Below are 121,896 nucleotides of genomic sequence, written 5' to 3' on the forward strand. Positions count from 1 at the left end.
TTCAATAATATAAATAGATATGTCTATTCAAAATATACTCAACTGTTTTTTTCTCTCCCTAAATATGTTTGAAACATTTGCGGCTGGACGTTTAGCAGTCATCAATCCATAAAAGGTACATACGGAACGATAACATAACATGAATGTAGAAAGAAAATGTTACATTGGTACGAAACAATTGCTTAAGAATGTACACCTCTGAGGAGCCAAACATTTCTAGAATTAAACTTTTTTTCTTAACTTGAATTTTAGGTTCATATGACAGTAAGAAATTAACCCATTTCTCTGACGTTAGTCTATTGTTCTTACAGTAGATTATTTTTCAAGAATCAACTGACCACTGTGTAAACTTAAGATAACTTATATCATAACTTTTAACTTACGATATTTTATCCTTTCAAAAACGTGTGGCATATGAAGGGTTCGATCTCGCGCGTATTTTCTTCATAATCAGTACAGGGTTCAGTCTATGCATGATACCACTATACCACGAGTGCTGACATAAATCAATATTTAAATAACACTCTTAAAGCGCATAACTGTCAATACGTGTCAATAAACTGTATTTCTGTCTCATAGATAATTCGCTTTTGTTATCTTATAAAATATATATATTATGTCTGAATTTGTTCATTTTCTTTTCAAACTTATTTAAAATGTTTTATTTTGGACGTTATCTTTTTTTTAAGAAAGAATATGTTCTACATTTGAACATTCTTGAGTAAAGTCATAGCAGTATGGAAATATAATATGACTACTAGAGAAAAAATAACTAAACATTTTTCTTTCAAATCATTAAACAGAGTTTATTCCTGATGTCAGATTTGAACATTGGTCGATTTTCAACATCGTTATAATGAACTGATGCATCTTTCATCGATTGTGGCTATTAAACACTTAGTCTAGTTCTAAACACTATAGTACAATTCCTTGAAAAAATAAACATCCATATGCCCATTACACTTGTCACTTTTAACGTACAAGGACTTTTTCTTTTCATCATAGCAAATGGTTAATTATGGTTTTAGTCTTATAAAGATATCATACTACCAATAAGTTTTTCTTTGTTTGAATATAAATGGTCCAAATATACATCAACATTGAACGGACTCTAATTTGAATAAAGTGTAATATATAAGCTACGACCGTAAAACTACTTCTTTTACTGTAAAACCGGAAACAAAATCATCGCCTTGAAAATGAAATATATAATACCTCTAAGATTAAAACAATATTTTGGTCGAGAAAACAATTACAATGAAAAAATTTCATTCCGGGTACAAGGTTTGAACTTGGCACTGTTAATGTCACAGTTATGTTTTTCAGTAAACTATAACAGATTGCTAAATACTATATATTTATATTTCGAAGGTTTTTCAAAAAAAGATAAATAAATTCGGTAAAATGAATTCGGTGTTATCATGCTGTGTTCTTAATTAAATAGGAAAATGTCTTTGAGCTGATCAATCGGAGCTTGAACCTTCGATATCGGCTACTAAACACTGAATAGTTGTTATCTAAGTTTCCATTCCTAAATGATATGAATAAAAAGATACTTTTATGGAATTGATCGGAAATAAAGCCTCGCAACAGTCAATAAGTCTTTTTATCTTTTATAACTTTGATCACAATGGAACTTTAGAAAATATACACATAACTATGCACAAAGGTTTCTGATTTTTAGCACGTTTGAATTCCTGCAATTTACACCTATTTTCAACCATTATAATTCACCAAAACATCTGAAAAATATTATGTATCGTTATTTACAAATGGTAAATCAAAATGTGTTATTATAAAACAGGCAGAGTTTATGTAGAGCCTTTGCTGAAGACATGTGCACGAAGTAAAATAATGATGATAATTAATATAATGTATACATCTGTCACGTGTATAAACAGACCAATCAAATAACGTAGCAACCAGAAAATATTTTTGAAAGAATTTTGATTCAAATATATATTTTGGTGATACAAATAATTATATTTTTTCATATTTCCTCTGTCTTTTCTGTTTCACTCACAACAGTGATTTTCACACAATGAATAAATTTATTGGAAAAAAAAAACATTTTTGTCTGCAAGTTCAGATAATCATTGAGGATTAAGTAATATCTATTGTATAGTAATTTTATCTAGGGATTAGCCACATGGGGTCTTAGGCAGTATTTTACATCATAAGTGTAGAAACTTTATCTCCCGCCTGAGGTCAAGGTCTGTATGATCAGTGTATGCTATGGTCAAATAAGGAAGTGGATTAGCAGGTTATTGGGAGGGGCAATTAAGATCAGACTTTTGCATGAGCTTGGACTTGCAGTCATTCAGCCAATTTCTTTCAAAGAAGAAACATCGTTTATTTGAAACTTAAAAAAAATATTTTGTAACTTTTTGCAAAGAAGGAAGATCGCTGTGTATATATAATAGCTGAAGCTGAAATTGTAAGGTGTTATTTTTTTACAAAAAGGAGGTTTACTTATTGTATGCAGATTTGTGTGTGTGAGATTCAGGGATCCGACTGCATTTAAAGACTTTTCCAGAGCAGATTTCCAACTACTTGTGAAATTCCAAAGATATGAGGAAGGTCCATCTTTGTTGAAAGTACAGCTATATTTCAGGTAAAAGCGAACCGTGATCATTTTATTTATAATTTAAATTTTTGCCTTTGAACCGTGGTCTGACGTGCATTAATTTTTGGTCACTCTTTTATTCATAGATTGGAATCATTTGTGTTTGGAAATAGCTATCAGGGATGGTTTAATTTGGGGTTTGATGGTACAGACATTCAAGTAGAGTATTTCGGTTTGGGTGGAAGTACGCTTTGTCCGGGTCCAAAATGCGTTCAAATGAAGAAATTTATCAAAATTATTGATGATTATAAGCCTCATTGTGTTTTTCTTCAAATCAGCGGCAATGATTTATCCGATGAATCAAACCCCGCTAGATTAGCGAGAGATATAATATTTTTTGCCGATTACATAATCAAATGCTATCATGTTCATCACGTGATTATAGGTCAGTTGCTCCCGAGATACTCCGGGGGATTGGAAGACAATTATAATAACAAGGTTATAGAGATAAACAAAGAGCTACGAAAAAATGTATATCAACGTTGCGATATTAGCTACTGGCAGCACAGGAGGTTTTGGAAAAACACGTAAGCACTGTTATCAAATGAGAAGGTGCATTTAAATGCTACAGGCATGGACAAATATGCAAAAAGTGTTCGTGCAGCTGTAGGTAGTCCAGCTCGAGGTTGAATATTTATTTTATCACTTTTATGTTGATATTGAAGCAATTATCCACTATATAAAAATTTGATATGGATGCTCTTGTCATGTGGTAACTTGACAAATATTATGGTTATATACAGAAAATATGGTACTCCATTTCTGCTTAATTTAACATATGTTTTCTCTGACTTGTTTGGTTTATTGTGGTTTTGACACAAGAATGGTTGTCATTACTAATGTCTTATATTATTACATGGTTCAGTTACATGTTATTTTACATGTGGATTAACTATTTAATCATTTTTCACGTACATACATGTGAATTGACTTTAGTTCAAGCAAAATAACATACTTAATGGTTTATTACTATATATGGTTGTGTCACAATAGGCTAAATTGGTTGTAAAATTTAATTTTTTACATGTTTTCTATACATAAAATGGTTGTAGTTCTGGAGTTCTATATCAGTATATTTGATTTTTGTTTTAACATGTTTAAATCAATATTGGTTGAATCTATGTATTCATTTATACATGTATAGGATAACAAATATGCCTAATATTTATTGGATCATTATTTTCCTCAATTGGTCACATTATGAAAATATTGTACTAACAATTGAAATAGTATATTTTTTTTTATTATTCCAGTCAAAATGCCAAAGCAAAGAACAAAAAGGAAAGCTGCTCCCAGAAATTTGACTGAGGCGACAATACGGGATGTATTTGAGTTAGAGACTACTGCTTTGCCGACATCAAATAGACCAATGGCAAAGAAACGAAGGAGTATTAGAACACAACCACAACGAGCTGATTTGCCGGATAATATTCCTATGAGTTCTTCAAACAATAATCTTTAAACCAGTCCATCCGCAAATGACATTGCTAAAGCATTATTTGCAAAGTTGCACAGTTCCGGCATTCAACTAGTAAAGGACAATAACCTGATGCCGACCAGCGAGATTTCAACCATACTGAATCATTCTTCACAAGCTGGTCATGCAAGCACAGCACAGTCTATGCAGATTCCGGTTAGTACAAGTATACCACCGTTGGCAACTGTACAACATGATAACAGTGATGACCACGATTCGTCATTAGCAATACTTCAGCCACCCTTATCATCTGATCCGGATGTAATAGCTGGATAGCAGTTCCACTCAAGCTCTGCTAATGTAGACACTCCCTTTGCATGTCATATGTTAAAACATTCTATACCATTAGATTTTCATTTTAGTTTTAAGTTAAAAGATGATGTTTTGGCAGATAAGTATGTGAACTTTGCTTTTTTGCTGACGTCTAATATTGAGGAAGATTTCTCAACTTTGTTTGAAAATTTTAATATCACTATTTCAAATAGGAAAAACAAAAGGGAGCTTCAATCAATTCATAAGTGGATGAATGCTTTTGGCATATTTATGTCCATTTATTTAAGAATTGTTTTGAATTCTGCTTTGGCCTTGATAAAGTATGGTTATACTTTTCGTGGTTTATGTAAATCTTTGGGGTATCAAGCAGCTAAAACATATGATGAGAAATTTGGAGGATTAGAAAAATTCTAAATTTGAGATGGGATACCATAAATGACGAGTTATGGAGGTCTGTATCTCTGACTGAACGGTCAAACAGTTCGACGTCTCAGGATAGGAGCTCCTTTATGAAAACCTCTAAAAATACATTTCCAAGAAGGGTCGAACAACAATTTCAGTTCCCCATCGGCTATTCTTGGGCCTTCTGTAAGTCAGGGGAATGCACATCAAAAAACTGTAAACTCAAACACCAGTTTGTCTATTGTAGCAATAAACATTTTACCCTCACTTGTACAGAGGGTTAAGTTAAACAAGCAATCTCTGCCAAAAGAGGGGCGAAAGATACCAGAGACAACACCATGGCTAAAAAAGAAAAAGACAAACAGACAAACAATAGTACACAAAACACAACATGGAAAACTAAAGCCTTAGCAACACGAAACCCACCCAACACTTGGGGTGATCTCAGGTGCTCCGGAAGGGTAGGCAGATCCTGCTCCACATGTGGCACCCGTCGTGTTGCTCGTGTTAGTACCAACCCGGTAAATAGTCTAATTCGGTAGGTCACATTCGTGAAAAGGGAACGGCATTGTAGTTACGACATTAGGAACATATCCGATATCATCTGTGAAACCAACTCGTGATGGCGTCCGTAAAATTTACGAAGAGATGATTTCAACTTCACCACTTGGAACTCTTGGTTTAATAGCTTCCTTTTGAGCAGCAACCCTCTATCAAGGAAATCATGATAGGAAAAACAAGTCCGGGAATATCGGATTAATTGGGAGATATATACTCCGTATGCAGACGCTGCGGAAATGTTGCTACATAGAAATGGAAAGTTCACAATTCGGAAGCTGAAATCATCTCTTTTGTCGTAATGATTTCCTTCTCCGGTAAAGAATAAATATTTATCGGGTTTTAATCAACAGTTGAAAGAGAAATTGATACATGCATGACATGGTTTTACACATGGGTTTTCAATAAATTCTTCTTTTTCAAGATCTGATTTAAGTTTTCCTCGAAATCATAATAGCGCCAGAGAAAATCTAGTTGTTGTACAGGCAAAAATTGAAAAAAAATTTGAAGATGGGGCGTATTAAAGGTCCCTTCGAAAATGCACCTTTCCCGAATTTTGTTTGTTCCCCTTTAAGGTTAGTTCTAAAGAAAGAGCCGAATTCGTTTAGATTAATTCATGATTTGTCCTACCCGAAAGGAAATTCAGTTAACTCAGGTATTTCTCCAGAATTTTCAGCAGTGCAATACCAAAATATTGAGACAGTTATAGAATTAGTCCAGTTATATGGTTCACGGCGTCTAATGGCTAAAAGTGATATTAAGGGTGCATTTCGCTCAATTCAGATTTCAGAAAGAGATCATCATTTATTAGGGTTTCAGTGGAATAGTAAATTTTATTATGATGTATCCCTACCAATGGGGCATCCTCGTCCTGTCAGTTATTTGGAGCTTTTTCCACGGCACTTCAATGGATTTTAAATGAGAAATTTCACATTCATTGGGTATCTCACTTGCTTGATGATTTTTTCTGTGTAGGAAATCTGGTACTTATAATTGTTTGACAGCATTGTACACTTTTATGTGCCTTGCAGAGAAAGTTGGGGTTCCAATAAGAATAGAAAAAACAGAACTCCCAACAATCTGTCTTGTAATATATGGAATTGAAATTGAATCCGTACAGATGGTTGCTCGTTTACCTGAGGAAAAAAATCAAAAGATTTCACTATTACTCAGTAAATACAAATGTAAACAAAGTGTAACTCTAACTCTAAGAGAGTTACAGTCATTATTGGGTCTTTTGAATTTTGCCTGTGGGGTCATTGTTCCAGGTAGAGCTTTCTTGCGCAGATTATTTGATTTGACTATAGGCCAAACATCTCCACATTATAGAATAAATTTAAATTCTGAAGCAAGATTAGATCTAAAATTATGGGATTTATTTATAAAAGATTTGAATGGTAATGTTTTTTATATAACGAATGGGTTTCCTCAGATGTTTTGAAACCTTTTTCATATGCTGCTGGGACACATGATGGGTTTGCTGCTATTTTTGGCAGTGAATGGTTTGCAGGTGAATGGCCACAGGAAATAAGAAATTTGCATATTATAACAAAAGAGCTTTTCCCGATTGTTTTGGCAATTGATATTTGGGGTGCTTTTTTAGTCAACCATAAAATTTAGTTTTTAACAAATAATGCAGCGGCTGCTGCGATTATAAATAAAACAACTTCAAAAGAAAAAAAATACTGTGGTCCGTAGATTGGTACTAGCTGCTTTAAAATACAATATTTATTTTCGAGCTAAACATATTCCTGGAAAGACCAATATAATTTGTGATCTGTTGTCTCGTTTTTCTTTTCAGAAAGTTCATCGGATAGCTCCATGGCTAAATCCTTCTACTGTGTACATTCCACCTCATCTTTTGAATCTGTAACTGATCAACTCATTACTGCATCCTTATCTTTAAATACAGTTTCATCATATAACAGAATGTTAAATGTGCATCAAGAATTTTGTACAAAGTGTTTTCCTGGTAATCAATTACTTCCATCTACTCATTTCATGATCGCTCATTTTATTTCGTAACTTTTTATTAAAAATTATCACACCTCTACGATAGCTTCATACATTTCTGCTATAAGCTATGTACACAAAATAAGATTTTTACAAGACCCGACAGACCTTTTTTGTCAAAAAAAAAATGCTAAAAGGTTCCAAACACTTACGTAGTTCAGTTGAAACAAGGTTGCCTATAACCTACGATATTCTTAAGAAATTAATTCAATCTATTCCAAAAGTGATAGTAGGATATGAGTTTTGAACAAGTGAACAATAATACGAGTCATATGATAGTTGTTTTGAAACATTACAAACACACTATGGTTAAAGGACATATATACATTTACTGTCCTGTTACTACTCTATTGGAGTATTTACGGTTGTCAAATCTTAACTAGATCCTCTATTTAGATTTCAGTGTGGGAAGCCTGTCTTATCATTTTACTTTAAATCCTCTTTGAAAAGTTTATTATTGTTTGCTGGTTTGGATGCAAATGCTTATAAGGGTCACAGTTTTAGAATTGAGGATGCAACTTCAGCAGCTGCCAGAGGAGTGCCCTTAGCTTTGATTCAAAACATGGGTAGATGGAAGTCTAATGTCTTTCAGCAATTGATAATTTTTGTTTGTAAAGTAGATTACCTTCTGTCCTCTTGGTAGTAACTATTTGGTTTTAATTTGTCGAACATTCTGTACTAACTAGTAGAGGTCAACATGGCTTGCTCTACCTTTTTTTTTATTCAACATGTCCAATACATTGTGTTTTGAGAGATAATTTTATTTATTTGTTTTTCTTTTTATATTTTAGAATTTGTAAGAGAATACTTTCACATGACTATTATTAATACTATTTGTTTTTATTTCTCATGTATTTTCGTCTATATGGACGATAGAGGTCAACATGGCTTTCTAAGCATTTTGGTGGTCAGAAATGGCTTATTTTCTAGAGCTTTATATACCGTACAATTTAATGAACAAGTCATATTTGTCTTCCCTTGTTTTGGACAGGGAGTCCTCGGGTAGGGATCCCCTTTGGTGATTTGTGGCATTTTTAAAACCCTATCTTTGCTTTTTAATGTCATTGTCATTTATTTGCTACTATTAATATTGTTAATATGTCATTCTCAATTAACGATAATTGTTTAATAAATGACATTTTCCTCAACTCAACTTTGTTGTATATTAACAGCAAACTTAGCTTAGCCACCTTATAGGTTTGTTGAACAACATCTTGAGGAACCTTTGCTGTCAAAAATAAAGTTATTGAAAATAAACAAAATTTTGTCTGCAAGTTCAGATAATCATTGAGGATTAAGAAATATCTACTGTATAGTAATGCTATCTAGGCATAAGCCAAAATGGGTCTAGGGCAGTATTTTACATCATAAGTGTAGAAGCTTTATCTCCCGCCTGAGGTCAAGGTCTGCATGATCAGTGTATGCTATGGTCAAATAAGGAAGTCGGTTAGCCAGTTATTGGGAGGGGCAATTAAGATCAGATTATTGCATGAGCTTGGACATGCAGTCATTCAGCTAATTTCTCTCAAAGAAGAAACATCGTTTATTTGAAGCTTAGAAAATATTTTGTACCTTTTTGCAAAAACCCACCCATCTTCCACCCAATTTAAATAACCAGTTAAAATCATTATTTTTATTTTTATTTTTTAATTTTATTATTATTTCAACTAGCAATACTGGTTATGTGATGCTCCACAAGATTATTTTCATTGTATTTGTAGTAGTGTTTAACTATTTGTAACTGTATATATTGATTGGGGCATTTTCTAAACCCCACCTTTGATTTTTAATGTCGATATCATTTATTTGCTAATTTTAGTATTGCTAATATGTTATTCTCAGTTAATGATAATTTTTTAATAACTGACATTTTCCTCAACTTGAGTTGTATACTTAGCTCAGCCTCCCTTTAGGTTTGTTGAACACCATCTTGAGGAACCTTGGCTGTCAAAAATGTTATTTTGAAATGGTACATTTTCTGTTTGTTTCAATGTAGGATATACAAAAACTTGTCATTTCTGTATTTCTGTATTTCTCATTTCTGGTCATTTCTTTTCTTTATTTCTACAGAAATTAATGATCTTCTGTTGTAAGAATAGGTTAATGGGATTTTTTTTAAATTGTAGATGGATGTTAAATAAGGGAGATATTAAAACCATTTTTGTTATGCAGCTTATGTTTACACCCCAACATGCATATAAGAATGGATGAAACTTATAGGAACCCGTGTTATATTTTGGAAACTCGGTGGCTGCACATCAATTATACTTATCATTATTTCAATAAAACTTTGGTTGCAACCCAGCTGATAGGTCTTTGGTGCTTCTAAATCAAATTTGAGAATCTGAATCTATTCTGTGAATATAAATGTACGACGTACTGACCCTTTAATAATATTCTAATTGAAAAAATTAAAATAAAATGACTTTGACACTCAATCTTAGACAAAAATTTAATTTTAAAAACAAAATCGGTTGATTGATAATTGGTTGCTTAAAATCCAGTGGCGAATAGTTCATGCATGTTTAGGACGAAAATAATTTCACAATAAAAACAGTAGGTTGGTATATTGTGTGGTCCTTACGGTTATATCAGCTCGTAGAAGTTTTTGAATTTACGGATATTTTAGCCTAGAGCAACATCGAAGAGACAATAATAAAAAAAAAAAAGAAACATGGGCTTTCATATTTTGTTGTTAATGCTTATATATGTGTGTGAATATGTTGTAAAGCGCTTAGGGTAATTTTTGATATTATATAATGCGCTGTTATAAATACTGTATAATAATAATAATAATAATAAATAATTTTCGAAATGTGCATCTACATGTAGAAAATTTGGTACCGTTAATTTTAATGCAAGTACAAATTCCCGAAGCAGAAAGTCACCATACAAAGCTCTGCTAAAAGAATAATGCTATAAATCTATGTTGATTAAAAGCATTGTATTAACAGCAGTTACTACATAATGTGTTTGATTGATTGCATAGTGTTTGCTGTATACACAGAAGCTAATATTTCATGCATGTTCTAGACGAGAAGAAATTAGCAACAAGAACAACAGGTAGGTTCTGCAATGTAAGGGACGAACAAGATAGGGGTCGAACAAGGTAGGGGTCGAACGGGATGAAGAGCAGGATACTTGGTCTGCAACTGAAATTGGTTATCAAAGGTACCAGGCTTATAATTTAATAAGACTCATCAGTGACGCTCAGATCAAAATTGTTATAAAGCCAAACAAGTACAAAGTTGAAGAGCATTGGGGACCTAACATTCCCAAAATGTTGTGCCAAATACGACTAAGGTAATCTATGCCTGGGATAAGAAAATCCTTAGTATTTTGAAAAATTCATACTTTTGTAAACAGGAAATTTATAAAAATGACCATATAATTGATATTCATGTCAACACCGAAGTGCTGACTACTGGGTAGGTGATACTCTCGGGGACGAAACGTCCACCAGCAGTGGCATCGACCCAGTGGTGTAAATAGTTATCAAAGGTACGTACCAGGCTTATAATTTAATACGCCAGACGCGCGTTTCGTCTACATAAGACTCATCAGTGACGCTCAGATCAAAATTGTTATAAAGCCAAGCAAGTACAAAGTTGATGAGCATTGAGGACCTAAAATTCTCAAAACGTTGGGCCAAATACGACGAAGGTAATCTATGCCTAGGATAAGAAAATCCTTAGTATTTTGAAAAATTCATACTTTTGTAAACAGGAAATGTATAAAAATGACCATACAATTGATATTCATGTCAACACCGAAGTGCTGACTACTGGGTAGTTGATACCCTCGGGGACGAAACGTCCACCAGCAGTGGCATCGACCCAGTGGTGTAAATAGTTATCAAAGGTACCAGGCTTATAATTTAATACGCCAGACGCGTGTAAACTAGGGTAACAAATCTATAGGTAACGTAAGTTCACGCAAAACGTCATTGGCAAGCAATACACAAAATAGTCCTGCAGAGGGCCGATCTTTAAGCAATAAACTACTTCGCTAGTTATTGAAGTATAGGACACTAAATTGCAGAATTGATTTAACAAAATGCATATCGATAATATGTTTTCATATTTAAGAGTGAGTTGTATAACTTCTAATATAGATATTTAATGAGGGGTTAATCTGATATCAAACAATCGTATGTAATGCTCACGCATTATGTAAAATTTGAAACGCACTAATATTAACAACATTTCATCAACATAACAAATAAAAAAAGTAATAAATCAAACAATGAACAATACTTAATGATAAATCTTGAAAACATACAACGATATCCTAGAATATTTCTTTGAAATAATGTAAATCAAATTTACGAGGAACAAAAACATAAATTAAGGAGCAGAAATAAAACAAAATAAAATTAAATGATAAACAAACAAACAAATTCAACAAATAAAGCGACACATTAATGAGATTATTGAAGATTTCAAATATATATATATAAATATCAAAATAGATAAAGCTGTCCGACTGCTTTAGAGAACTCTTTGGGTTGTTCTAGAACAGTTGCCGTGAGAACTGCTGACAGGTTTTAAGAGAGGCTAAAACTGATCCTAACGTATCAACTATTCTTAACTGATATTACACAAAATTCTTTTTTTTTTATTTGCATTTTTTCATTTGTAATTTTTTGAACTGTTTAAAAAATTATTATATTATATTTATACTCTGAAAAGAAACTAAAAAGTTTCGTTTTCAAAATCGTATCTTCATTCATCTCATTGTAGAACTTCTAGGCCGATTCTATAAAAAACCGAGTTTGTGACACTGACTATTATAAGCCAATGGGATTCATCAGGTAGTCACGACAAAGTAGTAGATATCACTCTGAAACCAATGGGATTCATCAGGTAGTCACGATAAAGGAGTAGACAGCAATCCGAGTACAATGTGATTCATCAGGTAGTCACGAATATGTTGTAGACATTAATCCGAGACCAATGTGATTCATCAGGTAGTCAGGATAAAGTAGTAGACATCAATCCGAGTCCAATGTGATTCATCAAGGTAGTCAAAACAAAGTAGAAGACATAAATCCGAGACCAACGGGATTCATCAGGTAGTCACGACAAAGTAGTAGACATCAATCCGAGACCAATGGGATTCATCAGGTAGTCACGACAAAGTAGTAGACATCAATCCTAGACCAATGGTAAGTCACGACAAAGTAGTAGACATAAATCCTAGACCAATGGTAAGTCACGACAAAGTAGTACAAATGAATCCAAGACCAATGGTAAGTCACGACAAAGTAGTAAACATCCATCCGAAACCAATGGTAAGTCACGACAAAGTAATATACATGAATCAAAGACCAATGGTAAGTAACGACAAAGTAGTAGACTTGAATCCGAGACCAATGTTTAGTCTCGAAAAAGTAGTAGACATCCAACAGAGAACAATGGTAAGTTACGACAAAGTAGAAGACATCATTCCAAGACCAATGGTAAGTCACGTTAAAGTAGGGACATCAATCCAAGACCAATGGTAAGTAACGACAAAGTAGTAGACATCAATCCTAGACCAATGGTAAGTCACGACAAAGTAGTAGACATAAATCTAAGACCAATGGTAAATCACAACAAAGTAGTAGACATAAATCTAAGACCAATGGTAAGTCACGACATAGAAGTAGACATCCAGCCGAGACCAATGGTAAGTCTCGACAAAGTAGTAGACATCCATCCTAGACCAATCGTTAGTCACGACAAAGTAGTAGACATCCATCCTAGACCAATGGTAGTTCACGACAAAGTAGTAAATATCTATCCGAGAACAATGGTAAGTAACGACAAAGTAGTAGACATCCATCCTAGACCAATGGTAAGTCACAACAAAGTAGTAGACATAAATCTAAGACCAATGGTAAGTCACGACAAAGTAGTAGACATAAATCCTAGACCAATGGTAAGTCACGACAAAGTAGTAGACATCCATCCTATACCAATGGTAAGTCACGACAAAGTAGAAGACATCAATTCTAGACCAATGGTAAGTCACGACAAAGTAGTAGACATAAATCCAAAAGAGACCAATGGTAGTTCACGACAAAGTAGTAATTATCTATCCGAGAACATTTGTAAGTAACGACAAAGTAGTAGACATCCATCCTAGATCAATGGTAAGTCTCGACAAAGTAGTAGACATCCATCCTAGACCAATGGTTAGTCACGACAAAGTAGTAGACATCCATCCTAGACCAATGGTAAGTCACGACAAAGTAGTAGACATGAATCCAAGACCAATGGTAAATCACGACAAAGTAGTAATCGTGTCCAAGAAAGTATAAGGAATGATAATAAACTACAGATTGCTTAAAGTTTCTAACCATATTGATTGATTTGATTTGAAAGATGGAGAAGAGTCACTCCAAAACATGTCTCCTTATTTAGTTTTATAAACATAACAGCGTATATAACATTTATTTATCTATATGTGTGATCATTTCTAAACGAATTTGAATTTAAATATGTAACAAACTTTTTCCTGTATACTAGTAAAACACTATTGAAAGCAACTTAAATTTAACACTACACATATAAAAACACCCGATAATACAAAACGACATTATTGCGTCAGCGTGCAAACGCCACCAAAAAACGAATCTGTAAAACAATGCATTTTGTTCACAAGAATAAGTGCCCCAATATACAATAATCACAAATTATTTGGCTAAATCTGATATTGCAGCTTTTTAACTCAACGAACTTTTACATGAAGAGAAAACTATACCGTCAAAGCAACTATATAATATTAGTTCGAAATAGAGCAATTTTCGTAGGAGAATTAAAGTCTACGCGACGATATAGATGTTTTGAAACATTTTGGGCGACGCGATACTGATGAAAAGCAAATCGGATGAAGTTGGTAGCGAAACCTCAGAAAAAATTGACAGAGCTGGTCAAAGAGTTCTTAAAGTCTATCGATAATAACGACGTTGTTCGATCACACCGTATTGGATACTTCTTGTAATATATTCTTTTTTGAATGCCAATTAAAAAGGTCAACTAACGTCTTTGGGATTTTTGTAACAGGTAAAACATTTCGATTACAAAGTAACCATATTTTTTTTGCGGGTGTTTTTATATCCGAGTTTATCCGATATTATCATACAATCGTGTGTCTGAGATTCCAAGTATATCAGTGTGAATGAAAATATCATTAAAAATCAGGAACACTATTGCATTCAAATTTGACAGCTTTGCCTTTAACATTATATAAGAGATCCCCAAGGGTGACTGGGGAATAGAAATATGGTCACTTATAGATTCGTCCGACCGGCAGTAAAACTTTTGCCAAAGTGAAACATCCGTTTCGCTGTGCAGTATGTAAAAAACCCAGCCACGTCCGTCAGAATGAAAAGGGTAAATCCGATGTGTCGTGTAGAGATAATGTCAAGCTATCTGCACGATAAACACCAATAAAACAACTTTTTTACGGGTCCATTAAGAGGGACGAAAGATACCAGAGAGACAGTCAAACTCATAGATCGAAAACAAACTGACAACGCCATGGTCAAAAATAAAATGACAAATAGACAAATAATAGTACAGATGACACAACATAGAAAACTAAAGTCTAAGCAACACGAACCCCACCAAAAACTGGGGGTTATCTCAGGTGCTCCGGAAGGGTAAGCAGATCCTGCTCCACATGTGGCACCCGTCGTGTTGCTTATGTTATAACAAATCCGGTAAATAGTCTAATTCGGTAGGTCACATTCGTGAAAAGGGATGGGTATTGTATTTATGACATAAGGAACATATCCGATATCATCTGTGAAACGGTTATTCCATAACGGTCAACCAACTCGTGATGGCGTCCGTAAAATTTACGAAGGGATGATTTCAACTTCACCATTTGGAACTCTTGATTTAATAGCTTCCTCTATCAAGGAAATCATGATAGGAAATACAAGCCCGGGAATATCGTATCAATTGGGAGCTATGAATGTACTGTTGCAAGGCAATATTTTCGTCCTTATCCAATATTCCTTCATTTTCCAGTAATAGTCCAAATTTCCCAAGCCCAAGGGTGACTCAGGAATAGCAATATGGTCATTTTGCCACCCAACAGCGAAACTCTTGCCAATGTGGGGCGTCCGTTTGGATGTCAGGGATGAACAAGTACGCAGTCACGTCCAATAGGAATGGGGAAATTCAATCCGATGCCTCATTTATAGTGGGTGCAAACCTTTTTGCACATTAAGAACCCTTGCAACAACTCTTTGAGGTCCCGTAGGTGGCAAAATTTCTACCCCTATCTAATATACCCTTATTTTTCAATGGCAATCAAAATATCAACGACCTTCATCCCGGACAACCCTTTTACAAGACCTACCTATTCAATCAATCATATAAAAGAGAGGCGAAAGATACCAAAGGGACATTTCGGAGCCTTTTATAGCTGACTATGCGGTATGGGTTTTGCTCATTGTTGAATGGTGTACGGTGACCCGTAGTTGTTAATATTTGTGTTATTTGGTCTCTTGTGGAGAGTTGTCTCATTGGTAATCATACCACATCTTCTTATTTTTATATTCAACCTCAGAATAATAGACCTCGATAATAGACTGACAACGCCGAGGCAAAAATAAAAAAGACCAAAAGACAAACAACAGTTTATTAAACACAACATAGAAAACTCATGACTGACCAACACGAGCCCCAACAAAAACGAAGTATGTCCAGTGCAAGATATCTTGTCGATTGTGTCAACATCGCAATGTCTACTTTATCGTGTCATTATTGTGTTTACATTGTATCCTATCTATATATATGTTCTGTACCTTTGTGTTTACATCGTTCACATGGTATACATCGTGATGTTGACAATATCGTGTCAACATCGTGTTTATGTTGTATATATAGAGTCTATATCTTTCTGTTTACATCGTATACATCGCAATGTTAACAACATCGTGTCAACATCGTGTTTATATTGTATATCGAGTCTATACATTTGTGTTTACATCATTCTCATCGTATACATCGTGATGCTGACAATATCGTGTTTACATCGTTAACATCGTCAACATCGTATTAATGGTGTGTACCAAGTCTATACTTTTGTGTTTATATCGTTCACATCGTATACATCGTGATGTTGACAATATCGTGGCAACATCGTGTTTATGTTGTATATAGAGTCTATACCTTTCTGTTTACATCGTTCACATCGTATACATCGTGATGTTGACAATATCGTGTATACATCATTCACATCGTCAACATCGTATTAATGGTGTGTACCAAGTCTATACCTTTGTGTTTACATCGTTCACATCGTATACATCGCAATGTAAACAATATCGTGTCAACATCGTGTTTATGTTGTATATAGAGTCTATACCTTTCTGTTTACATCGTTTACATCGTATACATCGTAATGTTTACAATATCGTGTCAATATCGTGTTTATATTGGATACAAAGTCTATACCTATTTGTTTACATCGTTCACATCGCATACATCGTGATGTTGACAATATTGTGTCAACATCGTGTTTATGTTGTATATAAAGTCTATACCTTTCTGTTTACATCGTTCACAACGTATAAACCCTAACCCGGGAATGTCACATTATATACCCTGTCTGAAACCCGAATAACACATATATTACTGATAATCCCTGCCTATTTTTTTACCAGTACCAGGTATTTGTTGAACATTCACCACGCAGTATATATATTCAGTACATGTTTTATTATTTCTTAATATTTTGTGTAATTCTTTTAAATACAAGTTTTCCATCTTCTCAAATATTTTTTTTTCTTCATTGAAACTTTTCAATAAAGTTTTTAGATTTCATGTATACCGTTTGTATTTTTCATGTATTTTTTTTAACAACAACAAATACTGAAAAAAAAACCTTGATATTTTCCGCATTTGTAGAGGATTTAATAATTTGCTGTGAAAATAATTCTATCATATATGCAATAATTTGTAATAGCACTTTAAGACATTACTTTAGTATTGAATGTGTAAATAGTGTGGTTTTAAATTAAAAACATATTATTGACGGATACACGTCATTATTTTCCCTCTTAGAGACTTTTACATTCTTTAAGTGTTCTGCATAGCTTAAGACTACGTTACATAGTAACGTTTGCTATGATGACGTTGTTGATGTTCCAATTGGGGTAAAACATGTAGTATATACCCCGGCAGTTTCCTAAATATATACTGACATCTCCGTGTTGTTATCCAATTACAAAATTTGACACATTTGTAATCCATAATATATCGTTAATAAATTGTAATATATCAATGTAAACGATGTAAACATTTTATTACATTTCAAACATTATAAATAATGTTGACACCATATCGTGCACACTACAATGCAAACGATGTAAACACGATATTGATAATACATTATATACATCGCGATGTTACCGATGTCACCGATGTAAACAGTATATTAGAGTTGTTACAATTTAAACGATGTTGACAATATATCTTGTTAACATTGTTAATATCGCAATGTAAACGATGTAAACACTACATCGTTACTACATCGTATACATCGCGATGTATACGATGTAAACGATGTAAACAGTATAAAACAGCTGTTACAATGAAAACGATGTTGACACAATATAGTGTTAACATTGTTGATATCGCGATGTAAATGATGTAAACTCGATATCTTTACAACATTGTATACATCGCGATGTTAACGATGTCAACCATGTAAACAATATATAAGAGTTCATACAATATAAACGATGTTGACACGATATCGTGTTAACATTGTAAATATCGCGATGTCGACAATATTGTTTTAACATTGTGCACTGGACATGGATGACAAAAACAGAGGTGATCTCAGGTGCTCCGGAACTGTAATCAGATCCTGCTCCACATGCGACATAAGAGATTCATAGACTGCAAGCGGCTAAATATGTGTAAAGGTTCATAAAAAAAATGTCCACAAAGTTTAGCTTTTTTCAATTTTATATCTTTCTAATGCTGTCCAGGTGCTGTCTTGTCAGACTATGTAACAACCGAATCACGAAGCACAACACAGACTTTGAACCTGTACCAAAACACAATTCACAACACCAACAGGATCTAATAGGAACAGTCAAGAAAATGTGAATCACTTCTATTTACAGTTATTTAGAAAATATTCGTTGTGGGAATAAAGAAGAATTGTTTTCTCCTATACACTTGCACTAATGTATGGACACTTTAAGTTTAAACTTGAAAAACATTTTAATGTATTGGCACGTACTACATAACATTAGCACATTACTAATTGATTAATTTTCAAGAATAAAAAGAAGAAGAGAGGCAAAAGATATCAAAAGGGACATTAAAACTCATAAGTCTAAAATAATCTTACAATGCCATGGCAAAAAAAAAAGAGAAAAAGATTAAAAGACAAAAAAAACAAAACAGTATACAAAACACAACATAGAAAACTAAAGACTGAGCAACACGAACCCCACCAAAAATCGGGGTTGCTCCGGAAGGTTAAGCAGATCCTGCTCCACTAGGAACACACGTCGTATACGTTACTCCTTATAGGTTGTAAAACGAGACAAATTCTGTGTAACTAATTTGATTAGACTTTCAATTTCACTATTGACAATTACATTGTCCATGTACAAGGCAGCTGCAACTTCCAAGTGTTATATGCGCTATTCGATTGTAACAACATATATATATAGACATGTCACAATTTGGAAGCTGAGATCATCTCTGTTAACACAAAGTTTTGTTCTCAACCAACCCAGCTTGTCATTTTCTAGATGTAAGTCAATATAGGGGGTAAACGTAAATGTATTTGGCATCCTTTATTTTAAGTTCCATTGGATAGATGCGTTCAATATAGTCACAAAAATAACATATTAAGTAGACCTGCGTATGTACAGCGCTTCCTTAACAACCAGATTGAAATAATCAGTGTGACTGAAGCTAACATGAGAACAGTAATGTTTACTTTCCTCACTTTTCATAATTTCATTTGAATATTTTAGGGTAGAAACTACTAAATGCATTGTACTAACAAAACGAATGTTGATTACAAACATAGTTATCCAATATACGAGCATGGCTTCAATTTCGAAGGTGTCTCCCAGATATATACCGGTGTTAAATCTGTTGTTGTCTATGTAATTAATGCTCCAAACTAGACTATTGTAAGGGCGGCTCAGACATGTAAAAGCTGGTTAATTTATCAATGTTAACTTATTGTAGATGCTAGTTCAAAGATAGACGTCATCAATATTCAATTTTGTAGTATGGTTGCTGTCTCCTTAAAACGTTTTAATTATCCGTAAATATGAGACATTTTTATTTACTGACGTCACTTTGAATAAAGCTACATGTATACTATCATGTCATCAAATTCTGTTTTGATACATATTACTAAAATAAATTAAGTCTATAAAAACACACACTTTCTTCACGATAATTTACAACAGAAAACCATTTTCCCAGTGTAAACATGGAAATTGAATCGACATGTTCTTCTCGGCATTTTTACCGTCCGGTGACGCTGTCCATGAATTTATCTTTATACATGTGTTTGCCTGCATGTCATAATCTTATCCGATGGTGCAATCTGAAGATAAAAACATGAAGAAATATTTGTTTACTTTTATAAATTTGACTTGGATGGAGAGTTGTCTCATTGGCACTCATACCACATCTTCTTATATCTCAATATGAAAGAAAAAGATCAGAACATAAAGAATGTACAGAAATGTTTAATATAAAAATAATTAGATGTGGTATGATTGCAAATGTGACAACTACCCACCTGAGTTTGAATGACGTTGATGTAAGCAACTATTAGTAACCTTCAACAATGAGTAAATCTATAACCGTATAACCATATCTAAAAAAGGCCCAGACATAAACAAATGGAAAACAATTATATCGAGAAAATCATCGGCCTTGTTTATGATGCCACAAACGAAAAATATTTATGGAAGACAGCAACAAATGACAATCACTAAATTTCAGGCACATACTTGGAACATGTACATAAAGAATAAGTTTTAAAAATACAATTAAAACTATAATATAGCTTAGGCTATATTGCATAGTTGTCAACCGGCTTCTTTTGTCTGATCATCTTGGGTGGCAAATAATGAGCCACAAAAACATCTACCCATCAGATACCAACGATAGAGCAATGCAAAATAAATTATTGGTTTTCTTAAAAGAGAGGCGAAAGATATCAAAGGGACATTCATAAGTCGAAAATAAACCAACAACGCCATGGCTAAAACAAATACCAACAGACAAACAGACAAACAACAGTACACAAAACACAACACAGAAAACTAAAGACTGAGCAACACGAACCCCATCGAAAACAGGGAGTGACCATTGTTTTGTATTCAATGGAGAAGTCCGGAATTTGATACGGAGATTGTATTCAATAATAAACAAGATGTTATTAATAATATATGCAATAGGCTTTAAGGGTCTTTTAATAATTCAATCAGTTGACAAAAATGTTTAATTATCCAAAATACAAAGAAGTAAAATACATAAGAAATGCAACACAAAAGTTAAAAGAGTAAGATGATACCAACAGCAGCCTAAAAATACTAAATAGAACACTGACGACTAGAAGAACCTTGGTTATCGCAGGTGCTTCGGAAAGATAAGCAGATCCTGTTTCAATTTAGGTACCCTTCTTGTAGCAAATGGAAACTTAGCTTGGGTTTAAAGGTAAGTTAACTTGTTTTTCTTCCGTCCGACAGTGAATCCTTCGGTCAATGGCTGTCTGTTTTGCTATACCGGGTGTATAAATACGCGGCCATGTCGGGTCTGAATTGGGGAGATGTAGGTTGCCTGTGAAAAGGCAAATTTCAAACCCTTATCCATGTTTATTCCCGCCTATTATCCCGATAAATCCGTTATGCAGAACCAAATAAGATATTTCAAATTGTTTCTGTTCTTTTCAAGAATATTCACAACCTGTTTCCAGCATAACGTCAAACAGCAACGAATCAATCAACCATGAACAATTTTACAACCTAAATACACGTACAAACGAATTTATATTACCAAAAAACTTATTGCATTTCTTCTAATTGCTGTTCATCTTTTATGCCAAGTATTTTAGAACAAAGTTCATACCCATTAACCAGATATCTGTATCCAGTTTTGAATGACACAACATATATTGGACTATCTTCTCATATTGCATTCTGTGTATTAAATATAATTGTGTTATGTAGATATTGGGAACATCTCAAAATTCATTTTCTGGTAAAATTCTTAAAACATATTATTAGAAAAAGATAGTATATAATTGTAAACTAAATAATGATTTGATTGTTTGATTGGTGTTTTAACGCCACTTTCATCACTGTTGTGTTTTTTCGTGGTGTCAGTTTTTACTGGTGGAGGAAGCCGGAGTACCCGAAAAGAACCACCGACTGACAATCCTAGTCAATGAAGATATGAGTCGCACGCACCTGCCACGTGCAGAATTCAAACTCACAACCTCGGTGTTGACAGACTAGTGATACAGTAGTTTGACTACTTAGACCACTCGGCCTCCGAAGTCCCTAATAATGATTGACTATGATTTTTTTATGATTTAAAATTTGATTCGTTACTTACTTGACAACATTGACAATCATCAATGCATTCAGCATTTTCACAAATTCACAGTTTCTCATCAGAAAAACCCCAAAACCAACGCATCACTGTTGTTTTTTTAATCTGCATTAGTTTACAAAATGTATTGTATATTTCTGTTAAAAGAAAGTTTACGATGACGTCTTTTTTTTTAGATGACGGTAACGTAAGCAGGTGCGTTTGTAGTCATCTTTATTTCATGTATACAGGAATGGTATACTGAATTTCATCATTGCGTATGAAAAAGGTTAAAATTAAGAGCTTCTCATTGCGTTGCTGTCTTTTAAAGATGTATTTTATTTGATAATTAAAACTTTAAAAGTACCTTTAAATTACAGTCTGATGATTTGCCATGTGTTGCATAGCTATGTCTATTTTCGTGTTGAATTGATCGAATGTACTGCAGACTCTTCCTAGTAAGTCAGTTATTAGTAAACACCCTGCTGATTTGCAATGTGTTGCAAAAATATTTCTATTTTTGTATTGTTTTTATCAATTGTACTTTGTGCTCTTCCTGGTACGTCAAAATTATGAATAAATATAGATTCCTGAAAAGCCAATGAAATTTCTCTAACTCTCGTTTTCTTCTTTCGTATAGGCAGATAATTATTATTTTGCTGTAACAATGTTAAAATAGTCAGATAATTATTATTTTGCTGTTACAATGTTAAAAAATAACAAAAGTAATCTACGTAGTATACGCATGCGCAGTAAACTGTCTACTAATGCTTGTAGGATTGTTTAACTTTGCATCATCTGACACAGGACGCGTTTACATGTAAGTACAGACATTAATTAATGTTAATCTTTTCATTTAACCACCACCATAATTTGCGAATTCATAAATTCATACAAAAGTATGCCTTTAATTTATTTTTTAATTGATAATATTGCGCCTGCTTATCGAGGCTGTTCTAAGGATCTGTCCTAAGGCCTATCTTAGGAATGAATTATGATAATGTTAGGACCGACTTACGACCTGTCTCAGCATGCAATTGGAAGCTTTCATAGGACTATCTTAGCTAGGATGTCCTAACCTCTGTCCTAAGTGTTATGCCATGCCACAAAACCAGATTCAACCCACCATTTTTTTCTTAAAATGTCCTGTACCAAGTCAGGAAAATGGCCATTGTTATATTATAGTTCGTTTCTGTGTGTGTTACATTTTAATGTTGTGTATTTGTTGTGTCGTTGTTCTCCTCTTATATTTGATGCGTTTCCCTCAGTTTTAGTTTGTAACCCTTATTTGTTTTTATCTCTATCGATTTATGAGTTTCGAACAGCGGTATACTACTGTTGCCTTTATAAAGCGTAAAGAAAAAAATGATTTAAAAAATTTAAATGCTTAAGAATGGATCGAATTATAAGATTTAGAATTACAAATATTAATAGCATTATTAAAAAGATTGTTTATAATATGTAACTAATAATTGTACATTCAAACTTTATAAAACATCAACAAATGTAACAACGTTTGATATAATAATTGAAAAAAAATTATTTGTAAATAGTTAAAACTAATAAAAGATAATCGGTAGCAATCATTATTTATTTTTGAAGGAGTATAATTCGAAATGTCACATGTAAAAAGTAAAATAACAAAAAATACCGAACTTCAAAGTCCTTTATAAAATGGCAAAATCAAAAGCTCAAACACATCTAACGAATAGAAAACAACTCTCATATTCCTGACTTGGTACAGGCATTTCTTTATGTGAAAAATGGTGGATTAAACCTGGTTTTATAGCTAGCTCAACCTCTCACTTGTGTGACAGTCGCATAAAATTCCATTATATTGACAACAATGTGTGAACAAAACAACAGACATAATAGGCAAAAATTTCAAAAATAGGGGTACAGCAGTCAACATTGTGTTTTAATCTTAATCACTTTTTTTTAAATATAAAAGAATATTTACTTATTAAATACTGAAATACAATTCGATATATTAAGAAAAAAAGGGATCCATTCCCTAAGCGCCTGAGTTACAGAGGTGAAAATCTATACTTGCGTATAATATCAATGTCACCCAAATAGTTCAGTGGATTGCACAGGGAAATTTCACTCGCACCAATTTCACGCGATTTAAATTCATGTAAATCTCACGTGAAATTCACGTAAATTTCACCTCAAACGAGCTTATACACGTTTGAAACTCACGTTTTATCAGTTTATGTGAGTTTCACGTGAATCTCATGTGAAACTTACGTGAATTTCAACTTAAAATCATGTGAGATTAAAGTGAATTTCACAAGAGCAAATTTTGCCTGTGTATTATAATAGTCCCTAAGCGATCTATTGCTACAAAAACATTTAATACTGCTCTCTAGATGAACATATATTTTATAGCTGGTGGTCGTATTTGTTTACAAATTAACCTTCATAACATATATCCTAAAGTTAGGACCATCCTAAGACTATCTTAAGACACCTCAATAGTGTACTAAAGTAAGGACGATTCCTATAAGTTTTCCTAAGTTACGACATGTTTGATAAACCCACTTAGGACAAAGATACGTCATAAGACGATCTTTGGACATGTCCTAGTCCTAAGAGTGCTTCTGAACAGCGGTATAGTACTGTTGCCTTCATTTATCGATAAAGAGGCCCCTGATTTCTCCATGTTGAAAGTTTCACAATCGTATTTCAATCACTAAATAAGCATATATAATATGTATAAATCCATTGCAAAATTTTGTATACTCTGGTAAACATTGTTTGCATTATGGGTTTTTGTTCGTTGTTATAATTCTATTATGGTTTAAAAATCGAAATCATGTTTTATGGGATTAAATTTTTATTCTTTAGAATATAAAGGAGCCATTTTGATTTGATTAATCAATTATATCTAAAGTGAAGCATTTTTCTTTCATGATTGGAAGTGTAAAAATACACTGATATTTAAAATAAAAGGTTTTATTGAATATCCTATTGAGCAACTCCATCATTAATGTGAAAAAAAATCCAGCTTCGCTTTAAATACAAATGACATTACAAATTATGTTTCATTGGATTTCGATCGTGACATTGATAAAAGGCAATAGAGGGGATATATTGAATAATCTTTTCATTTGCATATAAACCGCATTACACAACTACCATGTGTCAGTCATCTGTACATCTAGCATTTATTTTTGTTATTGGAAGGCAACATGCCGAGCACATCATAAGAATACTTTTCTGAAAATCTCCCACAAACAAAGTTGAACTTAAATGAATTTGGCTATTATTTTTTTGGTGCTTTTTGGTCATATAGCTCTTCAACTGTTTTGGTTCTTATAAATCCTTGGATTTCAAATAAAATATATAACTTTTGACGTTACTGATCCTGGGTAAAGTAGGATAAACGGTACTGTAGTTCCATCGGAAGAACAGAGGAGTAATTCGGTTTAACCTAAGAAGTAAATCAGTCTATATGTACATAAGTTGACAGACTAAAAGGTCAACAGGTTGACACTTGAAAGTTTGACAAGTGTTAAGGTCGACAGGTTGACAAATGTAATGGTTAACAGTTTGACAGGTTGACAGGTTTAATTTTACAATTCAGTTTTTTGATGTTTTTATTAAGTCTTGACTTATAACTGTCTACCTGTTGACTATCGACCTGTAGACCTGTCAACCTGTCGACTGTCAACCTGGTAACCACTATTAAAGTTTCCATTTCTCACCGTCAAATTGTCAACCTGTCGACTTGTCGACCTGTTTACCAGTCACCAGTAATACTATTTTACACTATATAAATTCTTTCAAATTGTCAACCTGTCGACTTGTCAACCATAACTTCAATTTTCACTATATTAAATTTTCAACTTGTCAACTTGTCAAAGAGAGGGACAACAGATACCAGAGGGACAGTCAAACTCATAGATCGAAAACAAACTGATAACGCCATGGCCAAAAATAAAAAGACAAACAGACAAAAAATAGTACAGATGACACAACATAGAAAACTAAAGACTAAGCAACACGAACCCCACCAAAAACTGGGGGTGATCTCAGGTGCTCAGGAAGGGTAAGCAGATCCTGCTCTACATGTGACACCCGTCGTGTTGCTTATGTTATTACAAATGCGGTAAATAGTCTAATTCGGTAAGTCACATTCGTGAAAAGGGAAGGGTATTGTAGTTACGACATAAGGAACATATCCGATATCATCTGTGAAACGGTTATTCCATAACGGTCAACCATCTCGTGATGGCGTCCGTAAAATTTACAAAGGGATGATTTCAACTTCACCATTTGGAACTCTTGGTTTAATACCTTCGTTGTGAGCAGCAATCCTCTATCAAGGAAATCATGATAGGAAACACAAGCCCGGGAATATCGTATCAATTGGGAGATATATACGGCGTATGCGGGCGCTGCTGGAATGTTGCTACATAGAAATGGAAAGTTCACAATTGGGAAGCTGAAATCATCTCTTTTGTCGTAAAGTTTTGTTTTCAACCGACCCTCATTGTCAATTTCTAGATGTTAGTCAAGATATGAGGCAGACTTAACTGTATCTGTAGTATCCTTTATCTCTAGTTCGATGGGATAGATTCGTTTAACATAGTCACCAAATTTTGTATTATTTAGTGAGAGACCTGTCGACCAGTCAACCATACAAATATTTACATTTTTAACATTGTCAACTTGTTGACTTGTAAACCTGTCAACCAGTCAACTTTAAAAACATTTGCATTTTTAACACATTGTCAACCTGTCGACATGTCAACCTGTCAACCAGTCATTATTTTTTTTTCATTGTATAATTTAAATATCTTTATTGCCTTTTGCCCATGAATACATACGCGTATGAATTTATTATAAAAGCAGGAACTATAGTACCGTATATCCTACTTATAACAAAAAGAGTAAGCAATATGATAGTACCAAAAGATCTTATACAAAACATAAAACTATGATATATAGCTATATTTGGAATGGAAAAAGAGATATGATTAAAAGAGATATTTTGTCACAAATTTATACTGAATGTGGATTAAACATGTTTTGTATAGATAATTATATTTCAACAATTCAACTCAAACGGATTAAACCATTACTGTTTGAAAAAAATGTTGAACAAAATTGGAAGATAATGCCAAAATATTGTATAAATAAGATAGGAGATAACTTTTTAATATTCAAGATGAATATAGACAATATGAATTTAATTGAAAAAAAAATATAATAAAACACTTTCCAGGGTTGTATCAGCATTTAATAAAGACCTGGATAAAAGCGAAAGAAAAAACAATACAAAAGCCTACCATGTTTTGAGAAATATGGAAACAAACAATATTGGACAACAAATATATTCAAGTCAACAATAAGTGTTCACTGTTCAAAAGCTAGATACAGAGCCACATTCTAGTTATGAATAAATTAATAGATGATGAAGGAAACATATCTTCCAACATCATACGAAGTAAACTTAAACATAAGGAAAACTTCATTGCTGAACTAACAAAACTGAAGAAAGCTATTCCAAAACAGTGGACCAATATCATCAAAAACTCACCATCTAAACGTTACCCAAGTTAATATAAATAAAAATGAAAATCCTAATATCATAAATAAAAAACCTATTCAATTCCTACATAACCATGGCATTTATACCTTTTTACTAAAATCAAGAGGAATACAAACACCCATTGGCTTTTCAAAATGTAAATTAAATCACGTTTGACACTAAAAAATACGAACCCTGCATATGAAATATTGAAAGTTATCTTTACAATTCTAAAGAATGTGACCTACCGAATTAGACTATTTACCGGATTTGTAATAACATAAGCAACACGACGGGTGCCACATGTGGAGCAGGATCTGCTTACCCTTCAGGAGCACCTGAGATCACCCCCAGTTTTTGGTGGGGTTCGTGTTGCCTAGTCTTAAATGCTCATATGTTGAATCCTACTTGAAGGAAGTTCAACAAACTCTCGAGAAATTAAATATTACAAGACATGCTATTAATCTGAAAAGTATAGTTTTTGACAATAATTACATTAGATGTATGTTTCATTATAATACGTTATTCTGATTGGCTACACTGCAATATCGCGTTATTCCTTAATCAACTTCATTACACAGTAAAATTTATCATTCATGATGACACGAGGTCCCACAATAAAGTGCACAGGTAAATAGAAAAAAAACTTGATAGAAATCGTGTTTGCATGCTCCTAGCTAGAAAAATGTAATTATAAGTATTGAATGTTTCTTTTTGTAACTTCATAGGGTTGTAAAAGCGTTGACCGTGCGCACATTTTTAGAATGAAGCGCTTCCGCGCTTCATACAAAATGTACTTCGGTCAACGCTTTTACACCCCAATGAAGTTACAAAAAGAAGCATTCAATTCTTAAATGAAGTATATGATAGGGAGTATTATGAACTTAATTTACCTCTAACCTTAATTAGTTACACTATATATAAAGGACAATATATGTCAGAAAAAAAGGTAAACTCTGCTGGTGGACTATCAGTCCCCATGGTATCATCAGCTCAGTAGTCGAAACTTCGGTACTGACATGATTTAACAAACTTTTCTAAAATTGTCCGTTTTTAAATTTTGAAATTATTAAGAAACTAAGATTTCAACTCCCTCAGGCAAAGTTGACTTTAGATGAATTTGGCTATTTATTTTAGGTATTTTTGTCATATAGCTCTTCAACGGTTTCGGTACTTATACTTCCTCGGATTCCAAATGTTTGGATTTGAGCGTTCCTGATGAAGGTAACTCCAGAAAAGCGCTTCGGACGCATGAAATTATTAAACGTGTTGTTTTAAATTTTTTTTCACTCAAAATATTTAGACACGAAATCAGAAAATATTTTGAGACAAGAAACTTTTTAGGATACAAGATTGGTATATTATTTAGAAATGCGAGCTATTTAATAAATTAATTCAAAATAGAAATATAACGAAAGTGAGGTGAACTTGATTTACATAATGAGATAAACTTTCTATTTTTATAAAAAATAATACTTTTTTTCAATTATAGCTAGTACTACTGTAAATTCTACATAAATGTGTGTCTACCTACTTTTTTATTTTTTGAATAGAGCTTTGACTGTATTTTTCTACAACTGTAGTTTTATTCTTGTTGTGTTGTATTACTAGTCTCTTTTTATTGCTGTCAACTAACCATTCACTGGTTCAATGATATTCAAGATATAAGGTATATAATATGACAAGAACACTTAGTAAATGAATATTACCTTCAACTGAAAAAAATAAAATAACAGAAATACCGAACTCCAAGGAAAATTTAAAACCGAAATGATCTGATAAAATAGCATCCGATTTTACTGTAGATATATATTTTGTAAACACATTTTGATCAAACACAGAATAAAATGACGACATATCACAATTTCTGCAAAACAAATGTTTTGAAAAGAAAATTCCATGGCTAATCCTTTTGATCAGATATACTCCGTACTAAGCACTACACGTGTTAATCAAACTATTTTGTAACCAAAACAATAAATTAAAAAAAAAAAACATTTTTGCCAATTCGTTCCCGCGTAAGTTGGTACTCAAGTTAAAATACTATGCAACTCCTAATTGGATGATGCAGGGTTGAAAATATTTTTAATTGAAAACTTATCATTGAGGTCTAAAAAAAATCAGAAAAATTCATTCATATTTAACAAATTGTGAAACATATATTCAATATATTTAGCAAGGAGCCTTTAAATAAAGGCAACAGTAGTATACCGCTGTTCAATAGTCACAAATCGATCAAGCAAAAACAAATCTGGGCCATAAACCAAAACCAAGGGAAACAACGGAACAGAAACACTGAACTGCAACAAAAACCAACGCTTTAAAATTTGCCTTTCTTATTAAGTGCGGGAGTTAGTCTTTTTTCAGCTGCATTTTAGATTTACTGCGGCCGTATGAACATACATGTATATTTTTATGCCTGTTATACAACGCTAACCTAACTGATACCATGAATGCGTTATTAGTTGGTGTTTGTTTATTCTTTTAAAAAAACAAATATGGAACACTACTAGTACCCTATGGAAATTACCCTTTATTTTTAGCCACTTAACATAATGTGTGTTGTCAAATTCATCAATCTAAAGTAAGAACAGCTTAAACAGGGAATACCTTTAGAGATAAATTGAATAATATTCAAAAACGCTTGCATACACGTTCAGTGCAAAAATACACGGGTTTTTTAACATTTCATTGTAAGGATATTTGGCATTTTGAATTTTATCATAAAAACTAAAGGATATCGTGTTGGACTTGGAAAAAAACTCCTTCTAGGCAATTTCATTTCTATAAATAATGAAATAAAATTTTAAATTATTTTAAAAGAATTTATGTTGAATATGTTGAATCTTATTTAGAATGTTTTTGTAACCTTTCCAGAACTCATGATTATATATAAAAGTGTATTAATTATCAAAATGGCAAGAAAGGGTCAAAAGAAAATAAAAATAAATACATGACAATTATTTTTATACCATACCTTCTTCAAAAACATAGGATCATGATTCGTGAATCAACAGGAACCATATGGATCTTACAAAGACGGGTATTTGAATAGAACAAAAATAATCAAAGGCATTCCTATCTCAATAAGAAAAACTGATTTAAAAAAAAGAAATGTAAATGTATTACAAAATTAGAAAGGAAAAACAGAAAACATCTTATAAATTCCAATCAAATGTGAGGATATCTACATATTACATGAACCAGTTAAATATTAGGATCTTCATCTAAAGTCAACATATTTCAGGGAACCAATGGTTTTGTTTTGATCGTTCTGGAAGCAGGACATATTGGTTTACATAGAGGAGATAAATTTAGGACAATAACCTTTATCCCCATATCAAACAAATTGTGGCAAGTATATTTCTGAAGTTAGATTATTTAGAAATATATCGTTTTACAGGAATTGGAGGAATACGGAGAAAAAGTTTAAACATGTTGTATCCAGTAATTATCATTCTGACCGTCAGCACGATACATGAAAGTTATGCTTCCTGGTGCTCTAATCAGACTCAGGCAATGTGTTCGTGCTTTCAGACATCGATTTCGTGTTCCGAACAGCCCAGTTTAACGCAAATACCTAGTAATATTCCAACAGATACCACGTACTTGTGAGTAATGTTGTATACACATATTTTATATTAGATATATTCCAAACTCATGGACTTCAAGTAAAACCATTCGCTTAGAAAATTTTATACACACCAATTATAGACATTATAGTCTTAAATTGAAGGCAATCGTGTTACAAAGATTTCTCTGATAGTGTTAGTACATGCATTAATTGAAACACAAGAAAAAGCAGATGTGGGATTCGTAAATGTTTCCTGATATACCAAAGTCCTTAAAATTAATTACTGATGATAGAAGACACCATTTTATGTTCTGAAGAATGTAACAACAAACCAGTTTACCTTTAACATTGAATGGAATAAGCCTGAATATCCTTTAACTACAAACATATATGAGTTATCAAATTGATATTCAATGGAAACAAATAATTGGTATGCGTATGCATATGTTTTGACCTTGTGTATTTGGTTTGAGTTTTAGTATTGCTTTACCTGAGTATATTTGTCTACCTTTGAAATGAAAATAACAGTTTATAAAGTTGTCGTTAATTTTCCAATTAAACTTGCCTTGTTTCTTTTATGTAACAAACATACTATTTTTGTGTATTATCAAATAAGTCGATACCTGTATACGTATTTTCATCAATAAAACAAACTGGTTATTATAAGCTTTTGTCACTACTTAATCGGGAATTTTTTCTAGGCCCTCTTTTTATAATAAAGTCATTTGACTTATCTTACCTTTACAAAAACAATCCTTAAGCAAAGAGAGCAATTCACTAACGCAAAATGTTACACAAAACTTACTTAACATAGGGCATAGGCTTGGGAGCTCTCAGAGGAAGGCAGTTTCTTCGTCAGGAACTCTAGTCTTGTAACAGTCCCTGTGAGTTCAAAAATAGTATTTTTTCATTATTGTAGGATTTATCGTTGTCTTTCGTCTAGCGTGTGTTGTTACGGCCAGAGAAAATCGCCTTTTAATTGTAGACAACAAAAACACAAATCAATAATAAAATTTAACAAGATTTATTATACATAAGTTTACAAGAAGTATTACACAAAATGAAATGTCAACTTAACTGTCAAAATATATGTCCGATCTTTGTCGTTTCTTTATCCGGACATCTTCCCGGGAATCCAGGCAGAATATTACGTCCAACAGGTCACAATCTTGTATGATGTAGTTTGTAAAATAAAAGTGTCTATCCAACTGCTGAGGATATTAATGTCTATCGATGTCTATATCTATATCTGTAAGTTTAACTTTAGTGTCTATATATATATTGTCACGGAAATCTCTAGAACACTGTAGAAAGGAAACTTTTAGAATTACGCATCTTTTATTATGATCATTCTGTAAGTAAAATAGAAAGTTCTAATCATTCCATCAGTCTCTTTGATTTTTCCAGTGACTTCTAAACTGCACAGTTACAATATCATTTTGTAAACAATTACAAATTATGTAAACATATTATTTGGCCACACAAAACAAATTAGGCCAACTAAATAAATATATTAGTTACAATATCATAACAGTGTCCAAATACGGTAACAATGCTATTTTTATTTTGTTATAGCATGATGCAATAAACTCATGTATGTCTGTTCCAAATATGTTGGAGTGAATGTAGAAACCATGCACACGTTGAAAAAAGTATGCGTGGTACTGACGATAATAGAAATGGAACGATAAGTCTAAAAAACGTCTCACTTTTTGAAAATTATGGCTATGGTAGATGGTTGCAACATTCAAATTGAAAATTCAAATAATTAATGATCAATGAGGAGTTATTATAAAAGTCATTAGTTGGTATCCCAAACTGCAAAACAAATTGACTTTTTCAAGCCTTTAAAAATTATGTTAATTTTAATTATCAATTAACAGATTAATATAATCTAGACAACTAAGTGCAGAAAGGTCACACGTGTGATGTCACTTTGACGTCAAAAGCATGTCGAAATTTAAATAATTCACCATTTGGTAATTTTACTCATAGTTTTTGTCCAAATGTATTGAAGCAACAGCTTTCCCAAAAAAGATATGTCACACTCACTTATGTCATAGCAAAATTCAGGTTTTGCTCTTATGCACTTAATGTAAGAAGCTTGAGGCAATAATGGCAATTTGTAACAATTATCAAAAAATAAAAACTACTGTCTTACTAACAAATATCTTGCAAACATCTGAATGATGTTTTTTGGTCTATTTATAATACTTTTATAATTTATGAGTTTTGCTCTCAAACTTACTCGATCGCCAATTTTTAGCTGTTATGCAGTATGTTTGACTAAAGCAGATGATTCTGTGGATTTATTGTATCCCTCAATAGGAGTGCTTTTTTATTAGTGCAATCATACCCAACTATATCAGTCCTATTCAGGACCGATAACTCTGTCGATAAATATTGTCGAGTATACAAAAATAAATGTTGAAATGTTTGCAATAACATACTTTTGTAAACAAGTTAATATTTCAATATCGATTTGTTTTAATTCCTGGATTTTGGTCAAAACATTGACATAAAAAAATAAATGAGAGAAATCATATGCAATGAAGTCTCGTTTAATTTTCTATGGAATAAAAAATCTATTTAATATAAAATTTGAATTAGAGTATTTTTCTTTAAATAATTATCGTGAAACATTATATATTTGGTTATTTTTTTAAGCAAAAATCAACTTATCGAAGAATTTTTCATAATATTCATATGTTCTTAAAGTTATATATGATATATATTTTCCGGTAGTGTACACGGGAAAGACAATTATATATCTGTCCATTTTATGAAACTTGGCGTGTATATCACTAAAAATAAACTCTGTCAATACATGTGTACACATGATGTAAATGTCACCTGGTAGTTTTTTGGTTTGACACGATTCCTTTACATTACCTGACAATTTTTTGTTTTGTAACAGTATAACTTAAATCTGAGTTAACTTCTTCGTATATTAGTCTTATTGGTCATAGAAAATTTAAAGGTACTGAGCATTTAACTATTGTTGTGCATGGGTTTTTTTTTTTCGAGACGAAGATATTTCTTTCTAAAAAGAATATATTATTTTTCTATATAAAGATGAATTATACAGAAAAAAGGGAAACATCTTTAAATAAAGGCAACAGTAGTATACCGCTGTTCGAAATTCATAAATCTATTGAGAAAAAAAAACAAATCCGGGTTACAAACTAAAACTGAGGGAAACACATCAAATATAAGAGGAGAACACAACAGAAACACAACATTAAAATGTAACACACACAGAAACGAACTATAATATAACAATGGCCATTTTCCTGACTTGGTACAGGACATTTTAAGAAAAAAATGGTGGGTTGAACCTGGTTTTGTGGCTAGCCAAACCTCGCACTTTTATGGCTATGTTAAATATAACACTAAAATGACACCATTACATGACATGAATACAGTACAACATTACGGACAGAGAATTACGCAAATAAACAATACAATATTATCTGGATTGTCGTAATAAAAATGTGCAAAATATTTTTCTTATAAATTTCAGTGGTCACTATGTTTTAACTTCACACTTGAAACTATTTATTTTTATCAAGAAATTTAGAACATATAAAATCAAACATATCAGAATATTAACGAAGAAGATAACAGAAACAGCACAAATTCTTCATGAAAAATACAAGATGTATAAAAATACATGCGACACTTCTAAACACATCCGCCATTTTGAAAAATCCCGTAAAAATAACTTTTTTTAAATCAACGTTGGACGTAATTTGCTCTCGATATAAACTGCTTTAAGTATAATATTTCGCCAGGTGTATGTTTTAATATTCTCAATCGAGTTGCAAAGTATTACTTTTATTTACGGAATTTGTGAATTTGATGAACAAGTAGACATGAGGTCGCTAGATTTACCACTGAACCAACGGGTAAATGACGAGAAAAAGTACAATTTTTACGAATTTCCAGGGACTTAATTTAATCAAAAACTAAACTGTCAAAACCGACATTTTTAGGTAGAATTATGTTCGAATACCAAGGATATAGTTGCAAAAGTTAGAAAACGTGTTAGATTACTGAGAAAATTGAACTTTATTGAAGCACCTATGCATTTTATATGGGACAAATGACACAGAATGGCGGCTCGCTACATCACCAAAGTTACGTGATGTCTTACTCAGTTGGATATGTAATATAGTTTCCTCTTAAAAAAATCAAAGAACATCACATGTGGTTAGCATATTGTAAAATTTAATATAGCCACAGCTTCCTTAGATAAATTTTAGCAAGCCACTTTTATGAGTCAAGAATTAAAGCATGCATATATTATGAAATCTTTAGTATTGGACCTATTTATATCGCATATTTTTATTGATAAACCAAGATTCAATATTTGCTTGTTTTTTATAGAGACCTCACTAGAAATGGTATAACTTCAGTAGACGCAACTTCATTATCTGGATTAACATTACTTACAAGGCTGTAAGTACAGATAGTACTTTTGATTTAATGAAATTCAAGATATGATTATAATAGAGCGATTTTTTTTGATAATTTGATCGTCTTGTTGGATTGTAGTCAAAATAAAACATTTTGTAAAATATATTACGAACAGAATAAATATAAAAGTATTTGTCGTATTAATGGTTAAATTTTACATTCTATGTACATGTCTATCGTATTAAATATGTGTATTCCTGCTCACTACCCAAATATATGATAGACAGATGATCAAGTAAATAACACACCATGATGTACCGTTATTGGATACATTTATTGAAGACCACATGTTCGTCGATACGTTATATTGACAGAGAAATACTTAAAATTCTTATTACAAAAATGTATTGCAAAAAATGAGAAAAAAAATCATACTTCATCAATTTAGAATATCTTTTACACTTTAGTCGTGTTTGCTTAAAAATGATCAAAAATTAGCTATCGTTGACAAACTTCATGAGTCATACTACCAAAAGAACATCAATTTCACGGTTCAGTTAATCTTTAATAAGATCATATACAATATAGGCGAAGAAACGTACCGTATTCCGATAAACATTTGATTACGTAAAACTGTTTTAATGTATGAATACAGTGTATATCTAACTCTATAGATCTACCTTATTGAATAGTTTCCCTAGATATGCAATTACCAATATATAGGGATAAGGAATTGAAGCTGTAGATTAAGTAAATTGTTAATAGTAAAGGTGGTAACTGATTATTTTGTGTAAAAAAAAGAAACATCTCATTACAGTTAACAATTTATTTATCAATTAATTTTCCTTAAATATTAGATGTATTACAAATGCTGTCTTCCAGTTTAATTTTAACTGTTTTCTTTCTTGTATATATATATATATATATACAGGATGGTACACTTGTGTTTTGGTTGATGTCACTAACGTTTATTTCCGTATTGAACAAATTGAAGATGTACATCCATGTGCCAATAATAGCTTGACATCTGTTAGTTATGTCGATGACACCTGTCACACATTTACCTTTGAAACTATGGTAACGTTTAGCTCTCTGTTCTTTACTTTCAAATTTTACTCTGACGAGTACGATCTGATTCATCTACTACATTGTACGTAAACAATGTAAACTTTAAAAACAATTCCATTTACATTTAATTTGGAAACAGTTGTTAAAAAACCAAACCGCCGTTGTTGATATTAATTTTACACGACTTCTTAAATATTTTATACATAGATCAATGGATTTTAAATACTTTTCAGTGTTTAAGACGCCAACTTCATTTCAAGTCGAGTCGTTTGCAAACCTGTGACATTGGATAATTTGTAAATATTCCATTACAACGTGCAACATGTTAAATTATTCATAAGAATAAGAAAATTCAAATTAGTTAGTTTTGATCTGAGTTCTAAATACTTTATGTAATTATCTTTGTCCTGATGACGCTTAAAATTCGCCAAATATCGACAAGGATCCAAGTTGAATGTTTATATTCTCCAAGCTCCAAATATTTGAACTTTATTCAAACTTAGGATCAATAACTACAAGTGAAGATCAAAAATAGCGGACAGTAATAAAGAATAAATTTTCAAAAATGAAAATATCACTTTATTATTCTCATGCGTGATCTTGAATTAACTATTTATAATATTAAAGTCTATTGTTTCGTTTTTTTGTCATTTGTTGTAAACATGTATAGAGGGCATGACATCATTCGATCTTGCTTTGTATTTTTCTAGTTATTATAACAAGAAGCCTATTATTCCAAAAAAATTGAGCTTATTAAGATTTTTTTCTTTAATTCCATGTGTGCTATGTTTATGTTCTTGTTTATTAATTGGCATAATAAAATGGTTTATGTACACACACACTTTCTTTTTTAGATATGACATTAATTAACAAGCTGTTGTGTTCAAACATTTTATCTGAAACTTCTATTTAAACTGTGTTATTTGTTCCTAAAAAGGTGATGTTTTTATAGAAATGTTTAATAATATGATATTGGACGATGGACTCCCGGAAACTGTTATGTCACAAAAACGGCAATGACCGTTAAACAGATACACGTCCAGAGCACCTGAGATCATCCCCGATTTTGGGTGGTGTTCGTGTTGCTATGTCTTTAGTTTTTTATATTGTGTTTTATGTGCTGTTGGTTGTCTTTTGGTCGTTTTATGTTTTGTTTTTTGCCATGGCATAGTCAGTTTATTTCGACTTATGAGTCTGGTTCTTCCTTTGGTATTTGTTACCTCTATTGAACTCAATAATTGTTCTTTGTTTTAAAGAGAGCTTCGTCGAAATAAGATTACATCAATAGAAGCAAATGCATTATCTGGATTAACATCACTTACGGATAAACTATAAGTATAGACAGTACTTGTTGTTTAGTATAATTGAAGATATATTTCATAACAGAATGAATTCATAATTGATAGTATCGTCACGTCTTATTTCAGATTATTTAGTTGACTTGTTAAATCTATAGTTTTGCATCAGATAAAGATACATTAAGGATCTCCTTATTTTCATTTGGAATAAAATCCTTAAAATATTCATAACAAGACACTGTATTGCTCAGAAATTGAAAGCGCTTTTAATGTGTTTTTTCCAGAAGTATTTTGGTTTAACAAACAATTTAGGTTGTTTTCTTTCAGAGTATATCCTGCCTACAGAAATAAACAAACGTTAGCTTTCTTATTTTTTTTTTGTCTTTGTTATTTAGGAATAACATTAGTAAAAAAATGGAATAAAATATTAGTAAAATGTAATATAAAATCCCACTTCGATTTGTGTCGTATTTCTTGTGACGTTTAAATCATCATATAAATACATATCGTTAATGCATTGTAAACATAGCGATGTTCACAATGTCAACCATGTCAGCAGTATACAGGAATTCTTACAATGTAAATGACGTTAACACGATATTGTGTAAACATTGTTGATATCGCAATGTAAACATTGTTGATATCGCGTGTAAACGATGTAAACACAACATCGTTACTACATTGTATACATCGCTATGTTAACGATGTAAACAGTATATACGAGCTCTGACAATGTTAACGATGTTGACAAGATATCGTGTTAACATTGTTTAAATCGCAATGTAAACGATGTAAATAAAGGCAACAGTAGTATACCGGTGTTCAAAAGTCATAAATTGATTGAGAGAAAAGAAATCCGGGTAACAAACCAAAACCGACAAGAGGAAAACAAAGGAACAACAGGAACACCGAAGTGCAACAAAAACACACATAGAAACGAACTATTTGATAACAACTGCCATATTCCTGACTTGGTACAGGACATTTAAAAAAAAATGGTGGGTTGAACCTGGTTTCATGGCATGCCAAACCTCCCGCTTTATGACAAATTAAAAACAATATTGTAACTACATTGTAAACATCGCGATGTTAAAGATGTCAACGATGTAAATCGTATATAAAAATCCCAACAGTGTTAACGATGTTGACACCATATCGTGTTAACATTGTAAATATCGCGATGCCGACAATATTGTTTTTACATTGTGCACTGGACATGGAAGCAAAGTCTAAATGAATTTGTATTGAAAACTCTCAAAACTTCTCTCTCTCTCTCTCTCTCTCTCTCTCTCTCTCTCTCTCTCTCATGTTCATACTGTCTTACTCTCTATCTTATATTTTTTTCTTCCTAAGAACGTTGCATTGATAAGATAATATTAATAGATTGATATATTATACATTGCTATTATATTTGCGCATATTAAGCTGTAAATTGGAAGTTATAATTACTAGAAATTAAATTAAAAAAAATATTGAGTTGTAAACCGTCTGAACTCCAATATGTGCATTTTAAAAATACATATCTGTCAGTAATATTGATGACCCCCAGCAATTAAAATATATTTAACACTTCTACAATATAATTCAATTGATTTTAAATTAAAAAAAAAAAAAAATAGCACTTGAAATTCATTTTTAACACTTATTCAATATAATTTATTTGATTTTCAATACTTTTCAGAGCATTAGAAGGAAACCAACTGTCCAGTATAGAACCCGGGGTATTCAACGGTCTTTTTTCATTGATAATTTTGTAAGTATTCCATTACATCTTACAAACACTTTTTAGAGATTAATTTATTATAAGAATAAGAAAATTCAGGTTGGTTGGTTTTGATTGGCTACTCAATACTAAATGTAATCATATTTGTTATACAGTATACAGGAGTTCTAACGATGTAAATGACGTAAACACGATACTGTGTAAACATTTTTGATATCGCGATGTAAACCATGTAAACACGATATCGTTACTACATTGTATACATCGTGTTGTTATCGATGTAAACAGGATATAAGAGCTCTGACAATTTTAACGATGTTGACACGATATCATGTTAACTTTGCTAAAATCGCAATGTAAACAATGTAAAAACAATATCGTTACTATATTGCATACATCGCGATGTTAACGATGTCAACGATGTAAACTGTAAGTAAGAGTCCCTACAATGTTAACGATGTTGACATGATATCGTGTTAACATTATAAATATCGCGATGTCGACAATACTGTTTTCACATTGCTCTTTCTCTCTCTCTCTCTCTCTGATGTTCAGACTGTGATACACTCTATCTTATATTTTTTTCTTCCTAAGAAAGTTGTATTCAATAGATAATATTATTAGATTGATATATTATATATTGCTATTATATTTGCGCTTATTAAGCTGTAAATTGGAAGTTATAAATAATAGAAATTATAAAAAAAAAACGAATAGTTGTAAACCGTCTGAACTCCATTATGTGCATTTTAAAAATAAAAATCTGTCAGGAACATTGATGACCCCCAGCAATTAAAACTACAATATAAATCAATTTATTTAAAATTTTTAAAAAATTTTAAAAAAAACTAGCAATTGAAATTTATTTTTAAACACTTATTCAATATAAGTTATTTGATTTTCAATACTTTTCAGAGGTTTAGAAAGAAACCAACTGTCCAGTATAGAACGCGGGGTGTTCAACGGTCTTTTGTCATTGGAATCTATGTAAGTATTTCATTACATCGTACAAACACTTTTTAGAGATAAATATATTATAAGAATAAAACAATTCAGGTTTGTCGGTTTTAATTGGCTAGTAAATACTGAAAGTAATCATATGTGTTTTGATGACGTTTAAAACTCGCCAAATATCAATACATGTACCAAGTTACATTGAAATGTTCACCAATTTCCAAATAACAAGTTCAAGTTTATCTATACTACTAAAATAACGAGGTCCAATTTGTTAGCCGGTATGATGTAAAAACGACGAATTAAAGAAAGCAAAGGAGTAGGTTCTGTAACAAACTAAAACGGCCCCTATTTCTAGCTACAATTTCAAATTAGGATTTATCGACCAATATCACAAGGAAATCATAGCTAATACAATGACTAGATAGAAAATATGTCTTTTTGTTGAAAATTTATGTACTTGCGTTCTATTCATGATGTCACAAATAGCACTCATTTTGATTTTCAACGAATATTCAATGAAAACCGGTAAATTTCCAATTTTTTTTCGGGACAGGAAACATAGAGCGCATGCGTCGACAAAAAAGGTTTATCAAAATGCTTGTTATCATGCACATTTTACATATCTGACTTGAATATTTAGTTTGTCGACGCCTGCGCTCTATGTTTCCTAGGCCATAATTTGGTTAAAATCTAGACTATTTGGTCAAATTTTGCAAAAATCTCTATTTTTGACCTATTTTGGATGTAAAAATCAACGCTTTAAAACTAAAACTTTGACAAAAAATTTCTATTCAACTTTCTAACATGTCTTTTAATCAGTTTAAAACATTTATTATGTTGAAACATTAATCTTAATAATCGGGGCCAAATATGACCCTTACAGAACTTAACAAACATAGGACAATGACGATGATTAAAATTAAACCATTCCTGGCCCTTTTGTTTTCCACATAATTGATATTACAAATAATCAACAAGTTCCGGGTCGAATTCGATACCGATACCAATAGTATATGTCACATGTAGTTTCCGGATGTATGTATGTATGTATATTCTGTATCTTCCTCCTTTAGTAGGAGTACCCCATGGATTATGGTCGTAAGGAGGACATTTAACACACTGTATCGGTACAGCTTTTATGTGAGCATTTGCCTACACAGTTTCCCAGCCTGGCCGTGACAGATCTTACTTCCAGAAAGTTAACCTTCCCCAAAATAATAAGTACAATGCAATAAAACATTCGAACACACACTTACCTGATTCGCTAATCCTCAAAATATAAAAAATGCAAAATATAAAGACAATTAAATACATAATAAGGGATAAGGTCACTCCGGATGCCACACAAATGCCATGACAAAGAACGGGAAACCGGAAAGGATATACTGAAGAGAGAAAACCAGGATGGGTTCAATCAGATAGATTTTAAAAGCAGAGAAAACTGTGTACCTTATAATCATCATGACTGTATCAGATGACAATACGAATGCTAAAAATTCAGGCTAAAAGTAAGGCGTAGGTACTTTAATTCAATCACGCACCTTCGACCTCGCGAGTGTGTTCTAGTATTTCTTAATTAAACTCTACTGGGCGATGAACTTATGGGGACTTTTATTCCAAAGAAACGGAAAAGACCAATAAAAGATAGGTTCTTAGTTTCTTAAATAAACTTTAGGCGTAGATTTGTTCCATGAAAGATTACCATTATATTCGTTGCATAGTATTTGTATCGGTACATGCGAGATTACCATTATATTCTTACAACTTACAGTTCCCATTAGCGCCATGTGTCGCATAGGGCGCGGACCATTATATTCGTTGCCTGGTATTTGTATTTGTATATGCGAGATTACTATTATATTCGTTGCCTGGTATTTGTATCGGTATATGCCAGATTACCATTATATTTGTTGCCTGGTATTTGTATTTGTATATGCGAGATTACCATTATATTCGTTGCCTGGTATTTGTATTTGTATATGCGAGATTACAATTATATTCGTTGCCTGGTATTTGTATTTGTATATGCGAGATTACCATTATATTCGTTGCTTGGTATTTATATCGGTATATGCATGATTTTGTTGATTCTCCAAATCTGAATTAATTTCAAAATGAATTGCCAAATAAAAAAGCGAGACACCTTTCAGAAATAAATTAAGGGAAATGTGAAGGAACGATTAACAATTTCCTTATACAAGTTATATTTTGACAATCCCCGTCAGCTTCGAAAAATTTCAACAATTAGTCCAACTATTAATTGATAATATGCAAGTTTTACAGATTTCGCGGTTTATATAGAAACTGATTACAGTACCCAGAAATTTCATTTTATTTTGTAATTTTGATTGGGCGAAGCATCCAAAAGCTATATTGTATTTCTGTATACAATGCAACGTATATGATTACATGTCCCCTCCATGACAACGTTCATACAATGCTTTCAACACAAACGAAAGGCTTGATTCAAGTCGTAAATGTTTGTGACATACAAATGTAATTATTAAGATTGAATGCTTAACGTTAGTTTTTAAGTTCCAGTCTGCCTAAGGATCAGGCAGTGACCAAAACATAATAGTCTCAGATTTTGATGAAAACTTGCATAAATCATCTGAATAATATGTTATAAAGAAAAAAATACTTTTCAGACCAATTATATATGGTTGCTATGGAAACAGGGCCAATTGATTTTTCCAAAGCAACAAGTTATGGAGGTTAACATGAAAACCCACGGTTTTTCACTATTTCAGTCTCATGAAATCTGCTGTTTATATAAAATCTAGTATTTCTCCATTGTACTGCAACTTTTTCAACTATCAAATATTCTTGTAGAACAGCTGTTCTGATGAATTTCTATTTCATTCTAGAAATTTTGGTGTACGGATGGTTTTCAGGGACCATAATGTCCCAAAAAGCCAAAAAAAGGCCTGAAATCAAGTTCAAATATTTTCCATTACCAGAACAGCACATACATGGTGTTACTAAATATGGAACAAGTAGCAGTCATACTTTCGTTATTTCATAAAAGGCCGTTGGTTTTTTTTCCAAATAATGAGTAACCATAGCAACAAAGTTAACGCTATAGCAACAAAGTTAACGCTATAGCAACAAAGTTCACGCTATAGCAACAAATGTTAAAAAACAAATTATAACAAATTTATTCAATATTAAAGTCTAAATGCATATATATGGAGTAATTATGATTTATTTAAGCCAGTCACATTAGAATGTTGTCAATTGTTCCCATATTTGCCAGGAAAGTATTACAAAGCAACCAAAAAATGTCCTTAGCAACCAAAATGTACAAACTAAAAATTGTGTTTTTTTCATTTAAAAATATTCTCCAGTGCAAAATCTGACAATTAAGAGATCAGATATCAATCATGTCTATATAAAATAAGTAAATTAAACAATATCTACATTTTATAAGAAACAACTGTATCCTCCTAGTAACAAAATAGATTCCTTCCATGCCAATAATCAAAATAACAAAAAATAATAAAAAAAATATTATAACTCTACCAACATGTAATATATTTTTTTTTTTATCTAAAGATCTGTTTTTAATAAAAATTGAGGTAAAGTCATTATAAATATTGTGATGGGTTCTCGTTACCCCTCCTCCCTTTTCCCCCTTTACTAATAACTGATAAACAGTTGTATGCATACATGTATAACTAATAAACGGGAACATTTTCCCGTTTTTGTGCTGAGCTTACTTCTTATACCAGATTCATTTTGGTTTGAAACCTATTATCATAGTATCTGACACTATCATGCTTTAACATTTTTATTACAGCCTGGTGTTTTTTTTTTTTTTTTTCAAACAAGCGATCTGCATAATAACCATAAATACCCCTTAGCAACAGTAAATTATGCATATTCCACCTTCTTTCTATCAAAATTATAGGTGATTATAAAAATGCTCATCCAAATTTTTATGTTAAATGCTTCAATATGGATCCTTTCTGATTTTTATCAAATTAAGCTATCCCTACTACCAGATTTCCTTCCTAGCAACGTAAAGTGGCTATGTAAAATAATATACAATACATAATTCTACCATACATTATTAACAATTACACATGTCAGCACAAATATTCTTGTGAATAAGAAAATTAGTATCCTTGAAAGTCTTTGTTACTCCCATATCAGTTTCCCTCCCTGGCAACCACAACTCAAAATGTGTGAAATTCACATATTTTCATTCAAATATGACTTTGAAGAAATTTGAACATGAACATGTAAACATTTCATTAATATCATTTATGAGTAATATTTTGAATTGCTCTTAGACGTGTTAGATAAATGATAACTTTTGACAAACAACAAACGAAAGTCGAGAGACGATACACATTTTAAAGGGGTCGTCTCAAAAGACGTATTAATATTTTCTATCGTTAGCATAATGCATTATGTAAAATCAAATGAAGCATTATAAAGTAAAGATTTTATTACTTTCAGTCAATTAAACCGTGCCCTCTATCTACCAAACCAGCGCAAAGTTTAACAATCTGATTTTTTTTCCAGCGTGGATGAGGCCACATTGTACCAAGTACTTTATAATATTTAAGTCTGAGAATAGCATGTTCGACATAAACTCGTCATTTTTGCATAACGGTTAGCATATATTTTATCCACTAATATAAAAAGGTTCTCTATGGAATCAAATTGAGAGTCGAGAGTCTATAATTGAGACATTTAGATTATGGACCATCCCAAACAAGTAGAATTAATTAATGATTAATTTTACTCGGTACAATAATAATTTTTAAACATTGCTACAGAGGCGCGGATCTAGCCTTTTTGAAACGGGGGCGGGTCCGACACCCGGAACACCATGAAACGTCCACATTATTAAAAAACAATCAGAAGACAAGGGGAACTTTCAACCCCGGAACACCCCCCTGGATCTGCCAATGCTACCTCACTCAACGATAATGTTTTGCAGTTCAGAGAAAAGACTCAAACTACATGTCATGAATTAGAACGTCTGTATTATATTTATAGTTTTTTTATAGCGATATATTAACAAAAATAAATGTTTTTATATACTTATATACTAAGATAGTCTGTTTATTTTAATTAGAATCAGAATCAGATTCTGAGTCAAAACCAAAAGCCAATTAAATTTTTGGCACTCGCTTCCTTATGAATCGTCATATGTAAATGGTCTCCCAGAAATACCTTTTGATGGTAACCCACGAGACGGGGCTTACACTTAAAATTTATATTAGTTTAGTATTTATTTTTACAATCATTGTGATTGTACGGTTCTGGTAATAAAAATTATTTAAAATTGAAATTGGCTGATTTAACATAGAATATATAGTAAAACATATAGAACTTCGAAGTGCCAATTCATAATACTGCAAGTGATTTTCTAAAATTCGATTATACAGTTCTATTTTGATTGACTAAAGGTAACATATTTTGTGGATGAGATGAATATTTCAAATATATCATGTTTTGAAATTTCTAGAATTTGCCTGATTCTTAGACAGACTGTCACTTAAATTCTTATTTTTGTCTTTGTGATTTAAGATAACATTAATAAAACAATAGAATAAAATATTTGTTCAATGTAATATAAAATCACACTTTGATTAGATGCAGTGAGGTGAAATTTAGAACAAATAATTTTATAGATTAATTTTTCGTTTACGTTAAACATGTTAATGCCTCAATGGAAAAAGGTACAAACATCTTTTGTATCAGATATAATACAGATCGTTTTGGGTTTATTTTGAACTTTAATAGTATTATTTTAAATTATAAAAAAAAACAAGCAATTGAAATTCTTTTTTAACACTTGAAGCATACATACTAGGTACTGACGTTGTTTATCATTTTAATTACGTATTATACTGTTCTTTTTATTTGTATTTGTATATTTTTAACCTTTACTGTTTACTCCATTTTTGGGAATATCCTGTTGTCGCGGCTCGGTATTTATACATACAGCCATTGTGTTATTGTGCTATGGTCATTTTTTTGTATTCTTGTCTTTCATTTTTGCTAATGTGCTGTCTATTGAGTGTCTTTGTGCCATTTTGTTTTTCTTTGTTGACAAAGTTGTTTGGTTTTGTAGTGATTATGATGTTAACACAATGTTGACTACTGTATCCCAATTTTTTGACATTTTTACCTATCATGTCTGTTTGTTTTGCTCACACATTAATTGTTGTCAATACAATGGAATTCTATGCGAGTGAGTGTTTTAGCTAGCTATTAAACCAGGTTTTATCTACCGTTTTCTACACAAGGAAATGCCTGTAACAAGTCGGGAATATGACAGTTGTTTTCCATTCGTTTGATGTCTTTGAGCTTTTGATTTTGACATTTGGTAATGGACTTCTCGTTTTGAATTTTCTTTGGAGATCGGGATTTTTGTTATTTTACTTTCTACCAAAAAAAATAAGCTTATAATGGTTTGTCTTAATCCCATATGTGTGATGTTCGTATTCTTGTTTATTATATGAATAATACAAATACAATTTCGACATCGATGGTATGTCTATCGTCAAAAACGTGCCATTTTGGTATAAGCCATGACGACACGATTATGTACGAAAAAAAAAATAACCTTAATTTACATGAAATTATTAAACGTGTTGTTTTCTATTTTTTCATCACTGGGTCGATACCTCTGCTGGTGGACTATCAGTCCCCGAGAGTATCATCAGCTCAGTAGTCAGTACTTCGGTACTGACATGATTTATAACAAACTTTTCTAAAATTGTCCGTTTATAAATTTTGAAATTATAAAGAAACTAAGGTTTCAACTCCCTCAGGCAAAGTTGACCTTAGATGAATTTGGCTATTTGTTTTAGGTATTTTTGTTATATAGCTCTTCAACTGTTTCGGTACTTATACATCCCTCGGATTTCAATTGTTTGGCATTGAGCGTTCCTGATGAAGGTAAATACAGAAAAGCGCTTCGGACGCACGAAATTATTAAACGTGTTGTTTTCTATTTTTACAAGTTGTAGTGTACACATTTTTTTCTGTGAAATTTCTATTTAAACTCAGTTATGTTTTCATAAAAAGATGAATTACATCAGTCAAATATTAATAATATGATATCGGACGATGTACTACACGGGAACTGATATCTAACAGTACTGACCTGTAAGCAGATACTCGTCCAGAGCAATTGAGATGATCCCAGGGTTTGGGTAGTGTTCTTGTTGCTCTGTCTATGTTTTCTATGTTGTGTTTTGTGTGTTCTTGTTGTTCTGTCTATGTTTTCTATGTTGTGTTTTATGTGTTGTTGTTGCTCTGTCTATGTTTTCTATGTTGTGCTTTGTGTGTTGTTGTTGGTCTGTCTATGTTTTCCATGTTGTGTTTTGTGTGTTGTTGTTGCTCTGTCTATGTTTTCTATGTTGTGTTTTGTGTGTTGTTGTTGGTCTGTCTATGTTTTCTATGTTGTATTTTGTGTGTTGTTGTTGTTCTGTCTATGTTTTTTATGTTGTGTTTTGTGTGTTGTTGTTGTTCTGTCTATGTTTTCTATGTTGTGTTTTATGTGTTGTTGTTGGTCTGTCTATGTTTTCTTTGTTGTGTTGTGTGTGTTGTTGTTGTTCTGTCTAAGTTTTCTATGTTGTGTTTTGTGTGTTGTTGTTAGTCTTTTTTGTCGTTTTCGTTTTTTGCCATGGAATTGCCAGTTCGTTTTTGACTTGAGTTTGGTTATCACTTTTGTATTTTTAGCCTCTATTAGATTCAATAATAGCTCTTTGTTTTACAGACACCTGTTCGAGAACAAGATTATTTCAATAGAAGCAAATGCATTCTATGGATTAACATCACTTATGTATCTGTAAGTACAGACAGTACTTGTTGTTTAGCCAAATTCAAGAAGTAAATAATAAGAGTTAATTCTTCGATAACATTGTCATCTTTTCTTAGTTCAGGTGACATGTCTCATCATAATTTTGTACCCTAAATTAAAGAAAAATCTTTTTTTGTTCTATTTGAAACTTAGATCGTATTTTTAGTAAACTTTTGTTGTTTTTTTAAAGTTTTTTTGGGTTACTGTTATTAAAAATCATTTCAGTTTTAAACAGTCTGAGTTCCAAATGTCCATATCAACTGAAAATCTGTCAGATAAATTGATGACCCCAAGCAATTGAAATTTAATTTAACACTTCTACAATATAGATCACTTGATTTCAAATACTTTGCAGAAGTTTACATACCAACCACATTTCCAATATAGAACCCGAGATGTTCAAAGGTCTTGTTTCATTGAAGAGCTTGTAAGTATTCCATTACAACGTGCAAACACTTTTAAGTGTTTAAATAGTTATAATAATAAAACAAACCAGATTTGTCGATTTTGATTGGTTATTGAATACTAAATGTAATTTAATTTTTCTTGATGGCGTTCATAACTAGAAAAATATCAATACACGCTCCAAGTTGCATGGAAATATTCGCCAATCTTTAAAAAAAAGTAAAATAACAAAAATACCAAACTCCAAGGGAAATTCAAAACGGAAAGTCATTTATAAAATGGCAAAATCAAAAGCTCCAACACATCTAAAGAATGGAAAACAACTGTCAATTTCCTGACTTGGTACAGGCATTTCCTTATATAGAAAATTGTGGAGTAAACCTGGTTTTATATCTAGCTAAACCTCTCACTTCTATGATAGTCGCATAAAATTCAATTATATTGACAACAATGTGTGAGCAAAACAAACAGGCATCATAGGTAAAAACGTCAAAAATTGGGTTAACGCAGTCAACATTAATATATAATCTTACTCACTATAAAAACAAATTACCGTTTCAACAAGGAAAACTCAAAATTGACCATAGCACAATAACACAATGGCGGGATGTATAAGTACCGATCCACGTCATAAGTATATAATCAAAAATTGATAAACAGTAAAGGTTAAAAATATACAAGGACAAACAAGGGAACTTTAACACGTAATTAAGATGATAAACAACGTCAGTACCTATAATCTATACTTCAAGACCATCATGTATTATTTGTGAAGTTGATACGGAATATTTATCAACAAGGTCTTGGTATCTTCCAATGAACATTTGTAGAAACAGGACTGTGTTATTGCCCTTAAGCATGTTAGATATTGAATTGTTAACATTTTGCGTGTTTGTCATCTGGAAAATTATAATAGAAAGAAACAACCTTTAAATAGAAAAAAAATGATATACCGGTCAGGATTCAAAAACATGTCACATTGCTAAAACTGTGAGTCAACTCCCTAAAAATGTAATTACCATATAATTACGAGTTTTACCCATTGTTTGAATTTATGGCCAAAACTATGGTACATGAAGAAAAAATGTTAACCACAAAAACGATTAGCAAGACAAGATCCATGAAATAATTCAAGAAAGCCAAAACCAGGTCACCAAGGTCTAAATATGTCTCTTTCTAAAAGGAGTTATTGCCATTTAAAGACAATTTCTGCAATTATTTTGTATTTTAGCAAAAACAATATAGCATAGAGAGATCAACAAAATCAAAATTCAGTCAAAATAACAATCTAGTATGCAATGTATAAGTATGACAATTGTTAAATACAGCTATATGCACGTTAGCCAAGCAGGCTCTTTAAAGTCTACAGTTTGGAGGTTTGACTTAATAATCGAACGGTAAATTGGCTGCTGGATCCCAATTATTGTCAATTAACCTATTATATCTGTTATGTTGCTCCCCGAATTTTGTCAATATAACATAACTATAAACAACTGTCATACAAGTGGGAGGTTAGACTAGCTTTAAAACCAATTTTAACCGACCATTTTCTTCGGAAAATGCCTGTTCTAAGTCAGGAATACGGCAGTTGTTTTTCGTTTGTTCCATTGATTGAAATCATTTGATTTTGTCGGTTTTTCTGGACTTCCCCTTTTTTTATATTTGCCCTGGAGTTCGGTATTTTCGTAATACTTTTTTAAACCAGGTTACTTGTAGAACGCAGATCTTTCAAAGTTATAGCATACCTTACGTTTTTGCTTAAGTAAAAAAATAATACTTAGAAACTTTTCTTTTTGAAATATTGATATTGTTTATATCCGGTTTGGTAAGCTGTTCCTGCTGAAAGTGTCTACCGCTGGTTTGCAAATGTCATGTTAAAATTCCGTTGTTCTGATATGTTTTGATCGATAACCCCTGGATGTCCTTCTTGAACTGACGCGACATATCTATTCATTATATTTTGTAATGATATGTTCAAAAATTGATTATATAAATACAATTATTTTGATTATGCTTTCGACTGGTTGAAAAATGAAATCTATAGCAATGTCTTTCAAACAAATGTAAGTTCATTGAATTTACTTTTATTGTTCCAATTGTTTCAACTTTGTTTTTTTTCAGAGACCTATACGGTAATAATTTGACAACAGTATCAGCCAATCTGTTTGATTCAACGACAAATTTAGAAGAATTGTACGTATGATATACACAAACATGTATTTCCCCACGCGATACATGCTTAGACAAAACTGGAAATAAGTTTACGATAAACATCAAGACATTGGTTGTAATCGCTTCATAAAGGGTCTTAATTAGCTCATTTGACAATCAGTGTTTACGCCAATAACTCGTCTCTCAAAACGTACCAGCAATAAAAGCGCGGTTTCTTTGCTTATTGTGTGAGTTTATTTGCTGTGCATGTACTGATTTTATGTCATGGATGGATACCCCATATCCTTTGTTTTTCTATCAGATTGATTCGCTTCCTGTTCCTGAAGTAATATCAGACTTGAGCATTCATTCTGTTGTATCCTATATTGTGATGTTGTATACTGATTTTTCACGAAATTTGATTAGTGTTTCATTTGTTTTGGTTCGAGCGCAACTGATGAGTTTAATATAGAAAAATCACGCTTCTGGTGTACATAATTCCAAACCTGGTGTTTTTGATGAGTTTTTACTACTTGGACGATACCACTGCTAGTGGGCGATTCCTTCCATAGGGTATTAACGGCACATTTGATTGCACTTTTGTGTTGACATGAATACTTTATACGTTAACTCTCTTTAAATTAGCTGTTTGAAACATTAAGGTTTTCTACCTCTAGGCATAGAGAGCCTTGGTCGAATTTGGCGCATCTTTTCGAAATTATTTGTTTTAATCCTCACTAACTTCTTATTACATATAGCCCTTTAACTGTTATGATTCGGGCTCCACAAATGAGTCTTATGTAGACGAAACGCGCGTCTGGTGTTCCAAATTTAATCCACGAAATTTGAACTATGTTGGATATTTTTCTCATTAGCAATCATATTATCTCTTCTTATTTTGACTAGTTCTTATAAAAAAATGCTGTCATTGCTGGTTTTAACTAGCAGAAAGTAATATACTTCATTAAACAGTTATGAGGAGAGAAAAAGTATTATAACATTTTGTTCATAAATCATTCATTTTAGGGAATTACGAGGAAATCTGCTGATGTGTTGTACCATGATAGGTTTGATTGAATGGGCCCGAAATCAAACCAGATTGGACTCTTTTACTGGAAGATGCTCTGATTTCAACCAAACAAATGATATAAATAGCTTTAATTCAACAAACTGTCCAGGTAGATAGTTTATCATTTTTTTTCAATATGGACATGGTAATTAAGTTCGAAGTTGGATATAATATTTGATTCAGACTGTCTTCTGGAACAGTGAAGACAGTTATCCACGACATTTTAAATTTTTGACACGCCAAAATAATTACTTCCATTATTTTAAAATTTGTAGTCAAAGAAATAGTTAAGACGACAGAAATATTAGTTTTAGGCATTAACTACAAGTCCAGATTAAACGAAATATGACGATTTGAAGTGTAGCTTAGGTAGCTTATACATAGAATGGACATCCAAATGTCTTAACGATACCATGAAATAAGATGTTTAAATTTCATTTTATTTGACTCTCTATGGCGCACTTTGAATGTAAATGAAATTATCATGTCATTCTTTAGAACTACAGTGTAGTATCAACTGGCCAATACGAACACCTAATGTTTTACGAGTACTTAAAATTTATACCCTTTAATCAATACTACATTATTTACATTTATCCTGCAATTGGGTGTCTTATCATACATTAACAGCCCAACAGATATCGCTAGCTGTATTTGTATACTATACAGATATCGCTTCAAAGCTCCGCCCATTGCCGGACTACTTTTGTGAATTGCTGTTGACGGGTGTTGTATGGGCGTCTTTTATTGACAATAAATTGATTGCATTGTATTGTTTTGTATTTTATGAACTTTCGTGACCTCAAAATGTGTATTACAGTTGCATTCCAATGACGTATTGCTTGACCTTGTTTGAACTATAAATTAGTTAACGTTCTGTTTGTTTTCAATCATTTCTTTAGAACAATGTGAAATAAAAATGAAATATTTTGTCTTCCATTCTTTTAGACCTTTGGTTTTGATTTTATATTTTAAATGTTATAAATGTATTATTGTCATAAATGCATTACATGTGTAACACACAAAATCAACCATGTCAATAATCAGTGAATGTCACGGTCAGTTCGAAATTCTGAAGCGTAGGACAAATCATACATTTTTGTCTTAAATCGGACATTGTTTTTGCTGATTTTTTTTCTTTTTACTGTTGAAATTATTTGTTATGTTAGAATAATTATCAACTTTGATCGATGTATTATTGTTGACCATGCGAGAGTCTTTTCGGCGTACCGGTCATCGGCTGATTGTGTGATTTTTGTTTAACATTACTACGCGGGCCTCAAAGGTAAAATAAACAAAAACTAATTTATTTTAAATCGAAAATAAATGCAATAAATGTGAGTTTTTTTTTTTTGTCTTTCAAAGTACAAACAATGTACAAAATTAATTGCAGGATAAAGACAATAACTGTTTAGTGTCTTAAAATATCAGCTGTATTTGTACTCGGCTCGAAACTTCAGCGAGCTATTACTCCTGTTTCGAGCTGAGCACAAACACAGCTGATATTTAAAGACACTAAACAGTTATTGTCATAATAAGCTTAGTATCACTGATGGTTTTTTTTTCAAATATGACGCCTGTTTAACAAAGGCAGTTTACGGCATAAGTCGACCAAGAAAGTATATCATATGCGAAAATATTTCTCCGATGTAGTACCATATAAAATGACAAAACAAAAAACTGATTTTGTCAAAATAACATCAGAGGATGTGTTTTACCTACGTCAAAGTCAAAAGATCTCTAGTTAGCTGGTTGCCTGTGTCAATCATCTTTTTCATTGAGCTATGAAACTGTGGTTTGATCTACAATTCTCATGATTCTTTTTTTGTGGTTTCCTAATTTCGTTCGTCCTGAAACGATCATACTGATTCAAAATAGTCAATGGTAAAGTTAAGATAGGACATTTGGAAGTTTAAAAGTAAATAAAAAAAATACATGTATATATTAAAGCCATTAATGGTATCTATCATCCATTAGACCACGTTGTGGAATGATTTTGTTGATTAACTAGACGGAAAACCAAGCGGTTATTATTCAAAACGAGGAAATTCAATGCTTGGTCGCGGAAGGATGTATATAAGTCTCGAAATCAAAATGATGTACAAAAAATAATTACGCATTTCGGCTGCTTGTTTCAACCAAAGATTTGTTAGATATTGATGTCGCTGGGTTGCTTTCTCATTTACGCATACCAATGTTCCTTATATTCATACATACATGCTAGGACGAAAATGCTGGATTCTTTTTATTTATGATAGTTAGTATGGTGAACAAAAATTTTGTCATGTGGTCGCAAGTTAGGTATGGTCAAAGTATTAGAGCAAGGCAAAGCTCTCAATGGAATATCAGTCAGTCATTATATCTGACTACTGTAGATTTATAACCTCATTTATTTAATGTTCAATTAAAGGCACAAACTATATTAAGGGTATACTATGCAGTTACAGAGGATGCTATGACGTCGCTAACTTAAAAGTTCTTTTCGCGACGTCAAACTGTCGCACATCGGGAAAAGATGTATTGTTTTACTGATTTTAATCATTATCTTGAAAACATGAAAAGGGGGACATCGATCCCCCTCTTCTTTTTCTGTTTTTTTTTTTTTTTTTTATAAAAATAACATTTGTCTTGATTATGTATGAAGATTATTTGTACCAACTTTTATGATTTAATCACCAATGATATTTTTAAGTGAATTATTATACATCAATAAAAACCGTTTTTTATATGAAATAAAGACAATTTAATCAAATTCAACTATTTCCTAAGAATTGTTACATAAAGTTAAAGCATACTTATGAAAAGAAGATATTCCAAATATTTTACAAAAATCCGCTTGTGTTTATCTTTTGAAACAAAAAAGTTAGATGTGCATCCGAAATTTTGAGTAAATGTCTAAAATTGCGTCCCCATTTATCTTTTAGTAAAATATGAGGGTATATTTTTTATTAAATATTTGAATGGACCAGTTGAAAAATAGCTTGTAATTTTCGTCAACAATTCACCGTGGGAACAAAACTGTATCGAATGCTCTTAAATATAGGATATTAATTATCATAAATAAGGTAAATATTGAACCTTTTCAATTTTCTTAAATGTACAATTTAATACACCGAAGAATTTGATAATAATTGATTTGTTTTTTTGTTTTTGTTTTTTTTTAAGTTGACGGCGAATGGGGATCCTGGTCGACTACGCCATGTTCCGTTACCTGTGGAAATGGTTTTATATTTCGATATAGAAGTTGTGACAGCCCATTTCCTTCTAAAGACGGACAACTTTGTGTTGGCACTAAATTTGACTTCCTAAATTGTAGCTTGGGGAATTGTCCAGGTAAATTATTCGCAGAATATAATAACAAATACCTTTATAGGGATAAGATGCTATCAATTTCTAATTAGCTGAATATCCCATAGGTTGGCTATGTGAAATATCTTGTATTTTATATAAGTATTAAGTTTGTAGTTTTGTTTCTGTTTAATTAACGTATACTGTATCATTTGTTTTATATTAAGGGCGTTGGCCGCAATAATTTTTTAACTTTACATTCGGATGTAGACTCCAAAGATCATACAGAAAATGTGCTTCCTTCCTGCTGCAATCAAATATTTTTGAAACAAATTTCACAAATTGAAAGTAATAATCAAATGAGAGATATTCCTGTCTAGAAATAAGAAGAATGATGTATGATTGCCAATGAGACAACTATCCACAAAAGTTCAAATGAAGTTGATGTAAACAATTATAGGCAATCGTACGGCCTTCAACAATGAGAAAAAACCTATACCGTATAGTCGGCTATAAAAGGCCCCGACATAAAAAATATAAAACAATCAAATTGAGAAAACTAACGGCCAAACATTTTTAACAAAACAATTTACGAAAAAACAAATATGACTGACATGAACCAACGAAAATCACTGAACTGCAGGCTCCTGACTTGAAACAGGCACAAAAGAATGTGGAGGCGTTAAACATGTTTGTGAGCGCTCAATCCTCCCATAACCTGAGACAGTGGTGAAACAGCACAACATAAGAACAAACTATAAAAATCAGTTGAAAAAGGCTTAACTCATCAGATCGATACAAAGCAAAACAATAAAAAAAAAACACAGACCTGACGTGGCAGGGTATTTATCCATCCCTCATCCCTAACAACTAAAAAGACACTAAGTACAGGTCTGAGAGTACTCGCAAGTTACTAACAGCTGGTTCAAAGCCAATAACAACTTATAAAAAAAATCATTTATCTAAGACTAAAATATCTATCAGTACACATCCAACATCCGTCTGTGTATGTATATTACCTTTAACGTAATCATTTTTTTCTTCTTTTTTTTGTTACATGAAAATTTTCCAAATACATATACTAGTAACTGCAACATCAGATCATTTTTGTGTAAAAGAGGGCAATGTGTATGTAGTACTATTTGTAAATAGAAAAAAAATATACGTCGAAAAATTATCAATCAAAGGATAGAATAATGTCCACAATATCTATGAAATAAACTCGAAGCAATCGCTATCACAGAAAAGGGTCCAAAATATCGAGGAAATAAACTCGAAGCAATCGCTATCACAGAATAGGGTCCAAAATATCGAGGAAAAAAACTCGAAGCAATCGCTATCACAGAAAAGGGTCCGAAATATCGAGGAAATAAACTCGAAGAAATCGCTATCACAGAATAGGGTCCAAAATATCGAGGAAATAAACTCGAAGCAATCGCTATCACAGAATAGGGTTCAAAATATCGAGGAAATAAACTCGAAGCAATCGCTATCACAGAATAGGTCCAAAATATCGAGGAAATAAAATCAAAGCAATCGCTATCACAGAATAGGGTCCAAAATACCGAGGAAATAAACTCGAAGCAATTGCTATCACAGAAAAGGGTCCAAAATATCGAGGAAATAAACACGAAGCAATCGCTATCACAGAATAGGGTCCAAAATATCGAGGAAATAAACTCGAGGCAATCGCCATCACAGAATAGGGTCCAAAATATCGAGGAAATAAACTCGAAGAAATCGCTATCACAGAATAGGGTCCAAAATATCGAGGAAATAAACTCGAAGCAATCGCTATCACAGAATAGGTCCAAAATATCGAGGAAATAAAATCAAAGCAATCGCTATCACAGAATAGGGTCCAAAATATCGAGGAAATAAACTCGAAGAAATTGCTATCACAGAATAGGGTCCAAAATATCGAGGAAATAAACTCGAGGCAATCGCCATCACAGAATAGGGTTCAAAATATCGAGGAAATAAACTCGAAGCAATTGCTATCACAGAATAGGGTCCAAAATATCGAGGAAATAAACTCGAAGCAATCGCTATCACAGAATAGGGTCCAAAATATCGAGGAAATAAACTCGAAGCAATTGCTATCACAGAAAAGGGTCTAAATATCCAGGAAATAAACTCGAAGCAATCGCTATCACAGAATAGGGTCCAAAATATCGTGGAAATTAACTCGAACCAATCGCTATCACTGTTTTTTTTTTCAATACAATGTAACAAGAATATGTCTTCATAGGGAACCATGCCCCGCTAGCACTATCATTGGTTCATGTTAAGTGTGCCATGAAATCTTTTGGTCAAAATCTTAATTTGGCATACATTTTAGAAGTTTCCCTTACAAAAAAAAAAAGGTTTAAGTTGATTTGACAAAACATTCTTGGTAAATTACCGTAATCAAACATTTTATCATGAAACGGTCTGAACTAACAGACGAACACACAGACAAGAAAGCATAATACCTACATAGGCTAAGAATTAAATTATTTTAAAAATCATGTTTTGTATTGTGTTGTTTAATTTATAGCGAGCGTGCGAGTCAAGGTCGTTAAAACCCCGCTAGTAATGGATCACTCAATAGCATTGCCCATGCAAATGATAATTGTCGACAAACTGATAGTGTTATAATATTATCCCTTATGGTCAGCATAGTAATTGATAAATTAAAGCATTACAAATTATTTCGATCAGGTAATAACTATGCTAAAAAATTGTCCTAGAAATTTGTATTGCCTGGTTTTGTAAAATAAACTTATAATTTGCTACAGACAATAAATGCAGTAAATAGGAAACTCTATAATGAATATTATTACATTTCCAAATGAAGTTCTATAACTAGAGTAACAGCATTAAGTAAAAATACAAAACCGTGTAAAATATAAGCAACGACTGAATGTGAGCTTCGTGTTTAAATTGGTCTTTTTATATTTCATTTTAACAATACGGTTTTTTTCTATGATATTCTGTTCTTTTTTCATATCAGATGTATTGTTACTTTGATTCAATTTATTGTATTTACAGAACCATGCAAAGAATCAGACAAAACATCAGGTAATTACTATTAAATGAAACTTTCATGATCTTATTTGGTGCCATGTATTCACGCTTACTTTATTCATAACTTTCATTTAACTGCAACTATCATGATCTATATTTTCTCTCTTTTATGTTTGTATCCACATAAGATATAGGGTTTATCTTTTGCGTTTTCATTAATTCATGGCATATATTAATTTAAACAGAGTGTTCTTGAATGTTACAAAAAAAATACATGCTAGCTTGAAATTATATATTGATTACTTCTTTTCAAATAGAATGGAAGAAAGCAAAAGAAGGAAAGTGGAGAAGAAACCGCAGAAGACAATTACATTAAAGACAAGATATATGTTGAAAATGGATATGTGGGACACTAAAAGAACACATTAGTTGTTTTTATTTCTAAAAAGATTGATACGGGAATTATATTTAGTTTTGTCGCTTCTTATCTAAGATTGTTTAAATTATTTCTTTTGCGTTATACAACACCTATTTTTACCTTTTGTGTAAAGAAGAACATTGTTATTTAGTTTTGGTGGCATAATTTGTATAAAATGCATATTCATTATAAACAAAATATTCTATATATTTTACACATATATATTTATAGACAATAGTAAAATCAGGTTATAAAACAATGTATTTTGGGATAATTACGTTTAGACTATATCATGTTGCATTGTGGGATTATAGATACGTTTATGTTGACATTTATGTTGCTGTTATTATATATCTTATGTTTAATTTCTGTTTTATTAAAAGTGGGTATCAATTCATTATCTTCAGGTTTTTGTATTTTACTGCACAATAATTAGCAATATCAATAGAACCAGGTACTTGTATCCTATAATATACTCGCAAAAACTAATTATTCCACATTAGCTAGATGTATAGTTAACCCCGCTGCATTTTGGCGCCTTCTCCAAGTCAGGAACCTCTAGCATTTAGTTTTCTTGTGTGTGTGTATTTTTTTAATTAAGGTTCAATTGTTTGTTTCGGAGTTTAGTGTGGCGTCCATTTCGCTGAACTATTAATAGTATACAATATTGGTTAGTGGTCAGCTGAAGCACGCCTCCGGGTGCGGGATTTTCTTGCTGCATTGAAGACCCATTAATGGTCTTGGCCTGTTTCTGCTCTTTGGTCGGGTTGTTGTCTCTATGACACTTTTCTCCTTTCCATTCACTATTTCAATGTATCTTGATTTTACTTTCTATTAATAATCAGAAATAATTGTTTGATTGAAAACACGAATACCTGTTTCATTTATATTTTTACATCCCTTCATCGTGCAATAGTTAAATTACCTTTATGGTTTTCAGTATACCCATATTCTGTTAGAATAAAAATAAATTGTGTTATGATTGCCAATGAAATAAATCTCCATAAGAGCCAAAATGACATAGTTGTAAGCAACTATAGGCCGCCGTACGGTCTTCAAAAATGAGCAAATTCCATACTACACATGTACAGCAAGCTATACATTTTTGTGGCCCTTTATAGCTTGATGTTCGGTGTGAGACAAGGCTCCGTGTTGAAGGCCGTACTTTGACCTATAATGGTTAATTTTTACAAATTGTGACTTGGATGGAGATTTGTCTCATTGGCACTCATACCACATCTTCTTATATCTATATAAGGCTCCAAACTGACAAATGTAAAACAATTGAAACTGAGACGAGATAACTAACGGCCTGATTTATATACAAAACAATAATCGAAATACAAACGTGATAAACAGCAACATACGACAACAAGTTAATAGACAGCTCCTTCCTTGAAACAGGCACCTAAAGAATGTAACGGGGTTAAACATGTTTACGAGCACCCAACCATAGTCCATTTTTTCTTCTATTTCTTATATTAAAATAACAATAAAAACAATAGGTTTGTCCGGTAAAAGAGGTCATCCGGGACGAAGGTCGGTAAATTTGGACACTGGAAAATAAGATATTGGATAGGGACAGATATGTTGACTTGTTTTACGTCCCCATTCTGACCGGTCGTGGCTGCGTATAGTGCTGAGCTTGTACATCTAGCACAGTCAAAGGTTTTACTGCCGGTAGAAAAATATCAAGAGTGACCATATTTATAATTCCCAGTTACCCTAGGCATTCTATTAATACGTCTGAGCCCTTATGAAACATATGAAATATGATAAAAAAAAATGTTGTTTCGGACGCAAAAAAATAATAATTATTATTTTCATTTACAATAATCGCTTCTGAAATAAAGTATGAGTTTCGAAATACTAGTATGATAAGTGTTATATTCATAAAAAGGATTGATTGGTTAATTGTTGGTTGTTTAACGTCCAGTAGCAAATACTTCATGTAAATTCAAAACACGAACAAATAAACAAAAATTAAAATAGATGATAAAGGTCATGCGGGATGAAGGTCGGGAAAATTTTAGCCTAAAAGGGAAATTAAGGGTATGTTGGCTATTAAAAGAAATTTTGTCTTGCAACAGGCCACCTATGGACCCTCAAATGGCTCAATGGTTCTTAACGTGTATGTTATGCCACTCTCTCTACACGAGGCTTCGGACGTGGCTGCGAACTTGTACATCCCGGGACTGCCAAACGGACAACTCCCTGTTGGCACTTTTTTTACTGCCATATTTCTTTACCCCAACTACGCTTTGAAAAAGTTTTCCTATACAACGGACCGTGGTAATTTGAAACAATGCAGACATAGAAAAGTAATTTGTCTTCACGCAATAATATTAACATTAATAGTAGTAATGATAAAAAAAATCTCAAAGCAACAGGTGTTCAACACAAACCCCTTATACCACTTAGAATTTAGTTTTTTTTAACCTATTGGTTTAAGTATAAGTTTTTTGTTTTTTTTCTACATTGGGATGATCTTCTGACCGTTTCTGTCTCTCTTCTACCGCTTCCCTTTAAATTGGTAGATTAGACCGCAGAGGAACATAACAAGCATGACGTCGTTTAGAGGTAATGACATTAATAAATTTATGAATGCAGATATAATAGAATGTGAGCTGTGTGGTAAACGTTTTTATTGTATGGCAGCCTTAGTATGACATCCCTGTACGGACGATAACAGTAAGGGAATATTTTAGAGAAGGAGGAAGGTCAAGTGGATTTTTTGCGGATTTATTATTCATTTCAATCTATCGCTAAGCCCACCGTATTCATATATTCAAAAATCCTCATGTCAACCATCCCCTCCCCCCCCCCCCCCCCAAAAAAAAAAAGTCCTCCTTATTTAACACAAGTTTAAATTGATTGATTGGTAGTTGCTTATTTTTAACGTCTAGTGACACATATTTCATGCATGTTCTGTACAATACGAGTTCAATAGTCAGGTATGTAATGAAATGGAGATGGTGTATGATTGCCAATGAGGCAACTATTCATCAGAGTTCAAATGAAGTGGATGTAAGCAATTATAGACAACCATACAGCCTTCAGCAATGGAAAAAACCTATACCGTATATTCGGCTATAAAAGACCCCGACATGAATATAGTCAAACAGTTCAAACAAAAACTAACGGCCTAATAATATATAACAAAACAGTTTACAAACAATCAAATATGAGTCGACAGACATGAACCAACGGCAACCACTGAACTACAGGCTCCTGACTTGGGACAGGCACATAAAGACATGAACCAACGGCAACCACTGAACTACAGGCTCCTGACTTAGGACAGGCACATACAGACATGAACCAACGGCAACCACTGAACTACAGGCTCCTGACAGACATGAACCAACGGCAACCACTGAACTACAGGCTACTGACTTGGGACAGGCACATAAAGCATATGACAGTGTTAACCATGTTTGTGAGTTCTCAACCCTCCCCTAAACTGGGACAGCGATGTAACAGTACAACTAAAGAATAAACTGTAAAAATCAGGTACAATTGGGTGACCTTAAAAGATTGGTACGAGACACGAAAACAGTTAACATTAAGACAGTAGACACAAAACTTCGAAATAAGATTTTTTGTAGTTTCTGAAATCTTGTTCAAACCGATATAGGAATCCAATTACAGCTAACAAATAAATCATGTTCTCCCTGACTCAAGTATCAATCAGTACACAACCAACGGATTTAGTCATAAACAGTCTGCATACATATTCAATTAAGGTTCTTGAAAAGTGGTAGTCCCAAGGTTTTGACGGCCGAAATTTTGCAAGGACCTAACCCGAATAATGTCAGTCGTTATATTCCGCCGACCTTCGACTAATCTCCGATTGCTACATTAACTACAGGCCGCTAGAGGGCACAAATTATTCGAGTTAGTAAGGACCGGCACAATTTTGGTATTTTGCAAAAGAAATAATAGTTAGAACCAGCAAATTTTCTTCAAGGACCACCAGGAAAAAAACAGATGTTGAGAACTCTTTTATATACAAAGATAATCCAGTTTGGTTACTTTAAACGATAGACAAGATGTCATTTTTGATCATATACCAGACAAACATTGACAAATTCTTGTGTAGTTTAAGATTGAAAATCAAATGGTCGGAGCTTTCAGTCGAATTCGTTTAGCTAAATTTAGTTAGGAAAGCATAAAGAAACACTGTCGCGAACACATCGATTTCTTCCACCTATTTTTCTGTGTTTTTACACTTCCAAAACATAGCACACTATTACAGGAATAAACTGACGTAACTAAATTTTCTAATAAATCATCGTAGACTTCATTTATGTCATCCAACATAAAATTTTCTGCTATACTTGATGGAAATTGAATTTGTGTTTTCTTGCTTCTTCAACAGAATATCTCCAGAAAAGGTCTAGATTCATTTGTTTATACTCTTCATCAGAAGACATTCTTGAAATGTACAGAATAGACCAATAAAACACGCCCTTGGTCAATTAAGATTGGAGTCGAGCGCACCTGCCATTCGAACTAACAACCGCAGTTTTGATAGGCTAATGATGCAGTAGTTGGCCAAAAATAAAAAGACAAACAGACAAATAATAGTACAGATGACACAACATAGAAAACTAAAGACTAGGCAACACGAACCCCACCAAAAACTGGGGGTGATCTCAGGTGCTCCGGAAGGGTAAGCAGATCCTGCTCCACATGTGGCACCCGTCGTGTTGCTTATGTTATTACAAATCCGGTAAATAGTCTAATTCGGTAGGTCACATTCGTGAAAAGGGAAGGGTATTGTAGTTACGACATAAGGAACATATCCGATATCATCTATGAAACGGTTATTCCATAACGGTCAACCAACTCGTGATGGCGTCCGTAAAATTTACGAAGGGATGATTTCAACTTCACCATTTGGAACTCTTGGTTTAATAGCTTCCTTGTGAGCAGCAATCCTCTATCAAGGAAATCATGATAGGAAAGATTTAGAGGTGTGTACATAAACAAGGATATGAGTGGTCAATGTTTTGAAACCTCTCTCGTGTTTAAATAATATTCTTGTTCATAGTTGTTTACATTATAAACGAAGGATTAGAAAAAGATTACCCCTTATACCATTGTTTGTTTTCTACATTTGAATTTTATATATAGTTACTAGTACTACATGTAAAATATTGAAATGCAGACACACATCTTAATTTTCAAATTATCATTAAGCAACAGTAACTGTTGACAAAACTTCTTCAATAAAGATATTGTCAATGGATGTAAAACAAACGATAATCATTCATTTGTTCTTTACATGTTGATGCTAAACCTTTTAAATCATACAACGCAATGAAAAATTGGATACATTTTATATACAAAACAGACATAATTACAAACACCTTCAGAAAAAGTTAAGAATCACAGCTGCTTTCTGACTGATTGGTAGCCAAACACGGATTAGGCATCTGAAAGATTGTTTGTTGTGTTGTGCATAGCTCTGCTATGTGTAACTGCTGCCTTGACAATTCCAAATTGTACCTGCCCTTTTCCATTTCCAGTTTTTCCCTTTCGATCTCTAGTTTCTGCATCTTTAACTTGTACATGTCTTTTTCTACCTCGTATCTACTTTTTTCTATCTATCACATCATCAACAGCATCATCATCGTCTGACGAAAGAAGAGGAAAGGCTGAAACAAAAAAGATACTTATTAGTATTTCAATAAAGCAGATAAGAAATGCATTCTGTAAATGATGTGAAATGATACTTTGTTTTCCGTTGATCAATGAAATGTTAAGATTAAAAATGTTTATGAACTGTGCTTTCTAACACAATAACCAACCTTTTCATTTCATGGATATAAAACCTTTTAAGGTAGATCGGGTGCCTTTTTCTGAGCATCCCTTCTGGGCATGTTGCAAAAATACTTTTTTCGGTTTAAAATATTTTACCAAGTATCATTCAATATACAACATAAATATCTAAAACTTGAAATTTATGGATTAAACAACGACAAAAATAAGTGTTGTAAAATTTATTTAAAATTAAGAAAAAAAAATCAAGGGCACATAATCATATTAAATTTGATAGGAAAATATGTGTTTAATTTCTATTTTCCAAGAAAATAAGGCCCGTGAACCACTGTATTTATTTGATTTCGTTAGTATTTATGAAAAGCAATTCACTCATTGAATTTTAACTAACTCTGGTGTTTAATGTTTCCTGAATTAAGTTTCCCCATTATAACCCATGTAAAATAACTGATTTCGTTACTTTCAATGTATTTTAAAGACAAAACGTGGTCCGTGACCCCACATTTTTGTATCGAAATTTGAAAGGACATTCAACTCACATAGATGTAAGTAAATATATGTCAAAATAAGGCCTTCAACAATACGCAAAACCCATACCGTCTATTAAGCCTAAACGATCAACAGTTTAAAGGAGAAAACCGAAAGTTTGATTTATGAACAAAACAAAATTTGTTCTCGCCATAAATTTGCCTGAAATATTTGCCGCTGGATGTTACAAATCAACAATCGTTCAAATTGTCATGAAATTTTGGTGTAAAAAAATAATTTTACATACCTTGCTCAATGCTGGAACTTGAAGATGACAACCTTTTTTACTTTTCCGACGAGGGAAGGGAAGTACAAGAGTCTTGTTCCTCAAATGCAGCAGTTTTGCAAGTATCAATTCAATTGATTGGAGTTTTCCCGATTATCCCAGCTACTTTCTCTTCTACTGGTGAGACTGCATTTGGAGGGGACCACCACCAGTCCGGCGTAATTCTCTTTTATTATCTGCTAGCTTCTTCTTTGTACTGCTCACGTAACAGGTCCACTTTTTTCTAATCTCTTCTACAGTTCTCAGGTAATCCGTGTCATTCGCTGCATTAATCAATGAACCATGCTGTCTTTTTGGCACTGTTAGTTCCTGTATTAATAAGTCTGCTAAATAATAAAGGCTTGTTCTTCTCGACTTCGTCAATCAAAATTTGGATCTCCTGTGACGTGAAGTTGGACTCTTTTTCTTACTCATGATTACGTATGATAAATATATATATTATTTATTTCCTTTTATAAAGTAGTTTTGTAACGTATTTGCACGAGCATTTCGTTAAGCGAGTATTTGATGTACCACGTCTTAAAAGTATTCACAATTAAAAAACACCTCATGTATAATAATAAATGAACTCGAAGTTTCAGAATTTCATTATATATATAAACAAACTCAATCTAAACAAATTATCAATCCACATTTTAATTCCGTTTCTTATATAATTCATGTTCATAAGAAAAAATAATAAAATATTCGTAAATAATAAGAATGGTATAATTATTATTGTCAAACTTCATTTTTTATAGTTATTTTTAACATTTTTAAATAATTATTTAAAATAACGAAAATATATTCACTCATGACAGTCACAAGAGCATCATAGGTATGACTATCTTAGGACAGCTTTTATTTACACCCTATGACATATCATATGATAGTCATAAGATGGTCATAAAATTTGTCCTAAGATATATCTTATGACATATCTTATGATACTTTCGAAAAGCAGGCCCCAGATGATAACTCTTCTTTTTATCAATCACGTATTTTACTTTCAATGTTAAACCAACAAATGGTAATCAGTGAACCGGGTAATATATACGATAATGGTTATGTATTAGAAGTACTAGTTATCCCATGAGGACGCGGTGTGTCAGTGAAAGATCACCCCGACGGCCGGAGGCCGGAGGGTTATCTTACACTGACACACCAAGTCCGAGTGGGATAACTATTTTACATCCCAGCTCTTCTAGACTATTAAAAAACATTTACGCTTCATAACATCTAGTTCAGAATGTCATACAATAATTGTTATATACATAATATATTACTATGTAGTATATACCCTTTATGAGTCCCGGATACAATGTTAAAATATGTAAAATTAACAGTGAGTTTGTATCCAGTCGTTATGGGGTAGAGGTATGAATCGTGGCTTCACATGCTGAATGTCTTGAGTTCGATTCCCCGTATAAACACTGGAAATTAGAGGGATTTTTCATCATAAATTTTGAAAGTTAGTCTTTATTCCGCATAAATATTTCTAAGTTTTATTTTGTGTTCGACATTCCTGCCAGAAAGTGATATTGTTGTTGTTAGAATTATGTTGAAAAGGCCATGGATTTTTTTCGAAACTTTATCAAAACAGTTCTCTTCTTTTATAGAGTATAAATTTTCAAAATATTTTCCCCATATCATACATATATCTCCTGGAGTCTTTGCTTCGATATCTTCGAAAGCAAGTTTATCTGTTGCCGGTCCCTGTTTCCTCATTTTACGCGCTGTTCTAAAGAATTCCCCGATGTCAACTTTTGCCGCATTTTTAATGTCCTCATACTTTTCTTCTCGCCATAGTTTTTCGGCCTGACGTTTACGTTTCCGAAATATTCTTTTTTTTTATCTTTATTATCTTTGTAAAGGCGGTTAGATTTGTTTCGAGGCTTGTAATTATTTTTCCATTCACGACGTGCTTTGCGCTGTTCGTAATGAACTGTATTTAAGTCATTGGATTTCCAATATGGTTTAAGGTAGTGACGAAACTTTCCACACGGAATATACGCATTCGCCGACATATGTAATGCATTAGTGAAAACTGTATTATAATGTTCCAGATCATTTATGCAACAATCATCGATTTTAGGTTTGCTAATGTTCAAAATTTTATCTTGATACATCTTTATTTCAAGTTCATCAGCTTTCGTCCATTTTAGTACGTGACGGACTAATTTGAGGCTACCTGACGAACTACATAGCAGGTCATAGTTCAGAAACATATATATAGGGTAAAAATCAGAAAAATCATATGGACAGTCTTTATGATAATAAGTCTTTAAGTAGTTGTATGCAAAAAAGTAGCATCTAATACTGCAATTCAAGGAGGTATTCGAACATAACTTACTCTGGCATTTACCGCAACTTCTTACTTCTCGCATGCGAAGTCGTTTCTTTATCGAACGCTTTGTCCATAACAACTACGTCAGTTTGTTTACCATTTCCCATATTATCGAGTATTTGTTGTGTGAATGTTAGTAGTTGTGTTCCACAGCTAACTTTTGATCTGAATCCATGCTGCAGTGGGTATAGTAAATCATAATTTTGATAATATCTGATGTATGGTCTGTTTTTGTTGACTTTAATTTCTTATATATTCTGTCTCTTTTTCTTAGTAGTCTCTTGATTTCTAGTGTTAGCCGAGGAATATTTTGTTTTTGTTTCAATATTTAAGATGGAATATTTTCGTCTGTTATATGTTGTATTTTGTTTTAGATCAGCAGCCTCTTTTCTTCTTTAGTGGTGTCTTGGAAGTTTTTCACTTCTGTGCGTATTTTGTCCCAGTATGCCTTTTTGTATTGATTTATTTTTCTTGGTGTCTTCATCTTTCTACCCATTGTTATGTTCATTTCGTGAAAGATAATATCATGGTCTGATGTTCCAAGACTAGGTAGTGTTTTTATGTTTTGTACAAGTGAGGTAGGTAAAACAGATCTAGTGTGTATTCCTGTCTTGTGGTATGTGTACAACCTGTTCAAGATTATGGTCATTCATGATATCAAAAAAGTTGTTATATGTATTTGTGAATTTGCAATTTGGTTTCAGTTCTTGTTTGACCCAGTCATATTTAGGCAGGTTGAAATCTCCAAGAAGCCAGATATTACTGTGTGTTGGTATTATCTGTAATGATCTACTTATTTTATTGGTACTATCAGTGTCGTTTTCTTGTGGTATATAATAAGCCCCAATGTAGATAGAGTTTACTCTGATTATATCTACTTTTGCCCATAATAGTTAACAATTTTTGTCCAGTTCTGGTTGTTCTGATGACAAGATATCAACTGATATTGCTAAGAAAACACCCCCTCCTTTACGACCTGTTCTGTCTTTACGATAAATACAGTACAAGTTATTAGGGAAGATTTCTGAGTAACATATGTCTGGTGTAAGCCAGGATTCTGTACCTACTATAATGTTTGATTTAACTTGGTCAATTACTTGATGGAGGTCAGGTACTTTTGATTTTACTGACTGACCGTTTATATTTGATATAGTAAGACGTTTATTAGCCTTTTTTTATTGTTGTGTTTGGCTTTTTGTTTGTCTTTATTTTAAGAATAGGTTTTGGAGATGATGTTACTTGAGGTACACATGATGATGTATCTAAATTTAGAGAGTCAAACATGCTTGTGTCCGACAATGTGTCGAGTGATTCAAAAAGTCCATTCGAATAGTTGGGTAGTGCACAGCGAAGACAATACCAAATGTGTTTACTATCTGAAAATATGTTATACGTCTAATTTCCAACTCCTTGACAAGACGTGTGATACCATTGGTCAAAACTGTCACATATGATTCCTTTATCTGACCAGCATACTTCTGCTTTACAGAAACCACAATCAAATTTGTTTCATTTAATGTTAGACCTGGATTTAGATTTATGTCCAGTAACTGATTTAACAGAAGTACACACAAGTATAAAAGTGTTAATTTTCTATAATTTTTTATATGATGATGAGAAAGTTTTCCGGTGTTTTATACTTTCAAACATAAAAAATGTTTTTTAAGTCAAATAAGTCTAATTTGGTGGTGATCTTTGGTGGTTTGGTACCTGTACATGTGCTAGAGATCTCAACATGAGTAGAACATTTATGGTGGTTCGAATTTATGTTCATGTTGGCTGATTTAGGTATGGTTGGAAATAATATTGTACATGTATTTGGGTTTGAGCTACCATATAACTGGCTCAAAATGATCAACAGTATACACAAAATTTTTATTAACATTCTTCCTGGTTCAGGGTGGTATGTGCTCGAGAGTAGAAGGTGCAAACAAGACACACAAATAATGTTAGATACTGATCAGTGTGAATGAAGATATCATTAAAATCAGGAACACTATTTCATTCAAATTTGACAGCTTTGCCTTTAACATTATATAAGAGAGCCCAAAGGGTGAGTGGGGAATAGAAATATGGTCATTTATGGATTCGTCCGACCGGCAGTAAAACCTTTGCCAAAGTGAAACATCTGTTTGGCTGTGCGGTATGTAAAAGACTCAGCCACGTCCGTCAGAATGGAAAGGGTAAATCCGATGCTTCGTGTAGAGACAGTGCAAAGATATCTGCACGATAAGCACCAATAAAACAACTCTTTGAGGGGTCCGTAGATGTACTGTTGCACGGCAATAATTCCGTCCTTATTCAATATTCATTCATTTTATAGTAATAATTCAAATTTCCCAAGCCCAAGGGTGACTGAGGATTAGCAATATGGTCACCCGACAGTGAAACTCTTGCCAATGTGGGGCGTCCGTTTGGATGTCAAGGATGTACAAGTACGCAGTCATGTGCAATAGGAATGGAGACATACAATCCGATGAATAGTATATAGTGGGTGCAAAGATCTTTTCACATTAAGAACCCTTGCAACAACTGTTTTGGGGCCCGTAGGTGGCCTGTTGCAAGGCAAAATTTCTATCTCTATCCAATATACCCTTATTTTTCAATGGCATTCAAGATATCATCCCGGACGACTTCTGTCCTGAACATGCATGAAATATATTACAATGGACGTAAAGCAACCAACAATCATCAATTTAAATTTCCCGACCTTCATTATGAAAACCCTTTTACAGGTCACCTATTCAATCAATCATATCAAAGAGAGGCAAAAGATACCAAAGGGACATTTCGGGGCCTTTTAATTGTTGACTTTGCGGTATGGGTTTTGCTCATTGTTGAAGGCCGTACGGTGACCTATAGTTGTAAAATTCTGTGTCATTTGGTCTCTTGTGGAGAGTTGTCTCAAAATAAACTGACAACGCCCTGACAAAAATAGACAAAGACCAAAAGACAAACAGCAGTTTATAAAATACGACATAGAAAACTAAAGACTGGGCAACACGAGCCCCAACAAAATCCAGGGGTGATCTCAGATGCTCCGGAACTGTTATCAGATCCTGCTCCACACGCGGCATAAGAGATACATAGACTGCAAGTGGCTAAATATGTGTAAAGGATCATAAAAAAATGTCCTCAACGTTAAGCTTTTTTCAATTTTATTTCTTTCTTCTGATTTCCAGGTGCTAAAAACTATCTTGTCAGACTATGTAACAACCAAATCACGAAGCACAACGCATACTTTGAACCTGTGCCATAACACAATCCACAACACCATCAGGATCCGATAACAGTCAAGAAAATGTGAATCACTACTAGTTAAAGTTATTAAGAAAATATTCGTTGTGCGATTGAAGAAGAATCGTTTTCCTCTATACAACTTGCACTAATGTATGGACACTTCAAGTGTAAACTTTAAAGACATTTTAATGTATTGGCACGTCCTACATAACATTGGCACATTACTAATTAGATATTTTGTTAGCTTCTACATTTTACTCATAGTAACGTTTTTATCCTTATTGCTTATTTTAATTTCGACTACTGTGTATATATTAAAACGCAGGCATTCTACATTTTTATTTATATAAATAAAAAGATGAGGATAAAGGCAATAGTAGTATACCGCTGTTCAATAGTCACCTACCAATGAGACAGAAACCCAATAAAACAATCAAATACATAGTATTATTTGGCAAAGATTATTGATAATCTACTGCTTGCAATAAAGCTCCAAATCGTCAAGATGACAACAGACTCAATATCGATTTTACTTTCAGTAAAATTGCCATCTTTTCCAGAATAAAAAGAAGAGAAGAGGCGAAAGATGTCAAAGGAACATTAAAGTCGAAATCGTTAAAATGACAATGCCATGGCAAAAAAAGAGAAAAAGACTCAAAGAAAAAAACAGTACACAAAATACAACATAAAGACTGAGCAACACGAACCACCCCAAAAATCAGGAGTGCTCCAGAAGGGTAAGCAGATCCTGCTCCACTAGGACCACATGTCGTGTTACTCCTAACAGATTAAAAAACGAGAAAAATTCTGTGTAACTAATTTGATTAAACTTTCAATTTCACTATTGAGAATTACATTATCCATGTATTCCATGTTCCTGATATATCAAGTGGAAGGCAGCTACAACTTCCAAGTTGTATATGCGCTATTCGATTGTTAAAACATAAACAGTATTCGATTGTTAAAACATATACAGCCCTTGGATGGTGTAAACTTCCAAAAAAAACGTGTATGGTGTAATGGTGTATGGCATATGGTGCCATGGTAGAAGGTGTATGGTGCTATGGTGTATGGTGTAAGGGGAACAGTGTAATGGTGTAACGTTCGATCGGGAATGGTATGAATGAATGGTGTACGACATTTAAAATATTGATAATTTTATTCATTAATTTACTATATTGTGATCAAAATTCGTTTTTTTAAATAAATAAATAATTGTGTAGTCGCACGTTTTCTTTGAAATTAAATTGCATTATGGTGTAATGTTTAAGGTGTATGGTGCAAAGGTGTAACGTGTATGGTGTAATGGCACAGGGTGTATGGTGTAATGGTGTATGGTGAATGGTGTAATAGTGTATGGTCTAATGACTGTATATAGACATGTCACAATTGGAGAGCTGAGATCATCTCTCTTAACACAAAGTTTTGTTCTCAACCAACCCAACTTGTCATTTTCTAGATGTAACTCAATATACTAGGTTCAATTAGTCACAAAACTAACAAAGGTAGACCTGCGTATGTACGGCGCTTCCTTAAATACCAGATTGGAATAATCAGTTTGACTAAAGCTAACATGAGAACAGTAATGTTTAATTTCCCCACTTTTCATAATATTTTTTGGATATTTTAGGGTAGAAATTAAACGTTCAACTACTAAATGTATTGCACTAACAAAACGAATGTTGATTGCAAACATAGTTATCCAATATACGAGCATGGCTTCAATTTCAAAGGTGTCTTCCAGATATATACCGGTGTTAAATCTGTTGTTGTCTTCCTAATTATTGCTCCAAACTCGACTATTGTAGGGGCGGCTCTGTCATAACTTATTGTAGATGCTTGTTTAATGATAGACGACATCTATATTCATTTTTATAGTAAGGTTGCTGTCTCATGAAAGCGTTTTAATTATCCGTAAATATGTGACATTTTTATCTACTAACATCACTTTGAATAACGCTACATGTTTACTATCATGTCATCAAATTCTGTTTTGATACATATTACTAAAACAAATTAAGTATATAAAAAAACACACTTTCTTCACGATGATTTACAACAGAGTGTAAACATGGAAATTGAATCGACAGGTTCTTCTCGGCATTTTTACCGTCAGATGACGCTGTCCATGAATTAATCTTCATACATGTTTTTGCCTGCATGTCATAATATTATCCGATGGTGCAATCTAAAGATAAAAACATGAAGAAATATTTGTTTACTTTTATAAATTTGACTTGGATGGAGAGTTGTCTCATTGGCACTCATACCACATCTTCTTATATCTCAATATGAAAGAAAAAGATCAGAACATAAAGAATGTACAGAAATGTTTGATATAAAAATAATTAGATGTGGTATGATTGCAAATGTGACAACTACCCACCTGAGTTTGAATGACGTTGATGTAAGCAACTATTAGTAACCTTCAACAATGAGTAAATCTATAACCGTATAACCATATCTAAAAAAGGCCCAGACATAAACAAATGGAAAACAATTATAATCGAGAAAATCATCGGCCTTGTTTATGATGCCACAAACGAAAAATATTTATGGAAGACAGCAACAAATGACAATCACTAAATTTCAGGCACATACTTGGAACATGTACATAAAGAATAAGTTTTGAAAATACAATTAAAACTATAATATAGCTTAGGCTATATTGCACAGTTGTCAACCGGCTTCTTTTGTCTGATCATCTTGGGTGGCAAATAACGAGCCACAAAAACATCTACCCATCAGATACCAACGATAGAGCAATGCAAAATAAATTATTGGTTTTCTTAAAAGAGACGCGAAAGATATCAAAGGGACATTCATAAGTCGAAAATAAACTAACAACGCCATGGCTAAAACAAATACCAACAGACAAACAGACAAACAAAAGTACACAAAACACAACACAGAAAACTAAAGACTGAGCAACACGAACCCCATCGAAAACAGGGAGTGATCATTGTTTTGTATTCAATGGAGAAGTGCGGAATTTTTTGAAAAAAATGTTTAATTATACAAAATACAAAGAAGTAAAATACATAAGAAATGCAACACAAAAGTTAAAAGAGGAAGATGATACCAACAGCAGCCTAAAAAATACTAAATAGAACACTGACGACTAGAAGAACCTTGGTTATCGCAGGTGCTTCGGAAAGATAGGCAGATCCTGTTTCAATTTAGGTACCATTCTTGTAGCAAATGGAAATTTAGCTTGGGTTTAAAGGTAAGTTAACTTGTTTTTCTTCCGTCCGACAGTAAATCCTTCGGTCAATGGCTGTCTGTTTTGCTATACCGGGTGTATAAATACGCGGCCATGTCAGGTCTGAATTGGGGAGATGTAGGTTGCCTGTGAAAAGGCAAATTTCAAACCCTTATCTATGTTTATTCCCGCCTATTATCCCGATAAATCCGTTATGCAGAACCAAATAAGATATTTCAAATTGTTTCTGTTCTTTTCAAGAATGTTCACAGCCTGTTTGCAACATAACGTCAAACAGCAACGAATCAATCAACCATGAACAATTTTACAACCTAAATACATGTACAAACGAATTTTCATTACCAAAAAACTTATTGCATTTCTTCTAATTGCTGTTCATCTTTTATGCCAAGTATTTTAGAACAAAGTTCATACCCATTAACCAGACATCTGTATCCAGTTTTGTATGACACAACATATATTGGACTATCTTCTCATATTGCATTCTGTGTATTAATTGCAATTGTGTTATGTAGATATTAGGAACATCTCAAAATTCATTTTCTGGTAAAATTCTTAAAACATATTATTAGAAAAAGATAGTATATAATTTTAAACTAAATAATGATTTGATTGTTTGATTGGTGTTTAACGCCACTTTCATCACTGTTGTGTTTTTTCGTGGTGTCAGTTTTTACTGGTGGAGGAAGTCGGAGTACCCGAAAAGAACCACCGACTGACAATCCTAGTCAATGAAGATATTAGTCGCACGCACCTGCTACGTGCAGAATTCAAACTCACAACCTCGGTGTTGACAGACTAGTGATACAGTAGTTTGACTACTTAGACCACTCGGCCACCGAAGTCCCTAATAATGATTGACTATGATTGTTTTATGAATTAAAAGTTGATTCGTTACTTACTTGACAACATTGACAATCATCAATGCATTCAGCATTTTTCTCAAATTCACAGTTTCTCATCAGAAAAACCCCAAACCAACGCATCACTGTTGATTTTTTAATCCGCATCAGTTTACAAAATGTATTGTATATTTCTGTTAAAAGAAAGTTTACGATGACGTCTTTTTTTTAGATGACGGTAACGTAAGCAGTTGCGTTTGTAGTCATCTTTATTTCATGTATACAGGAATGGTATACTGAATTTCATCATTGCGTATGAAAAATGTTAAAATTAAGAGCTTCTCATTGCGTTGCTGTCTTTTAAAGATGTATTTTATTTGATAATTAAAACTTTAAAAGTACCTTTAAATTACAGTCTGATGATTTGCCATGTGTTGCATAGCTATGTCTATTTTCGTGTTGAATTGATCGAATGTACTGCAGACTCTTCCTAGTAAGTCAGTTATTAGTAAACACCCTGCTGATTTGCAATGTGTTGCAAAAATATTTCTATTTTTGTATTGTTTTTATCAATTGTACTTTGTGCTCTTCCTGGTACGTCAAAATTATGAATAAATATAGATTCCTGAAAAGCCAATGTAATTTCTCTAACTCTCGTTTCCTTCTTGCGTATAGGCAGATAATTATTATTTTGCTGTAACAATGTTAAAAATGTCAGATAATTATTATTTTGCTGTTACAATGTTAAAAAATAACAAAAGTAATCTACGTAGTATACGCATGCGCAGTAAACTGTCTACTAATGCTTGGAGGATTGTTTAACTTTGCATCATCTGACACAGGACGCGTTTACATGTAAGTACAGACATTAATTAAGGTTAATCTTTTCATTTAACCACCACCATAATTTGCGAATTCATAAATTCATACAAAAGTATGCCTTTAATTTATTTTTTTAAATTGATAATATTGCGCCTGCTTATCGAGGCTGTTCTAAGGATCTGTCCTAAGGCCTATCTTAGGAATGAATTATGATAATGTTAGGACCGACTTACGATCTGTCTCAGCATGTAATTGGAAGCTTTCATAGGACTATCTTAGCTAGGATGTCCTAACTTCTGTCCTAAGTGTTATGCCATGCCACAAAACCAGGTTCAACCCACCATTTTTTTCTTAAAATGTCCTGTACCAAGTCAGGAAAATGGCCATTGTTATATTATAGTTCGTTTCTGTGTGTGTTACATTTTAATGTTGTGTATTTGTTGTGTCGTTGTTCTCCTCTTATATTTGATGCGTTTTCCTCAGTTTTAGTTTGTAACCCTTATTTGTTTTTATCTCTATCGATTTATGAGTTTCGAACAGCGGTATACTACTGTTGCCTTTATTAAGCGTAAAGAAAAAAATGATTTAAAAAATTTAAATTCTCAAGAATGGATCGAATTATAAGATTTAGAATTACAAATATTAATAGCATTATTAAAAAGATTGTTTATAATATGTAACTAATAATTAAACATTCAAACTTTATAAAACATCAACAAATGTAACAACGTTTGATATAATAATTGAAAAAAATATTTGTATATAGTGAAAAGTAATAAAAGATAATCGGTAACAATCATTATTTATTTTTGAAGGAGTATAATTCGAAATGTCACAGGTAAAAAGTAAAATAACAAAAATACCGAACTTCAAAGTCCTTTATAAAATGGCAAAATCAAAAGCTCAAACACATCTAACGAATAGAAAACAACTCTCATATTCCTGACTTGGTACAGGCATTTCTTTATTTTTTAGCTATCTCAACCTCTCACTTGTGTGACAGTCGCATAAAATCCCATTATATTGACAACAATGTGTGAACATATAACTGTCTACCTGTTGACAGTCGACCTGTCAACCTGTCGACTGTCAACGTGTTAACCACTATTAAAGTTTTCATTTCTCACCGTCAGATTGTCAACCTGTCGACTGTCGAACTGTTTACCAGTCACCAATAATACTATTTTACACTATATAAATTCTTTCAAATTATCAACCTGTCGACTTGTCAACCATAACTTCAATTTTAACTATATTAAATTTTCAACTTGTCAAATTGTCAAGCTGTCAACCTGTCGACCAGTCAATTATAAAAATATTAACTTTTTTAACATTGTCAACTTGTCGACTTGTCAACCTGTCAACCAGTCAACTTTAAAAATATTTGCATTTTTAACACATTGTCAACCTGTCGACATGTCAACCCGTCTACCAGTCATTTATTTTTTTTCATTGTATAATTTAATACCTTTATTGCCCATGAATACATACGCGTATGAATTTATTATAAAAGCAGGAACTATAGTACCGTATATCCTACTTATAACAAAGATAGCAAGCAATATGATATTACCAAAAAGATCTTATACAAAACATAAAACTATGATATATAGCTATATTTGGAATGGAAAAAGAGATATGATTAAAAGTGATAATTTGTCACAAATTTATACTGAATGTCGATTAAACATGTTTTTATAGATACTTATATTTCAACAATTCAACTCAAACGGATTAAACCATTACTGTTTGAAAAAAATGTTGAACAAAATTGGAAGATAATCCCAAAATATTGTATGAATAAGATAGGAGATAACTTTTTAATATTCAAGATGAATATAGACAATATAAATTTAATTAAAAAAAATATAATAAAACACTTTCCAGGGTTGTATCAGCATTTAATAAAGACCTGGATAAAAGCGAAAGAAAAAACAATACAAAAGCCTACCATGTTTCGAGAAATATGGAAACAAACAATATGGGACAACAAATATATTTAAGTCAACAATAAGTGTTCACTGTTCAAAAGCTAGATACAGAGCCACATTCTAGTTATGAATAAATTAATAAATGATGAAGGAAACATATCTTCAGACATCATACTTAGTAAACTTAAAAATAAGGAAAACTTGATTACTGAACTAACAAAACTGAAGAAAGCTATTCCAAAACAGTGGACCAATATCATCAAAAACTCACTATCTAAACGTTACCCAAGTTAATATAAATAAAAATGAAAATCCTAATATCATAAATAAAAAACCTATTCAATCCCTAAAATAACCATAACATTTATACCTTTTTACTAAAATCAAGAGGAATACAAACACCTATTGGCTTTTTAAAATGTAAATCAATTCACATTTGACACTAGAAAATGGGAACCCTGCAAATGAAATATTGAAAGTTATCGTTACAATTCATGTTGATAAGATATATAAAATATTTAGATGGAAACTGCTACATTATATACTTCCCTGAAAATAAACTATTAAAACAATGGCATATAATAGAAGCAGAACTGTAAAGAATTAGAGGATTATGATCATTTCTGTCTTAAATGCTCTTATGTTGAATCCTACTGGAAGGAAGTTCAACAAATTCTCGAGAAATTAAACATTACAAGACATGCTATTAATCTGAAAAGTATAGTTTTTGGATATAAAGTATATGATAGGGAGTATTATGAATTTAATATACCTCTAATCCTTATTAGTTACACTATATATAAAGGACAATATATGTCCGAAAAAAAAGGTAAATAGTCACTCAAAATATTTAGACACGAAATCAAATAATATTTTGGGACAAGAAACCTTTTAGGATACAAGATTGGTATATTATTAAGACATGCGAGCTATTTAATAAATTAATTTAAAACAGAAATATGAGGAAAGTGAAGTGAACTTGATTTACATAATGAGATAAACTTGCTATTTTGGTAAAAAATAATACTTCTTTCAATTATAGCTAGTACTATTGTAACTTCTACATAAATTTGTGTCTACCTATTTTTTATTTTTTGAACAGAGCTTTGACTGTATTTTTCTACAACTGTAGTTTTATTCTTTGTTGTGTTAACTAGTCAATTTTTGTTGTTGTCAACTAACCATTCACTGGTTCAATGATATTCAAGATATAAGGTATATAACATGACAAGAACACTTAGTAAATGAATAATACCTTCAATTGAAAAAAATAAAATAACAGAAATACCGAACTCCAAGGAAAATTTAAAACCGAAATGATCTGATAAAATAGCATCCGATTTTACTGTAGATATGTATTTTGTAAAACACATTTTGATCAAACAATTACCACAGAATAAAATGACGACATATTACAATTCCCGCAAAACACACGCGTGTTAATCAAGCTATTTTGTAACCAAAACAATAAATTAAAAAGAAAAACATTTTTTGCCAATTCGTTCCCCCGTAAGTTGGTAATCAAGTTAAAATACTATCCAACTCCTAATTGGATGATGCAGGGTCGAAAACAATTTTTTGATTGAAAGCTTATCATTGAGGTTTAAAAAAATTCAGAAATTATCATTCATATTTAACAAAATTTTGAAAATATATTCAATATATTTAGCAAGGAGCCTTTAAATAAAGGCAACAGTAGTATACCGCTGTTCAATAGTCACAAATCGATCAAGCGAAAACAAATCTGGGCCACAAACCAAAACTGAGGGAAACACATCAACCATAAGAGGAAAACAACGAAACAACAGAAACACTGAATTGCAACAAAAACAAACGCTTTTAAATTTGCATTTCTTATTAAGTGCAGAAGTTAGTCTTTTTTCAGCTGCATTTTAGATTTACTGCGGCCGTATGAACATATATGTATATTTTTATGCCTGTTATACAACGCTAACCTTACTGATAACATGGATGCGTTATTAGTTGGTGTTTATTCTTTAAGAAAACAAAACAAATATGGAACACTACTAGTACCCTTTACTAGCCACTTGACATAATGTGTGTTGTCAAATTCATCAATCTAAAGTAAGAACAGTTCAAACAGGGAATACCTTTTAAGATAAAATGGATAAAATTCCAAAACACTTGCATACACGTTAAGTGCAAAAACACACGGGTTTCTTAACATTTCATAGTAAGGATATTTGGCATTTTGAATTTGTCATAAAAACTAAAGGATATTGTGTTGGTTTTTGGAAAAAAACTCCTTCTAATCAATTTTATTTCTATAAATGATGAAATAAAATTTTAAATTATTTTAAAAAAATCTTATTTTGAATGTTTTTGTTACCTTTCCAGAACTCATGATCATATATATATATATATATATAAAAGTGTATTAATTAACTAAATGGCAAGAAAGGGTCAAAAGAAAATAAAAATAAATACATTACAATTATTTTTATACCATACCTTCTTCAAAAACATAGGATCATGATTCGTGTCTCAACAGGAACCATATGGATCTTACAAAGACGGGTATTTGAATAGAACAAAAATAATCAAAGGCATTCCTATCTCAATAAGAAAAACTGATTTAAAAAAAAGAAATGTAAATGTATAACAAAATTAGAAAGGAAAAACAGAAGACATCTTATAAAGTCCAATCAAATGTGAGGATATCTACATATTACATGAACCAGTTAAATATTAGGATCTTCATCTAAAGTCAACATATTTCAGGGAACCAATGGTTTTGTTTTGATCGTTCTGGAAGCAGGACATATTCGTTTACATAGAGGAGATAAATTTAGGACAATAACCTTTATCCCCATATCAAACAAATTGTGGCAAGTATATTTCTGAAGTTAGATTATTTAGAAATATATTGTTTTACAGGAATTGGAGGAATACGGAGAAAAAGTTTAAACATGTTGTATCCAGTGATAATCATTCTGACCGTCAGCACGATACATGAAAGTTATGCTTCCTGGTGTTCTAATCAGCAACAAGCAATATGTACGTGTTTTGGGACATCTATTTATTGTAATTTACAGCCGAATTTAACACAAATACCTAGTAATATTCCAACAGATACCATTGAATTGTGAGTACTGCTGTATACACATATTTTATATTAGATATATTCCAAACTCATGGACTTCAAGTAAAACCCTTCGCTTAGAAAATTTTATACACACCAATTAATAGACATTATAGTCTTAAATTGAAGGCAATCGTGTTACAAAGATTTCCCTGATAATGTTAGTACATGCATTAATTGAAACACAAGAAAAAGCAGATGTGAGATACGTAAATGTTTCCTGATATACCAAAGTCCTTAAAATTAACTACTGATAATAAAAGACACCATTTTATGTTCTGAAAAATGTATCAACAAACCAGTTTACCTTTAAAATTGAATGGAATAAGCCTGAATATCCTTAAACTACAAACATATACGAGTTATCAAATTGATATTCAATGGAAACAAATAATTGATATGTGTATGCATATGTTTTGACCTTGTGTATTTGGTTTGAGTTTTAGTATTGTTTTATCTGAGTATATGTGCCTACCTTTGAAATGAAAATAACAGTTTATAAAGTTGTCGTTAACTTTCTAATTAAACTTGCCTTGTTTCCTTCATGTAATATACATACTATTTTTGTGTATTATCAAATGAGTCGATACCTGTATACGTATTTTCATCAATAAAACAAACTGGTTATTATAAGCTTTTGTCACTATTTAATGGGGATTTTTTTCTAGGCTCTCTTGTAGAAATAAAGACATTCCAAAGTCAGGAATCTGATGTTCAGTAGTTGTCGTTTGTTGATGTGGTTCATAAGTGTTTCTCGTTTATTATATAGATTAGACCGTTGGTTTTCCCGTTTGAATGGTTTTACACTAGTAATTTTTGGGGCCCTCTATAGCTTGCAGTTCGATGTGAGCCAAGGCTCCGTGTTGAAGACCGTACTTTGACCTATATTTGTTTACTTTTATAAATTTTGACTTGGATGGAGAGTTGTCTCATTGGCACTCATATCACATCTTCTTATATCTATTTGACTTATCTAACATTTACACAAACAATCCTTAAGCAAAGAGAGCAATTCACTAACGCAAAATGTTACACGAAACTTATTTAACATAGGGCATAGGCTTGGGAGCTCTCAGAGGAAGGCAATTTCTTTGTCAGGAACTCTTAGTCTTGTAACAGTCCCTGTGAGTTCAAAATTGGTATTTTTTCATTATTGTAGGATTTATCGTTGTCTTTCGTTTAGAGTGTGTCCAAATACGGTAAAAATGTTATTTTTGTTTTATTATAGCACGATGCAATACCAAAGTGGTACACATTTATATAACGTTACAACAATACAGATTTACTAACTCATGTATGTCTGTTGTAAATATGTTTGAGCGAATGTAGAAACCATGCACATATGGTAGATGGTTGCAACATTCAAATTAAAAATTCAAATAATAAATGATCAATGAGAAGTTATGGTAAAAGTCATTAGTTGGTATCCCAAAGTGCAAAAAAAATTAACTTTTTCAAGCCTTTAAAAATTGTGTTAATTTTAATAATCAATGAACATATTAATATAATCTAGACAACTAAGTGCAGAAAGGTCACACGTATGATGTCACTTTGACGTCAAAAGCATGTCGAAATTTACATAATTCAATATTTGATAATTTCACTCATAGTTTTTTTTCCAAATGTATAGAAGCAACAGCTTTCCCCAAAAAGATATTTCACACTCACTAACGTCATAGCAAAATTCAGGTTTTGCTGTTATGCACTTAATGTAAGAAGCTTGATGCCATAATCATGATAATGCCAATTTGTAACAATTGCCAAAAAATAAAAACTACTGAACTTACTGTCTTACTAACAAATATCTTGCAAACATCTGAATGATATTTTTTTGGTCGATTTATAATATTTTATAATTTATCAGTTTTGCTCTCAAACTTACCCGATCGCCAATTTTTAGCTGTTATGCAGTATGTTTGACTAAAGCAGATGATTCGGTGGATTTATTGAATCCCTCAATAGGAGTGCTATTAAATAAGTGCACTCATACCCCACTATACCAGTCCTATTCAGGACCGATAACTCTGTCGATAAATATTGGCGGGTATACAAAAATAAATGCTGAAATGTTTGCAATAACATACTTTTGTAAACAAGTTAATATTTCAATATCGATTTTTTTTTTAATTCCTGGGTTTTGGTCAAAACATTGAAATAAAAAAATAAATGAGAGAAATAATATGCAATGAAGTCTCGTTTAATTTTCTATGGAATTAAAAATCTATTAAATATAAAATTTGAATTAGAGTATTTTTTTTAAATAATTATAGTGAAACATTATATATTTGGTTATTTTTTTTAAGCAAAAATCAACTTATCGAAGAATTTTTCATTATATTCATATGTTCTTAAAGTTCTTTCTGATATATATTTCTCCGGTAGTGTGCACGGGAAAGACAATTATATATTTGTCCATTTTATGAAACTTTAGGTGTATATCACTAAAACTAAACTCTGTTAATACATGTGTACACATGATGTAAATGTCACCTGGTTGCTTTAAGTTTCACACGATTCCTTTACATTACCTGACAATTTGTTGTTATGTAACAGTATAACTTAAATCTGAGTTAACTTCTTCGTATATTGGTCATATTGGTCATAGAAACTTTAAAGGTACAGAGCATTTATCTATTGTTGTGTATGGAAAGCCAACACTGTCTTGTTGTGACTATTTTCATTATATGATGTGCATTTACCTTTATATGATGTGCACTTGCCATTATATGATGTGCAAAAACCTTTATATGATGTGCAAATATCCTTATATTATGTGCAAGTATCCTTATATGATGTCAAAACATCCTTATATGATGTGCAAATATACTTATATGATGTGCATATATACTTATATGATGTGCAAATATACTTATATGATGTGCAAATGTACTTATATGATGTACAAACATTCTTATATGATGTGCAAATATTCTTATATGATGTGCAAATATCCTTATATGATGTGCAAAGATCCTTATATGATGTGCAAATATACTTATATGGTGTGCAAATATTCTTATATGATGTGCAAATGTACTAATATTATGTACAACAGCTTAATATGATGTGGTTGTGTCATTATATGATGTGGTTGTAAACTTATATGATGTGGTTCGGTTTACTTCATTATATGATGTCGAAACGTCATTATATGATCGTCGTTATGGTCAATGAACATGATTACGATTAGAACATTACTGTCTACGTCATAACTGATTCCGATCTGCTTCTGTGGAATTACTATAAACCTGCCGCAAATCTGAAGCTATCGTTTGGAAAATGTTTGAGATTTGAAAAGAGACAAACCTTGGCTTGTTGGTACCTCGTTTTAAGATGAAAAAGATCACATCTGATATTGTTGGAAAATTGTCAAAATATGAACTGCAAAGTTCAGTATTAATCGATGGGTCTACAATAATAAACATACGGAGTCTACAATAATGAACATACGGTTATAGTTATTAAATTAAAGAAATAATTCTTTTATGCCATGCTTTATGCTCTTTTTACAAGGGTAGGCATTATATTTGTCAATATCTTTATACCTTATGTTAGCGTTTTTTTCTATAAGAAGTTATTACATGAATTTCCAGTATGTTCATTTTTTGTAGATTTTGCCTTGCTGATCATTTTAGCTGTTCAAGTTTCTCTTTATATATTGCTTTTCTTAAGATAGACACAAAAATGGGAAAAAATCGGACATTGATAGGGTAATGACTCATATAAGGGACTGGTCATTTGTAACCACAAAAAGAGGGGATAGGAAGAAATTAAGGGCGCCTTTGATTTAATTGTTTTTTTGGATGGAAGGTGGTATTCAATTTTTTATAGTTATAAATTTGCCGCCGTATAATGTTATGGCGATGTCTTCGTCGTCCGTAAATATTTTGTTGCCAGACAATAACTGTTTAGGAATTAGGGGGCAAAAACGGGTCAAAAACAAACAATTCTTATGGTTCTTTGATATGCTGAATCTAACAATATATTTAGATTTTGGATATTGTACCTTATAATAGGTAAATGTCCATTTTCATCTGTTTAAAATCTGAGACCACATTCATTATGTGTCACAAACCTATGATATGTCAGATATTTAATCATATCAAAATTCAGAGCTGTATCAAGCTTGAAAGGTATGTCCATACTTGCCCTAACTGTTCAGAGTTCGACCCCCATCGTACACTCCCCCCCCCCCCCTTTACAGTAAAAAAAATAGTTTTGACTCGAAAGACATCAATGTTTACGCCTCGCTGAGCTCGCCTCAATTATTTAAACCTACATCCTTAGTTTCAACAATTTCTTCTAGCAGAGTATTTTTTTTTATCTGAAGCTAATATTGAATGAAGGTGTGGTAAATATGAATGAGACAATAACCGGCATATCCCAATTAAGTTCCCTAAAGTCGCAAACAACTTCCACACTTGAAGTTCGAGATCCATTACTGACACAATATTTTAAAATTATAATGCAATAGAAACTAAATGCGTATTTTTGTTTGTTATTACGAACAAAAGTATTGAGAAATGTGTGTGTGTGATTGTTCGGGGGTTTTTTTTGGGAGGGGGGGGGGTGAAATGTTTATGTCTTTGGAAAGGGATGGGGGAGGGGGTTGTGATTGTTTGTTTTTTTGTTTTCGTTCTTCAAGGTCAAGACTTGAAAAATAAGAGAAATTCCCATGTTTCCTCCCACGTCCCCACCCCCAATGTAAGAAAATGACCATAATTATAATTTATTTATTTTTAAATCTGTTCTTGTCTATACCATTTTGCAAGGAAAGGTTTCTCTATAGATAAGTTATCAGGATAATAGGCAATAAAACAACTAAACTCATAAGAGCCAAAATAGCCCAAATGGGACTTTACTATAGAATATATTCTATTTGTTTGTTTTTTTTTAAATCAAAATATTAAAAGCCACCGCAGTAAATCTTAACTTAAAAAAAAAATAAAACACAAAACACAACTCTCTATCTATAAGAGACCAACAGGCCTCAGTAAGTAATAAATTAATGCAGTTTTTTTAGGTTAATTTAGACACCAATCTGATTAAATAACAGATATTGTGTGTCCAAGCTTTGCTTACGCGGATCTAAAAACGCTCCATTCTACTTCCTGTTTTAAAGACCATTGGGATCCTCTGGTTTTGTCGGATTGATACACACCTTCATAAATTTGAAGGCTGAAATTTCATTGGCTGATGTAATATTTACCAGAACAGAAGGTAAAATGAAGTGTTGTCAGATCCTTGTATCCAAATCTTAGACAGATGATCTGTACATTGTATCTTAATCAGATTGGTTAGGCACCGACATTTCATCTAGTGTGGGCAGGAGCACGTGTATTTCCTTGTACTTATGACAAACAGATTTTTCGATTTTGAATAAAAAATAAACTTTTTTTTTCAATAACATGGTTATTTTTTTTATTTCATTATTGTTTTATTTTTCCCTCATTTTCAATGGAAACAAACTATTTCGCTTCCCTTCTGAAATAGATAAAATCTCTTTCAAGAAATTTGGAATCAAACATTTACAAAAAAACATGCCCCCCACTCGCCCCAAAAAATATCAATGTTCGGTACTTTAGCCCTGTTTACTTGAGTCTGGAGGTGTATATATGAGCGGCTTCTCACGAAACCTTTTATATAGCGGGTTACTGTCTAGTGGCGGTGCTTTCTTGGTAGCATATTCGCCTCGAGTGCGGGAAGTCGTGGGTTCGAGCCAAAGACTTGAAAATCGATATTTGCTGCTTCCCAGCTAAGCACGCGAAATTAAGGAGTAAAGGCAAAGACTGGTCGACTCGGAATCAGAATAATGTGTCCGGGTAAGGCGACATGTCTTCCTGTGAAATAGCATGTTGAAAAATCCGGCTCAGGGTGTCGGTCTAGTACAAAGCAGGGTTAATATTCATATCACATTAACATGTTCTCGTACGAATATGTATATCAATTTGCCGCTGGACGTCAAGCATCCATCCATAATCATCTAGTTGAAGCTGTGAAATAAATGCACGAAAACATAATAAAAAGCTGCACGCAAATGTGATGCACCGAGTTGAAATTCATCCCATATCTCCTCCAATCCATTTGGGGGGGGGGGGGGACTCGGTGGCCGAGTGGTCTAAGTAGCTACGTAGTCGAACTACTGTATCACTAGCCTGTCAACACTTAGGTTGTGAGTTCGAATCCCGCACGTGGCAGGTAAGCTCGACCCCAATCTTAATTGACTAGAATTGTCAGTTTTCCTACAGAAGGCCGGTGGTTCTCTCCGGGCATTTCGGCTTCCTCCACCTATATAAACTCACCGCCACGAAATAGCATGATAGTGTCTAAAATGGCGTTAAACACCAAGCAATCAATCAATCAATCATCCATACCGGTATGACTATGCATGAGTAGATAATTTTATAGCTATTGTTATGAAATATTTTTAAAACTGACTGTGAGTTCATTGGTGTCTTTTTCAATGAATAGAAATAAGAAGATGTGGTATGAGTGCCAATGAGGACAACTCTCCATCCAAGTCACAATTTGTAAAAAGGAAACAATTATAGGCCAAAATACGGCCTTCAACACGGAGCCTTTGCTCAAACCAACTAGCAAGCTATAAAGGGCCACAACATTTGTTTTATATTATTCTCGCCGCAGCCGGGAAATTCTTCAAATAGATTCTGTATTAATTGATCCTAATCTTCCTCCGAGATGTTTGAAACGTTGATTTTTGTTAAATAGCACTGTCTCATTTTTCCTATAAAATGCGATAACTACAAATTTGAGCCGGGTTTTGTTATCTGCGCAGTAGCAGATCGGAATCAGTTATGATGTAGACAGTAATCATTCTAATCGTAATCATGTTCATTGACCATAAAGACGATGAAAGCACATCATATAATGACGTTTCGACATCATATAATGAAGTAAACCGAACCACACGATATAAGATTACAAGAACATAATAAAATGACACAACCACATCATATAAAGATGTTTGCACATAATATAAGGATATTTGCACATCATATAAGGATATTTGCACATCATATAAGAATATTTGCACTTCATATAAGTATATTTGCACACCAAATACGGATCTTTGCACATCATATATGTATACTTGTACATCATATAAAGATATTTGCACATCATATAAGTACATTTGCACATCATATAAGAATATTTGCACATCATTTAAGTACATTTGCACATCATATAAGTGTATTTGCACATCATATAAGTATATATGCACATCATATAAGTATGTTTGCACATCATATAATGATGTTTGCACATCATATAATGATGTTTGCACACCATATAAGGATATTTGCACATCATATAAGGATATTTGCACATCATATAAAGGTGTTTGCACATCAGATTATGTCAAGTGCACATCATACAAAAGTTAATACACATCATATAATGAAAATGGGCATAACAAGACAGTTTTGGCGTTCCATAGTTGTGCATGGTTATTTTTCTCTCAAGACGAAAATATTTTTTTCTAAAAAGAATGAATTATTTTTCTATATAAAGATGAATTATACAGAAAAAAGGGAAACATCTTTAAAAATGTGCAAAATATTTTACTTATAAATTTCAGTGGTCACTATGTTTTCACACTTGAAATAAGTTATTTTTATCAAGAAATTTAGAACATATAGAATCAAACATATCAGAATGTTAACGAAGAAGATAACAGAAACAGCACAAATTCTTCATGAAAAATACAAGATGTATAAAAATACGTGCGACACTTCCAAACAATTCCACCATTTTGAAAAATCCCGTAAAAAAATTTTTTTAAATCGATGTGGGACGTAATTTGCTCTCGATTTAAACTGTTTTAAGTATAATATTTCGCCAGATGTATGTTTTAATATTTTCAATCGAGTTGCAAAGTATTACCTTTATTTACGGAATTTGTGAATTTGATGAACAATTAGACATGAGGTCGCTAGATTTACCACTGAGTCAACGGGTAAATGACGAGAAAAAGTACCATGTTTACGAATCTCCAAGGACTTAATTTAATAAAAAATTAAACTGTCAAAACCGACATTTTTAGGTAGAATTATGTTCGAATACCAAGGATATGGTTGCAAAAATTAGAAAACGGGTCAGATTAATGAGAAAGTTGAACTTTATTGAAGCACCTATGCATTTTATATGGTACAAAATGACACAGAATGGCGGCTCGCTACGTCACCAAAGGCACGTGATGTCTTACTCAGTTGGATATGCAATATAGTTTCCTCTTAAAAAATCAAAGAACATCACATGTGATTAGCATATTATAAAGTTTAATATAGCCACAGCTTCTTTAGATAAATTTTAGCAAGCCACTTTTATGAGTCAAGAATTAGAGCATGCATATATTATGAAATCTTTAGTATTGGACCTAATTATATCGCATATTTTTATTGATAAACTAAGATTCAATATTTGCTTGTTTTTTATAGAGACCTTTCTAAAAATGGTATAACTTCAGTAGACGCAACTTCATTATCTGGATTAACATTACTAATAAGACTGTAAGTACAGATAGTACTTTTGATTTAGTGAAATTCAAGATATGATTATAATAGAGTGAATTCTTTGATAATTTGATCGTCTTGTTGGATTTTAGTGAAAATAAAACATTTTGTAAAATACATTATGACAGAATAAATATAAAAGTATTTGTCGTATTAATGGTAAAATTTTACATTCTATGTTTTCAGTCTCGTATTAAATATGTGTATTCCTGCTCACTACCCAAATATATGTTAGGCAGATGATCAAGTAAATAACACACCATGATGTACCGTTATTGGATACATTTATTGAAGACCACATGTTCTTCGATACGTTATTTTGACAGAGAAATACTTAAAATTTTTATTACAAAAATGTATTGCATAAAATGAGAAAAAAACAAATCATACTTCATCAATTTAGAATATCTTTTTCACTTTAGTCGTGTATGCTTAAAAATGTTCAAAATTAGCTATCGTTGAAAAACTTCAAAAGTCATACTACCAAAAGAACAATAATTTCACGGTTTAGTTAATCTTTAATAAGATCATATACAATATAGGTGAAGAAACGTACGTATTCCGATAAACATTTGATTATGTAAAACTGTTTTAATGTATGAATACAGTGTATATCTAACTTTATAGATCTACCTTATTGAATAGTTTCCCTAGATATGCAATTACCAATATATAGGAATAAGGAATTGAAGCTGTAGATTAAGTAAATTGTTAACAGTAAAGGTGGTAACTGATTATTTTGTGTTAAAAAAAGAAACATCTCATTACAGTAAACAATTTATTTATCAATTAATTTTCCTTAAATATTAGATGTATTACAAATGCTGTCTTCCAGTTTAATTTTATCTGTTTCCTTTCTTGTATATATATATATATATATATATATATATATATATATATATATAAACAAGATGGTACACTTGCGTTTGGGTTGATGTCACTAACGTTTATTTCCGTATTGAAAAAATGATTGAAGATGTACATCCCTGTGCCTATAATAGCTTGACATCTGTTAGTTATGTCGTTGACACCTGTCACACGTTTACCTTTGAAACTATAGTAACGTTCAGTTCTCTTTTCTTTACTTTCAAATTTTGCTCTGACGAGTACGATCAGATTTATCTACTACATTGTACGTAAACAATGTAAATTTTAAAAACAATTCCATTTACATTTAATTTGGAAACAGTTGTTAAAAAACGTTGTTGATATTTATTTTACACGACTTCTTATATATTTTATATATAGATCAATGGATTTTAAATACTTTTCAGTGTTTAAGACGCCAACTTCATTTCAAGTATAAGACCCGAGTCGTTCGCAAACCTGTGTCAATGGATACTGATGAGTTGGTTATCCTTTTGGTATTTGTTGCCTTTATTGAATTCAATAATTGTTCTTTGTTTTAAAGAGACCTTCGTCAAAATAAGATTACATCAATAGAAGCAAATGCATTCTCTGGATTAACAACACTTACGGATGATCTGAAAGTACAGACAGTACTTATTGTTTAGTATAATTGAAGATATATTTCATAACAGAATGAATTTTGATATTTGATAGTATCGTCACGTCGTATTTCAGATTATTTAGTTGACTTGTTAAATCTATAGTTTTGCATCAGATAAAGACACATTAAGGATCTTCTTATTTTCATTTGGAATAAAACTCCTTAACACATTCATAACAAGACACTGTATTGCTCAGAAATTGAAAGCGCTTTAGAGTTTTTTCCAGAAGAATTTGGTTTAACAAACAATTTAAGTTGTTTTCTTTCAGATTATATCCTGCCTACAGAAATAAACAAATGTTAGCTTTCATATTTTTTTGTCATTGTGATTTAGGAATAACATAAGTTAAAAAAATGGAATAAAATATTAGTAAAATGTAATATAAAATCCCACTTCGATTTGTGACGTATTTTTTGTGACGTTTAAATCATCACATAAATACGATATCGTTGATGGATTGTAAACATAGCGATGATCACAATGTCAACCATGTAAACAGTATACAGGAGTTCTTACAATGTAAACGACGTTAACACAATATTGTGTAAACATTGTTGATATCGCGATGTAAACGATGTTAACACGATATCGTTACCACATTGTATACATCGCGTTGTTAACGATGTAAACAGTATATAAGAGCTCTGACAATGTTAACGATGTTTACAAGATATCGTGTTAACATTGTTAAAATCGCAATGTTAACGATGTAAATAAAGGCAACAGTAGTATACCGGTGTTCAAAAGTCATAAATCGATTGAGAGAAAAAACAAATCCGGTTAACAAACCAAAACCGAGGGAAACACATCAACTATAAGAGGAAAACAAAGGAACAACAGGAACACCGAAGTGCAACAAAAACAAACGCCAACACACATAGAAACGAACTATTTGATAACAACTGCCATATTCCTGACTTGGTATAGGACATTTTAAGAAAACATGGTGGGTTGAACCTGGTTTCTTGGCATGCCAAACCTCCCGCTTTATGACAAATTAAAAACAATATCGTAACTACATTTTAAACAGCGCGATGTTAACGATGTCAACGATGTAAATCGTATATAAAAGTCCCTACAGTGTTAACGATGTTGACACAATGAGAAACCAAAGTCAGATTTATCTCCTCATCAATCCAGATGGCGCATAGCTTAATGCGGTCCTTATCAGCTTCCTGCTGATAACCCAAAGCGTTTGTTTACAGTAATCTATAGCAAGTCTACACACATATAAAATGTATTTCATAAACAATTACCCACTATTTGCTGGTGTACACATAATTATCAAGTTATTTTGTAAGCAATTTTTTTTTTTGTTTTCTTCACAATGTCTAATTATGGATCATGGAGTCTCCCCCAATTAAAAGAAGAATTAAGAAAGAGGAAAGCAAGGATTTCTGGACGTAAACATGAATTGATAGAAAGGTGATTATCAGATTTAATCCTTTGAATTATTATTTTGTAAATAGAAGTATCTACTCTTTTATATTTAATTAGATATTTATAATTTTTTTCATTTCTTATTTAAATTTACATTAAATCTTTTGAATACTCTCATCTAAAATCTTAACCTTTAAAATCATGATATGAGATACAATTAAGTCTGACAGTAAAAAATATTTCCTAATGAATATACAGTTGAAAATTTCTGAACTAAAATTTTAAATGTTTTTGTTTAGGCTTGAGGCATACGATAGAAACAAAGATTTTGGAAATCAGGATGAAGTTGGGGAGGAGTACTCAATGACACTTCCAGATTCTATCCTTTACAAAGATTTTAATAGTGGAACTGAATTTGTTGACTTTAAAATGGAAACTATAGAAGTGTATTTAAAACCCATGGATAAGGTTCTAGATTCGGATGCCAAAAATTTGTACAAGGAAAAGTTTTTAAAATATATTCGTCTTGCCAAATATGATAATACATTCTTTGTTAAATCTGAATGCCGAGCTCAAATGAAAAGGACAGTGTCCTACAAAATAGATGCTGCCATAAATGAAAATGGGAGTGTAGATGAGTGCCAATGTGAATGTGCAGTGGGAATGGGACCTACTGCACACTGCAAGCATGTATGCTGCCTTCTTTTAGCACTGCATAATTTTTCATGCAACGGTGAAATTGTATCTGAGGAAACATGCACACAGAGGCTACAGACATTCCACCATAGTAAACCGTATAAAGGCTCCCCTGGCAAACAAAAAGGGAAGTGAAGTTCAGTTTGATCCACGGCCAGCAAAATACAGAAATTTTGCTAACTATAATGATTACTTTCGTAATGTTTGTTTAAACCACAGAGGTGTTTCCAAATTTCCAATTTCCCAACTGTATCCTCCTGCAAATGTGTATGCTGTAGCATCAGATCATGACTATCTTGAAGGACATCCAGAAGATAGATGGTTAAAAGAAGCTAATATTTCACACATATCAGAAGATAGAGCAAAATATATTGAATCTTCAACAACAGGTCAATCTAAAAATAAGATTTGGAAACAGGAGAGATGCAAAAGACTTACAGCTTCAAATTTCGGAAATATTTGTAAAGCAACAAAAAGAACTAATTTCAATAATTTAGCTGATTCATTGACAGTTATGAAGGACATTAAAACTTCTGCTATATTGCATGGTAGAAAATATGAATCAATTGCATTGGCAAAATATGAATCTGAATGTGGCCGTGGAACCAGACAGTGTGGTATTTTTGTCAGTTCAAGTCATCCATATATTGGGGCATCGCCAGATGCAGTCATAAATGACCAAACCCTTCTTGAAATTAAATGTCCATTTGTAGTAAGAAATCAGATGATTACAACCAAAACAGTGCCATTCTTAAAGGAGAAAGATGGACTTTTAATACTAGACAACAACCATGATTATTTTTACCAAATACAGGGACAATTATTCTGTACGAATGCTAAAAAATGCATCTTGGTTATATATACATTTTGTGACTTTAAAAGTATTTGTATTGAACGTGATGATTTCTTTATTGACAACATGGTGAAGAAATTAAAAGAATTCTATGAAAATTATTTCAAAAGTGCTGTTCTACAAAGGCTTTTTTACAAGGAATATAACAAATACACATTTGATTGATATATATATATACGTATGTTAAGTATGATACAATAATGATATTTCACTATTTAGTACTTTGTTTATCATGTTTATACAAGTTGGTTAGAATGTTCTTGAAGTTAACATATTCATGCTGTTTCTGGAATGATGCAAGTTTTGAAATTACACAACATAAAACATACAAATGTGATCTCACTGGCAAGTTTAGTTTCAGTAATGTCCAACGGTGCTTTTAGAATTTTATAAGTTTTTGCCAGCCCTATTATTCTTTCAATATGAACCCTTTTGCTTGAAATAACACGGTCTTTCAAAACTGTTTTGCCAGTCATTCTGTTCTTTTTTCGAAAAAAAGTTGGAATATCAATTGATACATCATATGGTGCAAATAAATCTTGTACATTAAATCCTTTGTCTGCCATTATCGAGTCACCTTTATCACATATTGAGAACAAACTACTTCTTTCACATATTTGCCTATCACTTGTTGAACCACCGTATGCTGGAGAAACATAATTTATCAAACCACCAGGAGTTGCACCAACCAATAGTTTGATAGTATTCCTGTTTTTATAAGTTGAAAATGTGGACTGCTGAGCTATTGGTGACTTTGGCTTCATCACTAGGCATTCAGTCCCATCAATTATTATTCTAGTTGATGGAAATTTTGTTTTAAAATCACGCGGACTGAAAAATCGAACAATGTCTCGGTCAGGATATGTTTTTACTTCCCGCCACTGTCTTGACATGAAATTAACCCAAGTTACCCAAATGTTGACAACTGCTGTTTCAGAAATATTAAAAAGATGACTGAGTTCAAAATTAGTTTTGTGCTGCCGAAGTTTAATCAGTGTTAAAAAAAACTGGTTTTCAACTGAAAGCTGATCACTTCTATAATATAAATAATTGAGTTTATAAGCAGCATTTCCTAAAGTTGCAAGGACAAATGTAAAATCTTCATATGTCTGCAGTCCTGTATAACACATAATCCCAGGCGAGTCAAACATAAACTTTTCCACACAAAGTGATGGCCATGTCAAAGTTTGTGTAAGTGAAGAGTCAGTAGATGGAGCATTCATACTTTCATTGGGTACAGTCATTTCTGCATCTACACATGGTTCGGCTGTGTAATAAATTTCATTTCCAACATTAGCATCATCACATGGAAAATTTGCCTGCATGTCCTCACTGTTTTTAGAACTATCAGAGTCAACATTGACTTTTGCCTCACTTCGTTTGGCATGTCGTACTGATCTGTCATTAGAAGTAGAAGTACTGATCCATGGGAAGACACTTGGAAAAGCATCACTTTTCAATCTTTTTACAAGTGAAACAGTACCTGAAAATAACAGTTTCATATTAAACAAATAACAAATTCAATTCTTTTTTATAATTTTATAATTTCAGTTAGACATGAATGGATATTTTTGATTTTCTATTCAATTTTATTAAAAAAAAAAAAGGGGGGGGGAGGGGTCTTGTAATTTTGAAAGAATATTATTCACATATATCATTTTTATTTCTATCTCAAAAACAATTAAAATTAATGTTTTAAGATTATTAAATATGCATGACTTTTTGTATAAATATATTTTTTTACATGTTTTAACAAAAATTCTTTTGACTATTAATGATCTGTTTACATATTTTTGATAAGAAATTTTACCCTGCAATATAATAATAATGTACACAGAACTCATGCATGTTTAAAATCTTACTAAGAAATATAACATCAGCATGTTATAAACAAGATAATCTAGATATACATAGATAAATATTACTTACCACGTGTGGTCTCTGACTTGTAATCTGATGGTTTCCAAAGTCTATATCTATTTCCATCCATGTTTCTTTTGATTGCTTTGATCCATTTCTTCTTTATTTTTTCATTTTTTGGAAAAACATGACCTCCTCTATTGGAACAATTTGGAACACAACAGCAAGTTTATGGCATTGTTTATATCTATATCTAATTTTCTAATAATTTGTTTATCAGTAGAGAATCTCTAGGACCGTAGTATAGTGTGCTGCCACCTGGAATTCTTATCAGGCGTAATAACTGACTTTGGTTTCTCAATATCGTGTTAACATTGTAAATATCGCGATGCTGACAATATTGTTTTTACATTGTACACTGGACATGGATGCAAAGTCTAGATGGATTAGTATTGAAAACTCACAAAACTTCTCTCTCTCTCTCTCTTTCTCTCTTTCTTATGTTCAGACTGTCTTACTCTCTATCTTATATTTGTTTCTTCCTAAGAACGTTGCATTGATAAGTTAATATTATATATTGCTATTATATATGCGCATATTAAGCTGTAAATTGGAAGGTATAAATAATAGAAATTAAATTAAAAAAAAATATTTAGTTGTAAACCGTCTGAACTCCAATATGTGCATTTTGAAAATAAATATCTGTCAGTAATATTGACGACCCCCAGCAATTAAAATTCATTTAACACTTCTACAATATAATTCAATTGATTTTAAATTAAAAAAAAATTTTAAAAACCTAGCAACTGAAATTCATTTTTAATACTTATTCAATACAAATTTTTTGATTTTCAATACTTTTCAGAGCTTTAGGATCAAACCAACTGTCCAGTATAGTACCCGGGGTGTTCAACGGTCTTGTTTCATTGACAAATTTGTAAGTATTCCATTACATCGTACAAACACTTTTCAGAGATAAATTTATTATAAGAATAAGAAAATTCAGGTTGGTCGGTTTTGATTGGCTACTCAATACTAAATGTAATCATATTTGTTTTGATGACGTTTAAAACTCGCCAAGTATCAATACATGTTCTAAGTTGCATTGAAATGTTCACCAATCTCCAAATATCAAGTTCAAGTTTATCTATACTACTAAAATAACGAGATCCAATTTGTTAGTCGGCATGATGTAAAAACAACAAATCAAAGAAATTAATTTATATATAACAAATATAGAACAATGACGATGATTAAAAATTACACCATTCAAGGTCCATGAATAGATCAACGTCACAAAAAGTTATTTATTTTTTGTGATTTTTATATCATCACATAAATAGGATATCGTTACAACATTGTAAACATCGCGATGTTCACAATGTCAACCATGTAAACAGTATACAGGAGTTCTTACGATGTAGATTACGTAAACACGATACTTTGTAAACATTATTGATATCGCGATGTAAACGATGTAAACACGATATCGTTACTATATTGTATACATCGTGTTGTTATCGATGTAAACAGTATATAAGAGCTCTGACAATTTTAACGATGTTGACAGATATCGTGTTAACATTGTTAACATCGCAATGTAATCGATGTTAAAACAATATCGTAACTATAGTGCATATATCGCGATGTTAACGATGTCAACGATGAAACTGTAAGTAAGAGTCCGTACAATGTTAACGATGTTAACACGATAACGTGTTAAAATTATAAATATCGCGATGTCGACAATATTGTTTTCACATTGTGCACTGGACATTGATTCAAAGTCCAGATGAATTTGTATTGAAAACTCACAAAACTTCTATCTCTCTCTCTCTCTCTCTCTCTCTCTCTCTCTCTCTCTCTCTCTCTCTCTCTCTGATGTACAGACTGTCTTACTCTCTATCTTATATTTTTTCTTCCTAAGAAAGTTGTATTCATTAGATAATATTAATAGATTGGTATATTATATATTGCTATTATATTTGCGCATATTAAGCTGTAAATTGGAAATAATAAATAATAGAAATTAAAAATAAAAAAAAAAATTAGTTGTTAACCGTCTGAACTCCAATATGTGCATTTGAAAAATAAATATCTGTAGGTAATATTATTGACCCCAGCAATTAAAATTACAATATAAATCAAATTATTTAAAATTTTAAAACAATTAAAAAAACCTAGCAATTGAAATTCATTTTTAAACACTTATTCAATATAAGTTATTTGATTTTCAATACTTTTCAGAAATTTAAGAGAAAACCAACTCTCCAGTATAGAACCCGGGGTGTTCAACGGTCTTGATTCATTGAAATATTTGTAAGTATTCCATTACATCGTACAAACACTTTTCAGAGATAAATTTATTATAAGAATAAGAAAATTCAGGTTGGTCGGTTTTGATTGGCTAGTAAATACTGAAAGTAATCATATTTGTTTTGATGACGTTTAAAACTTGCCAAATATCAATACATGTACCAAGTTGCATTGAAATGTTCACCAATCTCCAAATATCAAGTTCAAGTTTATCTATACTACTAAAATAACGAGGTCCAATTTGTTAGCCGGCATGCTGTTAAAACGACGAATTTAAGAAATCAAAGGCGAAGAGTCGATAACACCCTAAAACGACCCCTATTTCTAGCTACAATTTCTAATTAAGATTTAGTGACCAATATCACAATGAATCATAGCTTATACAATGACTAGATAGAAAATATGTCTTTTTGTTGAAAATTTATGTACTTGCGTTCTATTCATGATGTCACAAATAGCACTCATTTTGATTTTCAACGAAAATTCAATGAAAACGGGTAAATTTCCATTTTTTGGGGTACAGGAAACATAGAGCGCATGCGTCGACAAAAAAGCTTTATTAACGAAATGCTTGTTATCACATTTTACATATCTGACTTGAATAATTAGTTTGTCGACGCCTGCGCTCTATGTGTCCTAGGCCTTAATTTGGTTGAAATCTAGACTATTTGGTCAAATTTCGCAAAAATCTCTATTTTTGACCTATTTGGGATGTAAAAATCAACGCGTTAAAACTAAAACTTTGACAAAAAAATTTCTATTCAACTTTCTCGCATGTCTTTTAATCACTTTAAAACATTTATTATCTTAAAACATTAAACTTAATAATCGGGGCCAAATATGACCCTTACCGATTATTAACAAATATAGGACAATGACGATGATTAAAAATTAAACCATTCCTGGCCCTTTTGTTTTCCACATAATTGATATTACAAATTATCAACAAGTTCCGGGTCGAATTCGATACCGATACCAATAGTATATGTCACATGTAGTTTCCGGTTGTATGTATGTATGTATATACTGTGTCTTCCTCCTTTATTAGGAGTACCCCATGGATTATGGTCTTAAGGAGGACATTCAACACACTGTATCGGTACAGCTTCAATGTGAGCATTTGCCTACACAGTTTCCCAGCCTTGCCGTGACAGATCTTACTTCAAGAAAGTTAACCTTCCCCAAAACAATAAGTACAATGCAATAAAACATACGAACACACACTTACCTGATTCGCTCATCCTCAAAATATAAAAAATGCAAAATATTAAAACAATTAAATACATAATAAGGGATAAGGTCACTCCGGATGCCACACAAATGCCATGACAAAGAACGGGAAACCAGTAAGGACATACTGTAGTAAGAAAACAAAGATGGGTCCAAACAGAAAGATTTTAAAAGCAGAGAAAACTGTGTACCTTATAATCAGCATGACTTTATCAGATGGCAATACGAATGCTAAAAATCCAGGCTAAAAGTAAGGCGTAGGTACTTTAATTCAGTCACGGACCTGCGAACTCGCGAGTGTGTTCTAGTCTTTCTTAATTAAACGCTACTGGGCGATGAACTTATTGAGACTTGTATTCCAAAGAAACGGAAAAGACCCATAAAGGATATGTTCTTAGTTTCCTGAATAAACTTTAGGCGTAGATTTGTTCCATAAAAGATTACCATTATATTCGTTGCCTGGTATTTGTATCGGTATATGCATGATTATGTTGTCGACTGCTCGCCAAATCTGAATTAATTTCAAAATGAATTGCCAAATAAAAAAGCGAGACACCTTTCAGAAATAAATTAAGGGAAATATGAAGGAACGATTTACAATTTCTTTATACAAGTTATATTTTGACAATCCCCGTCAGCTTCGAAAAATTTCAACAATTAGTCCAACTATTAATGGATAATATGCATGTTTTACAGATTTCGCGGTTTATATAGAAACTGATTACAGTACCCAGAAATTTCATTTTATTTTGTAATTTTGATTGGACGAAGCATCCAAAAGCTATATTGTATTTCTGTATACAATGCAACGTATATGATTACATGTCCTCTCCATGACAACGTTCATTCAATGCTTTCAATACAAACGAAAGGCTTGATTCAAGTCATAAATGTTTGTGACATATAAATGTAATTATTAAGATTGAATGCTTAACGTTAGTTTTTAAGTGCCAGTCTGCTTAAAGATCAGGCAGTGACCAAAACATGATAGTCTCAGATTTTGATGAAAACTTGCATAAATCATCTGAATAACATGTTATAAAGAAAAAAATACTTTTCAGACCAATTATATATGGTTGCTATGAAAACAGGCCCAATTGATTGTTCCAAAGCAACAAGTTATGGAGGTTAACATACAACGCACAGTTTTTCACTATTTCAGTCTGATGAAATCTGCTGTTTATATAAAATCTAGTATTTCACCATTGTACTACAGCTTTTTCAACTATCAAATATTCTTGAAGAACAGCTGTTCTGATGAAAATCTATTTCATTCTAGAAATTTTGGTGTACGGATGGTCTCCAGGGACCATAATGTCCCAAGTAGCCAAAAAAGGCCTGAAATCAAGTTCAAATATTTTCTATTACCAGAACAGCACATAGATGGTGTTACTTAATATGGAACAAGTAGTAGTCATACTTTCATTATTTTATAAAAGGTCGGTGTTTTTTTCCTCCAAATAATAAGTAACCATAGCAACAAAGTTAACCCTATAGCAACAAAGGTAAAAAAAAACAAATTGTAACAAATTAATTCATCATTAAAGTCTAAATAGATATAAAAAGATGTGGTATAAGTGCCAATGAGACAACTCTCCATCCAAGTCAAAATTTATAAAAGTAAACAATAATAGGTCAAAGTACGGTCTTCAACACAGAGCCTTGGCTCTCACCGAACAGCAACCTATAAAGGGCCCACAAAATTACTAGTGTAAAACCATTCAAACAGGAAAACCAACGATCTTATCTTATATCTAAAATAAAAAACGAGAAACGAGAAACACTTATGAACCACATCAACAAACGACAACTACTGAACATCAGATTCCTGACTTAGGACTGGTGCAAACCATTGCAGAGGGTTTAAACGTTTTAATGGTACCAAACCTTCACCATTTTTCTGAAACAATAGTGGAACATCACAACATAGAAAGACACACTATAAAATATCAACTGAAATGTCTTAACTCAAAATGCATATGATGAGTAATTATGATTTATTTAAGCCAGTCACATTTGAGTGATGTCAATTGTTCCCATATTTGCCAGGTAAGATTACATAGCAACCAAAAAAGTCCTTAGCAACCAAAATGTACAAACTAAACATTGTGTTTTTTTCATTTAAAAATATTCTCCAATGCAAAATCTGACAATTAAGAGATCAGATATCAATCATGTCTATATAAAATAAGTAAATTAAACAATATCTACATTTTATTAGCAACAACTGTGGCCTCCTAGTAACAAAATAGGTTCCTTCCGTGCCAATAATAAAATAACAAAAAAAAAAAAAAAAAATATTATAACTCTACCAACATGTAATATTTTTTTTTATCTAAAGAGCTGTTTTAATAAAAATTGAGGTAAAGTCATTATAAATATTGTGATGGATTCTCATTAACCCCCTCCCCCTTTTCCCCCTTTACTAATAACTGATAAACAGTTGTATGCATACATGTATAACTAATAAACGGGAATATTTTCCCGTTTTTGGTGTGAGCTAACTTCTTATACCAGATTCATTTTGGTTTAAACCTATCATCATAGTATTTGACACTATCATGCTTTAAAATTTTTATAACAGCCTGGTGGTTTTTTTTTTCAAACAAGCGATCTGCAGAACAACCATAAATACTCCTTTACAACAGTAAATTATGCATATTCCACCTTCTTTCTATCAAAATTATAGGTGATTATAAAAATGTTCATACAAATTTTTATGTTAAATGCTTCAATATGGATCCTTTTCTAATTGTTATGAAATTAAGCTATCCCTACTACCAGATTTCCTTCCTAGCAACGTAAAGTGACTATGTAAAATAATATATATTACATAATTCTACCATGTATTATTAACAAGTACACATGTCAGCACAAATATTCTTGTGAATAAGAAAAATTAGTATCCTTGAAAGTCTTTGTTACTCCCTAACATCAGTTTCCCTCCCTAGCAACCACAACTCAAAATATGTGAAATTCACATATTTTAATTCAAATATGACTTTGAAGAAATCTGAACATGAACATGTAAAAATTTCATAATATCATGTATGGGTAATATTTTGAATTGCTATTAGACGTGTTAGATAAATGATTACTTTTGACAAAAAACAAACGAAAGTCGAGAGACGATAAACATTTTATAGGGGTCGTCTCAAAAGACGTATTGATTTTTTCTATCGTTAGCATAATGCATTATGTAAAGTAAAATGAAGCATGATAAAGTAAAGATTTTATTATTTTGAGTCAATTAAATCGTGTCCTCTATCTACCAAACCAGCGCAAAGTTTAACAATCTGATTTATTTTCCAGTGCGGATGAGGTCACATTGTACCAAGCACTTTATAATATTTAAGTCGGAGAATAGCATGTTCGACATAAACTCGTCATTTTTAGATAACGGTTAGCATATATTGTATCCACTAATGTAAAAAGGTTCTCTATGAAATCAAATTGAGAGTCGAGAGTCTATAGTTGAGACATTTAGATTATGGACCATCTCAAACAAGTAGAATTAATTTTACTCGGTACAATAATAACTTTTAAACATTGCTACAGAGGCGCGGATCTAGCATTTTTGAAAAGGGGGCGGGTCCGACACCCGGAATACCATGAAACGTTCACATAATTAAAAAAACAATCAGAAGACAAGGGGGACTTCCAACCCCCGGAACATCCCCCTGGATTTGCCAATGCTACCTCACTCGACGATAATGTTTTGCAGTTCAGAGAAAAGACTCAAACTACATGTCATGAATTAGAACATCTGTATTATATTTATAATTTTTTTTTATGACATAGCGATATATTAACAAAAATAAATGTTTTTATATACTTTATATACTAAGATACTCTGTTTATTTTAATTAGAATCAGATTCTGAGTCAAAACCAAAAGCCAATAAAATTTTTGGCACTTGCTTTTTTATGAATCGGTCATATGCAACTGGTCTCCCAGAAATCGCCTTTTGATGGTAACTCTGTAAATTATGTTCTAACATGAAGAAAGCAAACAGAATCTTGAGAAAGGAATTTTGACAAACAGACAAAAAAACCACAAGACGGGGGCTTACACCTAAAATTAATATTAGTTAAGTATTTATTTTTACAATCATTGTACTTGTACGGTTCTGGTAATAAAAATTATTTAAAATTAAAATCGGCAGATTTTACATAGAATATATAGTAAAACATATAGAACTTCGAAGTGCCAATTCATAATACTGCAAGTGATTTTCTTAAATTTGATTATACAGTTCTATTTTGATTGACTAAAGGTAACATATTTTGTGGATGAGATGAATATTTCAAATATATCATGTTTTGAAATTTCTAGAATTTGCCTGATTCTTAGACAGAATGGCACTTAAATTCTTATTTTTTGTCTTTGTGATTAAGATAACATTAGTAAAACAATAGAATAAAAATTTGTTCAATGTAATATAAGATCACACTTCGATTAGATGCAGTTAGGAGAAAATTTAGAACATACTAGGTACTGACGTTGTTTATCATCTTAATTACGTATTATATTGTTCTTTTTATTTGTATTTTTATATTTTGAACCTTTACTGTTTACTCCATTTTTTGTAATATCCTATTGTCGCGGCTCGGTATTTATACATACAGGCATTGTGTTATTGTGCTATGGTCATTTTATTGTATTCTTGTCTTTCATTTTTGCTAATGTGCTATGTCTATTGAGTGCCTTTATGCCATTTTGTTTTTCTTTCTTGACAAAGTTGTTTGTTTTTGTAGTGATTAAGATGTTAACACAATGTTGACTACTGTATCCCAATTTTTTGACATTTTTACCTACCATGTCTGTTTGTTTTGCTCACACATTAATTGTTGTCAATACAATGGAATTCTATGCGAGTGAGTGTTTTAGCTAGCTATAAAACCAGGTTTTATCTACCGTTTTTTACACAAGGAAATGCCTGTAACAAGTCAGGAATATGACAGTTGTTTTCCATTCGTTTGATGTCTTTGAGCTTTTGATTTTGACATTTGGTAATGGACTCGTTTTGAATTTTCCTTGGAGATCGGGATTTTTGTTATTTTACTTTCTACAAAAATAAGCTTATAATGGTTTGTCTTAATGCCATGTGTGTGATGTTCGTATTCTTGTTTATTATATAAATAATACAAATATAATTTCGACATCGATGTTATGCCCATCGTCAAAAACGTGCCATTTTGGTATTAGGCATGACGACACGGTTATGTACAAAAGAATAACCTTAATTTACAAGTTGTCGTGTACAAATTTGTTCTATGAAATTTCTATTTAAACTAAGTTTTTTTCATAAAAAAGATAAATTACATCAGTCAAATATTAATAATATGATATCGGACGATGTACTACACGGGAACTGATATTTAACAGTACTGACCTGTAAGCAGATACTCGTCCAGAGCACTTGAGATCATCCCCGGGTTTGGGTGGTGTTCTTGTTGTTCCTGTCTATGTTTTCTATGTTGTGTTTTGTGTGTTGTTGTTGTTCTGTCTATGTTTTCTATGTTGTGTTTTGTGTGTTGTTGTTGTTCTGTCTATGTTTTCTATGTTGTGTTTTGTGTGTTGTTGTTGTTCTGTCTATGTTTTCTATGTTGTGTTTAGTGTGTTGTTGTTGGTCTGTCTATGTTTTCTATGTTGTGTTTTGTGTGTTGTTGCTGTTGGTCTGTCTATGTTTTCTATGTTGTGTTTTGTGTGTTGTTGTTGGTCTGTCTATGTTTTCTATGTTGTGTTTTGTGTGTTGTTGTTAGTCTTTTTGGTCGTTTTCGTTTTTCGCCATGGAACTGCCAGTTCGTTTTCGACTTGAGTTTGGTTATCACTTTTGTTTTTTTAGCCTCTATTAGATTCAATAATAGCTCTTTGTTTTACAGATACCTGATGCGGAACAAGATCACTTCAATAGAAGCAAATGCATTCTCTGGATTAACATCACTTACGTTTCTGTAGGTAGAGACAATACTTGTTGTTTAGCCAAATTCAAGATGTAAATAATAAGAGTTAATTCTTCGATAATATTGTCATCTTTTCTTAGTTCAGGCGACATGTCTCATCATAATTTTGTACCCTAAATTAAAGAAAAATTTAGGAATTTTTTATCTCCTTTTTTGATAAAATTCTTAATACATTTCATAACAAGACATTATGTTGCATAGAAATTGAAAGCACTTTAAATGTGTCTACTCCAGGAATATTCGGGTTTCAGAATCAATTAAGGACGTTTACACATGTACTTAAAGATTATGTCGGGTCTACAGAGATAAAAAAAAAGTTCACTATCTTATTTTTGCCTATGTGATATAAGCTGTTAACATGGGTATATAATATAGATTATACCAATATTTCGCCACAAGAGACAGTTAAATGTTCTAATTTAAAACGGAAAGCGTTTTAAAACATTATGTTAAATTGACCCGTCAAATTTAGTGTGATGGAAACTGTAAAATTTATTTAACTAATAAATTCATTGTGGTGGAATATGTTTCTCTGATGATTTATAGACAAACTTTATCCTTCTTGCCCAATGATCTGCAAAAAAATGTGTTTTGGTGTTATCAGGAATGGCTACCTTGTGTCGTGTCGTCACAATAACAAATCAACTAATCAAGGAAAGCATAAATCGAATAACAATTAGAGAAAATGGAATAAAGAATTTGAACAATGTAATATAATATTACAGTTTGATTTTGATGCTGTGGGTGAAATTTTTTCAAACTCATTTTATTAATTAATGTTTCGTTTAAATTATTAGTAAACATGTTAATGCCTCAATGAAAATTGATTCATATCAGATATAATACTGATCTGTTTTATTCTATTTGAAACTTAGATCGTATTTTTAGTAAACTTTTGGGGTTTTTTTTTAGGTTTTTTTTGGGTTGCTGTTATTAAAGTTTATTTTAGTTTTAAACAGTCTGAATTCCAATTTATCCATATCAACTGAAAATCTGTCAGTTAAATTGATAATCCCAAGCAATTGAAATTTAATTTAACACTTCTACAATATTGATCACTTGATTTCAAATACTTTGCAGACGTTTACAGAACAACCACATTTCCAATATAGAACCCGGGTTGTTCAAGGGTCTTGTTTCATTGGAAAAATTGTAAGTATTCCATTACAACGTGCAAACAGTTTTAAGTATTAATTATTCTTAATACTAAGGATTTTCTTATCCCAGACATATAACCTTAGCCGTATTTGGCACAACTTTTTGGAACTTTTGGTCCTCAATGCTCCTCAACTTTGTACTTGGTTTGGCTTTCGTACTTTTTTTTATCTGAGCGTCACTGGTTAGTCTTGTGTGGACAAAACGCGCGTCTTGTGTATTAAATTTTAAACCTGGTACCTTTTGTTAGCTATTATTCGTATGTTTCTCTGTCCTATATGTTCTCCCATTTATTTGTATTGTAGTCCTGTCATGTAATGTTGTCATTTTAATGTTATATTTAACATTGCCATAAAAGTGGGAGGTTTGGCTAGCCACAAAACCAGGTTCAACCCACCATTTTTTACTTAAAATGTCCTGTACCAAGTCAGGAAAATGGCCATTGTTATATTATAGTTCGTTTCTGTGTGTGTTACATTTAAATGTTGTGTTTCTGTTGTGTCGTAGTTCTCCTCTTATATTTGATGTGTTTCCCTCAGTTTTAGTTTGTAACCCGGATTTGTTTTTTTCTCAATCGATTTATGAATTTCGAACAGCGGTATACTACTGTTGCCTTTATTTAAGTGTTTAAATAGTTATAATAATAAAAAAAAATCAGATTTGTCGATTTCGATTGGTTATTGAATACTAAATGTAATTAGATTTTTCTTGATGGCGTTCATAACTAAAAAAAGTCAATAAGTTGCATGGAAATATTCACCAATCTTAAAAAAAAAGTAAAATAACAAAAATACCAAACTCCAAGGGAAATTCAAAACGGAAAGTCATTTATAAAATGGCAAAATCAAAAGCTCCAACACATCTAACGAATGGAAAACAACTGTCATATTCCTGACTTGGTACAGGCATTTCCTTATGTAGAAAATGGTGGAGTAAACCTGGTGATATAGCTAGCTAAACCTCTCACTTCTATGACAGTCACATAAAATTCAATTATATTGACAACAATGTGTGAGCAAAACAAACAGGCATCATAGGCAAAAACGTCCAAAATTGGGGTACAGCAGTCAACATTGTAATATAATCTTAATCACTATAAAAACAAATAACTGTTTCAACAAGGAAAACTCAAAATTGATCATAGCACAATAAGACAATGGCGTGATGTATAAGTACCGATCCACGTCATAAGTATATAATCAAAAATTGATAAACAGTAAAGGTTAAAAATATACAAGGACAAAAAAATGGAACTTTAACACGTTATTAAGATGATAAACAACGTCAGTACCTAGAATCTATACTTCAAGACCATCATGTATTATTTGTGAAGTTGATACGGAATATTTATCAACAAGGTCTTGGTATCTTCCAATGAACTTTTTTAGAAACAGGACGAGACGTTCTTTGACATAACCTTGGCTCATCAACTTTCTGCTCGGACACTGGTGACGTTTTATAAAGTCTGAGTAGCAGCTGCAAGCTCTTGAATACCGAATGAGTAGGGAAATGTATATCCAATATGAAGGTGTTGATATTGTATTCAACTAAAAAGGATATGTTTTAATTCCTTGACTAGACTTTAGGCGTAGATTTGAAACATTAAAGATTACCATTATATCGTTGCCTGGTATTTGTATCGGTATATGCATGATTGTGTTGTCGACTGCTAGCTATATAGCCACGTCTGAATTAATTTCAAAATGAGTTGCAAAATAATATTGCGAGACACCATTCTAAGACAAAATTTAGGGAAATATGAAGGGACGTTTTACAATTTCTTAATACAAGATATATTTTGAAAAATGTGCATTATACTTATCTAGTTGTTTGCGGGACAATCCCAGTCAGCTTCGAAAATTTTTGAACAATTAGTGCAACTAATAATGGATAGTTTCGTATCACAGATTTCGCGATTGATATAGAATCTGATTACAGTTCCCAGAAAAAAAAAATACTTTAGTTCTGTAATTTTGATTGGACGAAGCATCCAAAAGCTATATTGTATTTCTGTATATAACTCAAAGTATATGACTGCACGTCCCCTCACTGACAACGTTCTCTTTGCAGTTAGGCAAGTTGTGCAATATAACAAGTTTTCTGACTTGCATGTCATGTTTGCGTTAATGTTAAATATTTTGCCGTTTTTAAAGTGTTTTGTATTTCCTAGTTCTAACTAATTGTAATTGTCTTTAGAACAAACTTCACATCGTGAATCTCCACATATAGAAACATTAAATTCCGTGTCGAATTGAGCTGATGTTAGATGGCGTTTAATATCTTTGCGTTGTCTTCTGATGTAGAAAGTAAAATAAAAAAATACCGAACTCCAAGGACATATCAAAACGGATAGTTCTTTATCATGTGGCAAAATCAAAAGCTCAAACTCATTAAACGAATGGAAAACAACTGTCATATTCCTGACTTGGTACAACTTATGTAGAACATTGAGAATCTTCCTTTTTTCAAATTTTTTGAAATTGTCAATTTGAAATAAAATTGGGAGATTTGATTTTATCATTTTGAAAGTGTTTGGTAGTTACGGATTGGGAAGACTTTAATAGATAAAGTAAAATTTTTAATAGCAAATATTATATACAAGACAAGATCTGCAAATAGGTCAAATAATCATATTTTCAATCCACTCCTTATATGTGTTATTGCCCTTAAGCATGCTAGATGATGAATTGTTAACATTTTGCGTTTTTGGTGATCTGGAAAACTATAATAGAAAGAAACAACCTTTAAATAGTAAAAAAATGATATACCGGTCAAGATTCAAAAAGATGTCACATGGCTAAAACTGTGAGTCAACTCCCTAAAAAGGTAATTACCATATAATTACGAGTTTTACCCATTGTTTGAATTTATGGCCAAAACTATGGTACATGTAGAAACAATGTTAACCACAAAAACATTAAGCAAGTCAAGATCCATGAATAATTCAAGAAAGCCAAAACCAGGTCAACAAAGTCTAAATAAGGTTCTTTTTAAAAGGAGTTATTGCCATTTAAAGACAATTTTTGCAATTTATTTTGTATTTTCAGCAAAAACAATATAGCATAGAGAGATCAACAAAAACGAAATTCAGTCAAAACAACAATCTAGTATGCAATGCATAAGTGTGACAATTGTGAAATACAGCTATATGCACGTTAGGCAAGCAGGCTCTGTAAAGTCTACAGTTTGGTGGTTTGACGTAATAATCGAACGGTAAATTGGCTGCTGGATCCCAATAATTGTCAATAAACCTATTATATCTGTTATGTTGCTCCCCCAATTTTGTCAATATAACATAACTATAAACAACTGTCATACAAGTGGGAGGTTAGGCTAGCTTTAAACCAAGTTTAACCGACCATTTTCTTCGGAAAATGCCTGTACCAAGTCAGGATAACGGCAGTTGTTTTTCACTTGTTTCATTGATTGATAGCGTTTGATTTTGTCGGTTTTTATTCCCCTTTTTTACATTTGCCCTGGAGTTTGGTATTTTCGTCATACTTTTTTGAACCAGGTTACTAGTAGAACGCAGATCTTTCAAAGTTATAGTATAATTTACGTTTTTGCTTAAGTCAAAATATAATACTGCCTGTCAAGGACAAGAACAAATTAACAGTTAATATCATCGGAAAGTCCTGTAATAGGGGTCAGGGAAATTTGGATTGCCACTGGATAATTAGGGTAAAGTGGATAGGGACAAACATTTTGCCTTGCAACAGGCCCTTTACGGACCCCCTAAAGAGTTGATGCACTTTTCTTAACATTCATGCATAAAGAAATTACTAAGAAATTAAAGTTACCACTTTTGTTTTTGGTCAGAAAGCATCGGATGCATGAAATTCATTAAGTGATTATTTCGAACACAACTTAATATAATCTGGACACTTATGTGCATGAAGGTCACCTTTGATGTCGCTTTGGTGTTATATTTGTTGAAATATGCGATTTTACTAATAGTTTTTTTTAAATAAATATGGGCCATGACTTACCCCAAAAAAAGATTTTGAACAAATTAATATCTCTAGAAAAAAATATTTTGTAGCACAATGGTGTCTTATGATAAAGGCTTGACTCATATCTTAATAATATTTTTTTGCAGCTATACACTTTTTCAAGAAATGCACATCGATAAACGTTAATCAGAATTCCATGGCATTCAAATCCATACCAATCAATCCTAATGTAATAATAATAATAACATATTCTCGAATAAAATAGTCTTGTATGCAACTTTTGTCACACGTCTCTCAATATGAGCACCCTCAAATATTTTATTAAGCTTCATGTGCGCATGCGATATCATGTAAAGCGTTTCTACATGCATCGACCATCAAATTCCGGTTACCGAATACTTGTAACGAGGGTTTATACTTTTGAACAATAGCTTATCTTTGTACAAGCTTTCATCTGACCATTAAGCATCAATACTTGGCTCACTTAAAACTTTTAAATGAGAAAAGAGCTTTTTGTTTTTTATTATAGTGTTATCTGCTTAAAGGAAATCATATCAGTTTTAAAAGAAAGGTCATCACATTTATGTATCACAAGTAATATGACAACATAAATCAGCCTGATTTTTTGTTTATCTTGTTACCAAAATACACTTTTTAATCCTTTGTGAAAAGATTTTATAAAATAGTAAACAAAGATACCAATAGGGGTATTTAACACAATTACACGCATAAAGACAAACAATATGTTTTTTGTGTTTTTGTTGTGTCGTAGTTCTCCTCTTATATTTGATGCGTTTCACTCAGTTTTAGTTTGTAACCGGGATTTGTTTTTATCTCTATCAATTCATGAGTTTCGAACAGCGGTATACTACTGTTGCCTTTATTCAGGATTTTCACGCTTTGTTGAAGACCCATTGGTGGCCTTGGGCTGATTTCTGCTCTTCAGTCGGGTTGTTGTCTCTTTTCTCTTTGACACATTCCCCATTTCCATTCTCAATTTTACAAAGAAGACCAAAAACATGAGGTAAATTAAGGTGCTCCGGAAGGGTAAGCTGTTCCTGCTGAAAGTGTATACCGCTGGTTTTCAAATGTCACGTTAAAATTCCGTTGTTCTGATATGTTTTGATCGATAACCCCTGAATGTCCTTCTGTAACTGACACGAAATATCTTTTCATTATATTTTGTAATGATATGTTCAAAAATTGATTATATAAATACAATTATTTTGATGATGCTTTCGACTTGCTGAAAAATGAAATCTAAAGCAATGTCTTTCAAACAAATGTAAGTTCATTGAATTTTGCTTTTATTGTTTCAATTGTTTCAACTTTGTTTTATTTCAGAAACCTGAACGATAATAATTTGACAACAGTATCAGCAAATCTGTTTGATTCAAAGACAAATTTAGAAGAATTGTGCGTATGATTTACACAAACATGTATTTCCCCACGCGATACATGCTTAGACAAAACTGGAAATTAGTTTACGATAAACATCAAGACATTGGTTGTAATCGTTTCATAAAGGGTCTTAATTAGCTCCTTAGCAATCAGTGTTTACGCCAATAACTCGTCTCTCAAAACGCACCAGCAATAAAAGCGCTGTTCCTTTGCTTATTGTGTGGGATTATTTGCTGTGCATGTACTGATTTTATGTCATGGATGGATACCCCATATCCTTTGTTTTTCTATTAGATTGATTTGCTTCCTTTTCCTGAAGTAATATCAGACTTGAGCATTCATTCTGTTGCATCCTATATTGTGATGTTGTATACTGATTTTTCACGAAATTTAATTGAAGTTTCATTTGTTTTGGTTCGAGCGCAACTGATGAGTTTAATGTAGAAAAATCCCGCTTCTGGCGTACATAATTCTAAGCCTGGTGTTTTTGATGAGTTTTTACCACTTGGACGATGCCACTGCTAGTGGACGATTCCTTCCATAGGGTATTAACGGCACAATTGATTGCACTTTTATGTTGACATGAATATTTTTATACTTTAAATGCCAGTCTTTGTAAGAATCAGGCAATTTAGAAAAATTTCAAAACATGGCCGAAAAAAACCCACCTACCTAACCATCCTATTTTGAAGTTACCCTCATCCTGAGTAAGAAATAGAAGGTCTTTTGATTGTGCGTGTCTGGTAATTCGAGAAATATCTAGATAACTTTTGGTTAGGATAATAGCAAATTACGGAGTTAGCTCCCCTTAATTGTTAATTTCAAGTGCATTTCAACCAAATTATAACTTGAGTTACCAGAACAGGAAAAGGAAACGAATGTTATATTGATGCACCATTATACAATTTGAACATAATATAATGTCAACTTGGGTGGGGTTTTGTTTGTCATGTTTTCACAACTGCCTGATTCTTAGGCAGATTGGCACTTAACTCTCTTTAAATTAGCTGTTTGAAACATTAAGGATTTTCTACCTCCAGGCATAGAGAGCCTTGGTCGAATTTGGCGCAACTTTTCGAAATTATTTGTTTTAATCCTCACTAACTTCTTATTACATATAGCCCTTTAACTGTTTTGATTCGGGCGCCACAAATGAGTCTTAAACGAAACGCGCGTCTGGCGTTCCAAATTAAATCTACGAAATTTGAACTATGTTGGATATGTTTCTCATTAGCAATCATGTCATATCTTCTTATTTTGACTAGTTCTTATAAAAAATGCTGTCATTGCTGGTTTTAACTAGCACAAAGTTATATACTTCATTAAACAGTTATGAGGAGAGAAAAAGTATTATAACATTTTGTTCATAAATCATTCATTTTAGGGAATTACAAGGAAATCTGCTGATGTGTTGTACCATGATAGGTTTAATTGAATGGGCCCGAAATCAAACCATCTTAGAAACTTTTACTGGAACATGCTATGATTTCAACCAAACAACTGATATCAATAGCTTTAATTCAACAAACTGTCCAGGTAGATAGTTTATTAATTTTTTTTATTATGGGCATGGTAATTAAGTTCAAAGTTGGATATAATGTTTGATTCAGACTGTCTTCTGGAACAGTGAAGACAGTTATCCAAGACATTTTAAATTTTTGACACACCAAAATAATTACTTTTATTATTTTAAAATTTGTAGTCAAAGAAATAGTTAAGACGACAGAAATATTAGTTTTAGACATTTAATTCAAGCCCAGATTAAACGAAATATGACGATTTGAAGTGTAGCTTAGGTAGAAAGTTAAATCACAAAAATACTGAACTCTTAGGAAAATTCAAAACGGAAAGTCCCTTATCAAATGGCAAAATCAAAAGCACAAACACATTAAACGAATTATACATAGAATGGTCATCCAAATGTCTTAACGACACCATGAAATAAGATGTTTAATTTGATTTTATTTGACTCTCTATGCCGCACCTTGAATGTAAATGAAATTATCATGTCATTCTTTAGAACTACAGTGTAGTATCAACTGGCCAATACGAACACCTAATGTTTTACGAGTACTTAAAGTTTATACCCTTTGAATGGTTTTACACTAGTCATTTTTTGGGCCCTTTATAGCTTGCTGTTCGGTGTTAGCCAATGCTCCATGCTGAAGGCCTTACTTTGACCTATAATGGTTTACTTTTACAAATTGTGACTTGGATGGTGAGTTGTCTCATTTGCACTCATACCACATTTTCTTATATCTATTTTGATTTTATATTTTATATGTCATAAATGCATTATTGTCATAAATGCATTATTGTCATAAATGCATTACATGATGTGTAACACACAAAATCAACCATGTCAATAATCAGTGAATGTCACGGTCAGTTCGAATTCTGAAGCGTAGGACAAATCATACACTTTTGTCTTAAATCGGACAATGTTTTTGTTATTTTGTTTCTTTTTACTGTTGAAATTATTTGTTATGTTATAATAAATAATTATTAACTTTGATCGATGTATTATTGTTGACCATGCAAGATTCTTTTCGGCGTACCGGTCATCGGCTGATTGTGTGATTTTTGTTTAACATTACTACGCGGGCCTCAAAGGTAAAATAAACAAAAACTAATTTATTTTAAATCGAAAATAAATGCAATAAATGTGAGTGTTTTCTGTCTTTCGAACGCAAACAATGTACAAAATTAATTGCAGGATAAAGACAATAACTGTTTAGTGTCTTTAAATATCAGCTGTATTTGTACTCGGCTCGAAACTTCAGCGAGCTATTACTCCTGTTTCGAGCCGAGTACAAATACAGCTGATATTTAAAGACACTAAACAGTTATTGTCTATTTCATAATAAGCCTAGTATCATTGATGGTTCTATTTTTCAAATATGATGACTGTTTAACAAAGGCAGTTTACGGCATAAGTCGACCAAGAAAGTATATCATATGCGAAAATCCTTCTCCGATGTAGTACCATATGAAATGACAAAAAAAAACTGATTTTGTCAAAATAACATCAGAGGATGTGTTTTACCTACGTCAAAGTCAAAAGATCTCTAGTTAGCTGGTTGCCTGTATCAATCAACTTTTTCATTGAGCTATAAAACTGTGGTTTGATCTACAATTCTCATAATTCTTTTTTTGTGGTTTCCCTAATGTCGTTCGTCCTGAAACGATCATACTGATTCAAAATAGTCAATGATAAAGTTAAGATAGGACATTTGGAAGTTTAAAAGTAAATAAAAACAATACGTAACATGTATATATTAAAGCCATTAATGGTATCTATCATCCATTAGACCACGTTGTGGAATGATTTTGTTGATTTACTCGACGGAAAACCAAGCGGTTATTATTCAAAACGAGAAAATTCAATGCTTGGTCGCGGAAGGATGTATATAAGTCTCGAAATCAAAATGATCTACAAAAAATAATTACGCATTTCGGCTGCTTGTTTCAACCAAAGATTTGTTAGATATTGATGTCGCTGGGTTGCTTTCTCATTTACGCATACCAATGTTCCTTATATTCATACATACATGCTAGGACGAAAATGCTGGATTCTTTTTATTTATGATAGTTAGTATGGTGAACAAAAATTTTGTCATGTGGTCGCAAGTTAGGTATGGTCAAAGTATTAGAGCAAGGCAAAGCTCTCAATGGAATATCAGTCAGTCATTATATCTGACTACTGTAGATTTATTACCTCATTTATTTAATGTTCAATTAAAGGCACAAACTATATTAAGGTGGTACCCAACACCTTGACTAATATTAATTTGGCTCGTTTAATTTTCATAAAATTTTGACAAAATGTTTACTTTGACCCTTTGACAAAAATATAAAAATTTCAAAAAATTTGAACCAACCACTTTATCAGAAAAATTTCATTGGTTATATAGCAGTTTGACAAACACTAATTTTGATCATTGAGAAGCTTAATATTTCCTTAACAATACAACGTAATTAAAACGTTTAGCTGATTTTTACAGAGTTATCTCCCTGTAGTGTTAGGTACCACCTTAAGGGTATACTATGCAGTTACAGAGGATGCTATGACGTCGCTAACTTTAAAGTTCTTTTCGCGACGTCAAACTGTCGCACATCGGGAAAAGATGTATTGTTTTACTGCTTTTAACCATTATCTTGAAAACATGAAAAACGAGTACATCGATCCCCCTCTTCTTTTCCTTTTTTTTTTTTTTTTTTTATAAAAATAACATTTGTCTTGATTATGTATGAAGATTATTTGTACCAACTTTTATGATTTAATCACCAATGATATTTTTAAGTGAATTATTATACATCAATAAAAACCGTTTTTTATATGAAATAAAGACAATTTAATCAAATTCAACTATTTCCTAAGAATTAATACATAAAGTTAAAGCATACTTATGAAAAGAAGATATTCCAAATATTTTACAAAAATCCGCTTGTGTTTATCTTTTGAAACAAAAAAGTTAGATGTGCATCCGAAATTTTGAGTAAATGTCTAAAATTGCGTCCCCATTTATCTTTTAGTAAAATATGAAGGCATATTTTTTATTAAATATTTGAATTGACCAGTTGAAAAATAGCTTGTAATTTTCGTCAACAATTCACCGTGGGAACAAAACTGTATCGAATGCTCTTAAATATAGGATATTAATTATCATAAATAAGGTAAATATTGAACCTTTTCAATTTTCTTAAATGTACAATTTAATACACAGAAGAATTTGATAATAATTGATTTGTTTTTTGTTTTTGTTTTTTTTTAAGTTGACGGCGAATGGGGATCCTGGTCGACTACGCCATGTTCCGTTACCTGTGGAAATGGTTTTATATCTCGACATAGAAGTTGTGACAGCCCATTTCCTTCTAAAGACGGACAACTTTGTGTTGGCACTAAATTTGACTTCCTAAATTGTAGCTTGGGGAATTGTCCAGGTAAATTATTCGGAGAATATAATAACAAATACCTTTATAGGGATAAGATGCTATCAATTTCTAATTAGCTGAATATCCCATAGGTTGGCTATGTGAAATATCTTGTATTTTATATAAGTATTTAGTTTGTAGTTTTGTTTCTGTTTAATTAACGTATACTGTATCATTTGCTTTATATTAAGGGCTTTGTCCGCAATAATTTTTTAACTTTACATTCGGATGTAGACTCCGAAGATCATACAGAAAATGTGCTTCCTTCCTGCTGCAATCAAATATTTTTGAAACAAATTTCACAAATTGAAAGTAATAATCAAATGAAAGATATTTTTGTCTAGAAATAAGAAGAATGATGTATGATTGCCAATGAGACAACTATCCACAAAAGTTAAAATGAAGTTGATGTAAGCAATTATAGGCAATTGTGTGGCCTTCAACAATGAGAAAAACCTATACCGTATAGTCGGCTATAAAAGGCCCCGACATAAAAGATATAAAACAATCCAATTGAGAAAACTAACTGCCAAACATTTTTAACAAAACAATTTACGAAAAAACAAATATGACTGACATGAACCAACGAAAATCACTGAACTGCAGGCTCCTGACTTGAGACAGGCACAAAAAGAATGTGGAGGCGTTAAACATGTTTGTGAGCGCTCAATCCTCCCATAACCTAGGACAGTGGTGAAACAGCACAACATAAGAACAAACTATAAAAATCAGTTGAAAAAGGCTTAACTCATCAGATCGGTACAAAGTAAAACAATCAAAGAAAAACACAGACCTGACGTGGCAGAGTATTTATCCATCCCTCATCCCTAACAACTAAAAAGACACTAAGTACAGATCTGAGAGTACTCGCAAGTTACTAACAGCTGGTTCAAAGCCAATAACAACTTATAAAAAAAATCATTTATCTAAGACTAAAATATCTATCAGTACACATCCAACATCCGTCTGTGTATGTATATTGCCTTTAACTTAATCATTTTTTTCTTCTTTTTTTTTTGTTACATGAAAATTTTCCAAATACATATACTAGTAACTGCAACATCAGATCATTTTTGTGTAAAAGAGGGCAATGTGTATGTAGTACTATTTGTAAATAGAAAAAAAAAATATACGTCGAAAAATTATCAATCAAAGGATAGAATAGGGTCCAAAATATCTATGAAATAAACTCGAAGCAATCGCTATCACAGAAAAGGGTCCAAAATATCGAGGAAATAAACTCGAAGCAATCGCTATCACAGAATAGGGTCAGAAATATCGAGGAAAAAAACTCGAAGCAATCGCTATCACAGAAAAGGGTCCAAAATATCGAGGAAATAAACTCGAAGAAATCGCTATCACAGAATAGGGTCCAAAATATCGAGGAAATAAACTCGAAGCAATCGCTATCACAGAATAGGTTCCAAAATATCGAGAAAATAAACTCGAAGCAATTGCTATCACAGAAAAGGGTCCAAAATATCGAGGAAATAAACTCGAAGCAATCGCTATCACAGAATAGGGTCCAAAATATCGTGGAAATTAACTCGAACCAATCGCTATCACTGTTTTTTTTTCAATACAATGTAACAAGAATATGTTTTCATAGGGAACCATGCCCCGCTAGCACTACCATTGGTTCATGTTAAGTGTGCTATGAAATCTTTTGGTCAAAATCTTAATTTGGCATACATTTTAAAAGTTTGCCTTACAAAAAAACAAGGTTTAATTTGATTTGACAAAAAATTCTTGGTAAATTACCGTAATTAAACATATTATCATGAAACGGTCTGAACTAACAGACGAACACACAGACAAGAAAGCATAATACCTACATAGGCTAAGAATTAAATTATTTTAAAAATCATGTTTTGTATTGTGTTGTTTAATTTATAGCGAGCGTGCGAGTCAAGGTCGTTAAAACCCCGCTAGTAATGGATCACTCAATAGCATTGCCGATGCAAATGAGAATTGTCGACAAACTGATAGTGTTATAATATTATCCCTTATGGTCAGCATATTAATTGATAAATTAAAGCATTACAAATTATTTCGATCAGGTAATAACTATGCTAAAAAATTGTCCTAGAAATTTGTATTGCCTGGTTTTGTAAAATAAACTTATAATTTGCTACAGACAATAAATGCAGTAAATAGGAAACTCTATAATGAATATTATTACATTTCCAAATGAAGTTCTATAACTAGAGTAACAGCATTAAGTAAAAATACAAAACCGTGTAAAATATAAGCAACGACTGAATGTGAGTTTCGTGTTTAAATTGGTCTTTTTATATTTCATTTTAACAATACGGTTTTTTTCTATGATATTCTGTTCTTTTTTCATATCAGATGTATTGTTACTTTGATTCAATTTATTGTATTTACAGAACCATGCAAAGAATCAGACAAAACATCAGGTAATTACTATTAAATGAAACTTTCATGATCTTATTTGGTGCCATGTATTCACGCTTACTTTATTCATAACTTTCATTTAACTGCAACTATCATGATCTATATTTTCTCTCTTTTATGTTTGTATCCACATAAGATATAGGGTTTATCTTTTTCGTTTTCATTAATTCATGGCATATATTAATTTAAACAGAGTGTTCTTGAATGTTACAAAAAAAATACATGCTAGCTTGAAATTATATATTGATTACTTCTTTTCAAATAGAATGGAAGAAAGCAAAAGAAGGAAAGTGGAGAAGAAACCGCAGAAGACAATTACATTAAAGACAAGATATATGTTGAAAATGGATATGTGGGACACTAAAAGAACACATTAGTTGTTTTTATTTCTAAAAAGATTGACACGGGAATTATATTTAGTTTTGTCGCTTCTTATCTAAGATTGTTTAAATTATTTCTTTTGCGTTATACAACACCTATTTTTACCTTTTGTGTAAAGAAGAACATTGTTATTTAGTTTTGGTGGCATAATTTGTATAAAATGCATATTCATTATAAACAAAATATTCTATATATTTTACACATATATATTTATAGACAATAGTAAAATCAGGTTATAAAACAATGTATTTTGGGATAATTACGTTTAGACTATATCATGTTGCATTGTGGGATTATAGATACGTTTATGTTGACATTTATGTTGCTGTTATTATATATCTTATGTTTAATTTCTGTTTTATTAAAAGTGGGTATCAATTCATTATCTTCAGGTTTTTGTATTTTACTGCACAATAATTAGCAATATCAATAGAACCAGGTACTTGTATCCTATAATATACTCGCAAAAACTAATTATTCCACATTAGCTAGATGTATAGTTAACCCCGCTGCATTTTGGCGCCTTCTCCAAGTCAGGAACCTCTAGCATTTAGTTTTCTTGTGTGTGTTTATTTTTTTAATTAAGGTTCAATTGTTTGTTTCGGAGTTTAGTGTGGCGTCCATTTCGCTGAATTACTAATAGTATACAATATTGGTTAGTGGTCAGCTGAAGCACGCCTCCGGGTGCGGGATTTTCTTGCTGCATTGAAGACCCATTAATGGTCTTGGCCTGTTTCTGCTCTTTGGTCGGGTTGTTGTCTCTATGACACTTTTCTCCTTTCCATTCACTATTTCAATGTATCTTGATTTTACTTTCTATTAATAATCAGAAATAATTGTTTGATTGAAAACACGAATACCTGTTTCATTTATATTTTTACATCCCTTCATCGTGCAATAGTTAAACTACCTTTATGGTTTTCAGTATACCCATATTCTGTTAGAATAAAAATAAATTGTGTTATGATTGCCAATGAAATAAATCTCCATAAGAGCCAAAATGACATAGTTGTAAGCAACTATAGGCCGCCGTACGGTCTTCAAAAATGAGCAAATTCCATACTACACATGTACAGCAAGCTATACATTTTTGTGGCCCTTTATAGCTTGATGTTCGGTGTGAGACAAGGCTCCGTGTTGAAGGCCGTACTTTGACCTATAATGGTTAATTTTTACAAATTGTGACTTGGATGGAGATTTGTCTCATTGGCACTCATACCACATCTTCTTATATCTATATAAGGCTCCAAACTGACAAATGTAAAACAATTGAAACTGAGACGAGATAACTAACGGCCTGATTTATATACAAAACAATAATCGAAATACAAACGTGATAAACAGCAACATACGACAACAAGTTAATAGACAGCTCCTTCCTTGAAACAGGCACCTAAAGAATGTAACGGGGTTAAACATGTTTACGAGCACCCAACCATAGTCCATTTTTTCTTATATTTCTTATATTAAAATAACAATAAAAACAATAGGTTTGTCCGGTAAAAGAGGTCATCCGGGACGAAGGTCGGTAAATTTGGACACTGGAAAATGAGATATTGAATAGGGACAGAAATGTTGACTTGTTTTACGTCCCCATTCTGACCGGTCGTGGCTGCGTATAGTGCTGAGCTTGTACATCCAGCACAGTCAAAGGTTTTACTGCCGGTAGAAAAATATCAAGAGTGACCATATTTATAATTCCCAGTTACCCTAGGCATTCTATTAATACGTCTGAGCCCTTATGAAACATATGAAATATGATAAAAAAAAAAATGTTGTTTCGGACGCAAAAAAATAATAATTATTATTTTCATTTACAATAATCGCTTCTGAAATAAAGTATGAGTTTCGAAATACTAGTATGATAAGTGTTATATTCATAAAAAGGATTGATTGGTTAATTGTTGGTTGTTTAACGTCCAGTAGCAAATACTTCATGTAAATTCAAAACACGAACAAATAAACAAAAATTAAAATAGATGATAAAGGTCATGCGGGATGAAGGTCGGGAAAATTTTAACCTAAAAGGGAAATTAAGGGTATGTTGGCTATTTAAAGAAATTTTGTCTTGCAACAGGCCACCTATGGACCCTCAAATGGCTCAATGGTTCTTAACGTGTATGTTATGCCACTCTCTCTACACGAGGCTTCGGACGTGGCTGCGAACTTGTACATCCCGGGACTGCCAAACGGACAACTCCCCGTTGGCACTTTTTTTACTGCCATATTTCTTTACCCCAACTACGCTTTGGAAAAGTTTTCCTATACAACGGACCGTGGCAATTTGAAACAATGCAGACATAGAAAAGTAATTTGTCTTCACGCAATAATATTAACATTAATAGTAGTAATGATAAAAAAAATCTCAAAGCAACAGGTGTTCAACACAAACCCCTTATACCACTTAGAATTTAGTTTTTTTTAACCTATTGGTTTAAGTATAAGTTTTTTGTTTTTTTTTTCTACATTGGGATGATCTTCTGACCGTTTCTGTCTCTCTTCTACCGCTTCCCTTTAAATTGGTAGATTAGACCGCAGA

At 32.2% G+C, this 121,896-nt stretch overlaps 1 protein-coding gene across 4 annotated transcripts; it reads left to right on the forward strand.

Moving 5' to 3' along the window:
- Positions 1-22,711: 22,711 nt before the first annotated feature.
- LOC127701627 (protein slit-like) lies at positions 22,712-119,740 on the forward strand. Of its 4 annotated transcripts, none has more exons than XM_052205604.1 (12): positions 22,712-22,754; positions 30,877-31,084; positions 35,437-35,508; positions 39,514-39,585; positions 40,471-40,542; positions 48,257-48,328; positions 48,696-48,767; positions 50,867-50,938; positions 51,923-52,074; positions 55,131-55,298; positions 58,287-58,316; positions 119,242-119,740. In XM_052205604.1, exons 2-12 carry the CDS (start codon positions 30,909-30,911, stop codon positions 119,298-119,300), a joined length of 1,017 nt encoding a protein of 338 aa, XP_052061564.1. In that variant the 5' UTR covers positions 22,712-22,754; positions 30,877-30,908; the 3' UTR covers positions 119,301-119,740. The 4 variants fall into 4 exon arrangements, with proteins under 4 accessions (XP_052061564.1, XP_052061565.1, XP_052061567.1 ...); XM_052205605.1 differs by lacking the exon at positions 58,287-58,316 and adding an exon at positions 118,949-118,978; XM_052205607.1 differs by lacking the exons at positions 55,131-55,298; positions 58,287-58,316 and adding exons at positions 116,400-116,567; positions 118,949-118,978.
- Positions 119,741-121,896: the final 2,156 nt, after the last annotated feature.

The sequence above is a fragment of the Mytilus californianus genome, unplaced genomic scaffold (genome assembly GCF_021869535.1).
Source record: "Mytilus californianus isolate M0D057914Y unplaced genomic scaffold, xbMytCali1.0.p SCAF_5, whole genome shotgun sequence".
NCBI classification, from domain to species: domain Eukaryota; kingdom Metazoa; phylum Mollusca; class Bivalvia; order Mytilida; family Mytilidae; genus Mytilus; species Mytilus californianus.

Coding starts and splice junctions, on each gene's coding strand:
- LOC127701627 (XM_052205604.1), top strand. CDS start 30,909: ATGTTGTATCCAGTAATTATCATTCTGACCGTCAGCACGATACATGAA. Junction 39,586..40,470: donor CTTTTTTCATTGATAATTTT/GTAAGTATTCCA, acceptor AATACTTTTCAG/AGGTTTAGAAAGAAACCAAC. Junction 52,075..55,130: donor TAATTCAACAAACTGTCCAG/GTAGATAGTTTA, acceptor TTTTTTTTTAAG/TTGACGGCGAATGGGGATCC.